Source organism: Geotrypetes seraphini, chromosome 14 (assembly GCF_902459505.1).
Source record: "Geotrypetes seraphini chromosome 14, aGeoSer1.1, whole genome shotgun sequence".
NCBI classification, from domain to species: Eukaryota; Metazoa; Chordata; class Amphibia; order Gymnophiona; family Dermophiidae; genus Geotrypetes; species Geotrypetes seraphini.
This window is the reverse complement of record NC_047097.1, coordinates 59,576,441-59,685,437: the sequence shown is the minus strand read 5'-3', so window position 1 is coordinate 59,685,437 and position 108,997 is coordinate 59,576,441. Positions and strand designations below refer to the sequence as shown.

Sequence of the window (108,997 nt, the reverse complement as noted above, 5' to 3'; positions counted from 1 at the left end):
GGTACAGAAGGAGGCAGTTGGAGCATCAGAAGGAAGCTTGGAATGCCCAGAGAGGAAGCTGGAACAACAGACTAAGGCTTGGAATACTTATTAGTTGAATAGTGAATACCATAAAAAAAAAAAAAAAACACACGCAAAAAAAAAACAACCCATGGAAGGCTGCTGGGGATGGAGAAGAAACACAGAGCTGTGAACAAGTACATAATAGCACTGACTCCTGCGGGTGGGGATTGAGGAGATTAATTATGGGGATGGGTGGGGATGGAATGAATCTTAGTGGGTACAGGTTAAGATTCCTTTGGGGGGGGGGGTGAGTGGGGATGTGAAATTTCTGTCCCCGTGCAACTCTCTAGTAGGCAGTCGGAGTGGCTTCCAACAGACCCTGCAATGACAATTTCCAATTTCCCTTTCAGCCTCAACCATCTGCCGTTATTGCTGTTGCATGTCCCCCAGACTTGTAGCGGTAGCAACAGAAGTAGAATGGAAAACAGGCGTGGGTACAGTGCCTCTGAACCCCTGCACACTGCTTCCTGAAAGTCCTGCTGCATCCCACTACCATACAAACAGGAAACGAGAGATGCAGCTGGCTGTTCAGAACATGCATGGGTTTGAAGGCCCCAAGCTGGCTTCCTTTTTTTTTTTTAATGATCATTGTTGCTGCTGCAGCTTCCAAACAAATATAGGAGCGGAAGCAGCAGTAGAGGTAAAGGTGTAACCTGGAAGAGACTGGACAGGGGGAAGGGGAGAGCAAGAATGAAGATTCACCCAGGCCACCTAATATTCTTGCACTGGTCCTGGACATGGACCCACCTTGAAACCCTTTATTCTCAAGGCAGCTGAAAGAGGTCTACCTGAATGGACAGTACATTTTCTAGTGAAATAATTCTCCAAAATTCTTGGGGGGGGGGGGAGTGGAGTGTGAAGCTGCTTCTGCTGTCATTCTCCTTTCAAAGTCTTCATTGCCTTTTAGGCAAATGCAAACCTGACGAGGCAACTGGTAGAAGGGGAACTGGGGGTGAGGTGACATAAGAGCTGTGCCCAGGAACCATGAGTGAGAGTATTCTACAGAGGAACCAAGATTCATCAGGGCAGATTTAGGCAGATGTGCTGCTTTGAGGCAGTCCAGTGGTAATTAAACCTACATTCCAAGCACTTCGGGTTAATACCCTGGCAATGGTCATTAAGGATAGACCAAGTTCCTTTTGGATGTGGCTCACTTAGTGGCGTAGCCAGGAATGATTTTTTTTTTTGTATGGGTGGGAATTAGGCAGTACGGAGGTTGACACTGTCTCCAGTTCTCCTCTCATTCGTCTGTTCTGTTGTCGCCAACTGTTGAGCTTGACTCCAAGTGGAAGGGTCACAGCCCACCCCGGCTCACCTGGCAGCTAAGCCACTGGGCTCACTGTGCATGTCTAGAGCAAGCTACTGGCTTGCCAATGTTGTGAAAAGCAATACAGAACCATGTCCTTTACATTACACAGGGACAAAACGTCACGAGGTAGCCTCATCAGTCAGAAATTTCCATTAATCAGTGTTCTAAGCCATGTTATAATGCCCCAAATCCACACAGCAGGATCTTATCAGAAGCCAGAACACCTCTTGTAGCTGTATGAACCATCCAGAAAAAAAAAAAAAGTATCCTCATGGCAAAATGAATAGTCCATTCCACGGAAACTTGGGGTTGCTATAGCAGGAGACAATGTGTATCTGGTTTGAGTTGCTATGTATAAATCTCAGAGTTGATAAATGCGAGTATGCGTCCAAGTGGATTTTATTTTTATTTTAGCATACTGGAGAGGAATGAATCTCACTCGAAAGCCAGATACAATCTCAGAGTTTGAAAATTTACTGCAAATGCTTTTTTTAATATTTGCATTGTGCCAATATGCACCTGATTTCTACAGGTGCATTTTGACGTTCTTTTTTTATTTTATGACTGGGCAGTTTCTTCCTGCTGCTTTGGGCTTCCACTTTAATCAGAACTGGTGTTGTGAGTTTTCATTTGGAATTACCCTGGGATTTTCCCCTTATATTCTACCCATCTCAACTTACCTTGCTCAGTCATTGCAGCAATGGTCTTAGGCCAGAGACCAGGCGACAGGGCTCCTTCCAGAACCCTGCAATTGTGGGTCTTAAATTTGGCCACTAGGTGTTGCTGTTGTACAATGACTGAGACTTCCTTTCCCACCCCAGGGCTGTAAATGCATTCTCCATTGCATCCCCAGACCGGCCTAGCCCAGGGGTAGAAGACCTGCCTTGGGAATCTGGTCAAAGTCCTCAGCATGGCAGTGTACAGCACCGAGTCAATGGGCCAGCCCTTTGGAAGTTCTTTATAAATCGGATCAATGACATCTAAGACAGTCGTGAACATTTCTGTATCTTTCTGCCACGTTTTCCACTGTTAAGAACCTCCATTGTATCTTTTGTCATGACGATCTTCTGTCCATATGTCACAATCACTTAGTGCTGACGTTCCTATGGCAACGCCTTGCTCGTAGCTTTTTTTTCCTTTACCACTGTATCTGCTTTTCTAGCATCTTTTAGTTGCCATGGGGGGTTGTTTTGCATGATCACAATTAGGTTTTTTTTTTTCCTCAGCAGTTCTGTCAAAATTGTGATCTGTCTTTCAGTGCTACAACAGCAGGGGGTCGCTACAAGAGAAGACTGGCAGAGTTGTGGGGTGGGTCTCGGTGGCAGAACATAAGCCAGTGCTGCAGGACAGGGTTGAAGAACCCTGGCAGAGTGCGTGCAGATCTCAGTACTTTGATACCAGGGCGTGATGCAGTCACAAAGGTATGTCATATAGCTGCAAAATGACTCAATCTGGCCTATTTGAGCTTTGGTGTTTAAATATAAATACAAGATTAATGATCCATAGTTTGTGAATGCTCCCTGGTCCATGCATTTTCTGTGCCTCCTTGATGCCAGTTTTGTATGGCACAGCAGCTGAGGGACATTAACAAGTACCTCTTGGTGCCCATGGTATGCTCTCCACTTCTTACATCGTTCCGTCTCATTCCCTCAACTCTCGTTCTCCAGCTTCAGACTCACACTGCGAGATTTGTTGCGTGAAAGTGCCAGTGGCGGTGTCCCTAGGTTACTGCTCCCCTGCCCATCCCGCTCTGCCTGTCCACGCTCGCCTGCTGCTGCCGGGGGGTGCCGTGAGCGCAGTAGTTGGCTCTGCTTCCTCAGAAAGTCCACGGGGGTTGGGCAGCCATAGCTGCTTTTTGCCAAGGTGCTGCGTGGGTTTCCTTTGGGTGAGTGGGCGTGGCCCAAGGAGTCCAACTGTGACAGGTGTGCCACATAGCCCTCGGAGAGAAACTGTGGTAAAGAGCACAGAGACACAGAGAGGGTCAGCTAGCACTGCAAAACAGCTCTCAAATCACATGCTCATAAAATGTAAGACTCTAATCTGGGAGCATCATTACACCTCTCTCCTTCCCAAATGGCTCGTCATCAGAGATCCAATAGGCACAGACACTCTCCTTATCAGAGTTGCCAATTCAGGTTGCAAAACATGTCGATCAATCTCTAGATCAGGGGTGTCAAAGTCCCTCCTCGAGGGCCGCAATCCAGTTGGGTTTTCAGGATTTCCCCAATGAATATGCATGAGATCTATTTGCATGCAATGCTTTCATTGTATGCTAATAGATCTCATGCATATTCATTGGGGAAATCCTGGAAAACCCAACTGGATTGCAGCCCTCGAGGAGGGACTTTGACACCCCTGCTCTAGATAGTCCAAATAGCTGGGCTCTTTCAAAACACCCCCAAAAACTGTTGGCACAAAATTCTCTACAGAGGGCAAAGCCCCCTATGCCCAACTCACATAGAGAGAGCGTAGTAAGATAGGTGCTTTGTTACTATCTAGAGACAAGAGGGAATTGAGGAAAGTTTGTGGATTAGTTACCACAATCCTCCCACACAAGAAGAGCACCTTTTTATGTTTTTTGAATAAAGATTTTTTACACATTAATGAATATACAGTATAAGTATTAAATCTCAAGAGACATAATGATGTACGGAGCGACCTCATTTAGGCATTTGGAAGAATATTATTTATGAGTTGTCGGCCTGGGGTTGAGTGATTGCTGTTCCCTAATACTGAGGTCTCTATATCTTACTATGCATATAGGTGCTCTCTGTGTGAGTTGGGCATAGGGAGCTTTGCCCTCTACAGAGAATTTTCTGTCAAAATGTTTTGGGAGGGGGGTATTTTTGCTTTTTGGTATATTTTAGGTTTATTTGTGGGCCTCTTTCAAAACATCCAGCCTAGGCCTTGAATTTTTCAAAACTCCCCCCCCACCAAAGGACTTTGGCTTTTCCAACCATTGTTCCCCCAACTCTGATTTCCTTCCCAACTTTGGCTCTGTCAAATTCCCCCAACCCGAGTTTCAGTTCTTCCAACTCCTTCTTTACACCCTCGAGCTTGGTTCTTTCAAGGCTCCTCCTACTGTACCCTGCCCCCCTTGGATCACTGACACTCCACTATTCACCTCAGTTTCTCTCTATCACAGCTCTGAGAGCTAAGAAAGCAGTGTCAGGATATGAGTGAATGTTGGCACTATGAGCCCATACTCTGCAATAACTCTATGCTCTCCTCACACAAGTTTCCCTTTTGCTAGGGTTACCAGATGTCCGGGAAAACCTTTTTAGAGGACTGTCTGGGTGCCCAGAGGAATTTCCAAAACCTGGCAATTTGTCTGGGTTTTGGAAGTGCCCGAGCTCGGGGTCGCATCGGGAGGCCCTCTTTGCATGCATGAATGTTGATGTGATGACACCGTCACGTTGACGTCTGAGCATGCGAAGAGGCCCTCCAGACCTCGGGGAAGGAACGAGGCAAGGCTGGGCCAGGTGTTCTCTTTTTTTAAAGAGGAAATCTGGCAACCTTACCTTTTACAAAAGAAAACTGTGCAAGCAGGAAGGTAGAGCTATTACCAGCCTGTGATCATAGGAACACTGACCTTCCAGCCTGAGCACTCATTCACATCCTAAAGACACTTCCTCTTAGTTGCTGGAACCAGGGCTAGGAGGAAGTTAATGGCATGGAATCAGGATGGAACTTTGAGGGAGCAGAGAGTGACTGAGAAGGCTTGGGGGGGGAAGGAGTAAGCACTAGTGGAGTTGGAGGCAGGAGTACTGGTGGGAATATTTGCTCTTGAGGATTGCTGGCACTTACATTATGAGTTTTAAGATTCAGGTTCTCTTTGCAAATACTAGCCAGTTGGCAATTCTATTCCCTGATTCCAGCCCATACAGCCCTCATCAGAGAGATATCAAGTAAGGTTTTATCTTTACTCCTCTGGCTCTCATTATGAAGTCAGGGACCCTTCAAGGAGTCATCTTGCGTAGCCTATCTCTTTACTCCCATCCATGAGCTCTCATCAGGAAGTCATCATCATTCAGTAATTGAATTTTGCCCTGACTTGCTATCTCTGTTCTTCTCTTGTCCCTCTTCCACTCTTGTCCTGCCTGGTCTCTTGGCTCTTACCTGGCATTGGTTTTGTAACTTTTTCACTGTCCTCCCCACTATGTAGATCTGGGTAGGAAGCAGCCCCAGGGACCCATATACAGAGATGTCCTTGGTAGAACCGTAGCCAGCCACAATGGTGATCCCCACCTGTAAAAAGACGGCAGGGTGCTCATAATGTCTGGACTGCCATGTAATGTATACCACACCTCCTCACATATACCATGTCCTCTCCCACCATCAATGAAACTTACAGCTAGCATTCATGGAAGCTGATATAATAAACTATGTTTGTGCTTGTTACAATTTGATATTCCGCTTTCGAAAGTTCTTAGTTTACATCTAAAAATAAATTGCATATGAAATAAAAATAAAAAGGAACTCCATAATATACAGAAAAGACCTAAACTCATTCACATCCAAGATGCAATTATGATCCAATTCCCCCCCTCCCCCCAAAAAAAAATTGCCTGTCCATCCATCAAATTAATGAATATGTTCATTTGGAATAGAATGAATACTGAAAGCCTCTTGGAAGAAATGGAGCCTGCGAAGACGGGGATGGGGGACAAACGGAAAATCTGGTAACCATACCTAAAACTGAATTACAGGTGTCCTCAGGACATGCTTTACTTGTCCAGTATAAAACTGCAGCACCCTCTCCACCTCTGCCTCAGCAGTACATGAGCATTCTAAGAATGATGAGTGCATAGCAGTGATCACCGACAGGTTCATTGGGCCTACCTCTTGCACCAGGCTCTGGAGAAAGGCAGCCTTCTGTCGCAAGGGATCATGGGTCAGACCATCACAGAAAGACACCACACCGTGAGGGAAATTGTGCTGGGAGAGCCAGGCTACCACACGGTGCTTCTGCATGTCTGGCCGTCCCGTGACATACACAATCATATATCCAGAGTCCTGCCAGTGCCTGGAGAGATAGACAGACAGACACATGCTGCGTTAAGAATGGCATATTTTTTTAAAAAATATTGATTTTGTCAGGGCCAGCTCTTCTATTAAGCAAACCAAGCAATCACACAGAGTTCCAAAATTTTAGGAGTGGCAGTGTGGGGGCAAACAAATCGGGTTGCTCTCCTCTTCCTCCCAAAGAAAGAACTGCCACTGGAACCTATAATAGAGAATGACACGGGGATGGTACCCACAGGGACAAACTTTGTCCCCATGTCATTTTCTAAAAACTTGAGCCTATTATCAATATGTAAAAACTTAACACTTCTTAGACAATTGGCATCTGAATTCATTGGATTTAAATGAACTACTGTTAATTTTAAATGACATCATTTGTGTCTTTTCTGCCTTTGACATGGCAACAAGAGTCTTGTCTGCTGACCAGAGTCCTACCATCTGCAACGCCCTTCCATCATGTGCCCAGCTGCTCATGCTTCTTACTGTAGTACTCCAGCAGATTTATTCATGGTTCCTGGCATCAAGAAGAATTTCCAACATTTAATAGACACTTATTTTCCAGTTCATCCACTACACAGTTTAGGTTCTCTTCTACACCCATGTCTGAAAGACAATCCAATTACCTTCCTAGATGATGTAAAAAACATAGGCAACTGACTCTTTGGGAAGGTTGTACCACAACCAGATCAAAATGGAAGGCTCTATTTGTGATTTAAACAGTTGTACATAATATTGTCCCTTTTTATACTTTAATAAAAAGATTTAAAGTGTTCAAGGCTTGTACAAATGATGACAGAGTTCATGGGGATGGGGTGGGGACAAGGACAGTGTCCACAGGGATGGAGACAAAGTTTGTCCCCATGTCATTCTCTAGCCTATAAGACTCTATTCCCCCCTCCCTTAGGCCCATTAAGGCCAAGGAAGTCAATAGTAGAAGATAATCAAATTTCGGTTTTGGTTAGGGTGACAAAACCAGCCCCCAATTTTTTTTCTGCTCCGTTTTGGTTATGGCTGAAAGGTTATTTTAGTTTTCAGCAATGTTTTGTTTTTGGTCGAAAATGTCAATCCACTCAATATTCAGCACTATTTAGCCAGCTGGAAAAGGCTTCTGGCCAGCTAAATACCACCAAGCCAGCTACCCGCAGTCACTCTCAGCTACCGATTGGTGATATTTGGGGATCAGTCTGAAAGGGCTGGGTAAGTTGAAGGGTGCGCTCCTCTTTTCCCCATATTGCACAACACTTAATGTGAGACCCAAGATAAAGCTGCTTACCAGTAGAGGTGGGAAAAAGAAGGGGACAAAGCTTGACAGAGGAACTGTGTCCAACACTTGGGGTATAACTAGAAAGAGTTCCATGTGTACTATGCTTTTGGACATCCAGTATAAGATCCTATTTCAACGTTATCCAATCCAGTCTACTCTCTTATATCCTGCTAGACCCAATATTATGATCCAAAACAGCTTACAATAAGATCAGTTGAGCCAGAATTAAAGACCAAACAAATTATACAATTACGATATCAAATATTTTACAAAGAGGTGTGTCTTCAGCAAACCTCAAAGTAAACTATAATCCAAACAAGGAACCTAGGTTAAACGTTAATATCACTTTATCATTCCAATGCTCCTGCACAAGATGTAGTTGGGAACCCCAGATATATGAATGGGAGGATGTAAAGAGAGGGCTGCTACAAACATGTGGTGAGAGGGTCTAAAGGTAAAAAAAATAAAAAATACTATAAAGGAGTCTATTGGACACCCTACACACGAAGGGAATTGTTGAATTTAAAAGAAAAAAAAAGAGAAAGAAAGAGAGATACGAGACAGAACCAGAGACTGCACGAGACATCTTCCTGGGATCTCTGACCTCCCATCACACTCACCTCACCACGTCCACAGCACCAGCCCGCACCTTAGGGTCACTGCCCATAATGGAGACACTGGCCGTGAATGAGCCATCGATACTGAATACAGCACACTCCGTCTTCTTTGCCACAACCGTGAGGTATGATTCTGCGTAGGTGTGATCTCCCCTACAACGCCGGCAGGAAACAACACAAGCGAGACAGAAATACAGGTAACAAGAATGAGAAAGATCACGAGAGACAGAAAGATGGACACACCATTACTTCTTCCATTCGTGTAAGAGAGGCAGAAGTCTGTGCAACACTTCCCAGCCATGGGGACTCAATAGTTCAGGGGGACTCCAGCCAGACCAACCTCAGACACAAGGGTGCCTACAAGGGGGCACTACATACAATTTTGGGAAGAGTTAGAGCACTAGGCTGACAAATAGGGAAGGCCAGTTCAAATTCCACTGCTGCTCCTTATGATCTTGGCCAAATCACTTAAGCCTCCATTGCATACAAAAACTTAAACTGCAAACCCTCTAGGAACAGGGAAATATCTAGTGTACCTGAATATAAATCAACCTAAGCTACTAGTAAAAAAAGTTTGAGCAAAATTCCAAAATAAATAGTGGGGCACTATACAAAACAACTAATAAGAAAGCATTAATAAATTCAGACAGAAAGTTTCAACAACAAAGAAAATTAAATATATATCAAAGTACTTAGAATGCAGTATATTTGGATAGGGGCCTTAGGCTCCTCCTTCTGGTCCTAATTTGCTCAGATGTCAGACCTTAGGCCCCTCCTCGTGCATCACATGGGATACACAGGGAGGAGCTTAAGGCCCCGATTGACTCAAACGCCTAAGACTCCTCCCAAGGTCCTGATTTGCTCAAATGTCAGAACTCAGGCCCCCTCCCTGCGCATCACATGGGATACAGAGGGAGGAGCCTTGGGCATCTGAGCCCATCAGGGCCTTAGGCTCCTCCCCATGTATCACATGGTACACTGGGGAAGGGAAGGCCTGTCATTTTCTACATGCGGGCCTCAGAGCTGGAGGGACTGTGCTTCCCTCCAGCTCCCAAATTTACCAAAGGTAAGGGGGGTTCAGGGAGTGGGGGTGGGGTTCAGGAGGGTATCCCTCCTGCCTTTTTTTTTCCCAGATGGGGGGAGAGTTGGGGGGGGTCGGTAGTGTGGGGGATCTAGGACTGGGTGGGAGCATGGTGCGGGGGTAATTTCCCAGGAAGGAGGGAGTAGGCATCCCTCGTGGGGGGGGGGGTCACAATGCTGGTTCGTAGAGGGGGGTTATGGAAGGCCATCAGCATGGGGGCTGGATTCTTAATGGAGAAGATTGTGCATGTGTAACACAGCACAACATCTATGCAATTAAAAAAAGAAGCCCTAACAGCAGTGACAGGAGGCTGCTTCCTCTGTGACTGCTGTTAGGGGTCTGCACATGTGTCAATCGCTCACTGAGCAATTGATCTGTCTGGTTTGCATGCAAATGATTTGCATCAATCGCTCGTCCAGAATCGGCCAACAGCGATGAGCAAACTGACTTTAGAGCATCTAGCCCAAATTTCCTCCTGCGACAATGTCCCGCTCTCTCCCCCCCTTCTGAAGCCATTTCCATTTTTTCTAGCAGAGCGGGATGCTGAAGGGAAGCTATGGAGCCTGTCACGGGCAACCTGAAAGACAAGTTGGAAGGTGGGATGCAGGGGTGAAGAGTTTGAGAATGAGCTACTTGACTGGGGCTGTGGGTTTGAGAGTGAAGGCAAGGCACTGGATGGGGACTGGGAGTTTGAATATGAGGGAGTGGTACTAGACTAAGGTTGGGGGTTTGAGAATGAGGGAGAACGATGCTGCATCAGGGAAGGGGGCAAGGAGGGAGAGTAGTGCAGAACAGGGAGGTCATATAGAGAAGAGAGAGATCCAATGAGGTGTCTGAGGAAGAGGGAGACATGAAGAGGGAAAGAGGTGCTGGATTGGGGAGAGGCGGGAAGGACGAGGAAGGAGAGAGTCCTAGGATCTGCAGGGAAAGGAGGAACAGTTTCTCTCTCTCCTGCTCATTTTCTCTTCCTTTTGTTGTTTTTTATCTCCACACTCTTCCTTTATCCTTTACTCTTCTTTCTCTGCTCTTCTTCCCTCTTTTATTCTCTCCTTCATTCTGCAGCTCCCCCTCTATTCTACCTTTCCTCTCTTCCTTCCTCCTGTTCTCCACCTATTTTCTGATCTCTTCTCCCTACCATTTCTCTTCCCTTTATCGATTCCCCCCTTCTCTTTTTCTCTATCCTTTGCTGTTCTCTGTCCCTTCCTTCTCTCTGTTACTCTACCTTCTTTTCATTTTATACTGCTTTCTGTTTCTGATATCATTTTCCTCTTCCTCTATCTCCTACTCTCTTTTCTCTCCATTTTTTCCTTCAGGTTCCTCCTACTAATTTTCAGACAGCTCATCTTTCCAAAGATCATCGTAGGGAGACAGAGTTAGGAAAGGGAAGGATCTGCAGGCAACTCAACCCCGTCATTCCCCTTCCTTGAATGAAAATAGTAACAAAAAAATAGTATTTTCTTGATTTACAGTATTAGCAGTATGTGTAAAACACAAAGGGCAGAAGTTGTATTTGGTCTCATGTTTTTCTCACCTCACTACCATCCGGACAGGATACATGCCAATCCCTAAATATTTGTCCTCTGAGATCACAAAGGAAAGCCGTCCACTGTTTGTTGTGACCTCAGTGCCAAAAAATATCCACTTTCCAGACAACGGCTGGGTCATGATGTAAATATCAACCTTAGAAAAGAAAAATGGATTTAGTGCACATTAAGGTGAGGTATGGCATCTCCAGTCCCAGCCTCTCCCAGCAGGAGCTGCTAAAGGGTTAAGCACAGGCTGGGGAGACAGACAGGGCGATGGTGGAGGGACATGATATGACTTAATTGTAATTTGTATTTTCTGAGAAACATTTGATGCTCATGAATGTAATTCACTGTTGGTCCAGCCTCTTCTTGTTGTAAATCGCCTTGAACTGACGGTTTGGCGGTATATAAGAATAAATTATTATTATTATATAAGAGCTTTGGTTGGGAGGGTTGAAAAGGTTCATGAAACATTTGGATCTGGAGGAATGGTGAAAGAGTTGGTTGTGAGGGGTGGTGTAGAGGAGTTGGCTGAGGGAGAATAATAGAATCATGATCACTGTGAAAGAGCTGAGGAAGAATGGAGGAATGTTGCCAGTTGGGGAGGATAGTGTAGGAGCACTGGGTGGGCATGACGGTGTAAGAGGCTTCCTTAGACCTTTTACCTTTTCGCCGGTGAGTGTCACTACATCCAGGGGTCCGTACATGAATCGACCAGTCAGCACCTGCGCTTGCCCCTCAGAGACAATGACATCATTGGCACGGTGGTTGGATGTGACATTCTGAAATAACCCAAAAGACAAAGTGGAATTGTCCCAATCAGAATGGTGAGCACTAAAAAAGTGTCCTTCAACTCATCTGATGAATGCAAATGCCTTTATTGGTTCAAAATCTTGTGTATATATCCAAAGACTCAACGACCCGACATGCACATGTTTCGGTCCAACCGGCCTGCCTCAGGAGTCTTATGAGCCTTTAACAGTTGTATAAGAAAATCATTTGAGACACAAAGTTGCACACACCCTCTACAGGCGAGTACTTAGACGTCCATCCCGCAAAAGACATGCTCAGTGAAGTGGAAGAGGGGCTAAACAGAGAGAGGGAGTCACATACCCTAATTTTCACTTGTGTTCTCTTGCGTTGCCACTTTTCTCGGGGTATTGGAGGACTGTATATCGAGGCCTCTTCACACTCCGACAGCAGAGGAGTCTCCTTCTCTATCACCTGATGGCACAAAAGCTTTATCGCTTTACCAGTTTACACATGACCCCCAAGCATTCTCCCCACACTCCATCTCATCCCAATAGGCAGATGATATTTTTCCCTCTCTCTCATCTCTCCTCCTCTTTTGTATTCTCTTCTCTTTCTCTCTATTGCTAATTTGCATACATTGCCTACCTGCCGCAAAATGAAAGCCACGACGTCTGTAGACTCCCAGTAACTGGCATGGAAGAGGTGAGGCAAGGTGACAGTGGGGAAAGCAGTTAAAGCATCAGGACAGTACAGTGTGTAGTCAATCCGCTTTGTCCCCCACCACCTCTCCAGAACTGCAACAAGAAAAGAGGTGTGACCCCTCTCTGACAGATGTGGAACATCAGGTATAAAAATGAGACAATACAATCAAGCCATACAGCAAGGCTTTGCTATGGACTGATACAGACTAAGAGGACTAAATCTGCCATTGGTTTCCTATCCTATTTGTTCTTCCCTCTGTCTGGATCACAGGGTGCTCTCTGAGGTCTCATGACTTGAGAGTAATAAACTGTTCCCAAATCTTGTGATATTTTCAACAATCTAGCCTCAAATCACTCACATGAGTTCAGATACTTTTGCAGCTTATTACTGATAAAATAAGAATAATTACCAAAAAATCCTACAATCATTTCAAAAACATTTGCCATTAACATGTATTACTCAAACCCAGAAGATACTATTGAAATGAAATGGCCCTCATGTATTTGAGTAAACCAGGAGCTGATGTAGAAGGCTGACATGGAATGACCATTTTAAGTAGGAAGTATTGTAAGTGAAGGGTGATCTATTATAATCAACTGATGCAGCAGAACTCTACCCCCAAAGGCACTAATGCAGACTGGCAACACATTGGTTTGAAATCAAAGCTGGATTTGAGAAGCATGAGTTATGAAATGCAATGAAGCAAAACCAAAGCAAGGCAAAGCCGATGTCACAATACAACACAAGGGATTTCAATGAAAGTCCCAAATAGGATCCTGGTTTCGGCAGAGCACTGCCTTCCTCAGGGGACATAGCAAACTAAAATAAACCTAATAAATAAAACAATGATTAAAATGATAAAACATACAGAAAATGATAAACAAATCATATAAAAGCTTAACACAAACAAAATATAGTAAAAACATCTAAAGCAGTGGTTCCCAACCCTATCTTGGAGGCTCACTAGGCCAATCAGGTTTTCAGGCTAGCCCTAATGAATATGCATGAGAAAAATTTGCAGATAATGGAAGTGAGAGGCATGCAAATCTCCTCCTGAAAACCCGATTGGCCTGGTGGTCCTCCAGGACAGAGTTGGGAACCACTGATCTAAAGTACTTTAGATATTTTTAATATATTTTGTTCGTGTTAATCTCTTACATGATTTGTTTATCATATTATGTTTTATCATTTTAATCATTGTTTTATTTATTAGGTTTTTTTTAGTTTGCTATGTCCCCTGAGGAAGGCAGTGTTCTGTCGAAACCAGGATCCTATTTGGGACTTTCACTGAAATCCCTTGTGTTGTTTTGCGACGTTGGCTTTGCCTTTCTTTGGTTTTGCTTCTCACTGTGCTGGGCAAAGGAAGACTCCTCTTTTTCTGTCGAATGAAATGCAAAGAATCAGAAAATCCATAAAGGAAACAAGAAATTAAAGCATCTTCAAGGATGAGTTTCTTTTATCAATTTGGTCCGATCTCTTGTTCATTGTAATCTGCCCTGAAATGTCAAGGCAGTTTGCAGAACAGAAAACTGGATATAAAATAACATAACAAAACATATAATTGCAACGTTAGGTAGAAAATTACTTGTAGCTTTTGCTTCTATTCCATAGTTTTGAGCATTACCACATTTCTTCAGTCAAGCATGTAATTTTTACTTCAGCCACAAGATAGCAGCAAAGTATAAGTTAGCTGTGAGTACACTATACTATGCCCATAGCCCCATTCTAGACATTATTTACCTCCTCTACAGCAGGAGACATTTTCCTCCAGATTTTTCACTTGGGGCTCCTTTTATCAAGCCGCGCTAGTGGGGTTAGCATGCGTGACTTTTAATCACGCGCTAACCCCTGCGCTGACCAAAAAACTACCGCCTGCTCAAGGCAGGCGTTAACGGCTAGCGCGGCTCGCGGTTTAACGCGCGCTATTCCGCTAGCGCAGCTTGATAAAAGGAGCCCTTGATCTCTGAGGGCCAAATGCCAGTGAGTGCCAACTCTTCTGTACAAAATGGCTGTCAGCACTCACAGCTGACTTGAAAACTAAGGCCCTGATTCTATAAAAGGCCCTAACTTAATTTTTTTTAATTGGCTTAATTGGTGCTGAGAATTGAAAGCGCCATTAAAAACCAATTAAAAAAATTAGGTGCCTGGAAGTTCTGGAGGAAAAATCTACCCCCATTTTCACAAGTATACTATCTTCCTGAAAGAAAAACTCAACAACAAAAGATGGCTGTCCAAGAACCATTGGATGTGACAAAGTTATTGGAGATGTCAGAAAAGGAGGTAGTAACACCTACCACACTAATTCTCACACTAGCTCTTTCAATATTTTGAGACTTTTCTTCAAGAATCGGTTAAAAATAATTTTTGGGATTCAAAATACAAATGTTTCCTGACCTCTCACGTGAGACACAAAAGTGTTGCCGAGAATTTCTTCTTTTAAAACCTGGGGGGTCATCTCTATGGGGGGGCCACATTTTACTTTCGGCATCCCTTGTAAGTGTATAGTATGTTATCGTGCTGTACAATATGTTTTCTTTGAACCGCATCAATTGACTGCTTTCCTGGCCACTATCTCATTTAGATGGAGAAAAATCGTTAAGCTCTCAGATTTATTTGATTATGACTCCCTTCTCTCAGCTCTATCGCTGGACTTGATGGACTGATCCGGAGGGTCTGATCTGGAGATGGCAATTCTTATGTTTATTTCTTTTAGTCTTGCTTTTTACTTCTTGTTTTGGAGGATTTGAGCTAGTTAAGCTAAAAATTATTTTCTTTTTACTGTTGTCACAGTGTATACTTTAATGTTATGAAAAATGTATGGCGTGACTGATTTCTGTACAAGTTTGTAATGCTTGGTACTTAAGTTTAAAATCAATAAATATTTAAAAAAAAATAAATTAGGTGCCTGTGGTAGGTATCTACATCAAGGTGCCTACACAGAAAGTAGATGTGGTTAGGGGTGGAGCTTGGGCATGGATTCAGTTAGGCACCAGTAGGCGTCTACCTTAGGTGCCGGTGTATTAGGCCAAGAAAACCCTGGTTTGAAATACTGGTACCTAATGTTATGATGCCTACCGGCGCTGCTATGGATGATTCTACAAAGGGCGCCTAACATTGACCGACATGCAGTAGGTGCCGCTTTGCTAGGCGCCCCGAGTTAGGCACAGTTTCTAGAATCTGGTCCTAAAGGTAGTGTTTCCACACACCTAGCAGATGTGGTCCCTTTCACCACTGAATCCGCAATCTCTGCCAGTTATTACTGCTATACTGAAGATCCTTTATATTTTTGCCATCCCCTTATTCCTTTAAAAAATCTTGTAGCTTTACCCTTCGCCTTGTCCCTTATGTTTCCAATCTTGTCTGGTTTTATCCTGGGGTTTGTTTTTTTTTTTAGCTTGTGTCTTTAATCCCCTTACCCAATTTTTATTGTAAATCACTTAGATTTTAACTTTGGGTTTATATTGGAGGTATATCAAATAAATTGAACTTGAACTAGAAGCCAGAGGGAAGAAACGTAGGCTTTCAGAGACAGGAAGGCAGGAGACGTGACTCCAACATAGTGAAACCAACAGTGACCTAGAGAGAGAGGCAAGAGGTTCTCGCATGCACGTATGGCTGGGTGCAGAAAATCTCACAAAATATAGAGATGTATGTTCTTAGTATTTTCCCCATAACCAAAAAACGGGGAAAGTCCTTTAGCACATCTGGCCCTTACTGAGGATTGTTGGTCTTGAACCCTCAGATTGCAGAGAGTAACCTATGGTAGAAATTTATGAAAGAATGGGACAGAATTCTACAGGCTCAATATTCTCAGGGGTTTAATCGGGCAGGAGCACTTAACTAGGTTACACCACTGAATATCAACTCTAACCAGCCATTCCCAACCAGTTAGGTTAGGGGTAGTCTGGGATGCTCGACAGAGCTGCTATCTACTTAACTGGTTAGCGGTGATATTCAGTCTGCTAACCGGCTAAGTAAGCAAATAAAATTAGAATGGAATAAAAGCTGTCCTAATTTTATTCACCAAGCTAACCAGACACCAGTCTGAATATCAGCTAGAGCCTGGTTAATTTCTAGGTCAGTGCATCAACCCAGATACTTAATGCCAGGAGCCTCACATGTCCCAGCATTGAATATCCGTGTTAGTTCAGCCCACAAGCCACTTACCACCACAAGCTGGATACTGGGCTCTGCATTTCTGATCTTCCGTGGCACTGGTGATGGCAACCAAAGTGATACTGAATTAGTCGATGGCCATAAACTGCTACCAGTAGCCAAAATCGCTACGGACAATCTTTTCACTAGTTTCCCTAGCAAGGTTATCAGATTTCCTCTTTATAAAAGCAAGGACATCTGGCCCCGCCCCACTCTGCCCTCAGCCCTACCCCCACACAAACTAAATGTCTCCTTCCCCAAGCTTAGGGCCGTGTCTGGATGTCCTCTGCGCATGCGCGTATGTCAACGCGATAATGTCAATGTCATCATGTCGAAGTCCATGCATTTTTAGAGGACATCCAGTAACCATAGCTTTACACAATGAACTTCCCAAAGAAGAGCCCCACCAAAAATCACTTACTCTTCACCACCTCAATGGTGTTGTCCGCTGTCCCTGTAACTTCACAAGAGATACTCAGCTCATTGGTTTTCCAGAATCCACAGAATCCACCAGTGGGGGTCATGGGCATAGCAGCTTCCAAGTCATCCATGAAAAGAGAGGAATGGGTCTGTAAGGCATCCGCTGAGCCACCACCACAAAACGAAAGAGAAGATGATGAAAAGCAACTTAGTTGACTCATGAACACTCTTTGCTCACGTTCCTGCACCTGACTCTGCCCTTTCCCGATTTGAGAGGATATACCATGTTTCCCCGAAAATAAGAATATCTTAATTTAATTTGGGGTCCAAAAAACACATTAGGGTTTATTTTCGGGGAATATCTTTTTTTTTTTCATGTACAACAATCATCGCTCACTTCCTCTTGTCCACCCCAAATCTTCCTCTTTCCTTTCTCTCCCCCCCATATGCAGCAACTTTGCTCCCCTCCCACCCATCCCCCTGTGCAGCAGAACCCCACCGACCTTCCCACCATGAGACTGACGTACCGTACCTCCAAAAACAGCAGTGGTGGCAGCTGTGGGGCCTTCCCTCTGCCGCATCACCGATCAGTGATGCGGCAGATGGAAGACCGCAAAGCAGCCCGTTTTCCATGTATGGCCAGATTAAAAAACAGGACAAGTGCATGTCACTTTTCTTGTTCAAGGGGGATATAAGAAATTTCTTCAAAGACAGGACTGTTCTACATATCCTCCCTAATTTTGAATATTTCTCTTATTGGTACACTAGCCCTGTCTCTATTTCTTCTCTCCTTTTTTTTTTTTTTTACAGTGCATCAAATATTTTGTACTGGGGGTTTCAATTCAAACTTGAACTTAACAGATTTACAACAAGCAAATTTCAATCAAAAGCACCGTATCCAACATCATGTACATGGTATAATATTCTTCTTATCTAATAAGCCTTCATCATATTGTTTAAAGATCAATTGCTAGTCACTGTGGCAAAAAATTCCAGATATTCCAAGACAGTTTTATTTTCCCTTACTAGCATAAACTGCTTTTTTCAGAGATAATAGACTTCAGGTCTACAATGCTGATCAATTCAAGTATCCTAATATAACTTTTGTTAGCTAATAAGGAAGTAGTCAGAAGGCAAGCTTAACGTGTCTCTGTTTCTTACTGTCTTTCTCTCCCTTTTCTGCTCTCTCTACTGCTCTCTGGTATAGTTTCAAGTTTCTTATGGCTACCAATCCTAAGCAGTTTACAAATAAAAACATTATCTAAAAATTAGGTTAAGATAAGGTAAAGTAGACAACATAAGACAAAATACGTGAAAAGAAAGAACTTTTGGGATATATCGTTTCAAAAAAATAAAAGGGAAGGGGTGGGAGAGAACAAATTGGGTTGGGAAAATAATCAAAAAACCTGATTCATACTCCAAATGCATCTTTTGTAAAGAAAGTTCTTTTTAGGCTCTCTTTGAATTTGGCCACGTTGGTTTTTGCCTCATATTTGAAGGGAGAGAGTTCCACAATGTCGGAGCTATCACAGACAAATTTGTTTTACGGGCCATGTCGTAAAAGATCCGACGGATGGATGGAATAGCCAGAAGATTCTGTTGGGACGATCGAAGAACACTAGAAGTTGTGTATGGAATTAACAGTCTGTCTATGAAAGAAGTGAGTGATCTAGCTTAACTTTAAAAGTCAGGAGGAGAATTTTGAAAGTGATCCTGTGTGTAATAGGCAACCAGTGAGCATTTTTCAGACGTGAAGTAACCTGGTCATATTTTTTTGTCTTGAAGATTAATTTCACTGCCTTGCTTTGTATTATCTGAAGCCTCCTAATTTATTTTTAGGTGATTCCCTGATAGAGTGAATTACAGTAGTCTAAGGGTAATCTGTGAAAAATCTAAGCTTGGGCAGAAGCTTACCCAGCAAAGCTGAGTTTCCATCTCCCAGTGGGAATTTCTGATAGCGTGGGATTCCAAAGGGTGAGATGGCATGGAATTTCTTGGCCAGCAGAGGTTCCAGACGAGAAGCACAAGGGTCAGCAGAGTGGAACAAGTTGTAGATTTGTTCACAAGCTGGACGCATCTGAGACACTAAATAGAAAAGGAAAGAGATCGTCAGCCATCTTAGGTAAAGAGCTTTGTCCCTTGCTTGCCTTCTCCCACTTCAAGATCTTACCATCTACAGTAGGCATCACAGTCTTCCGCAGAGCGAGCACAAGCCCTAGGGGAGAACCGAAGAGGAACAATCCAGACACTTTGAACTCCAGCCTCCCTGTGGCTTCACCAGTATCTAGGGTAGTGTTGGTGGGGTTGGTGGAGATGATGGGTTTATGAGTCTCTGTCTCAGACTTCAGTACACTGGCCTGGAGGCTGATAGAATGAGTATTATAGGATATAGTCTTATTATTTTGGAAACATCTACTCAAACATACAAACCCTTTTTGGGCAATAAAACTATGGTAAGATTGTTTTTAATGAAATGGTACCTCTGCAAATTGGGCCAGCAGCCTCTCACCAGCACCGGTTTGCTTCCCCGGATGTCAAAACCTGGCTATAATAATATTCTTTGGCATGAATCTAAACTTAATGGATTCTTAAGCTACTTTTTATTATTTTTTTTAAGTCTTGCATATGGGTTTATTCTGTGGTATGAATTCATAGGAAGATGTTTAATGGACTTTTGTTTGTTTATTCATCATTCTTTCAATCTATGCAGTTAATTTCCAACACAATCACAACTATAGAATTATGGATGATCAATACTCAATACAGAAAAAAGGCCAAAATTTTTCTAAGCTACTCCTTGCAAGAAGAAAGAAAGACAAGTATAAATTTGAATGGAATTTTGTACTCGATTAATTCTACTATAAGAATTCTAGGAGTTATTTTAGATCAAAATCTCACAATGAATTCAAATACAGATGCTGAAAAATGTTGAAGTCAACCTCCCACGGGAAGTGGAGAGGAACTAGCCTCATCTCGTTGGGAGGCATAGGAAGAGGCAGAGGATTTACCCATCTGTGACCCAGACTTTCTGTCCATCTGAAAGGAGAACTGTTTATTAGGTACGCAGCTTCTCTGGCCAAACTGTTTATGACCAGGCCTTTAGCACCTACTCTCCCCAAAACAAGACCAAGCTGAGCTAAAGCCCAGGCAGGAAATTCCCCTGGGCCTGTCCTCAGGTAAACACTGTGGCTTGGCCTCCCCAAGCTCCTTGACCAAATTCATGAAGTCCTCATCGAAGAGGGACCGACCCCTAAAGGGAAGTTTCACGAGTTTAGCTTTAGAGGCAGCATTCACGGCCCAGTTTCACAACTAGATTGGTCTGTGAGCCATCACCATGATTATAGTTAAAAATGCCAAGAAAAGGACCTGTATAAAGAACATGCATATGATTAACAATACTGAAGAAAAACTCCCAATAATTCCCAGGGTTCATTTTAAATGCGCCTGCCTAGCTTTTAAGATCCTACACGGCATCCTCCCTCCCACTATCTTGGAACTCCTCGAGTCCTGACAACCACCAGGCCCACCCAAAAAACTTAAACTATCCTTCCCCTCTATGCGGAAAATCTCTCTTCTTCAGAATCACAGAGCTTTGGAATAATCTTACTGCCCCACTATGGAATCAGGGATCCTTCCAACTATTCTGTAAGCACCTGAAAACTAGGCCTTTTCACAAAAATGTAATGCTCTCCTCCCCCCTGTACTCAACCTCCAAACCCATTATGTTATTCCTTCATATATTAAGCTCTTGTAAACCGTGCCGAGCTCTATAATTATGGAGAGGATGCAGTATATAAACTTAAGGTTTAGTTTAGTTTACTAGAATTCAAATGAAAAAAGGTGAATTCTAGTTTTTGTTAAGTATTGTGAATCATGTGCACATATTTTGGACCAACAGATCATATATTCAGACTGATCACTGCCTCTCAGCTGCTGTCATAAACCCGAGGGTGTGTTTGCTCGCTCATACTTCCATTCCGTTTTGCGTTCATTGAACTGAGGATAGGTTATTATTACTATGTATTATCGTTGTTAATCATTATAACACATTTATTTCAAACATTTGTGCCAACCAGTAGATGATTTTATATCGTTTGATCTTTTATTATGAATTTAATTTATTTTTTCTGATGTTAATTAGCAGTCTTGACCGGCAATTGCCCCTCTGCTGTCCAAAGTCTATATACAGGTCCTTTTCATGGCACTTTTAACTTTTCTTTTCTTTAATTATTTTATATCTTTTAATTTTTTAATTAAAATTTTCTGAGTTGTTGTTTTATTCATCATGACCATTTTTTACCCTTAAGTATTTCTCCGCTTTGAAATCAGATTTCTGGTACGTATCTCTCTTCAACATATACTTCTCCCTCTGAATTTGCGAGTTTAATACTCTCAAATTCGGTTATTCGTGATTTTTTTTCCCCGTCTACTTTTTAAAGGCTGCCTGGACCTCCCCAAACCTTACCTGGTGGTCTAGCGGTGACATGGGCAGGAGCAATCTTCCTACACTTCTGCCCCGTGCAGAGCCGTCATCAAAAATGGCTGCCGTGAGTTCCCATGGTCTCACGACACTACAATGGGAACTCATGGCAGCCATTTTTGATGATGGCTCTGCATGGGGCAGGAGCGTAGGAAGATCACTACTGCCCCGCATCACCACTAGACCACCAGTTAAGGTCTGGGGAGGTCCAGGATGCAGGAGGGAGGCAGAAGTGGGTCAGAGTCGGCCCAAAAAGTTTTTCACAAATTTCCAATATTCGAGGGCCAGCTCTGCCCCAAACCCTCGTGAATTCAGGGGGAGAAGTGTATACACATCTGACTTATTTTCACTAGATATTGGCTTTCACATTTTTACCTATTTATGATTCTTTACTTATGTATTTTCAAAAGCATGATTATAAATCTGCATTTACCATTTCAATTTAGGCATGAAAGTGTTCTGCACACATTACCTTACATAAACCTACTTTGGAATGTCAATGGCTTAATTTTCAATACACAAAGTCTGATTCATTATCAGTAATGTTCTCACTTTTTCAAGTTTTACATCACTATCAGCATCTTTTATTTTCACACGTTTACATCTATCACTTTCACATACAAAGCATCACTCTCAGGGTTTCTTTTTTCAAATATACATCATTACATTTAATTCATAGTTATCTGCATAACTTCCTTACACACTTAGGACCCCTTTAGAGTTAGTGTCTACTTTAAAAATATTAGGTGTTATTGTTGATGACAAACTATTGTTTCATGACCAAATTAGTCATATAGTCAAATCATGTTTCTATAAATTACGTTTGATACGCTCTATTTCAAAATTTCTCGAGCCCAAATCCATCAACCTATTAATTCATTCTCTGGTAATAGCAAAAATGGATTATTGTAATTCCCTTTTACTAAATATCACCCAAAAGGAAAAAAAAGAAGACTCCAAATTATTCAAAATACAGCTATTAAACTTATCCATAACACCAAAAAATATGATCACGTTACGCCCCTAATGATCGATTCCCACTGGCTGCCAATCAGCCACCGCATCACCTTTAAGTTACTACTTTTAGTTTATAAAACGCTAATTTTTAACGAACCCCAATTCATATCCAGAATGCTCACTCCTCTTAATACTTCACGATCTTTGCGATCCACTTCTCAAAATCTTCTAACTATTCCATCCCTGAAAATTGTAGGCACTAGAAGACACGATATGTTTTCTGTAATGGCTCCTCAATTGTGGAACTCATTACCTCAATATATTAGAGAAGAAAAGAATCTTACTTCTTTTAAAAAATCCTTAAAAACCTATCTTTTTAAAGACGCTTTTAACAGTTAAACTTTAGTTATACAACCTAACGCTTTAACCATTTAACTCTTTACCCTCCCTTTTGTTTTTTCCCTTTGTGTTTATTCTCTCTAAAAAAGAATTGTAACTTTTCCCTTCTCTCCTCCCTGACTCATGTTGGTTTAACCTGTAAGTCTCTTGTTATTTTATTGGATGTTATAACTATGTTTTTTTAGAAAATTGTACATCGCTTAGCAAATTGAATAAGCGATTCATCAAATACCAATAAAAACTTGAAACTTGAAAACCGAGGAAGATGGTTAAGTTGAAACACGGACCATGTTGGATCTCCATCTTTCAAAGCACCTACGGAGTGTGATATTGTCATGTGATTTTACATCATCTGATTGACTGAATAAACGCTGGCATCATGAACATCACCTCCAGAGGGGGTTTTTTCTGTGTGTGTTCTGCTTCATTGGATTCATTGCGCATTTGTTGGGTTTTGTTTTGTTCGTTGACTAAGTGTGATATTCAGCACTTACAGGTTATCGCATAAAGATCGGACTCACTTATGTTAAGTTCGGAACGCCTTAGTTTTTAGGCCGGCACTAATCGATTAATTTCAGCAACATTAACCGGTTAAGTGCCGCTGAAGATGACTGGTCAGGAGCTGTTTCTTACCATTCAGATCGCATTGAATATCGACCCCACTCTGTAACGTGTGGAAACCAATTCTATTTTCAGATTCAAAAGAACGGCTACTTTTCTTTGCCCGTCCTGCCGCATTACCTGCACAGGAATGTTTGGTGCTGCCTGCCCGTCTCGGCTTCCTGTGCAGAGAAGTCATCATGCTTTTGGGATAAATGGAGCCCCACCTCCATCATACCATTGCTGCTGCCTGGTGGCTCAGGGCTGCTCCGTCTAAGATCCCCAGTTAGCTCTGCACCTTCTGCTGAGAAGTCCTTCCCTACATGGATCCCAGGGCACAAGAGGTCTGTGTTCTATAAATAAGCATTAGAAGAAACAGGTGAGGACAGTATTTCCTCTAGATCTCTCCCCAGCCTCACTGGGAATATATTATGCTCATATTTAGATCTGGGGCTGTAGCACATATTTACTAGAAGTTGCATTCTCATCCCAAGTGCACAAGCTTAGTCCTTCCCATCAATGGCTGCAGGAGACAACTAGTGGTGGTGAGCTCTGAGACTAACATGGATTTAGCAAAGAACTTTTCTGATTTTTGTGCTGCTAGACCAGGGGTGGGCAACGAGGGCCGCAATCCAGTCAGGTTTTTAGGATTTCCCCAATGAATACGCATGAGAACCATTTGCATACAACGGAGGCAGTGCATGCAAATAGATCTCATACATATTCATTGGGGAAATCCTAAAAACCCAACTGGATTGCAGCCCTCGTTGCCCACCCCTCTGCTAGAAGAACATGAATACATTAGAGCCACCATGTAGATATACAGGGCTGCCACATATCCTAAGACTATACTAGGGTTATTAGACGTCAGGGAAAACCCGGACAAGTTAGCTCCAGCTGTGTCTGGAGGACCACTGAGCATGCACGGATGACATCACACACATCTGTGCATGCTCCAGGCCCTCCAGACGCGGCTGTGCTTGTTTGGAAGGAGAGGAGGCTACATGGAGGCAGAGCAGGGGACAGAACTAGGCGGGGCCAGGGACGGAGCTGGAGCAAATGGAGTGGGGCTGGAAGCAGAACAGAGCGGAGTCATGTGAAAAATTAGGGTAACCCCAGATTATACAAACTTGAATATGGGCAGCAGGAGCTGAACTGACACACTGCAAGTACAGTGTCCATTTTAGAGAAGTGTCTTGTATTTTTAGTGCAGTGGTTTCCAAACAGGGTCACAGAATTAGTGTTGCTCTCACTTCCTCCCTCTGGACTTCCACTATGATCTATGGCCTACCCCAGCCTCCTGTTACACTGATACTGAGATCTGTGAATGCACATTAAAAACACAAATGTTCAGAATAATAATAATAACTTTATTTTTGTATACCGCAACAATTGAACAATATTAGAAGCGACGAAATAGTTGAGGTTAGAGAGAGAAGGGAGTGTGTAGGTCAGGGGGGGGAGGATTGAGGTGGGTAGGCTGGGTAGAGAGGTGGAAGGGGAAAGGAGGAGGTTGTGGTTCATTGGAGAGGGGTATTAGGTGTCTTGTCCATGAAATAGGTGAGTTTTGAGAGATTTTCTAAACCCGAGGTAGGTGGGGGCCTCAAGGACAATTTGGGCTAGCCATGGGTTCAGTTTGGCAGCCTGGAAGGCGAAAGTTCTGTCAAGGAATCTTTTGGAGTGACATAGTTTTAGGGAGGGGAAGGCGAACAGCTGAATTCTGCGGGAGTGCTTGTTTATGCGATTCAGGTAGAAGTGAGGGTTTAAGTAGCTTGGGGATAGGCCAAATACTGTTTTATAACAGAAGCAGGCGAATTTGAATAGGACTCTGGATTCAAAGGGTAGCCAGTGAAGTTTGTGGTAAAAAGGGGTGACATGTTCCCATTTTTTCAGGCCGAATATGAGGCGGACCGCAGTGTTCCGGATCATTTTAAGTCTCCTAACGGTTTTCTTCGTGGAGCTCAAGTAAATGATATTGCAGTAGTCTAGTATGCTAAGGATGGAGGATTGTACTAGCAGGCGGAATGAGGCGACTATTGCCACCACTGCTGCCTTCATACTCTGGATAAGTGGGGGAAGGAAGTAGTGGAAGAGTGAGGGGAATGTTTGCTATTTTGTTGTTATCTTTATTTGGGAACCTTGTTAAATGTTAAAATGGGCTCATTCTGGACAATGATTCGGGAAGCACTCTTTAGTACCTCCATGCATAGGCCGAAGGGTCAAGGCCCAATCAATTTATGTCCCACATAGCATTAGCAACTAGGGAACCTGGGATGTAGGGGTGAAAGTTGGCCTCTCCCCAAGACAAAGGATGTTCCGCTGCTGACCTAGATGTCAAAAAACACATAAGCTCAATTTTTCTGTTAGAAAAAAGACAACAGATTTTTCCTCCCAGAGAGCAAAGGGTTAACTACTACCTGTGCAGCTTATGAGCCCTAGAAAGAAGGGGAAGCGTTGCCTAGCAACCTGGAGATATTAATAACTTTTATGTACCTGGTCTCTAACCTCATTATCATCCTTTCCTGTGCATGATTCATTCTCCCTTGGCTCCCTACAATGCAATGCTCCCATTATTTGCTTTCTTGTTTTATCTTAAGCTCTGTGGTAAAGTTTGTTAGTCACAAATTTTCATTTCAAGACTCAGTCTGATTTCTTCAAAATCATAACTTGACTACCAGGTTATGGGTCCAGAGGACGAACGTCCTACTGTGATCTGATCCTGTGATTCTGACGAGACAGAAGAAAGCCCCTTGCTTCTTTCAGAAAATAACAAACAGCTTGGATTGCAAATCAAACGGTCAAGTTCAACAATTGCACCTACCTGATGTGGAGGTTTATGATGGAAATGGCTCTCTGCAATGACAATCTGTAGGATATGATTGACATAGATAAACCTAGAACCCCTGAGGGCCAGGGCAAACCCAAGAGAGACATAGATGGAGGTAACCAGCATGGAGGGGCCAGTACAAATCTAGCCACTTTACTTAGATGGGCCATGCTGACCTTTATCTGCTGTATAATTACTATGTTACCCACAATCCGGAAGAATGGGGCATAAGGAAAAGGCAAGACAAGAAAACAATCTGCCATCTTATTGAAGATAGTTCATTCATATCAGAAATTAGAATACCACTGAAAAGTTCTCAGCCCAACCAACTTCCTAAATTCTGAGTATTATTTTGCAGTATAACCATCCTTTTAAGGATGTTTTTTTACATCTCCTTCATCTTGTCTTCATGGCTAGCATAGCCATTTAGGTTGAGCTCTCCGTTTCCCCCGTTTTTCCATTTTCCCCCTTTTTGTTCTTTCCTATCATCGATTGTAGTTCTTCCCCCTCTTCTCATACCAGTTCGTTTTTGGTCCGTCACATTAGTCGAGATAGTTTGTCTTCTAATGTTTCACCGATGAATAGTCTGTGATGTTTATAAGTCCCCTGAATTTTGTAACTCTCTTTTTTTAAAAAAATTATTATTATGTAAAACCGCCTTGATTATAGATAAGGCGGGGTAACAAACATTTAATAAACTTGTACACTTTTGCCACTGTAGCTGAAAAAAATGTTATTTTATTTTGCAAAGTGCCAATTTGCAGAATCGTAATGCTATGTTTCGACATTGTTTCAGATCATTGATTGAACCATGTCAAAGAAAAGTGTAGAATTTTCAAGTGTGGAACTTTGAGACATCATGAAGTTCCTCTTCCTGCAGACAAAATCTCCAAAGTATATCCATGACTGAAAATGCAAACATCGAGTGACAAATGCCCGTCATACTCCATAGTGAAGAAGTTCTGTGCAAACTCTCAGCGTGGAGATTTCAAGACCGAAGATGCAGCAAGGTCTGGGAGGCCTCAAACAGTGTCAACTCCTGAAATTGTTGACCATGTCCGTGACCTGATTTTGGCAGATCGGTGAATATTGGCTAAAACAATTGCTGAGACACCACAGATATCCAGGGAACTTGGGTGTATAATCCATGAGCAGCTGGGTATGCAGAAGCCGTCAGCCAAGTGGATGCCCAAATGTTTGAATGCTGACAAGAAACAACGTCAAGTGGACACTTCCAAGTTGATTTTGCAGTATTTTTCAGCGAACTGGTGCCAACATTTTGGAATGACTAATTACTGTTGATGAAACACGGTTACACCACTATGATCCTGAGATAAAACAACAGTCTGTGCAATGGTGGCACTCAGGTTCTCCAAGGCCAAGGAAATTCAAGACCCAAAAGTCAGCAGGAAAGGTCATGGCCACAGTGTTTTGGGATCAGGAAGGCGTTCTAATGACTTATCTTCCAAGGGGCCAAACAGTTAATGCAGAATACTACTGTAACTTATTGTGCCAATTAAAGGAGGCATTCAAAAAAAAAAAAAAGGAGAGGGAAGCTGCTGAAAGATGTTCTTTTTCTCGCAAGACCTGTCACAAAGCTGGCACAATAATGGATGTTTAGATGAAGTCGGGGTGTCAGTACATAGACTATCCACCCTATTCACCAGATCTTGCGCCATCTGACTATTTTCTGCTTCCAAACCTTAAAGAGTTTTGAAAGGGTGACAATTTTTGAGTGATTCGGAGGCGACGGCAGCAGTGGAGCAGTATTTCAGTGACCAAACATCAGAGTATTTTGGGAAGGGTTACAGAAACTTCAGAAACGGATGTGCCAAGTGTGTTGAACTTAGGGGTGAATATGTAAATTTCACGGCTCCGCATCATTCCCTTCTTGGTTGGGATGAGAACTTTTTAGCATCCCCTTGAACGTGTCGTGGACAAAATGTAACGATCAGACAGCAAAAGTATCAGGAAATGCTAACGGTTGTGAACTCAGTGTTAGAAATAACAGAAGAGCCATGGGGGAGAGTGGAAAAGAAAACCACACGGCAGCATTACTTTTATGCAACTGCTCCGAGGCCTACGGTGCTCTAATTAATGCCCTAGAAAGCAGACCAGAAAACAAACTCCTGCTAAGAGTTTGTTAAATGGAAATTGATTGATGGAGGTAACCACAGAAGAGAGACAAAAAGCTGGCAGAGAGACTGGGAGATTGGAGGCAACCCTTAGGACTGGATGGAAAACAAAAGGGAAAGCAGAACTGAGTGTATTTTTGCTGTTAGGAGCCTGGACACCTAAGCAGGGCTGGTGTAAGACATGCAGAGGCCCCCAAAGCCCATTTTCAGGTTAAATGCACTGTTGAGCAAGTTACTTTGTAAAAATAATATATGAAAGTATTAGTCACTGCAAGGAAAAAGTAATGTATTACTAGTTACTTGTTTAACAAAAGTAATATGTTAAGTTATTGTGAAAGTAATATGTTACTTATACGGGTACATGATCCTTTATCTAAAATTCTAAAAACCGAAAAGCTCCTAAAACCAAAATTTATTTGTTACGTTGATGCATTAATAATAATAATAATAATAATAACTTTATTCTTGTATACCGCATTACCATGGAAGTTCTATGCGGTTAACAGATGAAGAGACTGTACATTTATAGCGAAGTTACAATTTTGTTAATGTTACATTTACATAATAGATTATAACTAACTTGTACAAGAAAGCTCACTTTTAGCATCAACAGGGAAACCTGGCCCCAAAATCACCTTAAATAATTTACACTGGTGTACCTCTGAGGTGTTGCCGGCAGTTCATATTCATTGTCTGTTGTATCCAGCCGGGGAAGAAACAGGAAGTAATGTCTGCAAGGCAGGACATGGCAAAGAGAAGACGGCAGAGCCGCAATAGGCAACGAATATGAATTACTGTGGCCACCGGTGACGCTTCATTCAAAAATAACCAAAAAATTCTAACATTAAAAGTCTCTGGTTCTGAGCATTTCAGATGACATTACATTACATTTCTGACTTCTATTCCGCCTGTACCTTGCAGTTCTAAGCGAATTACATCAGAAGATAACTGGACATTTCCAGGAACGAAAGTTACAATTAAGATAAAGGATCATGAACCTGTAGTTACTTTTTAATGCTTAGATATAAACAGCTGTTTATATCTAAGCATTTCGGAGGGACAGATTCTTCAAATTTTCGAAGACTACAAGAACGAGAGGGCATTCGGAAAAATTAAAAGGGGACAGATTCAAAACCAATGCTAGGAAGTTCTTCTTCACCCAGAGGGTGGTGGACACCTGGAATGCGCTTCCAGAGGGCGTGATAGGACAGAGTACGGTTTTGGGGTTCAAGAAGAGATTGGATGATTTCCTGAAGGAAAAGGGGATAGAAGGTGCGTCCACATCTGGAATACTGCGTTCAATATTGGTCGCCGTACCTCAAGAAGGACATGGCAGTGCTTGAGAGAGTCCAAAGGAGAGCAACGAAACTGGTAAGAGGGCTGGAACACTGCCCATACGCCGAGAGGTTGGATAGGCTGGGGCTCTTCTCTCTGGAAAAAAGGAGGCTCAGGGGAGATATGATAGAGACCTTCAAGATCATGAGGGGCATAGAGAGGGTGGATAGGAACAGATTCTTCAGGCTGAAGGGGTCAACAGGCACAAGGGGGCATTCGGAGAAACTGAAGGGAGATAGGTTCAGAACAAATACAAGGAAGTTTTTCTTCACCCAAAGGGTCGTGGACACTTGGAATGCGCTACCGGAGGAAGTGATCAGGCAGAGTACGGTACAGGGATTCAAACAGGGATTGGACGGATTCCTGAGGGATAGGGGGATCGTGGGATACTGAGAGAGGTGCTGGGATGTAACACAGGTATAGAAAGCAAACCAAGTAATAAGTATAGAAATCCAACCAGGTTGTGCATGTGCAAGACCGGAGGGTTAGGACTTCGATGGGAAGATAAGACTCAATGGGAAACCAAGGTGGCCCCTTCTGGTGACTCAGACAGGCCGTGACCTGTTCGGGCTGCCGCGGGAGCGGACTGCTGGGCAGGATGGACCTGTGGTCTGACCCAGCGGAGGCACTGCTTATGTTCTTATGTTAAGGGTATAGATAGAGGATCACTATACAGGTCCTGGACCCGATGGGCCGCCGCGTGAGCGGACTGCTGGATATGATGGACCTCTGATCTGACCCAGCAGAGGCATTACTTATGTTCTTATGTTTTCAGATTAGAGAAAATTAATTCAAGCAATTGGAAATCAATCCATTATCATGGAAAACATCTAAACAGAAAATGTTCAAATCCTCAAATATATTGATCCAATACATTTAGAGAGATATTTAAATCAAATAAGGGGAACATGCCATGTAAATAGCTAGCATGTGTACAGTGAAGAAATCAATCAAACATTATCTTAATTCAGCAGTCATCAGTACTGTAGCACCGGGCACAGTCTTCTGGCGTCAACACCAACAAAGAAACAGAAATATGTTCAATCAGGTTTGAAGTGTCATTTAGAAACAGGTCCAATGACAGTTTCCTTGCATCAAGGTATTGTTTTTTGAAGTATAACACCTGCTAATGTTTTAACAAAACATTTCCCATTACAATGAAGGGGGCAATTGCATTTCAAAATGTTTCGTCTGTCATCCTGCGTCTTTTTGGAACCCTAATTTGTCTGCCCATGCTGAAAAGCCTTTTAAACAGGAGCACTTGCAAGGCAAACCCATTATACTGAAAACCAGTGCCTTGATATGAAGAAATTGTCATTTAGAAATAGGTCCATTTCAGCAGTAACATCACTTATGTCCCGCCATCAACATTACTATGCTGGCTCTACCTACGTCCAAATGGTCAGGATTAGGACGTTTTCAATATGGATGCTTTTCCGATTGAAAATGGGGTATAAAGTTAGACATCCCAGTGGCCGTCTAAGTAGGTGATTTAAAAAAAAAAAAATAAAAATTATCTCCTTCGAGACCCATATTTGCGCTTCTCGTCTCCTAGAGGGCGCAGCCTTATTCTCAATACCCTGTTGAGTGTACCTTAGATTGATCTGGATCATCGCATCTCTTTGCTCTGGGGGAGGAAGGGGTCTGTTTTTTGGAGGGGATGCCCTGCTCTGCTGAGTGCCGTGGGGTCATCAGAGTCCAGACCCTGGGGGAACCTTGTTGGTGTTTCCTTTTCCACCTAGGACTGGCTTGCCTGGTCCTTTCTTGGGCTTTTCAGGCTCAGGGGATCCTCGGACTCCCATGCACCCTGGAGATGTCTTTGCATTCCCCTCCATGCTTGGGGGGAAGAAGGGGGATAGTGGGGTGTTTGGGGGATTCTGGGGTTAGTGGATAGATGAAAATGACGCATGACTTTGCGCTATTATGCTTTGTTAAGCGGATCTCCCGCCTTTGTTCGATTCTTTTGTATACTGCAGTTTTCCTATGGTTCTGCCTATTTTTCAGTCAATAAAAATTGTTTAAAATCTAAAAAAGAAAAAAAAAATTATATTTCAACATCTAGTAGTTTGCCATTCGAAAATGTCCATATTTGTTCCTCCAACTTTGGATGTTCAGCTGGAAATGTCCAACATTTTTTTCAAAAATGCCCCTCCATGTCTTTAGGCCATAGAGCTATGAATTAGTTAGCACAGCTTAAATAATGCAGAAAATGAATATAAGCTCACTTTTGCTCTGAAGTGCTCATACATGTGTGCATGTGCCTATTCCTGTCCTGGAAGACATTCCAGGACGCATAAAAATGACTTCAACAGAAGGTAAATGCTCACACCAAATCTGATGTGAAGTACCATTTATTGAGAAACTTAAGGAGATCAGGGTACCACTGGGTTTCAGAATCGCCCTCAGAGATGACTGTGGGAACCCTAAACAATCCACTCTCCGTGGTCCATCCTAGTGACATCACGGAGAAGACGAAAACTCGCCAAATAATCTTTCTGATGTTGAGAAGGGAGATGGGAGAAACAACAGCAAATTATTTCCAGTCGGGAAGTTCCCACAAGGTTAACTACTGCCTTTGCAGCTTATTGGCCTTAGAGAGAAGGGACTTGTGTTAATGACAGGTGATACAAGTCTTTTCCTCATTTTTTCTGCTGTAGACTAAGATGGCTACCCTTCTGGAAGCTTTGATTGTGTATCTGACTGTATGAGGAGTATCTTTCCTTATTTTGTGCCGCCACATTTTCCGAGACTCACCAAGCTCCCACGCCGGCTGCTGCCTCTGCTTCCGCAGACTGTCGGGCCGCTGTGACACAGAACATCAAAAGCCAGAATCCCTCCAACGCAATCTCCGATTAGAACAACCTAAAGGATCATAAAGACAGTACTTCCACAAGAAGGTACTCCTGGACCTTTCCCCGACATCGAGCACTCCTACGCCATGCTCTCCCTCTATAGCCAGCATTCCTCCACCCTCCCTTCCACACCCAGTATTTCTATGATCATCATCCCACTATCCAACACAGGGTTCACACAATTAACATTTGTCGCTTGAGCAAAACAACACGGTTGTGCCCTCTACGTATATACACTGAATTTAAATATCGTGATGTGATAAGTGCTCAGATCCATAAATTTGTGCTCCAATACTGAAATTAAGCAGAGGTTGCCACCAGAACTATCATAGCACTTTACCAGTCCCATTCACATAGTCTCATATTCTTAAATTTATAAACTTTTCACTTAGCTGTTCTCTGGAGCGGTTAAACCAGGAATCGAAAATTTTATCTTCACACTTCTAAAGCAGTTGTGTCCTGTATTGTCTGCCCCTGCTCACGACAGTACATCGGCGACACTAAATGAATGATCAAGGCGAGGATAGCAGAACACCTGTGCAATATACGCACGGGGCATCTGCCATAAGAACATAAGAAGTTGCCTCCACTGGGTCAGACCAGAGGTCCATCGCGCCCAGCGGTCCGCTCCCGCGGTGGCCCATCAGGTCTACGACCTGTGAAGTGGTTCCTGACCATTTCTCTAACCTACCTCTACTTCTATCTGTACCCCTCAATCCCCTTATCCTTTAGGAACCTATCTAAACCTTCCTTGAACCCCTGTAATGTGCTCTGGCCTATCACAACCTCCGGAAGCGCGTTCCATGTGTCCACCACCCTCTGGGTAAAAAAGAACTTCCTAGCATTTGTTCTAAACCTGTCCCCTCTCAGTTTCTCCGAGTGACTCATAGTGGCCCACTGGCAACAAAGAAGCCACGAGGAGGAGGATTTAAAAAAACACCGTTTTGGCAATTGGGGGTGATATCTCCCAGGCACTACTTATCAGAGAGCAAAGATTTATTCACTCCTGGCAAATCCTTCAACCCCTGGGTTTGAACACTGAAATAGAATGATTCCAGGTTTAAGGAGTGATATTTGGGGGACTGTATGATTGGATGTACGGTGTGGAAGGCTTAGAGATAGTGTTTTAAACCTCGCTGTCAGAATGAGGCTTGGAATCAAACAGTTTAAATAGCTGGGTGTTTAACTGGGTGGATAACGGGTTGGCATTGTTTTGTTTGTGGGACTTGTAGCCCTGAAACTTGTGAGGATAGAGAAAAATTGATATGTTAGTTTGGGATTACACCTCTCCCTCCGTATTCACGGTTTCAGCACTCACGGTTTCGATTATTCACAGTTTTTAGCTTGCTGGCTCCTCCCTCCAAATTACAACAGCTTGCATAGAGAAATCGCTAATTCCAAGCGTTTACAAAGAAAATTGCTGATTCCCGGCACTTTCTTCACCGTGTTTTGCCTCTCCTTTAGGAACAAACCAGGTCTCCCACCATATTATTTGCGGTTTCACCATATTCACGATGGTTTTTAATAGAAAACAGCGAACAACACATGAAAAAGTTTATTCGCGGTTTTTCTGTATTCACGGGTCTGTTAATCCCCAATCACAGCGAATACGGAGGGAGAAGTGTAGTTATATAGTGTGGCTGGTAATATTGGGGATGTATTTTTGGAAGTACGTATGTATTTTTTTAATCTTTCTCACGTATGAAGAAAGATTAAAAAAATTGCGGCTGTACTCACTTGAGGAAAGAAGAGAACGGGGAGATATGATTGAAACATATAAGTACATCACGGGACACATCGAGTCAGAAGATGATATCTTCTGGCTCATGGGACCCTCGACCACCAGAGGGCATCCGCTGAAAATCAGGGGAGGGAAGTTTCATGGCGACTCCAGGAAGTACTTCTTCACCGAAAGAGTAGTGGATCATTGGAACAGACTCCCACTCCAGGTGATAAAGGCCAGCAGCGTGACGGATTTTAAGAGAAAATGGGATACTCATGTGGGATCTTTAAGGGAGTAAATTCAGGGGAGGGGATACTTGGAATGGGCAGACTTGGTGGGCTATAGCCCTTTTCTGCTGCTTTTTTCTATGTTTCTAAGTGAGTCTGTTTTTTATTGTAGTAATATTCCTCCTGAAGAAGTGTTACTCCAGGGTTTACAGAATCACAGATTTCACAGGAAATTAAAGGATTCATATAAGCAGAGGGGAGCATAGGAGGGGTTCAACTGCTCTGGAGAACAGCTAAGTGAAAGTTTATAAATATAAAAACATGAGATTATTTGAATGGGAGCGGTAAAGTGCTATGATTGGTTGTGGGTCTGAGCACTTATCACATCACAATATTTAAATTCAGTGTATATATGTGTTGGATAGTGGGTTAAATTTATTCTTATTTGAACTCCAGGTTTTGTATTATTTTGATTATAATCGTCATCCCCCAAAACCCACTGACATACATATAGGACTTCTATGCCAGCATCCAGCATCCCAACACCAACCCCCACCACAGCCTTCATGCAATGCCTCTTCTCTTCATTTGTAGAATTACTCACTTGTCCGCAAAAGCCAGTCCCCTCCCTGGATTTCAGGAAGTCGCCGTAAGCCTGGTTGATGCGCGCCACCACCGTGGAGACAATGTTCTGGTAGTTGATGGAGGACGTGGCAAGGAGAGGCAGTGCGGCCAGCGGAATGTGGTCCTGGCTACTGAACAAGTTGTCGCTGTCATAACTGTATGGACTCAAACTGAGAAAAAGAGAGGAATAGAGGTAGAACAAAGCAAAACGAGAAGGAGGGAGAAAGAGAGGGGAAAAGAGAAGGAGACATCTTGATATAGTTATGGAGCAAATCAGAGAAAGAATGATGAATACAGAGTTGGAAAAAAAAGGGGAGAGATGGAGGTGACTGCAGAAGAAATGAAAGACAAATAGGGATGACTGAAAGCTTCCAATTAAGCCAGGAATGTCGTCTGTAGGATGGCAAGTGGCTAGTATCACCAAGCTACCACTGCAGCTGGCTCTTGCCTGAAAGTTCAAATTATGGCTACAGTATAATCTCGTTATAACGGACTTCAAGGGACATGGAAAAACAGTCCGTTATATCCAGAGTTGCATTTAAAAAAAAAACCAAAACAAAAACTTTATTTAGAGCAACTTGAAACAACATACAATCAATGAACAACAGTCACTGCACAAGCATATCAGCAACATCAATAACAAAACTCAGCAAAAACATTGGTATAGCACAAAATGATTGCAAACCAGAACACTAAAAGATGTTCTAAAGCATTATATCGCACTGTACTGGAAAGAAAAATACTCTGTCATTTTCTTCTGGGCTGCATTTTGATACTATATCATTGGCATGCCATGCGCCTTGTAGGCGAAGTCTGCATGTCCGTTATAGCTGAATAAAACTACAGCTAAAAGCTGTCCAATATATCCGAAAGTCCATTATACGCGAGTCCGCTATGTCCGATAATTTTCTGCATGTTTATAATGGCGCTCGCCCAGGAACAGCGGACCTCGTCCGCTATAGATGAGGTTCCATTATAAGCGAGTCCGTTATAACGATATTATACTGTATATCATCATTGGAACTTTCGAATCCTCTCTTTAGCCGTTTGTGCTGTGTTCATGCTTGATCTACAGCAGTGATGATGGCACAAGGAAATTTCACAGCAGCCCCAGACTGGCTAAGATGTGCCTATCTGAAGGGCTGAGACAGAATCTGAAACCAGAAGAGGCACTTCAGACTTTTATTCTCCTCACAAAATCATCTAAGGCAGGGGTGTCCAATCTTTTGGCTTCCCTGGGCCGCATTGGCTGAAAAAAATGTTTCTGGGGCCGCGCAAATGCTGCAGCAAGACAGAGGAGGGAACCGGCAAGATGGTAAACACCCGGGGGCAGCAGAGGAAAACACTGCATCGCCCTCAACCGGGGCCACACAAAATACTTCACAGGGCTGTATGCGGTTCTCAGGCCGCAGGTTGGACACCCCTGATCTAAGGGGAGAGCAGTGCTGCAATGCCACTTTACAGCAGTCTGGCATCCCTTGTGGAAGACTATTCTACACTTTTATTTCACAACATGATTTGTTTGTATATAGGCCACGACGCACAGCAAGATATCTACACAATTAAACCAACAATATTTTCTGCGATTAAGCAGCCCTTCGAGATTCAATCCAATTTCCATGGAGGGAGTCATTACCCCCCCCCATCCCTTCAATGATAGATGACACGTATTTGGTCAGCCCAGACACACTTCACTGTACAAACACGCAGCTGCCACCCTCCCTGACACATGTGAATACAGTCTGAGCTGGCGGCAGCTCTTCTTTAAACGCAGGCTGTGCTAAAAAAATAAAAAAAATAAAAAAAAGGCAAAAATGAGACTCTCGTACTTGGAGACGAGCGCATAGGCCTCAGCACAGATGGGAGGGCAGGGCACGAGGCGCAGCGCGATGTGTCCCAGCGCTTCAGGGAAGTGTACCCGCATGACGGCATCAAAGGCAGAGGACAGGGTCTGCATATCGGCCTGTTTGGACGCCAGATCACCTCCTCCTAGGTCTAGGATGTTGCCACTGTGCAGGACGAGGACGAGAACGTGGATCTTACACAGTTCACTGACACACTCCACAGAGCCAGCCTGCTGGCAATGGCCAGAAAACAAGAGAGAGAGAGAAGCAGAGAGACAGTGTGAGAGACAAATAGAAAGATGCAGAGAAAAAGGAAAAAAAAGAGACAGGGAGGCGAGGAAAGAATTGGGCAGAGGGGAAGGGACAGGTGCAGAAAAAGATACACAGGCAGAAGAGTGAAAATAGAAAGAGGAAAGGGATACAGAGTGTAAGAGAAAGAGGAGAGAGAGAGAACATTTTAAAATACAGTTCAGAGTTTTAGAGATGATATAAATTAAGGAGAGAATTTTCAAGCTGTTTATTATCCATGTATGATGTTCAATTTTCAAAGCAGAAAGATCTGTGCGCTTTCACTTTGAAAGATAGATTTTGTTTTTTGGGGAAAATAACTCATGTAAATTTCATTCTGGAGAATGTGGTCAAAGATAACGCAATAGCTGACTTGTTCCCCCCCCCCCTATTCTAAAGAGGAAGAATACCCCCTCTCAATACCACTAAAATCTGTTTTACTCCTTGGGATTTTGCCAGGTACTTGTGACCTGGTTTGACCACTGTTGGAAACAGGATGATGGGCTTGATGGACCTTCAGTTTGTCCCAGGATTGCAACTCGTATGTTCTTACAAGCATGTAAACCAGGGCTGCCCAAGTCAGGTCCTCGAGATCTACTGGCAGGGCAGGTTTCCAAGATATCCACAATGAACATACATATGAGAGATTTGCATACCAAGAAGGCAGTGCATGCAAATCTCTCTCATGCATATTCATTGTGGACATTCTGAAAACCTGGCCTGCCAGAACATCTCGAGGACTGGACTTGGGCAGCCCTGATGTAAACTATGGAACAATCTGTGTACTTTTACAATAGTTAAGGAAGAAAAATTTCAAATGGCTAATCCAGGTGTTTAAATCACTATTTACATGTGTAAATAGCTTTGGAAATAGTCTTGTAAGAGGGCAGCAATTTACTAATTACTAGATATTACTAATGATTTTTAAAGTTTTGAGAATGGTTATCACCTGTACTGAATGTGGATCAGCCATCTAAGGTCTAAAGGGATAGATATATTAACAATACCCACCAGGAATAAAATTCAAAGTCAGTGGTCATAAGAGGCCACCGTGCCTGATACCCAATGCTGCAATAAGTCGTTTAACCTCCAGGACAGCCAGATAAATAAATTTCCTCTGGGCCAGCAAAAACCCGCTGATCCCCCAACAATAGCAACCTGTAACCCCAAGGGATGGGGTGCTTTACAATCTGTACTTCTTGTCCTGGTATGTTTTATACCTGTTCTGACCACTGATTGTACGGTTTCTATTGCAATTTTCAATAATTATTAAAAAAAAAAAAAAAAAATTAAAAGTGTATCGACAAAAAAATGCTCTGTTTCATTAGCTGGACCCAAAGAATGGAATTCTCTTACCCTGAATATCCACATTCAAAATGAAGTAGATAAGAAACTACTGAAAGGTCAATTGTTTGTTCTGACTTTCAGTACATAGTGATGGAATTTGGGAGGTAGTACTGATGGTATGTACAGTATGTGTTTGTGAAGTGTTACAGTGAATGGGTATTTTGAGTGTTTTATTTATTGGTCTAGTTTTTATTGTAGTCTACTCTGGATGAAGGCAGAGTAGAAATCAACGGGGGTCGATATTCTCCTTTAAATAAACCACGGGGCCAATATTCAATAGAGTTTAGCCAGGCAGCAGAGGCTCGATATTCAGCAGCACTTAATTCAGGGCTACTCATGTCCGGTCCTCGAGGTCCACAGGCAGGCCAGGTTTTCAAGATATCCACAATTTATATGCATGAGAAAGATTTGCATGCACTGCCTGCTTGGTATGAAACTCTTTCTCATGCATATTCATTATGGATAGCCTGAAAAGCTGGCCTGTCTGTGGATCTGGAGGCCCAGAACTGAGTAGTTAATGATGCTAATTATCATCCCTAACTAGCTAGGACAACAAAACAGCTGTCCTAACTTTATGCAGCAAGTTTAACTGGGCACCAGTTTGAATATCGGCCAGTGCCAAGTTAGCTTCCAGGTCAGCTGTCGTACCAGGAGTCATGCATGCCTTGGCGTTGAATTTTCAGAGTTTGTTCAATCCACGGGTGAAAGCAGCTTACTAACTGTGGGCTGAATATAAGATAACATAACACCAGATTTTTAAACCGCATAACCATTAGTTCAATGCGGTTTACAAAAGTTTATAAATTAGTACAATGAAAGCGGATTAGTTCAGGAATCTTGAAAAAAAGGAAAGCTTTCATTTGTTTTCTAAACTGTTCATAAGAACAAGCTGTAAGCAATAGCTATCGAAAATCTTTATCGTAATGAGCTGCTATCAACCCCCATATAAATAGGCCTGTCCGGAAACTGCATGCTTAGTTCAGCTAAAAAGCGAGCTTACGCAGTGTGCGCCCTATTGATGGGAGGCATTCCTGGGGCTGTTTTTATGGTGGACTCGGAAAGCAAATATGGAGAAACTGAATTTTCAGATCTGTGTGTGTTGTTTTCCAGTAAAAATCTGCCTGCTACACAGTTTCCCTTGGAAAATTATATATGAAGGTTTGTACCTATAGTCTGTCTGAAAAATTTCCCCCCTTTAAAGTTTTGATTACATAATACTGCCTGCAGTAGAGAGAGACAGGCAAGACAAAAGAAAGGGAAAGAGACCGAGGCCCCGATGCTCAAAAGCTTTCCGTGGCAGTAAGACTGATTAAAGCAGTCCTTCTGGTACAGAAAACTCCCCTGCCGATGCACAAAAGGGATCTCTGTGGCTGCTGACGATCCTCATAGCAACCACTGAGAATCCTTTACTAATGCATTACATGGAGCTCATTAGTATTATAATGAGCACTCCGTGTAATGCTCAAGACAGAACGCCCACTTTTTACAGGCAAAATTTTCCGGCAGGGCCTGGGCCGTCATAGCCTTACTTTCCTGTCACTGTCTGAGCACCAATTGGCTCAGGAACTGACAGGAAAATAAAAAGTGAAAGCTCTGCTCAGACCTCCAATAATGCCCCCGATTCCTCCTCCCACTGATCCCCCACCCAAAAAAGACCCCCCGATTCCCCCAAGAGTTCTCAATAGCCCTCCACCTCCCCTCTTTCCGAGCATCCCCCACCCACAAAAACAACAACTGGTGGTCTAGTGCGGTCGGGTCCGACCCCTCCCCCCAACTCAATGACCCTCCCTCCCACCTGGTCATGTGGGCCGGGACACCTCCCTCCTGACACTCCCCGGCAGGAGGGGCGCCCACTCCCTTTTGCCTCTGGGCCCGCCTCTTCAAAATGGTGGCTCCAGAGCTGGCAGGGGAAGCCCCGAATCAGTTGAGTCAGCAGCCTCTGCTCTCCCCCCTGCCGGTTCTCTGGAGCCGCCATCACCTGGGCAGAGAAGAGAGTGGTGGCTGTAGGCAGGCAGGAGGAGCTGTGCCCTCGTGATTGCCCTTCTGAGCAGGCGCCAGGCACAGTCCCCCTCTCCCCTCTTTCACTGGTGTTGCTCCACACAAATAGCATGCTTATAATCTATATGCTATTTTGCTGAGCATCACCAGTAAAAAATATATATATATATATATTAAAAATAAATCCTTCCCACCACAGTATTTTTAACTGTCGTGTTGGAGCTTTGTGCATCCTGCTCTCAGTCAGATCAAGAGAACAAAGGACAATGAGATAGAGACAAAGACAGAGAACTGAGAAGAGTGAGAAATACCTCGGGGGTTGTTGCTGGATCTAATTCATCCTGACTAAAACTGCTCGCAGCCTCAGCACCACCTCCTAAAGAGCAACAGAAGAAGATAATTGAAGGGCATTCTGGGACATCATTCATGACCCACCATGGCACAGAGTGAGGGAGGGAAGCCAAAAGGGGAAATACCACAGGTTTTTCAGGAGCCCAGAGGCAGTGAGAGGAGGGAGGGGTAGGATATCACAGGTTTACTGAAGATCTCAGAGGGAGGAGAGACAAAGGTGAGATACCATGGGTTTATAAAGGAGCTCAGGGTGAGTGAAAAGAGGCAGAGACAGAGGTAGGATATCACCAATTCATTTAGAAACTCAGAATGAGGGAGGAGAGGCATCGATGACAATAACTGGTATCCACTTTGGACTAGAGCTGTGGATTTCTTCAACTCAAGACTGGATCATCCTTTCCTAATGTCCCAGGAGCCTCTGAATAAGGGGGCTATTGCTCCTTTTTAAAATCTGCAACTTAGTTAAGGGTGCAAGTGATCTAAATAGGTTTTCAGGTACAATTCACGAGCATTCCCGCAGGGCCTTGTCGTCTCGTGATGCTTGGTTCGAGAATGCTGCACAATTAGGAAACGAGCGAGTTAAACTGGCCGATCTATTCCGATCATCTTTTTTCAGCAAATCCTTGGTTGTCCTTACTAGTCACTTGACTTGATCACTTAATGTGGGTATGAATGGAAAATATTCAGTGGTTAAATATTAGCCTTACTGTTTATTCCAGTTTTATATGGCATTTTCAAATGTATTTAACATCAAATGCACTTAAAATGCCACTTATATAAAATTAGTCCTTGAGTAAAGTGTGTTCGATGACAAGAATGCACATACTTTTACAAAACCTGGGTGAGGGTGTGTTTGAGGAGCAGGTTCTGGGTGGAGTGTGAGCGGAGACATGATTTCTGTGTACCTGCATGCAGACATTTACATCTGCTCCCAAGCCAGGTATAAAAGTTTGTGGCTACATTTTAGCCGCAACGTCAACCGTCTTCTGGGGCAATTTTATAAAGACGCATGCCAATGGCCCTTGTTTGAGAAGCTCTTGTGTTGCAATCAGTGCTTACGTGTCCATATTGCTCGGATATCCAAATCCTGATTTTTTTTTTTTTTTAATTCAGGACAGGTAGGGTTACCATATGGCTCCAGAAAAAGGAGGCTCGACTGAGACATTCGGGTTTTACTTCCATTGCTTTCAATGGAAATAAAGCCCAGAGGTCTCTATCTGTCCTCCTTACTTCTATTGCTTTCAATAGAAGTAAAACCTGGATGTCTCAATCTGTCCTCCTTTTTCTGGAGTCATATGACAACCCTAAGAACAGAGATATCTAAAACTGCGGTTTGTCCATATGGGAAGGGACATGGTCTGGGTATGTTTTGGGCAAGACCAAAACACGGCTGTCTAATTCTAACTTCAGAAGGACATCTACGTTCAAAAAGATGGGCGCTGGTATTCAGTCTGCCTCCTTGGACGACCAAGTATTAGAAAAGGGCTTTGACTGAGTAGCACTCCAGTGGAGGGATTAAGGCAGTGTCTCTCAAACTGTGCACCATGAGATTCCAGAATTTTATTTTAAAAAATTCCCTTCCTAAGTTTGCACTAGAATAGATGACTTGCATTCCACATAGGAACGTCTGTCAATGTTATGAGCGTCTGTGCCCGTAAGGATATAACCGCCAGCGTCATTCTTTGATGCGATTGGTCCTTGAAAACTAACAGCTAGTAATTTTATTCTTATTTTTTTTTTATAGTGGTTATCCTAACTTGAGCAACAAAGCAAATCGAGGCTTTGTTACTGTTTGGATCTTCTTATCTTTGCAAACTTGGATTTTCAGCTCCGACAGAAATTTAAAAAGAGAACAACTGCAGATGGTGGATGACGAAATGCGGGTTTGCTCGTCGACTTATCGAGCCACATTTTCAGTTAATTTGCACTCAAAAACCAGCACATCCATCGCATTGATTAGCAATTCTGTTCTATCTTCTTTAGCGTCACCGTTGTTACAATTACCCATACATAGCTTAAAGAACTTTAAATAAATAATTCAAATTATTAATTTCTTGTTGGTTTTGCAATTTTATAATTTCAATTATGATGAATCTAAGCTTAATTGATTCTTAAGCTACATTTCTTTTTTTTTTAAAGTTTTACATAAGGGTTTATTCATAGGAAGATGCTTAATGGATTTTTGCATACTAAGGGCTCCTTTTGCTAAGCTGCGTTAGGGCATTAATGCGCGGAATAGCGCAAGCTGAATTGCCCTCAACGCCAGCATTGAGCGTTAGTTCTAGCCGTGTAGTGTGCGGCAATATCCTGCGTGCGCTAAAAACTCTAGCGTACCTTAGTAAAAGGTTTTGTTTGTTTATTCATCATAATTTCCACCACAATCACAACACGTAGAATTATGGGTGACTGAATTTAATGTCTGTGAAAAACATTTGCTTACTTGCATGATTATGTTAAGTTAAAACTACTCTTTCTAAAGTCTTGGACCCAATTTTTGTGGACTTGAGTGGATCAAGTTTAAAATTTCAAAATAGCAATATGCTTTTCCTATTCTTTTTTTTCAGATGTTTGATAACTTGAATGAATATTATTTTTTTTTCTTGATCATACTTTCTGTATAAGACGTTATGCTTGGAAAATAATTTAAAATTGTATAAATATAAATAATAATAATAATAAAAAAATGTGCTTAGTTTAGTGTGCCGGAGCTAAAAAGGTTTGAGAGACACTTGATTAAGGGAACTCGCCAACTTAATCCCCCAGTGGTTGCTATAGCCCCTCCCACCAACACTAGACTGGCACTATTCATATGTTAACTCATTCTAGTTTGTAAAATGGAGGTTTGTGATGGGTGCATGGATGTCCATTTCTTTTGTATTTTAGAATAAGATTGCACCGTCAGCAGATCTTGTTCCAAAATACAAGCATATGTGGTTTTATAAATTAGGCTAAGCATTAATGACTTTTTTGCCCTCTCAAGTTAAGTGACCTGTTATACAATATCCTCATAGGGAGGTCTAAGTGGGTGTGTGGGCTAAATGGGGCAGGGAGGCTGAACTCGGGGAATGTGATGCCGTAGGTTTGGGATTTGATGAAAAGGTCCCAGACCAGAGAGATTCCAATTTTTCAGTAATTCAGTGGTTGAAAGTCACACTTAAAAACTTTATTTCCTAAAGTTTAATTTCTAATACTGATTTTACTTTTGGAGGATGTTGTATAAATATATAAAATGCCAGTTGGCTGTCCCTAGATAAGTAGACAGAAAGATTTGATGTTTTATTTTTAAAATACTGGCGACCAGCGATAATGTGGACTAGGACATGGTTGAATTATTGCCTAATATGTTTTGTTGTTCTTTATATGGAATTTGTATTTTTTGTGGTCATTCGTGAATATTTGTTATTAAGACATAACGAATAATCAAATAAATAAATTTTAAAAAACCCTTTATTTCCACCTGCAACCACTGAAATTAAAATGGTAGAAAAGGAAAATATTAGCATCCATTTTACCACTTTTTATACTGAGGGTTTTTTGTTTTTTTTAAACTATCAGGTACACAGGTATATGTTTTTTGCCCACTGGTTACAAATTGGTGCCAAAACTTAGCACTGATTTGTACCATGCCTGTTATTATATCAGCCATACACAGCAGACAGAGCAGATGTATTGTTCATTCAGCTGAAGCTACAATACACAGACTGCCACCTAGTGACTGATGCAAATATTTACATGTTACACTGAACGTATAACAACTCCATCTTAATTAGTGGAAGCAAGAATGTGTACTTGATACTGGCTAGGCGGACCCTTGGTCTGACTTAGGGCTCCTTTTACTAAGCTGCAATGGCGGTTTTAGCGAGCGCAGAATTGCTGCGCGCACTAGATGCTAACGCCAGCATTGAGCTGGCGTTAGTTCTAGCCACGTAGCGCGGGTTTGGTGCGCGCTAAAAACGCTATCGCGTCTTAGTAAAAGGAGCCCTTAGTATGGAAAATCTTATAGGGCACAGGGAATTCTGGTATAGACAAAGAGATATAGAGATGTGGGGAAATTCTGTAACTTGGCTCCACAGTACAGATACAAAACCAAAAAAGAAGTAGGAGAGAACCTGGTTTGTGCAAAATTCATTAAAACAGTAGACGTTCCGAAGGAGGACTCAAATGTCCTGGAAGGAATCCATCTAGACCAGTGGTTCTTAAACCTGTCCTGGGGGACACCCAACCAGTCGGGTTTTCAAGGTATCTGTAATGAATATGTATGAGGCAGATCTGAATGCCTGAAACTTCTATTATATACTCAAGAACAGTTTGAATGCATTCATATTGTGACTATGCAAATAGACTACTGTAACTCTGTATTTTCCTTTACTTAATATATGTCTTTTTATTTTGTGATTTTTATGGAACTTTTTATTTTGCAATTTTATTTTGTGATTTTTATGGAACTTTTTATTTTAGAATTTTATTATGTATGGAAACTTGTAAGCTGCCTTGGATAAAGGCGGATGAAAAATGTTTTAAATAAATAAATAAATATACAAATACTAGTGTTTAAGCCTGTTACATTAACGGGTGCTAGAATATATGTCTGTCTGTCTTTCTTTCTGTGTCTCTCCCTGCCCCTATCTCTTTCTTTCTTTGTTTCTGTCTCTCTCCCTGGCCCCTTTGTCTGTCTGTCTTTCTTTCTTTCTGCCTCTCTCTCTCTGGCCCCCTGTCTGTCTGTCTTTCTTTCTGTCTCTCTCCCTGCCCCCTGTCTTTCTATGCGTCTGTCTTTCGTTCTTATGCGCCTCCTGCCTGTCTTTCTGTATCTGTCCATGGCCCCCTTCTCTCTCTCCCCCAAAAGCAAACCAAGATTACTCCCTGGCCCCCTTTACCTCTCCCCCCCATTCCCTGTGCAGCAGCAGCATTCCCCCCCCCACACTTCCCTGTGCAGCAGCAGCAGCATTCCCCCCTTCCCTGTGCAGCGCGTAGCAGCATTTCTCTTCCTCAAAGCCGCCGCGGCAGCTCCTCTTACGATCCGCGCCTGCGTCAGAAGCCTTCTCTCTGACATGACGTCAGGGAGGCTTCCGACGCAGGTGCAGCTCGTGGGAGGAGCCACAGCGGTGGCAACGGACTGAAAAATAAACTTCAGTAAGGGAGCCGGCCAGATCGCGGGCCACAGCCAGACCTGGGGGACCTGTGTTAGACGGAGTGAAGGCGGGAGGGGAGGAGTCGCCACCGTGGTCGCCGCCTCTGTGGTTAGGGTGCCTCCGCATGCGCAGTAGAAGGAGCCAGGGATCTCGGCGTTTTAAGTACGCATGCGCGCTTAAGGTTTTATTATAGAGGATACCTCATGCAAATTCATTAGGGACATCTTGAAAACGTTACTGGTTGGGGTCTCCCAGGAAAGGTTTAAGAACCACTGATTTAGACTTATTTGACAATGAATATTGGGGGGGGGGGGGAGAAGTGTGCGATTTTCAATTTTCAGATGAAACAAAAAAGGTCAGCCTGCATCTGAAAAGAATTATAATTCATTGATGGTACAAAAGAATGACCTATTGTGCTTTTATATTGATCCTGTTGTATAATAATTCGGTGATTTATTATGTTTATTAAAACGTTTTGCAATTGGTTCTATAACATTTATTTCTATTCTACGGTCTTTTGATTATACTTCGATTTGTGGTCCTAGATTGTTGTGCCTCCAAAATTGTTTTTACACGGACCTGTCGGTCTAGTTTTCATCCTAATAAATTTTGTGTTTGTCAATCCTCGACTCTGTGAATACAGTGGTAAGTTTTCGAGATATATTTCTTGACATATAATTTTTCTCTTTGCAAAAATCTGGCACAGTGAAAAACCAATATGACCTGTAGACAGCCAAGCTAACCAGCTGGCCAAGCTAACTGGGGAGGTGGAATGTTTGCACTTTGAAATACAGAAGCACTGAACCTTGGAAGAAATAAGGTTACCAGATTAGCCTCTAAAGAATGCTACAATAAACAGGCACTTGATTCTTTCCTGTCCTTTTGAAGTGAAATTGTTTTTTGTTTCCCTATGATCCTTCTTCTTACTTTAATAATCCTATACTCTTTAAATTGCTACAATAAATATACCTAAGGGCCTCTCTTCCTGCCTCCCTTTAGGCTCACATCATTGCTTCTCCTGTATGTTCTTGAATCTATGCTTTTCGACAGATAAGGCGCAGCACACAGGGTTCACTGGAAGTATAGAAGCCATCTGTGAACTAGAGAAATATGCATAGCAATCCCCTCTACTGCCCATGAATCATTACCCTCCAATTAAAAGGGCTAATTTATATTTTGTTACTTCCAAGAGACATGACATAATCCACTAGATAGATTGTGAGCCCACCGGGACAGACAGGGAAAAATACTCAAGTACCTGAATAAATTCATGTAAAACTGTTCTGATCTCCCCTGGGAGAACAGTATAGAAAATTGAATAAATAAAATAGATTATAAGAAACAAAGGAATGTTTATGGCTCCACCTGAGTTACACTGGGGTTATCTGAGCTAATAAATATGCATTTTTTTTTCTCTATTCTGTACATTTGAGACATTTAAGTACATCACGGGACGGGTAGAGGTGGAAGATGATATCTTTCTTCTCAGGGGACCCTCGACCACAAGAGGACATCCGCTCAAGCTCAGGGGAGGGAAGTTTCGTGGAGACACCAGGAAATACTTCTTCACGGAGAGAGTGATTGAGCATTGGAACGAGCTTCCAGTTCAGGTGGTCGAGGCACGCAGCATCTCAGACTTCAAGAACAAATGGGATACCTATGTGGGATCCCTACGAGGTCATGCCAAGGGATAGGGTCACTAGGACTGAATGAGCGGGTCAGTAGAATGACAGTATAATTACAATTATTCTTTAGGGGGTCAGTAGACTTAAGAGGGTGGAGAATGACAGGGAGAACTGAGATAAGACTCTCTCCTCCAAACCCGAGATATTATGCAATGCTGAGAGGGAGCCTCAGACTGTGGCAAAGGGAGGCTCTGAGAGAGCAACTTCCTCCCAGTAACAGTTGTCAGTTACCTGGAGTTTCTTCGGCATCTCCGAGCCTCTCGTAGGTGTCAATGAAATCATTGGAATTCCACTTGGTCATTTCTTTCGCAAAAACGTCATCACTGTCGGAGAAATCCTCTGTTGAGAAAAAGAGCAAAACACAGATGAATCTTTTAATCACGTAGTGGCACTGAAGACAGCAGTGCTGGAAAGAATATTTGCCTGTTGTATTGACTTTACAAAAAGGTTTTGCTTCTATACAGCACTGTAGCCTTAACGTTAAACTACTGCAAACTGGAATAGAGGGGAAGAAATTATATCTTATTGGATAATTTTCTTTCCCTTAGTCCTAACAGATCAGTCCAGAGCTTGTGGGTCTGCCCATTGACCAGTAGATGGAGACAGAGAAAGAAAGTACACTTCCCCATCCCCATTCGCGGTTTCCCTACTCGCGATTTCACATAATCGTGATTTTTTTTTTTTGGGGGGGAGGAGGAACCCCCCCCCCATATTTTTGTCTTCCCTACGGCATCCTGGCCTTACCTGATGGTCTAGCTGGTTTTCGGGGTAGGAGCGATCTTCCTACACTTCTGCCCCGTGCAGATAGCCATTAAGACTATGGGAACTCCCCACAGCCATTTCCTAATGGCTATCTGCACGGGGCAGGAGCGTAGGAAGATCGCTCCTGCCCCAAAAACCAGCTAGACCACCAGGTAAGGCCGGGATGCCGGGGAAAGGCGGAAGGGAGGCAGGGGTGGGCCAGAACCGGATATTCGCGGTTTTTTGCCATTCGTGGTCTGGCTCTGCCCCTATCCTCCACGAATAACGAGGGAGAAGTGTAGTTCTTTATGATTTGCCCCAAAAGGATAGCGTGTAGGCAAAGAGCATTCAGTATTTTGAATGACTGAGCAAAGGAACTCATATAAAGAATTGAGGGCTTAGAAATGTAATTGAAATCAGAGGAACTCAAATCCACTGATAGAAAATGAGGAATTGAAGCAGGAACTATTACTACTACTATTAATTATTTCTATAGCGCTACCAGATGCACGCAGCGCTGCACAGAGTCAAAGAATAAGAAAACAGTCCCTGTTCAAAAGAGCTTACAACCTAAACAAGCAGGACACACAAACAGGATGTCATGGATACAGTTAAGGGAAATGATTAATCAGCAGGCTGGATTGGAGGGCAGAGGGGAGTACAGGACAATCAAGCCATTGTGACATCACTGATGAGTTTGGTTCTTATTGGTGGCACGAGGCATTATGACATCACAGTCTCAGCCCAGCTTCCCAAAGACTGAAACAGGATGTCATGGATAACGGTTAATCTGCTAGCTGGGTTGGAGGGCAGAGGAGTAGGGTTAAGGATTGAAAGCTATATCAGAAAGGTGGGTTTTCAGTCTGCTTTTAAACAAGGGAAGGGGCTTGACGGATAAACTCGGGTAATTTATTCCAGGCATAGGGGGCAGCTAGATGAAAGGAACGGAGTCTGGAATTGGCAATGAAGGAGAAGGGTAACGCTAAGAGCGACTTATCTGAGGAACGGAGTTCTCTGGGAGGTGTATAAGGAGAGAGAAGCAAGGAGAGAAATTGAGGGGCAGCAGAATGAACACACTTGTAGGTCAGCTATTGTGGCATACTGTCAAAACTTCCTGTACATGAAACAGGTGTGATTGTACACTAGTGACATAAAGATCACCAAGTGAAAGCCAGTGGAAAAATCAAATACAAGAGATACTACCAGGGTGAAGTCTTGCACAGAGTTCAACACTGAAACATAGATGAGGCTGTTTGGCTAAAATGGTAAAAATGTGAGGCTGAAAAATCGATGCTATAGAGATCTTGAAATGAAGGAGACATAGCTAGTCTGAAAGGCATTGCATCTACAATTAGACACTGCAAATCTTGACCTCAATAAATCATGAAATGTGCAAACACAGGCCACAATGAGACGCTAAAAGCACAGCCGACACTGAGAAAGTGAAGCAAAGCCCTACCTGTCAGGAGAAAGCACTAGTAACCTCATGGAACTAGAGAATAAGAGACATTATTGAATAAGTGAGACTGAGCAGAATTGATAAATCCAGCTGATTTAGGGAATAGAAGGCTTGCAGGGACCAGCTATAAATGTCAAAATGTACAGCTCTGCATTCGCCTTTCAGTGCTATATAAGTGATAAGTAGTAGTATCCTATATAATAAAGAGCTAGCCGCGCATGCGCACTCCTATTTGCGTGTTCTGTGCGGTGTAGGTCTGTGGCCGCAGGAGTGCGCATGCGCGAGTCCCCAGCCTTGGCCGCGGCTTGAGGCGTATGCGCCAGTTAGCTGCATCGGGCGACAGGAGCGGCTCTGGCAGCGGATGGCGGGAGGAGGGCTCATGGTCCTGCCGCCGCTGCTGCTCCTGTTCACAGCGGCCTGCACGTCGCCGACTCACCCCCCTCCCGCAACAACCGCTACCGCTCCTGTTCTTCCCCTCCCTCCAGTCACCGCTGCCATTCCTATTTAAAACGGCCTGCTGAGGTTCGCGGCCGGCTGTAGCGAACCTCGCAGGCCGCTCTCCACATGGTAGCGCGTTCCCTCTGACGCAATCGCATCAGAGGGAACATGCTACTGAGGTGAACAGCGGCCTGCGAGGTTCACTACAGCCGGCTGCGAACCTCAGCAGGCCGTTTTAAATAGGAATGGCAGCGGTGACTGGAGGGAGGGGAAGAGGAAAAAGAAGGGCCATGGAGCTGGCAGGAAAGGGGGCTGTTCTGGTGGGAGGGTTGTGCTGAGTGCAGATAGCGGAGAGTTGGGCCAACCTCTCCTTCCTCACCGACGCCAAAGAAGCTGCAGGCCCCGCTCCCTGTCACGATTGGCTGAAGGGTGTCGTGCCAGTGCTGCAGGTACAGGGGGATGCTTTTGTTGGAGAGGTGCGCTGGGGGGTAGACAGCTTTGCTCGGGGGGGGGGAGGGGGAAGACACAAGGGGGTCAGGGAGAGGGAAAGGGGGCTGCTTTGGGGGAAGGGGTATGCTGGAATCAGACAGCTTAGCTCTGGGGGGGGGGGGGGCGGGGGAATGACACAAGGACACAGACACAAAGAATGACACACAGGGGGCCATTGAGACAGACAGAAAGGAAGACGTTCAGGCAGCGTCCAAGGAGAGACAGCCAGTGTCCAAGGAGAGAAAAACAAATAAACATAGACAGACAGACAGCGGCCAAGGGGAGAGAGAGAAAGAAAGAAAGACAGACACACACATCTATTCTAGCATCCGTTAATGTAACGGGCTTAAAGACTAGTGTTCTTATAACAGAGGTGTCAAAGTCCTTCCTCAAGGGCCGCAATCCGGTCGGATTTTCAGGATTTCCCCAATGAATATGGATGAGATCTATTTGCATGCACTGCTTTCATTGTATGCTAATAGATCTCATGCATATTCATTGGGGAAAACCCGACTGGATTGCGGCCTTCGAGGAGGGACTTCGACACCCCTGTCTTATAATTTGTGTTTTAGCCTGTAACCCACTTTGCTGTGGTGACTCTAAACGTGGTATCGTAAGCCCTAGATAAAACACTAAACAAATCTGGAGTCTTCTCCGGTTAACTCCAAAAGTTAGTTGGACAAACCCTTCTAAGAATGAACCTCTTTTCTGAACTACAACTTTGGCAACACATGTGGAATTGTTATAAAGTTATCTGAATCTGAGGTAGGCCCTCGGTCACAGATGGCCGTGTCATGTTTATTAAAATCTGATGCAAACGCTTATAAAGTAGTTTCAAAGCAAATTACAAATATAAAAATAAAAAGGGGTAACAAGAACGTTTCACACATAGGTTGACAAAAATAGACAGATTTACAGACAACAATGGGAGAGGGAGGTGGAACTCCAAAAAGATAACAATGAAGCTCACTTAATGAGGATGGGCTAAAAGCAGAAGCAAAAATATTTAAAAGCAAAAAAGACCTACAAAAATAAGTTTTTTGACTGGTGAATTTTAATTATCGAAAGCATCTTTTAAAAAGAAACGTTTTCAAAAAACATTTAGGGCTCCTTTTACAAAGCCGCGCTAGGGCCATAACGCGCGGAATAGCGCTCGCTAAATTGCCACACGTTCTAGCCGCTACCGCCTCCTTTTGAGCAGGCGGTAGATTTCCGGCTAGGGCGCTCACGCTAATCCGGTGCGTGCGTTAAAACCGCTAGCGCGGCTTTGTAAAAAGGTGCCCTTAAAACTTATCTAGAGCGGGTTCTCCTCTAATATATCCAGGAAAAGATTTCCATAATTGAGGCACATACCGTGAGCATCGAAGAATTCCTCATCTGAGCTATTCTCCGAGTCCCGGGCAATATTTTGCATTCTCCATTCAGATAAACTCTGAGGAGACACACCAGCTGCAAAATGCAGAAGAAAAAATATAAATGTCAGTCAATGACCAGAATGTTAATTTCCCCAATAACAGTCTGCTTACATCCTTTAGTCAGCACTCATATACCATCCCCCTTACAGCCAGCATTCCTTAACCCACTATCCTCCTCCTAGACCAGTGTATCGCAAGCTGTGTGCCGCATCACACCAGTGTGCCTCCTGAGATTTCAGGTGTGCCGCGACACACTGGCGAAGAGGAGAGTCTCGTCCATGCCGGCTGACTGCCTACAGGATGCACCTCTTGCGGCCGAGAGGCACGTCCCGTAGGAAGTCAGCTGATGCAGATGACTCTCCTCCTCTTCCTGCACCTCCTAGATCCCTCCACCAAAGCGGGTTGCAGCCAGATGGGCTCCCGCACCTGCGCGGATATCGGCGTGATGATGTCATCGCATCAACGTCTGCACGCTTCCAGGGCACTGGATTTAGCGTGCTGCCAGTTGGAAAGTTTGCGAGTCACTTTCCTAGACCATTCCTCTGTTGCCTTTTTCCCACACCAGTGTAGTTGGTCCCCTTGCCAGTCAAGTTTTCAAGATATCCACAGTGAATATGGATGAAATAAATTTGCAAACAATAAAGGCACTGTATGCAAAAATCGATCTCATGCATATTCATTGTGGATATCCTGAAAACTTGACTGGCAAGAGGGGACTCCAGGACAGGCTTGAGAAACACTGTCCTACGCCTCGCTCTTCTCCCCCCAGCTTTGTTTCTATCATAACCCCCCTGCCCCATGGTCAGCAGCTGTACACCAACCCCACCCCCACAACACATTTTTAATGCTATCAGCACTGCAAAATCAAATCCATGCCTACCCCCAACAGCCACTGGTCTCAATATAATCTCCTCACAGCCTTTCCTCTACATAAAGTTGAGAGATTTTTTGAGGGCAAAATGAAACCTTTATTCTTTCAATTTGATGGAAGGTTGCAGGTTTGAGGAGGAGGAGGGAAGGGGGGCAGAATTCTCCCTCAAAGTTGAGGTAAACAATCTGCTTCATCCATCCATTGGCAGCAATATACAGTATAAAGGTCTCACTGTGCCACCCTCATTGCAGACATTAAACTGGAACGAGAATAACCAGAATCTGTCTGGCCTCTTCTGCCCACTGCTCTTTTTTCATAAGAAATTCTCGATACTCCCCGAGCTCACAGCAGGAGACACATATGATCTGATGACATCTACTTCTGCCGAGCCAATCTTGTGCTGTGGGATTTTGCAATCTTACCACAAGATATGATCCCCCAATTTGAAATCTCTTTCTCCTTTCCTATCTCATCACCACCTCCATCCACTCTTTCACCATGAAGATTTTCCCATTTCTTTGTGCCAGATACTTCTTACTCCATCTCTCTCTTGGGGATACCCCCCTCCCCTTTTATCTTCCTTCAGACTTTTATTTCCCCTTCCCACCCATTCACCTCCCCTTTGAACCTACATCTTCTCTCCCTCCCTCCAAGCACTCTAAAACCAGCTTCACAGCCCCCTTTGCTCTCTCTAATCATCCTCTCTATCTACCCTTCCACCTTTTTCTTTCCCTCTCTTGAAGATCTTCCCATCCTTCTCACTTCCTCCTGCTATTCTATACCCTCTTCTCATCCAATCTCTCTCCTGGGGATATTCCCTCTCTCTTCCTCTAAACATTTGTTTCGCCTCCTCCCTCCTTCCTAAACACTCTTCCTCGATTCCCACTTGCTCTTTTCCTTTCTCTCTCCAAATACTTTGTCCTATTCTTCATCCAGGCACTGTTGCCCTCTTCCCTGTCCCCCCATTTAGATAGAGTAACATAGAAACATAGAGTATGACGGCAGAAAAGGGCTGTTGGCCCAACAAGTCTGCCCACTCAAGAACCTTCCCTCCCTCCCACGAGAATCCGTCTATTAAGCATTCCTCTTGAGCGACCCCACCTGTCTGTCCCATCGTCCCTTGAAGTCAAGCGTGTCACTGGCCTCGAACACCTGACGTGGAATTACCATTCCATCGATCAATTACCCTTTCGGTGAAGAAGTATTTCCTGGTGTCCCCATGAAATCTTCCCCCTCTGAGCTTTAGCGGATGCCCTCTTGTCACCGTGGGACCGGTAAGAAAAAGAGATTTCTTCCTCCACTACAATGCGGCCTGTGATGTATTTTAATGTTTCTATCATGTCCCCCCTCTTTTCTCTACGCTCTTCGAGAGAATACAGGCGTAGTCTACTCAGACATTCTTCATATGGGAGATCTTTAAGTCCAGAGACCATCCTAGTGGCCATTCGCTGAATCGACTCCATTCTCTTCACGTCCTTCAGATAATGTGGCCTCCAGAACTGAACACAGTACTCCAGGTGAGGTCTTACCATGGATCTATATAACGGCAGTATAACATCAGGCTTTCGGCTGATAAAGCTCCTTCTGATGCAACCCAACATTTGTCTAGCCTTTGCTGAAGCTTTTTCCACCTGATTCCCCCTTCTTATCCATCCGTTCCCTTAAAGGCTTTTCCACCCTTTTGACTCCCTCCCTTTACTCCTTCTTCAGGATATTCTCTTCTTCTATGCCTATCTCCTCCCAGCAGATATTCTCCACCTGCCCAGCTGCTCTTTTCATTCCCCCTCCCCCTCTCAATGTCTCCCCTCATTCTCATTCCTCATGTTATTTCTGACTGGGGCTGAATGATGCAGCACAGCCCCAGTCCCAATCTTTTTTCTCAGCATGTTCTCGATACCCTCCATACTGGCGGCAGGAGACACGTTAAATATGTCATGTCCTGCTGCCACAAGGTCAAATCTTGCACGAGACTGGTTCTACTGGAGCAGAGGATAACAGCTGATCAAACTTACCTCCTACTGCTGGACCTAAGCTGGCAAAATTTGCAAGTTTCCCCACAGCCCAGGCTCTTGCACCATGCCTTACAGCACCTCATTTTGTAGGGTTACCAGATTTTACGTATATATAATCCAGACCCCTAGACCAGCCCCCCCTAGGCCCATCCAATTCTACCCATCCCCACGCAATTACACCCACCCCGCTCGAGCCTTACCCCTAGCCCTGCCCCCTCGGCCTGCTTGTCTCGGTCGGGAGGGCATTCGCGCATGCGCAGATGCCCCTCCTGACGTGATTTGCTTTTCAAAACCCAAAGTGCCGGGTTTTGAAAAGCCATCTGGACACGCCCTCTAAAAAGAGGACACGTCCAGGTACATCCAGATGTCTGGTAACCCTATCATTTTGGGAAAAGCATGCACATGCTTCCTTGTGGTTCCTCTTACCTCCATGTTGGGAGGAATATGAAGATCTGGATGATGTTGACCATTGCTTGGTCAAGTTCTCATCTACCATGGTGTCCAGTCCTCCCTTTCCTTCTGCTCCATTCTTCCCCACCATATCTCCAGGTTCTTCTCTGCCTTCAGGGCTGGGCGTAGGCACGTCAGACAGTTCGACCTCCATGCACTTTGCCATTTTCTGTGCCAACATGCGTGCCGTCTCCTCTTCCAGTAGGCGGATATCCTCCATAGTGAGATCACTCCACTCATCCTGCCAGCACCAGGCTTGACGATGGGCCCGGAGCATGACCTTCCGTAAGCCTGCATCATGCCAAATGCACAAGAAGGAGTCAGCTAAAGCTATCATCCAGTGCTCTTGTCCTCTGCAAAATGTGCTCTGCCAACTGAACATGTGGTATGCAAATATATCAGTCGGCAAGTGAGAACATTCTCTGTTGAGCACATAAATTATGCAGATCTAATTTGTACATAATATATTCACTGATCCTGTGCTTTATGCTAATGCTACAAGTATAGAGGATTGCTGCTGGGTACACAGGTAATTTTCTATTTGCATACTCTTTTGCTAATTTTTATAAGTAAATACTAGCAGCTGCTTGTGCAATGTCTCTTTCAAAAATGCTGCCTTGCACATTTTGCCACCTCCTGTTTCTACAGGTGCAGAATGAAGGCAAAAGACTGTAACACAGATTTGAAAATTAATTGCAATGCATGTTGATTCCTCCCTTCTGGGAACAAGTCTTTTTAATCTAGCTAAGCGTTGCACACATTGAGGAAGCCTGTGTGTACTCTGACCCAGTATGAGGGGGACAGATTTCACCCAAGGAGAATCTAACTAGGTAACTACTTGGTTACCCATTTCAGTCCTTCTGGAAATCACCTCCCCGCCATTCACAACTACGCTTGAAAATCTCTGCACTTTTTCAGCTGGACAGATCACTTCTGATCAATGAAACTGGCGCAGAAATTAGCCATCACAAAATGACCTCGTGTGCAGACACCCTGCATGCACTAATCACCTTAAGACACCGCACGAGGTCATCTGTGACATCATTCTTCCCAAGAGGTTCAAGGGAACCGAGAGGGAGCAACTTCAAAGAATCCACAAAGAATGAGTTTTGCAGTCAGCTCTGAAGTGGGAACAGGGTGACTATTCAATGTTTTTCTTGGACAATTTGAATCACTGCACATAAGGTACAGCTTTCTTTACATTCCAAAATTAGCTTTGCAGAATCACTCGGCCAGGCCCTGTGTCTCAATTGCTTTCAAAGGAGCTCACTTTGTGGCAGAGACAGGTAGCAAATGGTTCTACGAGGCGTCCATGCCTGATGGGAAGAGTAAGCTGCCGAGACAGAACAGAGCAAAGGTAAAAATAGAACACAGAAGCAGAATGAGAGACTAGAAAGAAAGGGAGAAAATGACTGCGTCACCTAAAAAAAATTCTGAATTATTCATGGCAAGAAGGGGACTAATTGATTCTCTGGATATGAAAGCATTCTACCCTAGGACGTGACAGCAGTCTTCAGACTCCTTGGCTCTCCTTGCCAAACCATTCTCATAATGTCTGTTTTAGTCCCCCAAACTCCTCCTTACCCTCTGCTAGTACTGAAAGAGAAGATGTTATGGCTGCTTCCAAAGCCAGCATTTCGCACATACATTTATCATTTTCTTAGACCTCCACACCAACTCTGGGGGTCGGAAGCTCTATAATCACCAGTGGGTCGCTGTGGTGCAGGTAAATGGTCCGAATTGAAAACGGCACTTGATGCTGAAACAATTTTGCATGCAAATGAGTCGCTATGGAGCCGGTAAATTGTCCAATTTGAAAATGGAAACTGGCGATCGATGCTGATCTGGCATCATGGTGTTTTCTTGGAGGCTGGAAGGGGCGAGACCCTGAAACATGATGCCTTTTGTCCCTGCTGAACCTCTGCTGTGATCCCTGAAAGGACCTCTGCATCGCTTGGCCTCCTGCATAAGGACAGAATCTTCGAACACCTTGAAAATTCCCACATCCTGAACCCTGAACTGTCTGGGATCTGCTGTCTGGAGAAGCGGAGACTTAGAGGAGACATGATAGAAACCTTCAAGATCATGAAGGGCATAGAAAAAGTAGACAGGGACAGATTTTTCAAATTATGGGGAACCACAAGTACAAGGAGGCACTCGGAGAAATTGAAAGGGGACAGGTTTAGAACAAATGCTAGGAAGTTCTTTTTCACCCAGAGTGGTGGATACATGGAACGCGCTTCCAGAGGCTGTGATAGGCAGGAGCACGTTGCAGGGCTTCAAAGAAGGTTTGGATAGGTTCCTAGAGGACAAAGGGATTGAGGGGTACAGATAGGAGTAGAGGTAGGTTGTAGGGATAGGAGCGAGAGGCAAGTTATAGGAAAAGTCAGGGACCAATGATCAGGCAATGGGCCTGATGGGCCGCCGCAGGAGCGGACCGCTGGGCGAGATGGACCTCTGGTCTGTCTCAGCGGAGGCAACTTCTTATGTTCTTAAGGTCTTAGGGTGACAGTCTGTAACACTGTTTATCAGGTCATCCAGCCCCTTGCCAAATAGCATCTGCCCTTGAAAGGGAAGCCTGTTCAGAGTGGCTTTAGAGGTTGAATCTCCTGCCCACTGTCTGATCCAGAGCATCTACTGGACAGAGAGAATAGGCCGACACCTTGCTCATGACTCTGATGATGTCATACAGAGTGTCTGCTATATAATTCACCCCAGAAAGGAGCATTTGGGGGTCTTCGTATTCCTCCAAGGCCAGGACTCGAGACAGTCAACCGTGGCAAGCACATGCTACAAAGGAAGCCTTAATCCCTAAGGCTAAAGCTTCAAATTGTCTCCCGAGGACCACGTCCACTTTACAGTCCTGGGTATCCTTTAACATCACACTGCATTCACTAGCAAGGAAGTTCATTTGGTGACCTGCGCCACCAGCAAATCCACCTTCAACTGAACAAACAGCTGCTGGAAATCCAGAGCCATAGGGAAAAGCCTGACCGTAGTCTTAGCCACTCGCAGGAACCCCCTTTGGCAACTCCCAGTGGTTCGTGACTAGCTTTGTAATGTGAGGGAAAGAATATAGTCAAAGTAACTGAGCCGCTCATAATTGAGCACTGCAACATGGGAGCTGGAGGAATTTCCAACTTCAGTTCTCGCAGCGAGGTAGATACGATGCCCGGGAGCACGGAGCTTTGAACAGCCAGTGCACCATGGGGGTCTTCTTCCTGGTCTAGGGCCACTGCTGCTTCTTGAGTGCTGTTCTCATGCAGAGTACCTGACTCTGTCAGAAACTGAATCCTGGGACAATAATGGCATGGAAATAGACTTTACATCTTCTCAGTCTATGTCAGATTGAACACCCTTGATGTCCTCATCTGATTGAGGCGCATGCTGAGAAGTTTTCCTCTGCACCACCACCTCCGTCTTACCTAATGCAGATGCTGAGGACCCCTTGGCATGTTCAAATAGGCATTCCATATGAGGCTGACAAAATCCAGGGTGAAGCCCTGTACTGGGGGTCTCGAGGACCCCGACACTCCTTGGGCTCCATGACGACCACACATTTGCACTTTACCTATTTACTTTCTGAGGGCTCTGGATGGGGTCTCTTCCCCTGGGATTGAACCTCCTGCAGATCCCCAGCCCTGGAGGTCTTGGAGGAGGCTGAGCTCAAGTTCCTGCCCCTCCCCCACATACTCCACTGTATGTGGGAGAGGGATGCTCCTCAGCCGGCTATCCTGCGCAAACCTGGTATAATACAGTAGAAAGGCCTGAGGGGTCTATCCTTATCGATTTTAAGTAAAAATCGAGGGGTTTTGAGGCAGATGGAGGCTTTAGAAAAAAAGATCATTTAAAATCCAAGATGGCCACTACCAGCAATTTTGCACTGATTTTCCCCATAGTCTATAATAGCCCTACTCATTCCGCCATATGCCTGCCTGCTTCAGCTTAGGAGTGCAACTGGAACAAATGGAGAAGAACTCTGCCTCACAGGTTCTGACGAACTTAGACTTCGGGCAGCCAGTCGGACCGATCCTGAACCTCTGGAAAACTTCATGCCATAATGGGGGGATGACCACGTAGCCGGCCCAGTATTAAACCCAGCTGAACCAGGACAGAGCCAAACAGCCTACACTCAAGCTCCTGATAAGTCAGGGATGCAACCAGCTATGTAGGGGATGCTCCAAAAATGTGAAAGCAGGCTGGCTAGCTAAGGTGTTCCCTAGGGCGGATCCTGCCAACAGCAAATTTCTGCAATGTGAGTCTGTGTCTTTTCTCAGGCAGAGAGGTACCAACAAGTCTCTAATAAACACGATAGACCCCTCCCCCGAAAAAACAAACACACAGAAAAACTACAGAACAGATTAGAAACATTTCTGAGCAACTTGCTTGCAGAAAAACTAAGGGGGCGGAAGCAGCTCCCTGGGAAAGAGGCGGAGTTGAAAGATGATTGACAGCATTCTGCAAGCAATTTGCAGGTTCAGATGCATAACCATAGCATTCAGGACTACTAGACACATTGCACAAGAAAGGAATAATCAGCACTTAACAACCAGAGGATCACTGGTGCTCTGGGGTGCATGGGTGCTCTGGGGCACATGTTACCATCCTTCTGCTAGAAGGGACTAGGAATAGGAACAAAGATTTAGAAAAAGAGAATAATTATGCTTCTTATTTCATTTTCTCTCTGACATTTCTCTTCAAGGCTAGGAAATCTGTGGTGGTGAAAGAGAAAAAAACTTTCATCCTGTTTCCACGGAAACTCCTCTGGAAGGAGCCCCATTCTGAACAGTGTCGCATCACCTCATATGCTTTGTGTCTGATTGGTCCATACTGCTTATGATGTCACCAGTGATATCACACACAGCACGAAGCAGCACCATTCTACGTGATGTGAAAGAATTTCCATCAAAGTAACATAACAATAGCATTTGTCAAACAAAGTGAGAGCAGCTAACTGCAATACAGGCTTTGGAAACTATGCTTACTGAATGTACGATACAACCATCCAAATGATTGTATAAACGGAACAAAAGTAAAATGAACTGGAATGAGACATATCAAAAGATCAAAGTTTTCTAGTCGAGTGTATGACTCCTTGTGATGAAGCGTGATTTGGATTCATTTATTTAATGATGAATAACTTATACCCAGTCATTGGTTTAACAATAAGTTATTCATCATTTATTTAATGATGAATAACTTATACCCTACAATAGCAGGGTATACAAGCAGGCAAGACATTTCCAAATCAACCATGCACAGGAAATCAGGCGCTAAGCTGTGCACATCTGCTCCCTTCGGTCATTTTTACCACATGTCTAAAAGTCAAATTGTGATGGGAATAGAGATATTCATGGCTGTAGATGAGAACGGGGTAAGATATATTGAGACTTGAGGCAGAAATTAAGAGGAGGGCCCAACCAGAGCATTGTTTCAGTGGCATGACTCAGCATCTCCAAAGAGGCTCCTTGTGGTGTTGGAACTAGAGAATGACACGGTGACAAAATTCATCACCGTTCCCGACCCCATCTTCATGTCATTCTTTAAGGAGAGAGGGAAGAATCAGAGTATGAATGGCCAAAACCACTGACCCGCAAGCTTTGCTTTGAAGAATGCTGAGATTGAGCAGCAACATTCCAGAGCAGATATTGTGATGTCATAATGCCTCATTCCACCAGTGCCTAAGAGCCAGTCACATCAGTGATATCACAATGGCTTCATTATCCTTGGCTCACATAAGAATCAGAGTATGAATGGCCACAACCACTGACCTTCAAGCTTTGCTTTGAAGAATGCTGGTGTAGAAGGGCTGAGGTTGAAATAGACACTAGAAAATGACATGGGATTATTTCCCACGGTTATCCGCGGGGACAGGAACGGTGATGAATTTTGTCACCGTGTCATTCTCTAGTTGGAACCCCAGGTAATTACCCTGCTTGTCCCCTTTTATAACCAGCCCTGGTTGCAGTGACTGGGCCTATAGCCGAGACCAAAACTTTTTTAAAAAGTCAGTATGGAGACCAAAGGACCATTGGCTGGATACCATCAAGAATGACATGGAAATGAACATCATGCAATTGAAAGAAGCCATGGAAAACAGGGAAGCATGGCGAGGACTGACCTACAGAGTATCCAAGGGTTGGACATGACTGAATGGATAGTAGTTGTTATATGGGGCCCTTAATTTATCCAGAATGCTGAGGTAACTCAGTGAAGTTTGTGAAAAAGTTATTAAAAATCTGTATGACAGAACAAACAGAATCCATTGTTAATATATATATATTTTTTTACCTAAGAAAGCCATATAATGGTGTCCTAAAAAAGAGCCAGTGTTGCATCTAATACCTTCAGAAAGGTACAGACATCTACTATGCCAAATGCCACCTGCCTCTGTCCTTTTTGTTATACCAGACTAACACTGGCCTAGAGAATTTCACAGCTGCAGGGTACTAGCCATCTGTATGGACCAAAAATTCAAGTTTCTCTATAGCTGGATCACTGATGTGGAATGCATTGACTGGTACCTTACGCTTTTGTAGAAATCTACTGCAATCTAGAAAGTTGCTTAAGACCCCATCTGTTTGTTCAAGCTTTTCTAAGCCAATATCCTGTAGTGGATGAGTGGGCGAGATGTCATTTATAAGTTGAGATGGTATAATCATATGATTTTTAAGATGTTTAAATCATGAAATGTGTATGTGATATTGTGAGTCGCCTTGGATAAAGGCAGACTGAAAACGTCTTAAATAAATAGGCATACAACAGGAGGGCAGGGGAGAGCTTTGTGGCAATTAGTATGCAGGTTTCAAAGGCGCGCGAGGTGGGGAGCTCTCTTAAGCGTCGCCGGTGCTTTCTGCTCCTTTAGGACCCCTATTTGCGTTCCATGTTTCCTAGGGGGTGCAGCCTTATACTTAATACCTTAGCTTAACTGTTGGTGTCTCTTAGTCTGTTCTGGATCCTTGCATCTCTCTGCTCTGGGAGGGGAGGGAGGGGGTTGGGGGTGCCCTGCTCTATTGAGTGCCCTGGGATCATCAGAGTCCAGACCCTGTGGTAACCTTGTTGGTGTTTTTTTTTCCACCTAGGACTGGCTTGCCTGGTCCCCCCCCTTTTTTTTTTTTTTGGGGGGGGGGCTTTTCAGGCTCAGGGGGTCCTTGGACTCCCTTACACCCTGAAGCTGCTTTTGCATTCCCCTCCATCTTGGGAGGGTGGGGGGTGGGAAGGGGGGGTTGTGGATGGCTGTAAATGACGCATGCCTTTGTACTGATGTGCTTTGTTAAGCGGATCTCCCGCCTATGTTCGCTGTCTTTTGTATCCTGTTGTTTTTCTATGCCAGTTTTTTCAGTCAATAAAAATTGTTTACAATCTAGTGTGCAGGTTTCACTCACCCACATCATGGATAAATTGCTCAATCTTAGACTGCATGCCCCAGTAGCGGAACTCCACCTTGCAAAGCTTGTATGCACACATGATGGGCTCGTGGACCGAGTCCTCAATCCAGTCCTCCTTCAGCGGTCCCCGGGCTGTCTTCACCGAGTGGTACAGCTTCGGATCCTCATCCATCTTGTACTCGTTTAGTGAGATAAAATCCCGCACAATATCTATGATGTCTGTGGTCACCAAGAGAGTAAAACAGCAAGCAAAGCAAACAAGGTGCCGTAGATCATTGCTGAGGTTTTGGTAGACGATGCAACCTGGCCTACGTTCCCCTAGTAATGATACACTAATTGATACCCCATTTGGTCATGAAATTAGCCAAGATTCTTTCAAATACTGATAACTTTTACTGCACCATTAGAAAAAGATACTTATTTATTTAAAGCATTTCTATTCTGCTTGTAAACCCAAAGGAGACTGCAATAAAAATATGCATAAAATCATCAAAACACAACAATAATCAACAAAACAAGCAAATAACTGCCCTTTGCTTCAAACAAAATACAATGGAAAATATTTAACTGAATAAAATATAGGTTCATTATGCCATTTCTTCAACCAGATGGATCATTTCTTCAGAACCATCACCTATAAGGTCTTGAAAGCTCATGTGGATCTTTTGATCTTTAATGTTGGTCAAGTACCATGTACCACTATCTATAAAAATTTGAGTTTTCTCCAAGACCAATACAGCAACTGAACGGTTAAATATAGCTGGTGATTGAACTGGTCTGGTAGCTCAGGTCTATATCCTGTGGTTTAGTGGTTAAAGCTACAGCCTCAGCACCCTGAGGTTGTGGGTTCAAACCCATGCTGCTCCTTGTGACCCTGGGTAAGTCACTTAATTCCACCATTGCCCCCAGGTACATTAGATGGGTTGTGAGCCCACTGGGACAGACAGGGGAAAATGCTTGAGTACCTGAATAAATTCATGTAAACCATTCTGGGAGAACAGTATAGAAAATTGAATAAATAAAACATCTGAGTCCAATGTTTGCTCCCTGAACTGGTCAGGGCAGGCAATGTTCACAGCCTTTGGTCATCCCTAAACAGCTACATGCAGTGGCTATATTAGCCAGGATTCAGAAAGAGCTGCAACCTGCTAGCTAAGGATAGGCAGAACTGGAGGGGGGGGGGGCTTTAAAAGAGAAAAGCAGCCTTCAACAGCAGCTGATTTGGACTGAAATGGAAGACAAAAAAATGGAGAATGGGAAAGGATTTGATTTACTGCCTTTCTGTAGTTACAATCAAAGCGGGTTACATATTATATACAGGTACTTTTGCTGTCCCTAATGGACTTACAATCAAAATGGGGTTTTTTTGTGTGTTTTTTTTTTTTTTTTAAATACTTGGGACAATTGAGAGTTAAGTGACTTGTCCAAGGTCACAAGGAGCTGCGCCAGAAATCAAATCCAGTTCCCCTGATTCTCAGGCCACTATACTAACTATTAGGCCATTCCTTCCCTTCTGAGCCAATCAAAAATATTCAATGATGGTAGCACATATAAGTTGGTCTTACAACCAAGTTGATTCCAAACTGTGATTCTTAAGACTCTCGGTCATATCAGGCTTTTAGGCTGTATATGCCCTCTACCGAGTCAGTCCTGACTGAGAGTCTCCTGGACAGAATACGGAAATCTTACCTATCAGTAATATTGGTTTTCCTCAAATGTAAGTGAAATTCTCCTAGGACAAGCAGGATGAGTCAGCCACATATGGGTGTTGTCCCAACAGCTCCCAATTTGTGGCTGACTATCCTGCTGTCCACGGAGAACCTACGTTACAGGTAAGTAACTACACTTTTCTTTGTTTTCCCAGTACAAGTACAAGATCCTTTATCCAAAATTCCATAAACCGAAAAGCTCCAAAAAACTAAATTTGACATTTCATTTATGTTTGAAGATATCGCTCCAGTCCTATAGTTTGGAAAATGTGTTTGAAGTGTTTAATGTTTGCCTTATTTTGAAATAAAAAAAGGTCTGGTGGCAATTTTATCGTCTTATAGTCTGTCTTTTTCTGACTTATCATTACCATTCCAAAACTTTAAAAGTTCCAGACACCAAAATATATCTGGTCCAGGGTATTTCGGATAAAGGATCTTGTACCTGTATTAACATATGCTTTTAGTCTTTCCCACACTACTCTAATGTATGCATCTGTGGATATGCAGCCCAATTTTAATTACAGCAGTAGTTCTCAGTACTATCCCAAAAAATACACTGAACTGGTTGGATTTTCAGGCTATTTGCAATGACTATGCATGAGAAAGATTTGAATATAATGGGTCTCCAATGTATGCAAATATAACTCATGCAACTCCCAGGATAGGGAACGGAACCACTGTCTTAAGGACAGGGAGCTACAAGTCTATGAAAGCAGGACTGGCTCGGCCTATTAGCGAAACCACACACTTACCCACAATCCTTTGCCTTTTCTCAACTGTTGTCAGGTTGAAGACATTGTTTTGATTCCCAGAGTCTGGCCGGTAATAAGTCTCGATCTCGATGGAAAACTTCTCCACAAAAGGACAGGTATACCTGGATGAGGAGGAAAATGCAGGAAAACTTGATTACAGGGGGTCCTGCAGAGCCAAAGAAACATATCAAGGCCTTCTGCAAATGTGACTTGTAAAATGAAGTACGGGAGCAGTCAGTGCACTGGCTATTCCAACAGAATAATCATCAATTTATATAATGCAGGGCCGTAAAGTTCTATGTGGTTTACAAAAAATTAAAAAGATTACAATTACGAAATTAGACAACCAAATAATTAGAAATAATACTATGATGATCTAGGTCAGTGGTTCCCAAACCTGTCCTGAAGGACCACCAGCCAGTCGGGTTTTTGGGATAGCCCTAATTAATATGCATGAGAGAGATTTGCATTTAATGGAGGTGACAGGCATGCAAATCTGCCCCGGGCATATTCATTAGGGCTAACCTGAAAACCTGACTGGCTGGTGGTTTTCCAGGACAGGTTGGGAACCACTGATCTATGTAGTTCATTACAATATCCTTGCCAGTTAGCTGCCTAAGTATTTCAAGAACAAATATGTCTTCAAATGTCTCCTAAATTCCACATAGGAATCAGCTAGCATAATCAGATGTTCCAGGTCCTTACCCCATAATGCTGCTTGATATGACAGAAGATATTCAAGATGTTTTGTAAATTTGCAGCCCCTAACAGGCAGAAAACCGAAATTCAAATGCGAATTTGTCCCGTGTTTGTTGGTTGCAGAAGAGAAGAGCTGAATTATAAATTTGGGAGATAGACCAAAACAGAGCCTTAAAGCAGATGCAACCAAACTTAGAACTTCACTCGCGCCTCCATTGGCAACCAATGCAGTATCCAATAGGAGGGTGTTTAAAAAAAAAAAATCTACCTGACCGCCACATTTTGAACCCTGTGCAGTCGCTGTATATTCCTCTGACATGTTGGATATTGCCAAATAGGCAATATTACAGTAATCAAGGTAAGTCTAAGGGACTACACCTGAATTCTAAATGATGAAACATTAAAATAGGCCCTAATGGATCGGAGCTTCCAGAGGGTAAAGAAACCTTTTTCTAACCAAAGAATCCACCTGGTTCTTCATAGTCAAACCCTGATCTAGTATTATACCCAAAATCTTAAATGGTAGATTGGACAGGCTAACTGAATTTATTTATGATCAAGGATGTGTTAGGGCTCCTTTTACTAAGGTGCGCTAGCATTTTTAGCGCACGCAGATTAGTGCGTGCTAAACCCGCGTTACGTGGCTAGAACTAACGCCCCTGACCCCAGGCCCATCCGTTTCCACCCAGATACATCACCTTCCGCCCAAATCACTCCCCGTTCTATCCCACCCTTAGCCCCGCCCCCCTCAACCTGCTCTCGTGCTCGGAGCTGCGTCGGAAGAGCATCTGCGTGCGACGTCACCGCCGTCGAGTGTGATGCTGCCGCATTGCATCCGCGCACGCGCGCGATACCCTCCCATCGCGGTCCCGAGCTGGAAGCTTTTCAAAACACAGACTAAGGGCCGGGTTTTGGAAAGCCGTCTGGACATGTCAGGGTAAAGCTGGACGTCTGGTAAGCCTACTTTTAGGGGGCAGCTTGCGCTTATACTCTCTCGAAGAACGCAGAGAAAGGGGGGGACATGATAGAAACATTCAAATACATCACGGGCCGCATTGAGGTGGAGGAAGAAATCTTTTTTCTTACAGGTCCCACAGCGACAAGAGGGCATCCGCTAAAACTTAAGGGGGGAAGATTTCACGGTGACATTAGGAAATACTTTTTCACCGAAAGGGTGATTGATCGATGGAATGGTCTTCCACGCCAGGTAGTCGAGGCCAGTTACCTGCTCGACTTCAAGAGACGTTGGGACAAACAGGTGGGGCGGAAAATTTCATGGCGACACCAGAAAGTATTTCTTCACAGAGAGAGTGGTTGATCATTGGAACAAGCTTCCAGTGCAGGTGATCGAGGCAGACAGCGTGCCAGACTTTAAGAATAAATGGGATACCCATGTGGGATCCCTACGAGGGTCAAGATAAGGAAATTGGGTCATTAGGGCATAGACAGGGGGTGGGTAAGCAGAGTGGGCAGACTTGATGGGCTGTAGCCCTTTTCTGCCGTCATCTTCTATGTTTCTATGTTAAGATAGACTCTCAAAGGAGGGAGGGTTCTTGAGTGTGTAGATTTGTTGGGCCGCTGGCCCTTTTCTGCTGTCATACTCTATGTTTCTATCACCTCTCTCTCTCCCTGCTTCGGCATGCCCTACTCTTTCTTCTCCCACCCTCTTGCCCCCGACCAGGCTTAGCTACAGGAAGAGGAAAGTGGATGTGCGGTGCCTCCTCCTCTGCTGTCCAGGTTGGTGTGATGCTTTGAACTGTGCAGGCCTCCCTAGTGTTGTGCAGTTCAAAACACAACCCTTCAGGTCCTGCAGCAGAAGAGGAAACACCAAAATGCCTCTGGGATCTGTTAGAGAGAAGAGATAATGGTTACTGCGGATGGGCAGACTGGAAGGGCCATTTGGCCTTTATCTACTATCATGTTTCTGTAACCATAAAGCTCTATGACATCACAATGCAGGTGTAAAGAGCCTTAGCCAATAGGGAGAGGAGACAGTGGATGCCGTGGGAGGGCAGACAGGATGGGCTTTTTGGCCTTTATCTGCCATCATGTTTCTATAACCATAAAGTTCTATGACATCACAATGCAGGTGTAAAGAGCCTTAGCCTATAGGAAGAGGAGATGCAAATGTTAAGAGCCTTAGCCAATAGGGAGAGGAGATAGTGAATGCTGTGGATGGGCCATTTGGCCTTTATCTGCTATCTTGTTTCTATGTTTCCTCCTAACAAAGCCACAATCAGTAGGGGATGCACAAACATAGTAACATAGTAGATGACGGCAGATAAAGACCCGAATGGTCCATCCAGTCTGCCCAACCTGATTCAATTTAAATTTTTTTTTATTTTATTTTTTTTTATTTTAATTTTTCTTCTTAGCTATTTCTGGGCAAGAATCCAAAGCTTTACCCGGTACTGTGCTTGGGTTCCAACTGCCAAAATCTCTGTTAAGACTTACTCCAGCCCATCTACACCCTCCCAGCCATTGAAGCCCTCCCCTGCCCATCCTCCACCAAACGGCCATACACAGACACAGACCGTGCAAGTCTGCCCAGTAACTGGCCTAGTTCAATATTTAATCTTATTTTCTGATTCTAAATCTTCTGTGTTCATCCCACGCTTCTTTGAACTCAGTCACAGTTTTACTCTCCACCACCTCTCTCGGGAGCGCATTCCAGGCATCCACCACCCTCTCCGTAAAGTAGAATTTCCTAACATTGCCCCTGAATCTACCACCCCTCAACCTCAAATTATGTCCTCTGGTTTTACCATTTTCCTTTCTCTGGAAAAGATTTTGTTCTACGTTAATACCCTTCAAGCATTTGAACGTCTGAATCATATCTCCCCTGTCTCTCCTTTCCTCTAGGGAATACATATTCAGGGCTTCCTCATACGTCTTCTGGCGCAAGCCTCCTATCATTTTCGTCGCCCTCCTCTGGACCGCCACAAGGATTACTGCCACTACCAAACACTCTGACCTGCAGTCTTCTGCAGCCTCTCCCATGGACACCGAATCATGGGCAACCAAGGACCCTTGTCATGATAGACAACTCATTTATGTATCACTTAGCAGTTTACAAAACAATCACAAAAATGTTTTCAGCAGGTTTTATATTTTGCTTTCTAGTATTTCTCTTTTATGTCCCCAGCAGTTTCCCTCCACTCTTTTGGGCTTCCAGCTTAACTGGATCTGGCCTCCTTTGGTTCCTGGACACCATGAGACCTTATTCATAGCTTATTCCAAAGCCACAGACTGAATCCTACCTATGGGTGTCACTTCCACAGCATCTCCAGCCTTGCCCCTGGCCATTCCGAGGAGAAGAAGCTGGATTTAGGATAAGATGGTTATAATGTGGCTAATCATATTCCTGGGGGAATTCTCTCTCCCTAACCCCCCCAGCCCCTCTCTGTCCTAGCAGTTCTCTCTCCACCTTTCAATTTTCTCTCCCTAACCCCCCCCCAGCCCCTCTCTGTCCTAGCAGTTCTCTCTCCACCTTTCAGAAAGATGCCTGGATCTCTCTGCCTCCTCCTGTTTTTTCTCCCTCTCTGTGCTCCCCTACATTTCTGTCTCTTCTCACCCTCCAGGAAAACCTCCAGTTTTCCTTTTCTTCCCCCCCCCCCAACTTGCTCTCTCCCACTTTCCCTAGTTGATCTTGAAGCTCATGCCATCCTGGTACTTGTGGCTGTTGTAGCCTCTCTAACTCCCTCCCCCCAATTTCATTCCTGGTTTCCCCACCCCCACCCCGATAACATTTACAAGATGAGACTATGTCCTCCTCCCATTGCTGCTTGGAGTCCAACAGCTGGTAAGACACCATATGGCTGTACGGTTGTCATATCATTTAAATCAGGACCACTGTGGCAGGAAGACACAAAGGAACATCCAGTCACTCTTATCCCTCTTGCTGTGTGATAAGACTGGGGGAAAGGCTGACAAGGAAGGAGACTGAAGGGAGGAGGTTTTGAAAACATCCTGAGGCAGCCACTGTGGCAGTATCCTCTCTCATCCTTCCATGCTACAGCTTCCTCTTTCTGGTCAAGCCAGCCCTCACTTCTGCTTCCTGGTACCCATGCAGGAGTGTGTGTGGGGGGGTGGGGGGAGTGATTCTTCACTGCATGATTGCAAAGAATTCCCCCAGAGTATAGTCATGATTTCCTGAGCTCTCATCCACAACAGAAAGCAAGCTATGCTAAACACAATGGCCCCCCCAGATTTCCTGAAGCTTGCTTGTTACACTGAACACAGGTTTTAGAAAGCTCACTCACCCCGACCCTCCGGCGTTTAGGCATTGGTGGAACCAGCTGCATCAGTTGGCCACCTGGGAGGCGCGAAATGCCAGAGGGGCCAGGAAGCGAAAGATGCTGTTCTTGAATATCTGGGAGCCATATCGGCAGTCCTTGCATCCGAAGGGACGCAGTGAGGTTCTAAAGGTGGGTGTCCTAATCAGGGCGCTCAATTTGCAGGGCTGAGAGAGTAATGGTGAGAAATGGTGGGGTGGGGTGGAGAGTACCACTGTGGGGGGAGGGATGGGGGGATTGGGGAGGGGTGGGGGGTATTGCAAGGTTCTGGCACTTCATCACGGGTATGATCTGTGGGGTTAGGTGGGGAGGGGAGGGGGGTGGCATATTCGGGACTCATAATAGTCCAGGGCCTCGGAGTGCCTTTCCGCCCCCACTGGTCTCGCTTGCCCTACGTAGATTAGAAAGGGGGGGGGGAAGTTTTGTTGTTGTTACTCTTCTTCTGTACATGCTTGTTCTATTCTTATATATGATGCCTCATTGTCTATATTGAGCACCATTGGGGTGCCCTGGCGTTGTATTTGCGGTTGTTTGCATCAATAAAAATTGTTTGAACCTAGAAAGCTCGCTCACAACCTGCACATGTCTACAGCAAAGCTCTCCTAAAGTCAGAAACAAACGAGAGCAGGTTAATTACCAAGAGAGGCACAGCCACTTCAGCAAACACTGAAGGATCTCATCTGGACGGCTTCCTGAAAGTTAATGGTATGACTGACTCTTCAGATTTATGGTGATTGAAAGTGACAGGTGCTGATTCAGGAGTTTCCTCCGATTCCTATTCAGTTGTATGCCATTGCTCAACACAGGATGACGTGAACACCGAGTTCCTCGCACTACGGTAGCTACACAAGCAGAGGTTGGTCCCCACAAATCAGAATGTGGCCACCCGGCACCCCTTCTCCTATTACCTGGTCCTGGTGTAGGGGTAAGCGTTCCATGACTCCTCCTCAACTTGAAGTGCAGCTTTCGGGAGCAGAGCCCGGAACCAGCTAGGAATGTGGGATCCAACATGGTAGATTTTGTGGGTGTACTGGCCAGTACCACCAGGCCCATTGGTGTATGGACGGTTTGCTAAGATTTCCACGCCGCTGCCTTCACCACTGGACTCTTCACGGCTTTTTTTCTGTCAAAAAAAAAAAAAAGGAAAGGTCTCCATATTCATTCGATCCTCGAGCTCCATCGTACTCTTACAAACAGTTTTTCTTTTTTCCCAAAGGAACTTAATTATGCACCAGACAAGTTACAGCAAAAATTCAAACAAACTACACCAACCATTAAAAAAGCAAACAAATAAAATATCTTCATAACAACACACAAAAAAACATGATCTGAAAGGACCTTCTCTCTAGGACTAGAGTTGCAGGCTAGCTTTTCCTTCTATACAGGCAATCCCCAGATTAAGAACAAGTTATGTTTTTAAAGCTGTTCTTAAGTCAGATTTGCATGTAACTTAGAGCTTGTAGATTTTTAGATTTTTGCTGCTTAACTCCGCTCCCAGCTGACAAAAGGGACAACTGTCCCTAACCAGTGTTCCCTCTAAGGTACAGCATGCACAACCACACACTGTTCTTAATGTGGCCATACATCATTCCTGAATCTGCTGAAGAAGTGTAGGAGTCTATAGCACTGGAAATACTGCTCAGTGAAATCAAATGAAACCGCAAGTGCATTTTTAAGTATGAGTCGTGCTTAAGTCGGGCGTCTGTAACTTGGGGACTGACTGTACTTGACTCACATAAGAACATAAGAGTTGCCATACTGGGACAGACCGAAGGTCCAACAGTGGCCAACCCAAGTCACAAATGCCTGGCAAGATCCTAAGGAGTAGCAACATTCTAGAGCTGATATTGTGATGTCATAATGCCTCATTCCATCAATGCCTAAGAGCCAACCTCATCAGTGATGTCACAATGGCTTGATTATTCCTATACAGGTAGTCCCCGGGTTAAGAACGAGTTACGTTTTTAAAGCTGTTCTTAAGTCGGATTTGTATGTAACTCTGAGCTTGTAGATTTTAAGATTCTTGCTGATTATCTCTGCTCCCAGCTGACAAAAGGGACAACTGTCCCTACCAGTGTTCCCTCTACACATGCATGCACAACCACACACTGTTCTTAATGTGGCCATACATCATTCCTGAATCTGCTGAAGAAGTGTAGGAGTCTTATGTCACTGGAAATGCTGCTCAGTGAAATCAAATGAAGCCGCATGTGCATTCTTAAGTACGAGTCGTGCTTAAGTCGGGCATCTGTAACTTGGGGACTGCCTGTACTTGACTCACATAAGAACATAATTGCCATACTGGGACAGACCGAAGGTCCAACAGTGGCCAACCCAGGTCACAAATGCCTGGCAAGATCCCAAGGAGTAGCAACATCCTAGAGCTGATATTGTGATGTCATAATGCCTCATTCCATCAATGCCTAAGAGCCAACCTCATCAGTGATGTCACAGTGGCTTGATTATTCCTATACTGGTAGTTCCCGGGTTAAGAACGAGTTACGTTTTTAAAGCTGTTCGTAAGTTGGATTTTTATGTAACTCGGAGTTTGTAGATTTTAAGATTCTTGCTGCTTAACTCTGCTCCCAGCTGACAAAAGGGCCAACTGTCCCTACCAGTGTTCCCTCTAAGGTACAACATGCACAACCACACGCTGTTCTTAATGTGGCCATGCATCATTCCTGGATCTACCACAGGAGAAGTGTAGAGTCTATGCACTGGAAATACTGCTCAGTGAAATCAAATGAAGCCGCAACCGTGTTCTTAAGTATGAGTCATACTTAAGTCGGGCGTCTGTAACTTGGGGACTGCCTATATATTGTAACAGGGTCGCCCCTGTTCCTACTGAGGAAGCCTTGCCAGAGAAGGGAAATAGGGTTAAAACCCTTGCAAGTATTCCTAAACCGGCTAGGGAGAGTCCCAAAGCAGCCCCTAGGAACACTTATAAGCCAAGCCTTCCAACACTGAAACCTCCTAAAGCCCTGCCTAAAGCGGGCAGATCTGGTTTAGCTTTACCTAAGCCATGTATAAAGAAACAAGTGGAAACATTTCCCAGCAGGCCTAGAGCCAGGGGCAGGAAAGAGCAGGGCTGGAATACAAGCCACTTCCAATCAGTCCTAAATTGGTTTAGGCCAGGTGAGGAGCTCTATGAGAGCAGGCTACACCAACACACCTGCAGGAAGGATTAATCAGCTTCCTGCAGTGAGAGAAAAGGGAGTAACTTTCTCAAAGCAGGGGAGCCAGCTCCAGAAGCAGTAAGAGAACCAGCCTCAGAGTACACACTGGCTCCCAACCCAGCTAGCCAGAGCCAGTTGCAAGTTACATATTGCCAGCCCAAGGAATTAAGAAGCCACAGTCTACCTCCTGGCTACCAGGGCGGGCGGGCGGGCGGGGGGTGATAGTCACAGAGAGCGGGGGGGTGATAGTCACAGAGAGCGGGGGGGGTGATAGTCACAGAGAGCGGGGGGGGGGGGGGGGGGGGGTGATAGTCCCAGAGAGCGGGGAAACTGTGTTTGGGCAGGACATTGAGTTAACTGATGAAGACTTTGCACATGATATGGAGATAGAGGAAACAGAGCAGCCCATTATTGAAAGTTTGGAAACAAGCTGATCTTTTCTTGTTATGGCAGCTGGGAGAAAATGTGGAATGTGTACCACCTTAACACAAGGCTGGAAAGTGTTTGTGTTTGAAGAAAGCTTTACATTAAGAACCAGGTTTTTTGTTTTTCTCTTTTGGAGACAGTTAGCTTGGCACTACCTATTGTTTGTGTTCTAAATGCTGCCTGGATACCAGGTGATACAAACCTGAAGGAGCCTATTTAAGGTTTTGTTTTGATTTTTTTGTTCAATAAGGTATGCTTGAGAAATCGCACCTCTGACTCCGAACTGGTGGCTTTTCCTTTGTTCCAATACCAGGCTACCATTAGAACCTCGCATAACCGCTCAGCTGAGGTTTATGTGCACTGGGTAAGGCCACATGCTGAGCCCAATTGTGCCTTGAAAACACTCTCTTCCATGATATATGGGAAGATTTAAGGGGCATAGCTATCAACATGGATTACCGCAAAGATGTGTTGTTTTACTTCTATTTTATGCAATGAGATCTAGTTACTAACAGCAGGGGTTAAAAATAACAGGTCTTAATGGTAACCCATGTTGATAACAACTCCCCTTAATCAACACATCTATTTAGTCAGGTTTGTATCTCTCTTACGTGCACCTTTCCACCAAAGAAGAGCAACCAAGATGGTAAAGGGGATGGAACTCCTCTCGTATGAGGAAAGACTAAAACGGTTAGGGCTCTTCAGCTTGGAAAAGAGACAGCTGAGGGGAGATAGGATGGAAGTCTACAAAATCCAAAGTGGAGTAGAACGGGTACAAGTGGATCGATTTTTTTCACTCTTGTCAAAAATTACAAAGACTAGGCAACACTCGATGAAGTTACAGGGAAATACTTTTAAAACCAATAGGAGGAATTTTTTTTTTCACTCAGAGAATAGTTAAGCTCTGGAACCCGTTTGCCAGAGGATGTGGTAAGAGTGGATAGCATAGCTGGCTTTAAGAAAAGTTTGGACAAGTTCCTGGAGGAAAAGTCCATAGTATGTTATCGAGAAAGACATGGGGAAGCCACTGCTTACCCTGTATTGGTAGCATGGAATATTGCTATACCTTGGGTTTTGGCCAGGTACTAGTGACCTGGATTGGCCACCATAAGAACGGGCTACTGGGCTTGATGGACCATTAGTCTGACCCAGTAAGGCTACTCTTATGTTCTTATGCAGCCCAACAGGCCCCAAAGGTAGGGTTACCAGATGTCTGGATTTGCCCGGATATGTCCTCTTTTTAGAGGACACGATTGGGCGTCCGGATGGCTTTTGAAAACCCGGCACTTTCTACGGGTTTTAAAAAGCTTCCGGATCAGGACCACAACGGGCGGGCATCTATGTGGTGAAATCACCTGCATGCATGTGACATCATTGCATCACACCTGCGAATGCGATGCCCTCCTGGCACAGCTCCGAGCATGAGAACAGGTTAAAAGGGGGGGGGGGGCAGGCTGGGGTGGAATGGGGAATGACTTGGGTGGGGCTGAGAGGAACTGGGTGGGGCCATGGGTCTGGAATGTACATTAGCAAAATCTGGTAACCCTACCTGAAGGGATGTTTGCTCTGGCATGAGGGAAAACTGAACAGCCCATGTCCACTCTGCTCTCCTGTAAACGTGTCTACACAAACATACCACACTCTACTTGAACTCCCTTCCACCCAAAAACAAGAGTGGACTCGAACCACACTGCTCACCCCGTCTTTATCTGCCATCCTCTACTAATGAAACTCATCCGTATTTCGTATAAGCGCAGTGCAGTTACCTGAATCATGTACAGCTGAGCTACTTGGTACTCCTCCAGGCTCATCGGAAGAGGGATGCGATATTCTTTGATCAGCATGATCAGTTTCAAGGCGAGAGACTGCCTAGGCCCCGGCTTTGTCCTTTACACTTGTTTTTTTTTTTTTTTTAATTCTGTGACCCATCAGTAGACTGCTACAACAGAAAACAGTGAGTATCAGAAAGCCGTCTTGTTACATATGGGCCCCACAGCTATCTCTGTTCTGCTCTGAAGGAGGCTGCCTCAGCTCTTCGAGCCCCAAACTTCCTTTTATCACATGCGAGCAAGGCCTGCCTGCATCCCTCGAGTGTCAAAGCTCCTTCTAACCCACAGAAGGAAAGAGCTGTCTTCATCCTTCCAACTGTCATCTTTTTATTTATGCTGATGTTTGAGATGCAATATCCCACCTTTCATTTGGCACCTCACGCCAGTGTATAATTTAAAAAAAGTGACAACTTAAGAAAGAACTCCGCTCATTATCATAAAAAGTGTAAAGAAAGAGAGACCATACAGCCCCCTCAGGCCTATACTGGGAAGAGCAGTTTCTCTCTAAACCCCAGTGTGCCCTCTGTTCTACACATGCCTCTAAACCCGAGCTTCCTCTTTCTCATGCTGAAAGGGGGCAGTCTCCAACCTTCTAAAATCCAGAGCCTCTTTCTCATATAGAAAAGCAGCTGTCACTAGATTTAAACCCGAGAGCTCCCTCTTTCTCACACTGAAGGGGGGCTGTTTCTAACCCTCTAAAATCCAGAGCTCCTTCTTTCTCACATGGAAAAGCAGCTGTCGCTAGACTAAAACCCAGCACTCTCTCTCTCTGTCCTACAGTGAAAGGGGGCAGTCTCTATCCTGCTAAAACCCAGTTTCCTTTTTTTTTTTTTTTTTTTTTTTACATTGAAAGAGGCTGTCTCTATCTTTTTAAAACCTAGAGCTCCCTCTTTCTTATACTGAAAAGGGCTGTCTCTATCCTTCCAAATCCAGAGCTCCTCTTTCTCATGCTGGGAGAGAGGCATCACTATCCTTCTGAGTTCCCTATATCCCACAGAGCAAGGGGGCTGTCGCTATCCTTCTCACCCCCAGAGCTCTCTGTCTCATGCTGGGAGGGGCTGTCTCCAAGGTCAGTGTTAGGCTAACCAGCACCCTATATGAAAGCTGAAATTGGTGCCCCGCTCACCCACTTCAGCTGTGCTCCGCACCTGCACGGCGGTGGTGGCGGCTCCCAGGATAGATTCCCCTTTCCACCCTTTTCCCATCTCGGTCCGTATTTACCTAGTATGTCATTGCTGTCAGTCTTGTAGTTTTTTTTTATAGAAATGTATGTTTCAATTGTTAAATTTTTGTTTAAATGTTATTTTAAATCTTGTTCAACGCTTTGTAGTTCCGAAAAAGCGTTTAATCAAAAATCTGAATAAATAATAAACTACCCCCTCCCCCCCAAGCATCACTATCACTCAACCCCCATCTCATTCTTCCCCGGTCCACATGATGTGGAAGGACGCAAAAGGTGCACGACAGGGTGGTAGTGCATGGCATCCTATGTGGCAGCACAGGTCACATGCCCAAAACCTGTCCCTGACAATCTTCATCCCTCTTACCCCCAGAGCTCTGTCCTATACTTCAAAGGGGTCGTCCCCATCCTTCTCTGAAACAAACTATGACTGGGAGACACATCTGTAATTCCTTCTCTGTTCAGGCTGAAATCAGTGGTCGCTGTGGGTCTCTGCTAGGAAAGGGAAGGACCGGAGCATGATGCTAAACCTAAGGAATACATTTGACCTTATTTAAAAATACATCTGTCGACGTTTGTTTCCATGCCAACAGGCTGCTCAGAAAAGCAAGCTGGGGGGGGGGGGTGGAGAGGAGGAGGGACTCCAGGGACCGCAGGCCTCTGCTTTGCCTGTATATGATAACAGTAAGATATGTCAGCTATCTACCCCCACCCATCTCCACCCCCGCCAATTTCACCCCCACTACCTTGATACCCCAAACCATTCATCCCCTCCAGTATACTGCTCCCAGCTCTGTCACTTTTGCACTTTCATTCCATCTCCATCTCTTCCAGTACGTTTCTCATCCCCTCTTTCCCATCTCTCTTCCACACTTTATTTCCCCGTCTCCTTATCTATTTTAAGTTTAGGTGTTTGATGAGCATGAGGGATGTTCAAAAACCAACATTTTTTTAAATTCTATTTGAGAGGATTGCCGCAATCGGCAATTTCGAACCTGCTCTTAGCTACATATTTGAGTTTCCCTCCGTCTCGTCAAACCTTGCAATTTTCCGTCAAAGCACAACGCACGCGGACAGGCAGAAATAGCAAGGCCCGTCGAGGCTGGCCGTTCCTACTTCTGCTGCAATGCTGCAGACCTTTTTTCGTGAAAATATCCGCCTGGTGCTCTGGGATACTGTTTCAGTCTGGACCACCTCCACTGGCTGCCTACTACAAGCATCCACCACCCCTGTCTGTGAAGAAGGGATTCTTAATCTTATGCCCCAGCCTGCCCCTTTCAGCCACACACCATGACCCCTTATCGTTCATTCTAGAGCTTCCTTTCCACTAAAGCATACTCACTTCTTGGATATTATTTATAGCTTTTTGGTAACAATGTCCCTTATCTCATCCCTTTTCTTCCTCCTCTCTAGTCTCACTGTTAGCCCAAATTCTCCACAATAGAAGGACCAATCCACCACCTTTAATGTTTAATTCCCCTATACCCCCCCAAACCTGCCACTTACACTGACTCCCTCCCTCTCTCTTAAATTTAAATACCTCTCCTGATCCCCTAATATATCCCTCGTTATAGATCTACACCCCGACCCCATTCCTATCCCTATTTAAGGATCTAATTCATTAATGTCCCCAGATCTGCCACTCTCCCCCTGACCCCCACACATCTGTGACCCTCTCACCTCTCGCTCTTCACTGAATTAACATATCCCTCACCTGTCCCTCGTTATATATCTCATCACCTCTCCATCCCCCAGACCTGCCACTCTCCCACTGACCCCCCTCACTCCCGCCCTTTACAGATCTAATATATCAACACCCCCTCCCCAGACCTGCCACTTTCCCCAATCGCTCATCTGCCCCTCTTTACAAATCTGCATCCCTCAGCACTGCCCCCTCACCTGTTCCCCTTTATACCGTAGTATCTCAATAACTCTCTATCCTCCAGACCTGCCACTCTCCCACTGACCCTCTCACCTGTCCCCCTTTATGGATCTCGTGTCTGTGATACCGAGCACTGGAGACTGAAGCAGTGGAGGGACATACTACTGCTATTTATGATTTCTCTAGCGCTACCAGACGCACGCCGCGCTGTACATTAAACATTCAAGAGACGGTCCCTACTTGAAAGAGCTTACAGTCTAATTAAGACAGACACACTGAGCAAAGATGACTGTGCAGATTGATTGGGGGAAGGGGACCCTCGACCCTCTATCCCTGCCACTCTCCCACTGACCTCCTCTGTACAGAGCTCAATCTCTCTCCATCCCACAGACCTGCCACTCCTGTTACATCTACTGACCTGGAACCTTCAATTATCTAAGCTGAGCTCCCTTCTTCCAAAATCGTCTCATCACGGCCCCCAGCACTCCACTCCGGCTCTTCCTCGTCCCCGATCTGTCTCTTATACACGTTAGAGGTCTGGATTCCTCTGCAGTCTCTTACCTGGTCCTGGCCACAGATGCAGACTCCTCTCTCCATCACTTGCCAAATCGCGTTTGGAAGATGCAGAAGCAGCTGACCCCCCCCCCCCCTCTCTCCAGCTTAAATCGGCTCAGGCAAAAGAGGTCAAATTAACCCCCCCACATACCCCCAACAATATCAATTGTGTTGATCCGGAGATCGCAGTCAGGGATCTGAAGAGCGAGGCTGAGAATGAAATCACCAGCTAAATGGAGTCAAGCAGAAGTGTCCTAATTGCATGCAGGTCGGCTTCAATGCACAGTTATGCAGGCGGCATGCACGATTAGCTCTGACCAGGGGGGGGAGCCGTCTCTGAAATCCACCCAGGTGGCCATGAAAAAGAAAGCGAAAAGATTTCAAGGGACCAAAAAAGAGGCCTAAACCAAGCTCCCCCCCCCCTCCCGAGCCAGCAGAGCCTCAGCAGTGGGCGGGTCCGGGCTTCCCTCCTCCCCGTCTCTCTCTCTTGCGGATCTGGGGAAGGGGGGAAGCGTTATTGCAGGTGTCCCGAGAAAGCCCCTCCATCACCTCCCCATTTCCCGAGATCCGGGCGACCGGCGGATTCCCTGGGAGGGGGGGGGGGCGGAATCTGGGGCGCGAGAGGGCAAGGTGCTCCCCGGAAAGGAGTTCCTGCCAGAGCTAAGAAAGGCTTTGGGGGGTTGGTTGGTTTTTCCACCCGCTGCAGACAAAAAAAAAACCCCAACAACTTAAGCGCGGTCTTTTTCTAGAAAGCCTCTTCTCCCCTCCCCCTGGCTCGGCACCTTCTTTGTACCCTGCCTAAATAGGCAGCAGGGGAGCGGCGTCAGCCCATTGCTCCTGCTGCATCTCTTCCATGCCCGAGTCAGAGGGAAGGAGGGAGGGAGGGAGAGAGGAGCCAAGGACGCGCACACACACCTACCTCACATTTTCTCAGGTCTCCCTTTGGGCATCCTCCTCTCTGATCTCTTCTACTTCCTTGATTTTGACCATCTGTTTCTCCTTTCTTCCCTCCCCCCCTTCCTTCACTTTGCACCTGCGTATTTTCTCTACCTCCCTTGCAAACTTTGTTTCTATTTTATGGTACCTCCTGGTTCCTTTCAGTCACTTTCTTCTTCTTTTATTCTTTTTCTCTTGCTTAGAACAGCAGACGATGCCAGACTGAATTCAACTCCCACCCTGGAAGCATTGTACAACTCTCCAGCAGAAAGGATTAGACTATGAAATAATCCACCAGTGAAAAGTCCCAGGGCAGAAGAATAGCTACAAGCCCTGCTAGTGTTTACCAGGAGAATTTTTCTGTTTTTGCTTCTCGCAGTAGTTTGTTATTTTTTATGGCACAAAAATGCCACTCTGAGTTCTATTGTGGCAGCATAGCTGAGCTTTTTTTTTTTTTTTATTTCTCTCTGCTGAGGAGACTGCAGATGAAAAATGAAATTTGTCTGGCTGCCAAAACTATGTGGCAGCTCCCAAAGCAGAAAGGGGAAGATAGATGGGAAAAGTGTTCATGCAGGCCCAGGCTGCCTGCCTATGTTGGCAGGAGCAGCAGCTACAGATGGCGGTGTTTTGTTTAAAGCCGAAAATTAGACAAACTTAAAAAAAAAATATCCAACATTCAACACGCTAAAAATAAAACAAATTAGGTCCCAGGTTATGTGCTTGGAGCAAAATACTTGTGTACAATAAATTGTCTGTGCAATGCTCAAAGCTATCAACTTCTCCTTGGCCAGACTTTTTGAACCTTGCCCTGGGTTCTCAACCCAGTCCGCAGAACACACCTTTGTCAGGTTCCCAGGATATCCACAATGAATATGCCTGAGATAAATTTACATGCACTGGGTCTATCTCAGTGTTCTCAAACTCAAACCCTTTGCAGGGCCACATTTTGGATTTGTAGGTACTTGGAGGGCCGCAGAAAAAAAAGTTAATGTCTTATTAAAGAAATGATAATTTTGCATGAGGTAAAACTCTTTATAGTTCATAAATCTTTCCTTTTGGCTAAGTTTTAATAATAATATTGTAATTTATAGCTAAAGAGATATGATCAAGAAACTTTTATTTTACTTTTGTGATTATGATAAACATACCGAGGGCCTCAAAATAGTACCTGGCAGGCCGCATGTGGCCCCCGGGCCGCAAGTTTGAGACCACTGGTCTATCTCATGCAGTCTTTCTGGATATCCTGAAAACATAGGTCTGGGTTGAGAGCTCTGCATTTTTTAATTCATATGCAAAGCAGGAAGTCGTCATACCAGACCTTGGGACTCATGCAACCAGTTAGGTTGTCGGGATATCCCCAATGACTATGCATCAAATCTGCATGCACAGCCTTCATTATATGCAAATCTCTCATGCATATTCATTTTGGGTATCCTAAAAACCTGACTGACTGGGTGTGTCTCAAGGACTGAGGTGAGAACTAGTTAACTCAAGCAGTGTTTCTTAAGTCAGTCCTGGAGTGCCCCCTTGATGGTCGTGTTTTCAGGATATCCACAATGAATATGCATAAGCCTGATTTGCTTACGTTGCCTCCACTGTATGCAAATATCTTTCGTGCATATTCCTTGTAAATATCTTGAAAACCTGACTGGAAAGGGGGTGCTCCAGGATTGACTTGGGAAACACTGCATTAAAGCATTAGAGGTAATCACAGGATCAGAAATGTAATCTCTTGATTTAACTCCAGCTCATGTTATTTCTCTTTCACCTGCAGATGCTGGCACATCTGCATTAGATACACTATTACTTACAAGAATTCAGAGAACTTTAAACAAAGTCACAGGTTAACTATGTTCCTTCTGGTTTGAAACACGATTTCTCAACCAGTCCTCGAGGAACTCCAAACCAGTCTGGGTTTTAAGATAACCAATGAAGAGGGGGGTTTGGTTGGTTGGGCGGGTGGGGATTGGTTTTGTGTGCTATTTGAAAAACTGTGCCATGCTTTGTTCATTGCTATGTTTCTGCTTTAATAAAAATGACTTAAACATAAGATAACCAATGAATATGAATCTCCTGCATATTCATTGTGGGTCTCCTGAAAACTTGACTAGCTTGGGGTTCCCCAAGAACTGGATTGAGAAACCCTGAAAGTTCAGTTCAAATTCATTCCAACAGGGAGTTAGGTTTTGGAAACCATCACAGGCAAAACTTTATCTTGGGTTTTTAGGATTTTTCACAATGAATATGCATGAGAGAGATTTGCATAAATTGCATGTATTTTATGCAGATTATATATATTTATCATGAAAATCCTGAAAATCTAACCAGTTAATGAGGTCCCTAGTAAAGTTTAGGAAACACTGTAGCGGAAGTTATCCACTTTTATGGTTGAGACAGAATAGATTCTAGGCATCAAATTTTGAAGAAAGATTTAACAAAGAAAAATGGGGAGACCCGATGATCCACAGTGAAAACAATCCACCGATGAAAACAAAAACTGTGGATATAGATGTTCTGGAGATAATTTATTAAACACTGACATATGAAACCATGAAAATTCAATTTAAAAAGTACAATGCTAAAAATATGGTGATAAAAATCCCTCTCCTTAGCATTTTTTGCTACTTCAGCTTGTCTGCGGTGTTCTTTGCTCACACGTTTAAAGACAATAGATTGTTTTCAGTCCAATTCTTATATGTGAGGTTGCAAACCATTGGACCCCTGAGGAAGGCGTGTTCACCGAAACACAGACCGTGTAGAGTCCGGTTGGATTTTTATCACAGTATTTTTTATCATTGTACTTTTTTAATTGAATTTTCATGGTTTTATATGTCAATGTTTAATAAATTATCTCCAGAACATCTGTATCCACAGTTTTTGTTTTCATCGTTAGAAAGATTTAATTCAGTATCCTATCCAATCCAATTAATTAAGTGGCCTTAGTGTGTGTCCTTACGTGGGTCATCCCCGCATGCTAAAGACATTTTTACCACCAGGCTAAAACAGCTGATTTTCAGTTGTCCCCATTAATGGCCATGCAATAATTTTGCCATTAACATGTGAGCCTTACCTTTCTGTAGGCAGTAAGGGCTCACACACTAGCCATATGCTAATCAATTAGTGCCCAGTAATGTAGCTATGCTAACTGATTGGCAAAGAACACACCCACTCTCCACCCCCAGACTTGCCTCCATCGCTAAAAACGTGTTTATTTTTTAGCACGTGGATATCATATGCAAAAATTACCACAGGACACCTGAGCATGGCCTGCACTATAGCCTTTTTTGCTGCCATAAGCATGCCTTAGTGCAGGGGTAGGGAACTCCGGTCTTCGAGAGCCGTATTCCAGTCAGGTTTTCAGGATTTCCCCAATGAATATGCATTGAAAGCAGTGCATGCAACTAGATCGCATGCATATTCATTGGGGAAATCCTGAAAACCCGACTGGAATACGGCTCTCGAGGACTGGAGTTCCCTACCCCTGCCTTAGTGCTTACTACAGCTTAGTAAAAGGACCCGTTGGTGTGATAAAATTCACATATCCATTAGACACAAACCACATCACTTTGCACTGCCCTGGGCTTAACTTAAATGCCCTTCCTCATGTCCAACCAAATGTTAGAAAAAGGAATCTATACAAAAGGACATATGGATCCGGAATTCAAAAGTTAATTTTATTTATAAAAAAAAGTTATTTTTTAAAAGACATTGTGAAAAGAGTTAGACCAAAGGCCTTGTAATTCTATACAAGGAGAGGGAAGAATGGGGATAAGATCTTGGAGTTAAGCGAGATAAGAGGATAGGTCTGGCAGGGAGCAGGAAAGTCTCCATGATGCTGACTGAAGGATAGGACTCTTGATAGTGAAAAAGTCTCCATGATGTTAATTTATGGAAAGGTCTGTGGGAGATAGGGCATACTCCAAATGTTGACTGGTGAATAGGAAGGTCCACTGGGCACCAAGTATCCCAGAAAAAAACCCCATCTGTGAGGCTAAAGGTACTGTTATGTACGTGCATTGCGCTCTGTCTCAGCCAGACATTCTCGCACAAGTGCCCGGGCATGGATAATTCCTGTAAGGAGATCAGAAAACAGAAATATTACTATCGCTTGCTGCAATACGCTTCATTTTATAAATCAAGAGACACAGAACAGGTTAAGTCAGTAAGGAGACTTCTCAATTACCACATCCTCTTTTTGGTCCAACAATTTCCTTCTGATTCTTTGGGCTTCCAGCACAAATTGGAACTATCTAAAGCATGAGTGTCCAACCTGCGGCCTCGTGAAGTATTTTGTGCGGTCCCGGTTGAGGGCGATGCAGTGTTTTCCTCTGCTGTCCCCGGGTGTTTACCGTCTTGCCGGCTCCCTTCTCTGTCTTGCTGCAGCGTTTTCACGGCCCCAGAAACATTTTTTTCAGCCAATGCAGCCCAGGGAAGCCAAAAGGTTGGACACCCCTGATCTAAAGCATGTCTAGCCTTCGGCAGAAGCTATGCAAAATTTTCTTTACCTTTCTTGTTAACCCCTGCTTCAGGCAAACGCAGCAACAGTGCATGGGCAAGGGTCATAGAATGTGGCTACTTCCACAGCTCAGTATAAAGAGATTAGGTTCTTATCTTGATAATATCTTTTCCAGTAGATAGGAAGGATATGCTGAACCTTAGGATACTGTCCATTCTCATGAGCATACTGCAGAAAGATGTCAATTACAGCTTTTGAAACCTTCTCCTTCTCCCAGGAGTCTGTTGCCCCCTTCAGTTACAAAGCATGAAAGAGCTCTAGAGTAAAAGACAGGAGAAGGAGAGACACGGAGAACTCCCCAAAACCAAGGTTCTGATCTACTCATAACAGTCAATAATGAAACTATAATGTATAAATGAATGAACATTACCATTGAACACTAAAACACATCAAATAAAAGCAACAGCTTGAATATTAGGGGAGCTCAATTATCTCTTTAGATTCTATTTACAAAATGATACTGAACCCATACTCCGACTGGCAGGGAAGTCTTAGCTTTGGAGAGGAGCATGAAGCATAAGGCAAAAACAGGCACATCAGAAATTATTGGGCAAGGGGGGTTTCAACATACAATGCCTATCTACTGGACAAGATATTATCAAGGTAAGAACCTAATCTCTTTTTGCAGTGCATTTAGAACCTTAGAGATGTACCTAAGCAGTCCCTGAAGTCCCAGGTGGGAGAGAAAAGCCTGCTTTCAGTACTGAGATTCCAAAAGCAGAATCCTCTTGTGCTGCCACATATAGAATTTAGTGAAAGTGTGTAGGGAAAACCATGTTGCAGATCTACATATCTCTTCTGGAAGTATTGCCCTTGATTCCATCCAAGAGAAGGCTACTTCCTCTGGTCGAATGGGCTTTCAATGACACCGGTATTTGTTTACCTCAGACAATGCAGGTGGAGGAGATCCCTGCCCGAATCCATTGGGAAATGGTGGCCTTGAAAGCTGGTCTGCCTCAGGTTGACTCTTTGGTTAGGACAAAGATAGTCCAAATAAACAAAACTCATTAGTCACTTCCAGGTAACACAAGAGAACTCTGCAGACATCCAAGAACTTTAAAACCTTGTCTTTCTTCTTAGAACCCGTGGGTTAAAAAACTGGTATTCTGACTTCCTGATTGATGTGAAATGTTGAAACAATCTTTGGTAAAAAGGAAGGTACTATACGCAAGGACACTCCCATTTCCATGATCCTCAGAAATGGTTCCCTGCATGACAAAGCTTGCAATTCTGAGACTATTCTAGCTGAGGTAACTGCAACTAGGAACCCTGCTTTGATTGAAAGATCCTTGAGAGAAAAGCTCCTTCAAAGGTTCATATGGGGCCCTCCAAAGACCCTCTAACAAGATGTTAAAATTCCAGGAAAGGAAGGGATCTCAGATCGGTGGCCTGAGCCTCAGGGCTCTTTTGAAAAATTTAATAATGTCTGGGTGAGCAGCCATGGAGACTCGTTTCTCTCTACCTCTAAAGCTGTGCATCTCAAACTGTGTGCCAAGGTGCCTACAGGACGTGCCTCTCATGGCGAGAGGCATGTCCTGTAGGCAATCAGTGGATGCCAGCACCTATCCTTCTCTTTGGCCCTCTTCCCTTCTGGCACCTCCCACTGGCATCTCAGGGCCCGCCTGAAGGGCCTTCACACACATGCAGACATCGACATGATGATGTCACGCATGTGCGTAATGTCATCACGGCGATATCCACACACTTCCAGGTGCCTCGAGCCAAGGCCACTACCTTTAGTGTGTCACGGCTCAAGAAAGTTTGCTGGACACTGCTCTAAAGCAAGCCAAGCCTACCATCTGTACCTTAAGGGACACCACTGCTAATCTCTTGTCCAGGCCCTCTTGAAGGAAGACCAGTACTGACTATACTGGGGCTTTGTTGGGCTCCAGATTCTCCTTATTGCACCAGTGCTGAAAAGCATCCCATGCTTTGGCATATGCCAAGAGAGTGGTTGGTTTCTTGGCCTTCAGTAGGGTGTTAATAACCACTTCTGAATATCCTTTCTTTGACTATTACCACATGCTCAAGAGCCATGCTGTAAGACTAAAGCGACCTGGATCTTCTAGAGCAATCGGCTCCTGTGTGAGCAAGTCTGGATACACCTGGAGCTGGAGAAATTCATCCACTTGTAGGCGTACTAGATCCACATACCAAAAATACCTGGGCCAATCCCCGGGCCACGAGGATCAACCTATCAGAAGGCCATAGAAGAAACACATAGAGCAGTCTGGACTTTGGCCATGGTGGCACCAGCCCTTCATTTCTGCTCTCGTATCTTTGGCTGAAAAACTGAGGCACTTGTTGTGTTGCCTTTGCCATCAGATCAAATGTCTGATTCCCCCAATTTCCGACAATGTCTTGGAATGTCCACAGGGCCTATGACCACTCTCATGGGTCTACTCCGGCTACGTGTGTTGCCATAATGGCCAGCAGGTGCTCTCTAGTTGGAGCAATGTGCTTCTAGTGCCTCCCTGACAATTGACGTAGGCCACTGCTAATGCATTCTCTGAGAATATTCTTATGGTTCTGCCTTTCAGTACTAACTGTAGGTTTCACAGAGCCAGATGGACTGCTCTCAATTCTAGCCTGTTTATCAACCACTTCTGCTGGGATGGTTGCACCAGGTGACCACAGCAGTGTGCCTCAGGAATCAATCTGAAGTGGAATCCCTTTTGTTAGATACTGTGGGTGGTACCACCAGCTCATGCTGTTGTGGGATGCCTCCGTCCAGGGTAGAGGGGCCTGTAGGGAGTCTATCTGGTGAGACCAACAGCGCATCCTGAAGTGAACGCATATATGTTCTTGCCCAGGGCATTACTTCTATGGCAGCCACCATCAAGCTCAGAACCTGTAGGTAGTGCCACACTGTAGGCACTGGCTGTGACAGTAGGTTCATAAATTTTCCCCAAAAGCTTCTGTCTGCGTGCCTTTGGTGGAAAAACTCAGCCTTTCACTGTACTGAAGAGAACTCCCTTGTATTCCATAGACTGAGTGGGGACTAATTGGCTCTTTTGAAAGTTTACAATCCAGCCCAGACTCTACGAAGTTTGCATAACTGCCACCACTGCTCTTTCTCCCTCTTCTCGAGAGAGGACTCTGATGAGCAGTCATCTAGATAAGGATGAACTAGCTAGCCAAACCCGCCCAATGGAGATGAGCTGCTACCACCACTATCACCTTGGTGAACATCCGGGGTGCTGTTGCCAGCCCAAATGATAGTGCTGAGAATTGATCATGATTCTTTAACACTTGAAATCTTAGGAATTTTCTATGTGCTGGGAAAATTGGAATGTGAAGATAAGCCTCCGTCAAATCCAGGGCAGCCAGAAACTCTCCTGACTGGACTGCTGCAATGACGAATTACACCTTCTCCATCCAGAAACACGGAACCCTCAAGGCCGCATTGGCATGTATGAGATCCAGAATGGGCTTCCATTTGCCAGAATCTTTCTTGGGCGTGACAGAGTATATCAAGTATCTGCCCAAGCCCAACTGTTCTTCTGGAACTGGTTCTATGGATTCAATATTCAGCAATCTATTTAACTTTGCCCAGACTTGGACCGCCCAATTCAGTTGATCTGCTCCCACAGAAGAAGCACTCTTAGGATTCTTAGAGGCATGCACTAAGGGTTGCTCTTCAGCGGACCCAAATTGCATATTTTGGCTGAGTGCATATGCCTGCCAGAGCAGATTAAATGAACTCTGGGGTAAAGACCTTAGTAGGCAACTCTCCTTCCCCTTTAGAAGGGAGCAGATGCCTCTTTTTTTGGCTGCGGAGCCTCTGCGCCATTTCGACGGATCACGTCGCTGTTCTAGGGCTCCTGAGGAAATTTTTGCTCCCTTAAAAGGATCCAGAGGCCATGTGGAAACTAAACTTGAAGTTTCCGCCTCCCCACTTCACTCAACATGGCATGCAAGGGAACTCCAAACTGCCAAGCATCCTTCGCAAACAAGGCTTAATATATATGTATTGGAGTCAGAGGACTCCATCTCTGGACGCAAAATGAGGTGTTTTGGAGATGTTTGAGAGCTTATGCAAAAAACAAACCTGAAAAATCCAAGATGGCCACCACTTTGAACTTTAGTGCTAACAAACTAGAGAGTTGCGCGGGGACAGAAATCCCACCTGTCCCCGCCCATCCCCCGCATAAAAGTTACCTGTCCCCTTAAAAAGCAGCAATTACTTCTGACAGTTTTGATTTTTTTTTTTTAAGTCTTAGTTTATTTAAACCAACAATAAAATACAATATAAACAAATAACAGTGAACAGAAATAAGAGATGCATACATCACCAGAAAGAATTAGAATAGACATTAGGTCATGCGACTGTAGGGTCAACCATTTCTTGTTAAAATAAATAGGAGTTTGATTTTTTGGTAATATAAAGCTCATATCTATAGAGCAAACAAATCTGGTTCCACCATCTGGCATAGGTAACTTGTGAGAGGTCCTGCCAAGATTCACAAATGGTTTTTAATGCAGCAATGAGTAAAGAATCAAATAATACAGCATCAAAATAATTTAAAGCAGAATTGAGATAGGCACTTTTCAGGACAATGGCTGCATCAGAAAAACTGAACTGGAAACTCCAAAACCAGCTAAGTAAGTACTTCATTTTGTACTAAACACAATTGGTAGCATAATAATGAGAGGGGGCTGGGCCTCCCACTTTGAGCTTAGCCCCCCTCAAAATGAGCATCTCCCTTGCTGTAGCTGGTGTGACATTTTGTTTTTCCATCATCTTGGTCCCAGTTTCTGCTTTTGTCTACCTTCTACTAATTCTCTTTCCAGGCCTCGGGAACTCCGGTTCCATCCCCGTAGGAGCCTAGGGAGAATCCCCGCAGGAATCCCATTGACCTGGGGGGGATCCCCGTGGGAGTCCCGTAGACCTGGGGGGATCCCCACGGGAGTCCCGCAATCCCCATTCCTGTGCAGACCTCTCTAACAAACAGCTTAAAATTTCTCCAGTGCTGACCAAAAACGTAAAAAAAAAAAAAAAAACTTCTACGATTTTATGGGAGGAGACAAAGGCCCTAGCTGTAGAAACAGTTAAAAACAGCTTTTGAAGACACCTCCTCCCAAATTTTCCACAGGCTGTCGCAGCCTTATTCACAGACCATGTGCTAGGAAAATGGAGCTGCTGCTGCTTCAGCTCCTTTTAGGTGTAGTAGCTGTTCTAGGAGAGGCCCTCTGCTTCCAGTCATTCAACCACTTCGCTAGGATCTTCAGGCTGCCAGTCAGGCCTCCAAGGGCTGACCCTCAACCTCCCCAGACAAAACACAGCTGGCCCCAAAGGAATGCTATTAGCACCTAAATAACCTATGCTCCAGCCCCTGACCAAGTCAAAGGGGCGATGCAAACACCAGGGGAACAGACCCTGAGCTCCACTAATCTTCAGTAGGCTCGCTGAAACAGGTACCCGAAGGATACACCTGCCAGCTGCAGATTTAAAAATCTGTTCCTCCCCATGCAGGCGGAGTATATCCTTATCAAAAGGGTTCTCTTAATTTCACAAAAGAGACTAAAGCGAAAAACCACAAAACTATCGCAAAATAGAAAAGAAATAAACCAAGTAGATCAGAAGACACTTTTCATGTTCACTTGCATAAAGAGAAACTGAAGGGGGCAGAAGACTCCTGGGAAAAGGAGGTTTCAGAAGCTGTGATTGACATCTTTGTGCAGTATGCTTGCGCGAATGGACAAAGTACCCTATGGTTCAGCATATCATTCCTATTGTAGTGGAAATATGTATTCTGAATATAGCCACAAGGTGTCACTATGTACAATGGCATACTAAAGCCCCTCTTCAGGACACATGAATGCCGCTGCCACAACACCCACAACTTCACCACTAAATTGGTTCTTTCCTTTACCAATACATTTTGAACTACCTAGCCCTGACTTGTTACATTAATATAATACATGGAAGGAAACCCTTACCTCTTTTCAGTCTCTCCATTGCACTTTTACTGCCAGCATAGGTGGGTCGAATCTCTTTGCCCATCTCTTCGATGACAGAAAGCAGGTCAGAGTAGGTGCTCTGGGATCCCTGAGATCCAGGAGGTTTCATGGCCTGAAAGGAGGAAACAGAATATTAGAGATACCTACAGGTCTGTGTGTAAGGTAGTTGCCCTGGACCCCTATACTACAGGGCCCCAAGCCTGAAATCTGCTTTGAGGATGCCTTCCACATTTTTGCCCTGAGCTTCAGCATGTTTAACACCAGTTCTGACCATTGTATTATGCAACTTGGATCAAAGTTGCTTAATCTCACTATATTCCAATTTAAGTGTGAAATCTCTGGGGCAGGAATGACATAACTGTGTGATTTACTCTCTACATTGTTATATTCCAGATCCACTCAGTTTGCTGATGAAAAATCACTAGGGGGCTCAATTATATTTTAATATGTGGGCCCATATGGATACCCGCTCATGTCACTCAGACATTTTCAGCATTGGAAAGTGAATTAGGATGAGAAAGGATGAATGAAAACACAGAAGAAGAGGCTGGAAAAGAGTATTGCAACACAGAAAAAAGATAGAGAAGTAAAACAGAGAGGAGTAGTCCATGCCAACATCATCAGGGATCTTAGCAATATCCAAGAAAACAAGATTGCTTATTTGTAACGGGCATATTTTCTCTAGACAGCAAGATTGACCAGGTACACGAGTGGGTGATGTCAACAGATGACACTGTAAGAACATGCGTTGCCATACTGGTCCTTTTAGCCCATTTTTCTGTTTCTAACAGTGGCCAATCTAGATCACAAGAACCTGACAGGATCCCAAAAGGGGGAAGATTCATGCTATGAGGGGCATAATCAAAATTTTAAAACATCTAAAAACCTGGCTAAGTCGGCACTTGGACGTCTTAATACCAAGGACAAACTTTCTGGAAGTTGAGCAGAACTTCTAAGCTGCTATGCATTCAGAGCTCAAAGACGCATGTTGGGAGGTGGGTTATGGGCGGGCATTGAGCGGGCTTAAAACTGGAGCAATAATTGAAGCTTTCCCAAGACATCTTAGGCAGAACTTACATGCTGGGACTTAGACGAATGTAAAACAGGTGTAAGTACCCCAAAGGTGACCAAACTGACAAAGATGACCACTGGAGGGTTTAAGGCATGACCTCCCCCTTACTCCCCCAGGGGCACGACCTCCTCCCACTACTCAAAGAGCAGAAACAAAAGGGCCAGGTTTCCCATTAACTGATTACAGGGGAATCCTAATCAGCTGAGCTAGTATTGGGGAGTCCTGCCAGCTCAGCTGATGGGGGATTCCCCTGCCAGAAAGATCCGATTCCTCTCTCCCTCACACTGACTGATCCTGCAGCCACATACACAGAGACCCCCACCCTACACTCCTCCCCCCAACATCCTCTGATAACCCCCACACCCCCCTTTACATTTTCTCAGCACAATCGGCAGGAGGGATGCCCACTTATTCCAACCATTGGGCCCCACTGAACCCCGACACCCCACTCCAAATCGTGGAACTCCACAAAGTCCTGGCACCCCACTCCGACATAAACCTCATACCTTCAATGACAATCTGGCGGGAGGGATGCCCATTCCCTTCTGCCAGAAGGCCCACCTTCATAATGGCTCCGATTGGCCCATGTGCCTAAGACTCCCCCCTACTATGTGAGGGGCCTTAGGTGCCTAGGCCAATCAGGGCCCCTCTATGAGTGTCAGGAGCAGCGCAGAGCATTTAACGCCTTGGCCGGCGCTAAAAAACACTTTTGCAGTTTTGTTAAAAAAAAAAAGGGGGGGGTTTAATTTAATCTGCTATCTATATACCCAGTCTTCAAATTTCCCACCATCTCTTATAATTCTATACAGTGTAAATGTCTTGGTATTATAGCTATAACTTATGTTTTCACACTCAGCAATATTATATTGATATTGATTTTATGCAAAAAAATCTTGTAGTATTTTATTAAATGAACCTTCATTATATGCACTTTATTATGGAAAATGGCAGAAATTTAACATACTCTGCTAATAACTAACTAAACACGTACACATACAGATAATCAGAATAAAGCCTGCAATGCAATGCTGTTCAACTCCTTGCAACAAGGTCTCACACTGCACTGGGTCTTTGGTGATGCCAGTAACGTCTGTTATCAATGTAACACCTCACTTAACCCCCCCCCTGCTTTTACAAAACTGTAGAGCGGTTTTTAGCGCCGGCCGCGGCAGTAACAGCTCCAACGCCAGTACTAAAAACTACGCTACAGTTTTATAAAAAAAAAAAGGGAAGGGGGTTAGTGAGTATAAAAACATAAGAGATATAGCTAAAACACCAAGAAATTCGCTCATTAAGCAAAAATAAAGCAAATAAGGATTTCAGCTCTCTTATTTACTCCCCTCGACCCTGAAGAAAGTTTCGTTGAAACATGCATGTTGGGAGAAGTGGCGATGTAGAGGAGGATCTACTATGAGCTAAAGTAGCCATTGCACTTACATAAAAGAAAAAAAAGATTAGTTATTAAAGTCATTGAAGTAAAGTTATTGAAGAAAAGTGATTAGATAAAATGGATAAGTTTCAATAAAGATTGGACTGATGGAGCCCTAAGTAGCCTGGAATATAAATTACATTCTGAAGGTCCACACAAAAATTATCTTATATATATGTAGCCATTAGATGCATAGTGGTATACACTGAGCTCTATTAGATAAGAAGATTTCAGCACAATGTATTAGTACTATTGTATACTTGGGGGTTTTACTAGTAGAGGTTTCTACTGCAGGCCAGCGAGGTAAGTGCTCTAATGCTTACAGAATCCCTATGAGCTTCAGAGCACTCCTTTCACCAGCCCACATTACAAACCTCTAGCGCAGCTTGAAAAAGGGCGGGGGGTGGATAAGACTTTTATTCTCCTTTTTTATTTTTTAAATTACATTTCATATCACAAATATAAAACAGAAAAAGAGCAACTCTCGTATAAGGAAAGACTAAAAAATTTAGGCTTCTTCAGCTTGGAAAAGAGACGGCTGAGATATGATTGAAGTCTACAAAATTCTGAGTGGAGTAGAACGAGTATAAGTGGATCGATTTTTCACTCTGTCAAAAATTACAAAGACTAGGGGACACTCGATGAAACTGCAGGGAAGTACTTTTAAAACCAATAGGAGGAAATATTTTTCACATGGAGAATAGTTAAGCTCTGGAATGCATTGCCAGAGGTTGCAGTAAGAGTGGATAGTGTACCTGGTTTTAAGAAAGGTTTGGACAATTTCCTGGAGGAAAAGTCTATAGTCTGTTATTGAGAAAAACATGGGGGAAGCCACTGCTTGCCCTGGTTCGGTAGCATGGAATATTGCTACTCCTTGGGTTTGGGCCAGGTACTAGAGACCTGCATTGGCCACCGTGAGAACAGGCTACTAGGCTTGATGGACCATTGGTCTGACCCAGTAAGGCTATTCTTATATTTTTATGTACAAACACAAGCAAGAAAATAATCCACACCAAAGCCAACAATAAAGAGCAGAAAATGGGAAAATATGAAAAGTGAAAGAAGAAGAAGAAGAAAAAAAAAAAAAAATCACAGGAAAGAAATCAGCAAGACAAGTTTAGTTTATTTTTGAAAAAGAAAAAGATGCAAAATAAATTAATATAGTGGATAGTAAAATACAAATAAACTGTAACCAATCGTGATTTTTTTTTATACAACTGCATGTACAGCTATAAAAAAAATCCATAAACTAAGAAACCAATTCCACACGCAGGGAAAAGAATTACAGTATATACTCAAATATAAACTGAGGTAATCTTTTTTTCTCTCCCAAAAAGGGGGAAAAAGGTTCACTCAAGTATAAACTGAGGGTTTATATTCAAATATAGGTATTTGTAGTCCAGTGCTGAGCCGGGACAGGAGCAATCTCTCCTTGTCCTTTGTGCCCCCCTGCCTGACCCATTACTGGTCTCCTCCAAGTCTGTCTTTAGCCCTGGTGGTCCAGCAATGAGCCAGACAGGAGCGACCCCTCCCATTCACTGTCTGAGTCAGCTGTGCACCCCCAACACCTCCTCGAACCATTGCAGGCCTCCTCTGGGCCTGGTGGTTCAGTGGTGAACTAAGACAGGAGTGACTACCCTCCCATCCCGGGTCTCCCTCCTACCTCCTGGACCCTGCAAAGGCCTACCTTGCACTACCTGGTGGTCCAGTGATAAACAGAGGCAGGAGCGATCCTCCTACACTCTTGCCCAACTAAAGAAAATGGCTGCCATGAGTTCCTGCTGCAATCCTCGCAAGTCCGTGAGGATGACTCAAATATAAACTGAGACCCCCATTTTTGTGCCCCAAAATCTTGGTTTATATTGGAGTATATACAGTAAAAGAAGTTCTGCCTGCCAGTCAGAAATTCCATGCGAGTCAGAGTATTTCTTTCATAGAAGCTGAAACAAGACCATTCCAGTTTTAATGAAAACAAACATTTTGACTTTTATTTGATGGATTTACATATTTATGGGAGCAAATAACCTCCACTCTGGGGGGTCAGCCTAGAAGGTCACTTGTTTTTACAGTCAATTTACTCTGTTACTCTAAACAGAAAGATGGATTATCAAATTGTATTCTTTCTTGTGCTGATGTCAGACAGACAAATCTGTTGACTGGTGAGGGCTGAGCCTTCACGGGCCACTTATCTTTTCCATTAATTGGGTGTGGGAAAATAGTGATTACAAATGGCTACAATGAGATCTAAGCTGAAGTCAAAGACATGTCCACACAAAGCCAATCTGATGAGGCTCATTTTTATACAATGTCTTATCAATTAGAAGAAAATGACTTTTAACAAGGGGTGACAAGATTAAATAACTTGATTGTCAAGGGCACTAGTGTGTTATTTTTAAATTCACTTTCAACAGGCAGGCTAAAAAATCCTCTCTGGATAAATAAAAATCATAAGGTACAATAACTGGGAGTAGTTCATCTCTTTCTGCCCCTCCCAAATCTTTACAAAAAGGAGGAATACTGTGTGGGAGGCAGAATGAGGTCATTATAACAACAGAAGCCAGTCTATCTACCAGGAAAAGGGAATCTCCTCTGTGCAGTGTTTTTCCCTCTAGGTCTAACAGCTTAAAGGGCTCCACTATTAAAGATCAAGCCATGAGGGCCAACCTTAGCATCATCCCTGGCCAGCAGGGCCCTGGAGTAGAACATACTGCTTTAGTTTCAGACTGGGCCTTAAAGACCTCCAGGGTAGAAAACCAAGATGTCACTCAAGCTCAAAACGTATTAGTTAGCCAAGGAACACACCTGAAGCAAGGTCCCCCAGTTGGAGAACTTGCACTATGATGCCAAAAGACAGTCAATTTATGCCATGACTAGTTACGGGCACATCTCATTATCTGTGTTTGCGGTACGACGGATTCGTATTACAGACACGTGCCACAAAAAAGGCCACCTTAAATCCCAAGGCTAAGGCTAAAAAACGACGTTTGAGGACTACATCCACTCTGCCATCCTGCTTATCCTTCAAGACTATACCCCTCACTAAGGAGGGAAGTCCACTTGGTAACCTGAGCTACCAGCGAGTCCAGCATAGACTGGACAAAAACTGCTGAAATTCAGGAGCCCAGGGATACAGCCTTGCCATTGTCTTAGCTCCCCTTAAGGAATCCTCCAGGACCTCCCAATGCTCCATAATTAAGGCAGTAAGATCTGGATGCAATGGAAAAAATGAAGTCTGCGCCTGAAAAGCACTGAACCATCACAGTCTGTGGAGACTCCAAGTTTAACTCCCACAGTGACTCTGGGATAAGCTCTAGCAATGCTGTCTCTTTAAATAGGCGCCATACTGTCGGGTCTTCCCCTCTCTCCAGGGTTCTGCAGTCTCCTGGCTTCCAGTCTTCATTTGTGACCCCGAATACTCCAGAAGGGATGATTCACTCAGATAGTAAACACATAGAATCCAACATCCAGTCGGCGTCCCCCCCAGTCCTTCTCAGACTGTTCCTCTAGCTCCTGATAAGGAATTTCTGCTGAAGCAAGTACACTTGGAGAGTACATGTCCCCTGGCGCAGGCAGCAATGCTCCCTCAACCAGTATGGAAGACCCCCAACAGTTTAAGTAAGCTTTCTACAATAAACTGACAAAATCCAGGGTAAATCCCCGACTAGGGACCCCCGGGTTACCCTCTGGGCTTCAATTTGCCATTTCCTGGGCTCTGCAATGTCCACACACCTGCACTTTGCCCATGCTCCATCCCAAGGCTCGAGAGGTTCTTTTCCCAAGACAAAGGGCCTTAAGAGTACTAGATGGGGATAAGCCTGACACTTCTGCACCTCCCTCACATGCCCCACGGCACATGGCTGCTGTTCAGTCATCCATTGCAAATCTACATGATATAGGGGTATCTCCACAAGAGGAGTCCATCCCAAGTGTTTCTAACTCAAAACAATTTTTTATTGATGACAAAAGAACAATAATAACATCGAAAGCAAAAAGGTACAGACAAGGCATCAACAATTTTCCACTTGTTCCAAACTAAGATAGAACCCCCCCCCAAGTGTTTCTAATCCAAGTCGAGGGGGTTTTGAGGCAGATGCAAGGCTTTTATTTAAAATCTAAAAAATCCAAGATGACCACTGCAAGCAGTGTGGTTGTGCTAAAGGCACTAACGCCACCAAAAAAACAAAAAGATGAACTTTATTGAAAAAAATAAGAAAAGAAGCAGAGCGGATCAGGAAGGCTTCTGCAGAAATGAAAACTGCAGGGGGTTCTGTATTCCTCAGCCAAGTGGGAGGAGCAGTGGCGAGAAAAGTGTGTGGATTTCTGCAAGATCCGGTTCGCAGGCTGGGATGAAACACCTTTAGGGCTCCTTTTACAAAGGCGCGCTAGGGCCTTAACGCGCGCTAAAATGCCACGCGCGCTAGCCACTACCGCCTCCTCTTGAGCAGGTGGTAGTTTTTCGGCTGGCGTGCGCTAATAACACTAGTGCACCTTTGTAAAAGGAGCCCTTGGTATTGATTCCAGAAGGGAAGTAGCAGGAGGGGAGTGTGTGGCGCAGTGGTTAAAGCTACAGCCTCAGCACCCTGAGGTTGGGGGTTCAAACCCACGCTGCTCCTTGTGACCTTGGGCAAGTCACTTAATCCCCCCATTGCCCCAGGTACATTAGATAGATTGTGAGCCCACCAGGACAGACAGGGAAAAATGCTTGAGTACCTGAATAAATTCATGTAAACCGTTCTGAGCTCCCCTGGGAGAACGGTATGGAAAATTGAATAAATAAATTTGGTAAGATAACATTCGGATCTGAAGCAAGAGTTCTGTTCAAATTCTCTTGTCTTTGTTTTAAATCAATATTTAGGTTGGCCCCTACGTATCTGGTCTCTCATTTTAGACTGAACTGCTCTAACAGGCCTACTCGTAGAATTCACATGTTCACTTCTCCTACAATAAAGGCCTGTCGATATAAAAGATTATTAGATAGAACTCTTGCTTTCCAGGCGGGTAAACTGAATGAATGGTTGGGTAATATTACCCATTCCTCATCCTACTTCAGTTTTAGACAATTAGTAAAAAGAAAATTATTTAATCGATTTGTAAGTTAAGGTTTTACTGTTTTTTACTTTCACATTTATGTACGTACTGATGATTTTATATTGTGTTTTAGTCCAATTGTCCAGCACTTCTTGTTGTAAATCGCCTCAAACTATTATGGCTTTGGCGGTATATAAGAATCAAATTATTATTACTCCTCTTCACAGCTGTTTCTATTGTGCCTAGCAGTTTCCTGCTACTTTTTTTTTTTAGCTCTGGCTCAATTGGATCTAGGGCACTTAGCTTTCTTTTTCAGCTACCTGGGGATTTTTTCCCCCCTTATTTTATATTGCCTTACAACATACCTAGCTGAGTCATCCATGTAACTATGTTTCTTCTGGAGTCTTCCTACAGGGAATTACTCTTGTAGGAGGACTAGAACTCCTGCATCCCAGGAACTATAAGCATTATTATTATTATAGCATCCCAGCCCTTGCCCCAGAAGTGAAAACACACTAAGTAACCAATAGGTGCCCAAACTCAGTTAAAAAAAAAAAAAAAGTCGTTCAAATGATGTTTTTAACCGAGTTACAAGGCGCCTAACACCACTGTGGGCATAGCCTAATGCTGGAAGTGGCATTAGGCAGCCTAAAGCGCCTACATAGGCATGATTCATGACAAAGATAGGTGCTGGAAAAGTAGGCCTGGAAAACCCTTGCCTTCATTTTTGGTGCCTATCTTTCCCACCGGTGGGATTCTCTATACAGCACTGTCGTGCGATTGGCAGCTGCCGATATTAGCACTGTGTAGAGAGTGAAGGCCAAAATTCCTACTGTCTAAACAGCTTTCAAGAATGTTGATTGAGTGACAAACTTTGAATAAACTTTCACCTCTGAAAATCAAATGTTGGATTGGTTTGTTGGTTGAGTGGCAGTGCTGTGCATGCTGATACACTTTATTTCTTTTTTCACCAGACCAATAACACACAAACTTCCATAAGAGGTAGTTTAGACTATATATTTATATAAGCACTTTCATATACAATGCTCAGGCATTATAGGGATTTTCAGACATCCACCTCAGTAATATAACTTATGGTGGCAGAGATCCTCATTACTCCCAACCTAGCATTATATCGTTTTGGCGGATTTTTTGTTGTTTTTTCTCTTGTTTTGTTTCTCTTTTTTTAACTTAACAAATCATAAACTACAAATTAAAAGCTAAGTTCCGCTTCATATTAATTAATATTGCTGGAAAATATATTTATTATGATAATTATTGAGATAATTATAAGTTAAAAAAAGAAACCAAACAAGAGAAACAAAAAAAAAAAAAAAAACCCCAACCAAACGCCAAAACAATATAATGCCAGGTTGGGAGTAATGAGGATCTCTGCCACCATAAGTTATATTACTGAGGTGGATGTCTGAAAATCCCTATAATGCCCGAGCATTGTATATGAAAGTGCTTATATAAATATATAAGTTTGTGTGTTATTAGTGCTGTACATGGCCATGTGAAACACCTGGGTTAAATTCCCAGATTGCATTTTCCACTTCCTAGATTGGGCAGAACTCACAACCCTTTGTATATGAGGGGGTGGGGGTTTCCAGTCTCTGTGTAATAGCTACATCTAATGGTCATATTTAGGCTTCATGATCTGGATTAGTCAAGTTGGGATGGCATATTAAAAAAGTGAAAAAATATCCTCATATTTGCAAATGAAGACTCACTGCACCAGATCTCAGCCCCAGTTCCAATTAAACTGAAGGCCTAAAAGAAAAAAATGCAACGTGCTACTAACATACCGGGAACAATTATCACACAGACATTCATATTTATATGCCTACTGTTAAGTGTATAAATGTTCCGAGTACTAGTATGTGTGCGTACATACCAACATTCCATCGAATTGCTATTGTGTAAATGAACATATACCTTGGATAGCATGTTATTTGCAAAGGGGACTACACAGGACAGGGTGGAACAGAGATGGAGCTCTCACTTTTAGAATACTGTAAGTTATGCAGATATCTCCGGCACTTATGTACAAACATTTAGATCAGCTCTATGGCTGAAGTTAAGTGTTCATGCCTAAATGCTCATCTGTTACACTAGTATTAATACCGGCAGCTACTTTCTTTAATAGTATAGGCTCCATTGTTATAGAATTGCCCTGCAGGTGTATAAACAGAATACACTAAAACTGTTTTTTACTGTAGTTATATAAGTTATACTGACTGTTTCCATGTAGAAGATGCTTTCTATTATTCTCTCCCTGAGTTATAATCACTAAAAATTAAACAACCCTTTTACAAAACCACGGAAGCGGTTTTTAGCACAGGATGGCACGCTGAATGCTCTGCGCTGCTCCAGACACTTATAGGAACTCTATAAATGTTGGGAGCACTGCAGAGCATTCAGCACGCCAGCCTACGCTAAAAAAACACTTTCGTGGTTTTGTAAAAGGAGGGGGGTAAATCTTTCTGCATTCTCTGTGAAACACAGTTTCTATTATTTAAGTCAGTTGTATATAGCTTGCCTGCTCTTTCCTCAAGGTAATTTTGCACATTTTGTATACGGTGTGATAATGTCACACCTTGATTATTGCAACATCTTGTATTTAAAATTACTGCAGGAAAATACAAGTCATTTCCAGTCTTTGCAAAACACTGCTACTAGCTTAGGTGAATTTTAGAAGGCATGCTACATGCTATGCATAAGATTTAAGGTTTGTTTATTTTTTAATTTTAGTTTTATTACACAATTACAAGTTAATGTCAAGCAGACACGTAACAAATGAAAAGGAGGATAATAATGGGCAAACCATCCCTATAGCAATAAAAGCAAAAATGGTCCAACTAATTCCCATCTACCTCAAAACTATATAATGTTGAAGGCCCAGAGGAACAGCAACTTTGGTAAATCCTTCATTAAAAGCTACAAAATCATCTATAACATGAATCTATGCTCCTTTGTTGCTTTTCCTTTCCAGTAGAAGAAAGTACCTTTACTAAGGGACCCTATTACAAAGCAGCGCTAAAAAGCAGCCTTATTGCACCCTTACATGGGTCTTTCCCACACACAAAGGCTATTTTTAGTGCAGCAGCAAGGTTAGCACGCGAGTCCTCACCGCCTATTTTGTAGGTGGTAAAGGCTTATGCATTAATCAGTTAGCACACAGCAATGTAACTGCATTGACTACCACAGAAATGCTCATGCTCCTCCCCTCCCCACACATGCCCCTCTGCGGTAAAAATTAAAATAATTTTATAGCACGTGGTGTCCACACGCTAACCCAGAACTTACTGGAGGAACCTGATCATGCCCCACTGTAAGCTCTTAAGCTGCAGTAAGAATGTGCTTATGCTTACTGTGGCTTTGTAAAAGGACCCCTAAATTATTTGTTGACTTTTTGGTGTTTTATTCCTTTCCACATCTACTCAAAGTATTTTCTTCTTCTCTGATATTTTTCTGGATTGCCCATGCTGATGTTGGTTGTTGTATGACTGTTGATGTGACCATAAGTGTTGCCATACTGGGACAGACCAAAGGTCCGTCAAGCCCAGTATCCTGTTTCCAACAGTGGCCAAATCCAGGTCACAAGTACTTGGCAAGATCCTAAAAGAGTATGTATCAAGTTTATAATTGTGCACTGTGTTTATGATAGTTTTTTTCAAAGATTTAAAGCACATCTATTAAAAATAAACAAGTAAACAAAGTCTTCTGATGATATATAATAAAGTCATGGTGCAGAATTTGTATTTTTGTGGTACCAACATAAGAATCAGGCAAAGATTATGTTGTTTTTAAGATTAAAAGATGTCACAGCCCAGAGATGACAAAACACCATTTTAGTTGTATGCCCCTCCAACGTTCTTTAACTGCTGCTGATGCTGTGGTGGCCCATCCTATTTCACTGTGTCACAGCTTACAGAAACAATTATATTATGGGACTATAATGAAGGATATTTTAAACAGCAATATATTAATGATCTGAAACAAGCAAAACTTGACAACATTTTACCTGGACATAGCCCATGGATGGAGGTCCAAAATCATTAAAAAGCGGCCTAAAGGGTGCAGATGCTCCAACAATGGAACCTGACGGTGAAGGGACGCTAACGCTGGAAACTGAAAGAGACAAAGCACAGTATTATAATAACCAATATAAAGATCTCAGATGCATTTTCAAGGTGTAAATAATTTTTTTGTGTTAGATACAAGAACATTACCTGGAGGAACAGGGGTCCCTGGGCCGGCAGTGCTGGTTCCAGTAGCTCCAGAATTGGTGGGTGCAGGAGCAATGGGTTTATAGGACATTCCCAAATTTCTCAATTTAACAAAAAAAAAATAAACCAAAACCAAAACAACCCCAAAAAACACGTGTCTCTTATTTCAGATTTGTACACCAGTTCCAATCCTTCCTATTATTGATAATCTAATAGCAATTCCTGTTTGGCAACTGGCAATCTGGTAATAATTTTTCTCTGATTGTTTTGAATTGGGTAGCTATAATGTCTCTGATGGGTGGGCAATAGTTGAAATTCCCTTCTCTGATGGTAAAATAAAACCCGCACAGATTAATTGAAGAAGATAGGGAATACTATGTAATCTTTCTTTTCTGAATGATGTCAATAGCCTTTTTCCTATTGGAAAGCTAGTTTTTAACCACTTTTAACTCCGGTGAGTGCCACATGCTGCTCCAGCTGGTAGCCTGATGTCAAAAAAAAAACCACGTTTCACCGCTTCGTTCAGGCGTCCACCTTCCAATACCCCACCTTTGCCCTGTCCTTATTGGATAGAAAGAAAATCAGACTTTTCGAGCTGGCTCCTTGCTTTGGATTGGTTGATTCAAGCACCCCCCTTCAGCCTTGGCGATTGGTGGGCGTCAGCCTGCTCCTCCCCCCTCGCGTCTCGTGCGGACTCAGGATTGGGCGGAGCGCTCGCTCTGTATATCCTCCTCGCGCCGGGCGGGTTCTCCCGTGCCTTCTTCTCGCTGCCGCCTGGGCCCCCTTCTCAACCTTTACCGGTTCTGAAATCGTCCCGAGCGCTTTGCTTCGCGTTCCGAAGGACTTGCCTTCCCGCGCGGCGGGTTCGGGGCCACCTCGCGGCCCTTTTCCTCGCTCTCGTTCCGGGTGGTAGGCCAAGGGGGAGGGCGGACAAGCTGGCGCACAGGGGGGGGGGAGCTGACCCCCGGGAGAACCAGCGGTGGCAGCTTCACCTCCAACTGACGCCGAAGTGACGCACGCGCTGGCCCTCGCTGTCTCACCTCGCTCGCCCTCTCTGTGACGTTATCTGTCAAACCCCGCCTCACTTCTTTGCCTGTCCTGGTCTCCATGGTAACTGCCCGCTGAGGCCTTCTTTTTCTATCCCAGACTAGATAGTTAGTAGCAGGCCGCGCGGGAATACGTGCGTTAGTCGCATCTGTTAGCGACTTCCTTACTGGACATTATGAACATGTCACGTGACTCTCTCCCCCCCCCCCCCGGCTACTGTAATTGCTTTCGAAAGGGTAGGAGCTCACGCTCCAGGCAGTTGTGTGGGTGGTGAGCACTAGTTGCCTTCCCCCCCTTTTTTTTTTTTTTTTGCGCGCGAAATCGTCTTCATTATCAAGGTGGCTCCAACACAGGAAGACATTTATACTAACCAAGGTAGAGGCACTTCCATTGACTTGAATGGCCGTGTCATCTTCAATGGTTCCCTCACAGCTTTCATGACCCCAGACTTCACTGATAATCGTGAATCTCTCCATCTAGATCTGCCTCGGCATTTAGCATTTCTTTCCCTACATCATTTACACAGAAACAGAGAAAGTGATTGCAGATAAGAGGCCATCCAAGTCTGCTCATCCATATCATCTGCTGGTCTCCCCCCCCCAAGAGATCCCACATGCTTTTACTGTGCTTTCTTGTCTCTACTTCCCCTGTGAGGTTGTTCCATATATCCACCACCCCTTCCCTGAAGTATTTCCTCAAGACTATTTTTCAGTCTATCCCCCTTCTCCAGAGTCCTGTGTATTTGTCAGAAAGATTTTTAAATGTCTCAAATTATACCTCATCTTCTAAAATATACATATTGAGGTCTATGAGTCTGTCTCTATATGCTTTATAATGAAGACCACTGACCATTTTAGTAGCTGCCATCTGGACTGCATCTTGGTTATATCTTTTTTGAAGGTGCAGTCTCCAGACCTGCACACAGTACTATAAATGGGGTCTCGCCAGAGATCTATATAGAGGCACTATTGCCTTATTTTTCCTGCTGGCTATTTCTCTTCTTATGCACCCAAACATCCTTCTAGCTTTGGACATTGCCCTTTCTACTTGTTTGTTTCTCACTATGTTAAGGTGGCCAATCACCCCCAAGACTTGCTCTTCTTTCCAGCACAGAAGTACTTCTAAATGTTACTGCTCCCTCGGGTTTCTGTAGCCCAAGTGCATGACCCTGCATTTTTTTATGTGACTTCACTTGCTTCAAACTGAATCACTCCTCCATAGGTACAACCTCAGTGACCAGATCCTCAGAAGCACCACCTGGGACTCAAAATTCTCACTGCCCGTGGCTTTATGTGCCATCTCGTCACTGGATCATTTCTTTCTATTGCATAACTATATTTGCAACAATATTTTAAATAAGTGCTCATTTACATCACAATGAGTGAAGTGAAGATTAGTGCTTAACTTTATGTCTTTGTGGTCTTGCCCTAGGGTATTTCACCAACATAACATGTTTCGCTTGGTAGCTAGTAAACTTTTTTAGCATATTTATTTTATCTTCTACTTAACCAGTTTCTAACCCAGGCTTTACTGAAATCCTAAGTACACCACATCTAGTGCTCCCCCTAAATCCAACTGTTTGGTCACCCAATCAAAGAAGTTAATCAGATTAGTCTTACAAGATCCTTTCTCTATTATTTATTATTTCTATAGCGCTGAAAGACATACACAGCGCTGTACATTTTAAGTAAAACTATGCTGGATTGAGTCTCGTAATCCATTTGATTCTAAAAACCTTTCCTTTGTTTTAGAAGTGTTTCCATTAATTTGCTTGCCCCTAAGGTAAGATTAACTGGCCTGTAGTTCCCAACCTCCTCGGCTTCTTCTTTTGTGGAGAGGCATCACATCCGCCCTTCTCTAATCCTCTGGGACCATTCCTGACTCGCATTGAAAGGATCAGCCAGCAGAGCCACCAAAACCTCCCTGAGTTCCTTAAGTACCCTCGGATGTATGCTGTATGGCCCCATTTCTTCATCTACCTTTAGTTTAATAAGCTAGGTCACAAACAATCATCTAAAATTGGATCAAGCTCTACCACATATCCATTCTTATTTACATTTGTCTTCTGTGGACCTATTTCTGGCCCTTTGTGAACACATAACAAATATTTGTTGAACAATTCTTATTTGTCCTTATCAGCTTCTACTTATAGTTCCCCTTCACTTTTGAGCCTCACAATGCCACTTTTGCACTTCCTCTTATCACTTACATTTTTAAAGTGCAAATGAAAAAAAATGCATTTGAAGTGCAAATGAAAAAAGTGCATTTTAAAAATGCAAATGAAAAAAATAAACAAAAAGGTAAAAATTGTCTCCAATTTTTACCTTTTTGTTTATTTTTTTCATTTGCATTTTTGCTTGTCTGACTACAGCCTTCAGTAATAGCACTATTAAATATAACTCCACTAAGGGAGGAGTTCATGAAAGGGTGCTAAGCGCATTAGCGTACGCAAATGTGATTGTTTGTGTTATCCACTAAAGGCACCCATTATATCCCTTTCATGAATTTCCCTCCTAAGTAGTCAGTTTTGTAGACATAACAAACTACCATAAATGATGGCAAAGACCTAAATGGTCCATACTAGCTGCCCACTTTGTAAAAGGGTTCCGTATAGTAATTTGCACAATACCTGCACCCCCTTTTTTTGCATGTTCCTCATTTAACCTTTCAAAGTAGTGCCACTGCTGTAATTCTGTGTTTACTCAGTGCTCCATATTGTGACTCCTAATTTTAGAACTTTCCATTTTTTTTAAAAATTGCTATTAAAACATTTTAGGGGTTTAATGGGCCCTTCTAGTGTAATGTAGTGCTACCCAATTCAAGAAAAAAAATTTTTGATTCGATTTAGCCTATTGAATCAATTTTTTTATTTGATTTTCCTGCTCAATTGGTTTTTTTCAAACATCCTGGTGGGTTTATTTTATAGCCTCTTCACCCACCCCACCCCTTTTGCCCTCTCCTACCCACACTGGCGCTGTGGTGTAAACAAAATAAATGAACAAAAAAGACTTTTCCTCTCTGTTAAATCTTAGCTCACGTTTGCTGTCTAATAACAGCTCTGGCAGGATACATATTTCAAATCTGACACATTGTAATCACAAAATAAAATTATTTTTTCTACCTTTTGTTGTCTGGTCATTCAATATGAATAACCAAAAACAAGGTTTTAAAATGCAACCTCAATAGCTGCACTTCTAATGAGAGGAAGAGAACTCAGAGAGCCTGAACTGATATTCGTTAATAAAGACTGTTAGTTGAAAGCAGGTCAAGCTTTTCTTTCATCGAACTCAAAACCTCTCTGTTAGAATTTTAATTAGTGCTCTTTTGTGCAAAAATAAACACATGAAACAATCAAACCACCTTCAATGTATAAATAAAGAGTGTACATGACCTTCACACTTATCTTTTTAAGACTGGTTATACTTTCATAATCACAGCTTTGTTAGCCCTAGGGCTATCCTGAAAACCCGCTGGTGGTGCTCCAGGACAGGGTTGGGGACCACTGGGTACATAAGCTACTTGTCCAGGAATAGAGTGTGGATTTACAAGAAAGAAGATTAACAAAAGAATCTAATCTTTTATTCTTTTTTTAAATTCTTTATTCATTTTTGAAATCCAATACATAGTGCAACAGATGTACAATCAAGTAATATAATATAATGCACTCTATTCCAACAAATAATATACAAATACTTAACCCCCCCCCCCCACCCCACCCCTCCTGGATGTGTACAACAATCTTTCATGAATCAAAGGGAAATAATGTTTATTAACATTTAAATCTTACAATATTTTGTTAACGGGCCCCAAATTTCCTTGAATTTACTATGGTGTCCCAGCTGTAACAAATTAATATTTTCAAACTTATAAATCTGGCATAAGGATTCCCACCAAAAACTTAGGGCTCCTTTTACTAAGCTGCGATAGTGTTTTTAGCGCACACAAGATTTTAGCGCACACTAAACTCGCGCTAAGCGGCGAGAACTAACGCCAGCTCAATGCTCCAATGTTAAGGTCTAGCACGCAGGGCAATTCAGCACTCACTAAGCATGCGCTAAAACCGCTATTGCAGCTTAGTAAAAGGAGCCCTATAATTTAAATTATCCCAACTTTTCCAATTTTTCATTCTAAGCTGCATGGCCACTCCTGTAATGATGAGGAGCAATTTATTCTGGTTTGCATTGATTGGTCTCTTGGGGAATAATACCGTTCCAAACAATATTATATCATATGACAACGATAATGGAACTTCCAATATCGTAATAATTTGACCCCAAATGGATCTCCAGAATTTAAGTATTAAGGGGCAATAGTACAGTAGATGATTCAGTGTCCCTACAGAAATCTGCTGCTTTGTCTCAATGCTCCAAATGTCTCTAAGACTAGTTTTTGTTTTTCTGTTCAAAAAAATCAGATATTAATTTATACCACTTGGCTGCCTGATTCCCTAGCAAATCTGTCTTTTATTCTTTTTAACTTCCCTGAGCACACAAGAAGAACCAGTTATATTCATGACATTGCCCAGCCATTGAGCAGCTGCAAGATGTAAACACTGGAAAGATGTGTGAAAGACGTAGAAGTCATCAAGATATCCTTAACGAATGCTAAAAACACACAGTTATTCATTCTCTCCTGTTCTTTGATAGACAAATCTCTCCATCGATTTTGCCTGTGCTTAACTATAATAAATAAATTACTTCAAACTATCCCATCACCTCATAAATCTTTCCAATGTTCTTTGTAAGGGCAATGATCTGGGGATAAAACTGAGGAGGTAACAGACAAGATCAAATAACATACAGATACTATGACCACTTTATCTAAAACACAAACCTCTTAATCTTCTTCCTCATCTAGAAGATATTTTGCTTCATCCAGATGCTCATATTACTACAACACTAAACGGCCTTACAATCAACCATTTTCCTCATCTTCTAGGCCTGCTCAGCGATCTCATATAAGGCAACAAAGGACACAGAAATCACAACCTCAATCTCAGTCCAAACAGCAGTCTTCCTTATGAGTCCTTTCTAGAGATCATTGCCAACATTTCCCTGCTTCTCCTAATCTCTTCATTGGAGGCAGATTAATAGTTTATAATTTATATTTTATTATTTATATTCTGCTTTTATTCAAAGCAAATTACAATAAAACATGCATAATTAAAACATGACACAAATTTAACATTCAAACAGCACACACATTATTAGAGTGCATATTTCATCTGAAAAAGAGATGACACTTCAAGAGTTTTTTAAATTGACACAAGTCTTTCTGCTTCCATCAACTCT

The 108,997-nt window shown here is 43.7% G+C and overlaps 2 protein-coding genes across 3 annotated transcripts; both read right to left on the bottom strand.

Annotated features, from left to right (window-relative positions):
• Window positions 1-1,826: 1,826 nt before the first annotated feature.
• On the bottom strand, window positions 1,827-80,718 carry PITPNM1 (phosphatidylinositol transfer protein membrane associated 1). Of its 2 annotated transcripts, none has more exons than XM_033920548.1 (24): window positions 80,567-80,718; window positions 75,803-75,975; window positions 71,343-71,557; window positions 65,441-65,562; window positions 62,977-63,198; window positions 55,568-55,882; window positions 52,197-52,292; window positions 47,948-48,055; window positions 40,863-40,927; window positions 36,904-37,151; window positions 35,055-35,244; window positions 32,403-32,510; window positions 23,493-23,704; window positions 19,086-19,279; window positions 18,830-19,000; window positions 16,917-17,078; window positions 12,284-12,432; window positions 11,999-12,109; window positions 11,551-11,667; window positions 10,891-11,039; window positions 8,282-8,431; window positions 6,215-6,398; window positions 5,492-5,620; window positions 1,827-3,321 (listed from the first exon to the last, which is right to left on the bottom strand). In XM_033920548.1, exons 2-24 carry the CDS (start codon window positions 75,878-75,880, stop codon window positions 3,022-3,024), a joined length of 3,795 nt encoding a protein of 1,264 aa, XP_033776439.1. In that variant the 5' UTR covers window positions 75,881-75,975; window positions 80,567-80,718; the 3' UTR covers window positions 1,827-3,021. The 2 variants fall into 2 exon arrangements, with proteins under 2 accessions (XP_033776439.1, XP_033776440.1); XM_033920549.1 differs by having other exon boundaries at window positions 36,904-37,148.
• A 3,353-nt stretch (window positions 80,719-84,071) lies between these two features.
• Window positions 84,072-103,820, bottom strand: CDK2AP2 (cyclin dependent kinase 2 associated protein 2). Its single transcript, XM_033919512.1, has 4 exons — window positions 102,663-103,820; window positions 102,455-102,561; window positions 90,878-91,010; window positions 84,072-84,489 (listed from the first exon to the last, which is right to left on the bottom strand). The coding sequence occupies exons 1-4, from the start codon at window positions 102,748-102,750 to the stop codon at window positions 84,422-84,424; spliced, it is 396 nt and encodes a 131-aa protein (XP_033775403.1). The 5' UTR covers window positions 102,751-103,820; the 3' UTR covers window positions 84,072-84,421.
• Between the last annotated feature and the right edge of the window lie 5,177 nt (window positions 103,821-108,997).

Coding starts and splice junctions, on each gene's coding strand:
- CDK2AP2 (XM_033919512.1), bottom strand. CDS start 102,750: ATGTCCTATAAACCCATTGCTCCTGCACCCACCAATTCTGGAGCTACT. Junction 102,562..102,662: donor AGGGACCCCTGTTCCTCCAG/GTAATGTTCTTG, acceptor TGTCTCTTTCAG/TTTCCAGCGTTAGCGTCCCT. Junction 91,011..102,454: donor CATCCATGGGCTATGTCCAG/GTAAAATGTTGT, acceptor TCCTCCTTTCAG/GCCATGAAACCTCCTGGATC.
- PITPNM1 (XM_033920548.1), bottom strand. CDS start 75,880: ATGCTGATCAAAGAATATCGCATCCCTCTTCCGATGAGCCTGGAGGAG. Junction 40,928..47,947: donor AGATGCCGAAGAAACTCCAG/GTAACTGACAAC, acceptor GTTGCTCTTTAG/GAGGTGGTGCTGAGGCTGCG. Junction 3,322..5,491: donor AGTTACAAAACCAATGCCAG/GTAAGAGCCAAG, acceptor TCTTTACCACAG/TTTCTCTCCGAGGGCTATGT.